The sequence below is a fragment of the Artemia sp. Qi Xiang Cuo genome, chromosome 21, assembly GCF_049724085.1.
Source record: "Artemia sp. Qi Xiang Cuo chromosome 21, ASM4972408v1, whole genome shotgun sequence".
Lineage (NCBI taxonomy): Eukaryota > Metazoa > Arthropoda > Branchiopoda > Anostraca > Artemiidae > Artemia > Artemia sp. Qi Xiang Cuo.
Window position 1 is genome coordinate 26,136,863 of NC_142814.1, and position 121,896 is coordinate 26,258,758.

The window sequence follows — 121,896 nt, forward strand, 5'->3', positions numbered from 1 at the left end:
CATTTTGAATTTCTTTCATTGAAATGCAAGAGTTGGAATATTTCAGTAGTGTTTTGTCGTGGTTTACTTTGTCACAGTTACATTCTCTTGATTTTTCAAAGTTCATTTTGAATTTATTTCATTGAAATGCAAGAGTTGGAGTATTTCAGTAGTGTTTTGTCGTCGTTTACCTTGTCACAGTTACATTCTCTTGATTTTTCAAAGTTCATTTTGGATTTCTTTCATTGAAATGTAAGAGTTGGATTATTTCAGTAGTGTTTTATCGTGGTTTACCTTGTCATAGTTACATTTTCTTGATTTTTCAAAGTTCATTTTGAATTTCTTTCGTTGAAATGCAAGAGTTGGAATATTTCAGTAGTGTTTGGTCGTGGTTTACCTTGTCACAGTTACATTCTTCTTAATTTTTCAAAGTTCATTTTGAATTTCTTTCATTGAAATGCAAGAGTTGGAATATTTCAGTAGTGTTTGGTTGTGGTTTACCTTGTCACGGTTACATTTTCTTGATTTTTCAAAGTTCATTTTGAATTTCTTTCATTGAAATGCAAGAGTTGGATTATTTCAGTAGTGTTTTGTCGTGGTTTACCATATCACAGTTATATTCTCTTGATTTTTCAAAGTTCAATTCGGATTTCTTTCATTGAAATGCAAGAGTTGGAATATTTCAATAGTGTTTTGTTGTGGTTTACTTTGTCACAGTTACATTTTCTTGATTTTCAAAGTTCATTTTGAATTTCTTTCGGTGAAATGCAAGAGTTGGAATATTTCAGTAGTGTTTTGATATGGTTTACCTTGTCACAGTTACATTCTCTTGATTTTTCAAAGTTCATTTTGAATTTCTTTCATTGAAATGCAAGAGTTGGAATATTTCACTAGTGTTTTGTCATGGTTTACGAACTTTGTTTCCTAAACCAAGTTCATGGTTATGAACTTTGAAAAATTAAGAGAATGTAGCTGCGAAATGGTAAACCACGACAATACACTACTGAAATAAATCAACTCTTGCATTTCAATGAAAGAAATTCAAATGAACTTTGAAAAATCACGAGAATGAAAGTGTTACAGGGTAAACCACGACAAAACACAACTGAAATATTCCAACTCTTGCATTTTAACGAAAGAAATTCAAAAATGAACTTTGAAAAATCAAGAGAATGTAGCTGTGACAAGGTAAACCACGATAAAACACTTCTGAAATAATCCAACTCTTGCATTTCAATGAAAAAAATCAAAATAAACTTTGAAAAATCAAGAAAATGTAACTCTGACACGAAAAACCATAACAAAAAACCTCCGAAGTATTCCAACTCTTGCATTTCAACGAAAGAAATTCAAAATGAACTTTGAAAAATAAAGAGAATGTAACTGTGACAAGGTAAACCATGACAAAACACTACTAAATGTTCCAACTCATGCATTTCAATGAAAGAAATTCAAAATGAACTTTGAAAAATCAAGTGAATGTAATTGCGACAAGGTAAACCACAACAAAACACTACTGAAATATTCCAACTCTTGCATTTCAACGAAAGAAATTCAAAATGAACTTTGAAAAATCAAGAGAATTAAATTGTGACAGGGTAAGCCACGACAAAACACTACTGAATTATTCCAACTCACTCATTTCAACGATAAAAATTCAAAATGAACTTTGAAAAATCAACAGAATGTAACTGTGACAAGGGAACTTTGAAAAATCAAGAGAATGTAACTCTGACACGATAAACCATAATAAAACACTACTGAAATATTCCAAATCTTGTATTTCAACGAATGAAATTCAAAATAAACTTTGAAAAATTAAGATAATGTAACTGCGACATGGTATATCACGATAAAACACTATTGAAATGTTCCAACTCATGCGTTTCAATAAAAGAAATTCAAAATGAACTTTAAAAATCATGAGAATGAAAGTGGGGCAGTGTAAACAACGATAAAACACTACTGAATTATTCCAACCCTTGCAATTCAACGAAAGAAATCAAAAATGAACTTTGAAAAATAAAGAAAATGTAACTGCGACAAGGTAAACTACAACAAAACGCTACTGAAATATTCCAACTCTTGTATTTGAATGAAAGAAATCCGCAATAAACGTTGACAATCAAGAGAATGTAACTGTGACACGATAAACCACAACAAAAAACTACTGAAATATTCCAACTCTTGCATTTCAAAGAAAGAAATTCAAAATGAACTTTGAAAAATCAAGAGAATGTAACTGTGACAAGGAAAACCACGACAAAACACTACTGAAATGTTCCAAATCATGCGTTTCAATGAAAGAAATTCAAAATGAACTTGGAAAAATCAAGAGAATGTAACTGTGACAGGGTAAACCTCGACAAAACACTACTGAATTATTCCAACTCTTGCATTTCAACGAAAGATATCCAAAATAAACTTTGAAACATCAAGAAAATGTAACTGCGACAAGGTAAACTACAACAAAACACTACTGAAATATTCCAACTCTTGTATTTCATTGAAAGAAATCCGCAATGAACGTTGAAAATCAAGAGAATGTAACTGTGACACGGTAAACCACAACAAAACGCTATTGAAATATTCCAACTCTTGCATTTCAATGAAAGAAATTCAAAATGAACTTTGAAAAACCAAGAGAATGTAACTGTGACATGGTAAACCATGAGAAAACATTAATGTTGTGAGGGGGAGTCAAAAGTTTGGAGGCCGGGGCCCTTTTGTGTCCCAAAATGCGCAAAATTAAAAAATATTAAAAATGAGGGCTCAGGGGCCTTTGGGGGTCCGGGGGCCCTTTGGGAGCCCGGGGGACCTTTGGGGACCGGGGGCTTTCTGCGGGGTTGGGTTAGGGGTATCGGAGCCTTTGTGGGTTGGGGTAGGGACCTCACGACACTGTTCAAATGGAACTGGTGTATTATAACGACCACAGAGTTTCACCCTCAAATCCTTTTCTAAAACCTCTTCTAAAATCATCTTTTAAAATGTCTCTAACTGTTTCGCCGAAATAATTCCCTAAAATGTCTAAAACAGTTTCGCCCAAATAACCCCTAAACGTAATTTCTGCGTGTTCCTTTTGTTTTTGGCATCCCTCGCTGTCACATTTGAAATTACTAAGCAACCCTTTCCCGCGTTAATCTCTTCATCTCTAAGATCAAAATATCTCTTCCCCACCATTAATGCGCATTTGCAAACTTCACCCGGAAAAAATTCTCCTGGAAGAACTCCAAAGACATAAATAAACTTCGCCCGGAGACAACTCTCCTTGGAAATACATCAAAGACATTAAAAAACTTCGCCCGGAGACAATTCTCCTTGAAACATCCATCAATGTGAGGAAAATCCTGTTTTTCCATTCTCAGTGAGAAAACCATAAAACAGACATAAATTGCTGTTGACACCCATGAAAAACATCAAATAAATTGACCAACACACATAACCATCAGATAAACATCCATCAAAGTGAGAAAAATCATGTTTTTTCAAGTGAGAAAAATCCTATTTTTTCATTCTCAGTGAGAAAACCATCTCCCTAGGGACTCTATGCCCGTATATGGACTCCCCGTGGGATCAATAGGGTCATTTCTACTTATTATTGCTTGTTGTATTTTTTTTTCTATGATAGTTTGTTTAATTTCTGTTCGTTTTGGGTTTCATTCATTCTTAAACGGTATTCTTTAATAGGTCGTTTTGAGTTTGAATTTTAACAGCTATTTGTATCTGCTGAGCTTAAGTTTAAAATGGCTTTTACTTTTCTTTGAAAAACTTCTTTTTTAGAAGTTTTATTTTAATTAATCATTAGGAAAGGGAGAATGTTTGATTCTGGGTATCTCTGGATAGGCTAAGAATATTGAGGTGAAACTTCGAAGAGTGGTGAGGGGATGGCTAAACTGAATCAAAAGTCTCTATGTGTATCCAGTTTGTCCAAAAGGCATATACGCAAAACCCTAAAAACAGCTGAGCGTATTAAGTTGAGACTTTCAGAGCATGTATAGGGAGATGCTGAAAAGTGGTCAGAGGGCAAACAACCCTCCTCCCATGTATTTTACAGCTGCCGTCTTCCAATACCATCCGATCAAAACTTGAAGTGGCCTTCTAGTTAGAAACAGCATAAAAGTCAAATAAACAGACCTTTTTCGGATTACGTAACCGCCCACAGTCCCTGAGGTAAGTCATGCAAGTTATAACTGCTCGTGAATGCAACTACTTTTGACTATGAATACTCCCGACTGCATCCGATACTGCCTGCGACTGCAACTACTTTTTCTCGCGACCACTCCCAGGAAGTTTTGAGGGGTATATTGATAAAAATCAAATTAGGAAAGGAAGAATCTTGAGGAATATATTAATCTGAAACTTGAGGAATGCTGATGGGGATTTCTCTACTAAACCAAAAGACCTTCTGTATATCCAGGCTGGAAATTGGGGATGTCTGCATCTGTATTATCTTAGGAATGGCTAAGGGAATCAACTTGAAACTTTCAGAGTAACTACTAATACTACTGCTACTACTACTACTACAGCTGCAACAATGATTAGTTGCGACTGCGATTGTGACTACTAGTGACTGCGACTGCAACAACTTGTTACTGTGACTACTTGCGACTACGACTACCTCTACTTGCGACTACTTTCAGGAAATTTTGGGGTGGGGAGGGAGTATTGAACAAAATCGAAACACACTATGGGCATACAGGCTGTCAAAAGGGTGCATCACAAACATCTCAGGAACGGTTGAGCGTAATAAGTTAAAACGTTCAGGGCAGGTTGAAACTGTTTGGGGGGGGGGCAAAGGGCTCCCCCTTTCCTTTTTAAATCCCCCCCCCCCCTCAATACTGATCAAGTTCTGAAATATTCCACTTGTTCAAATCGTCAAATACTCTAATAACAAATCATCTAATGATGGCATAGCCCCAACAGCCTCCAGGAATTTAGAGCGAAATAATAACATATTAAGTGCATGCTGGTTGTCAAAAGGGCGTATAAGTAATATCCCAGGAAAATATAAGGGTATTAAGTTAAAACTTGAAGGACATTATTGGGGGGGGGGGATGTTGAAAAGTGATCATTGAGAAACCATCATTAGTCGAAAAGTCATATGAAAAACTGCATATGACACGAATAACTGTAGATATGCATTAACTTTACCAATAACAAAACTTTGGTAGAAAAAAACGAACAGAAAAACAAACTTTCCCTAAAAGTAAGCTCTTCAAAGAAAGATAAATAGCCATATTAAACTTAATACCAGCAGAAATATATTCCTATGATAATTCAAACTCAAAATGACCAGAAATTACTATATAAGAATAAATGAACCCTAATCGAACAGAAATGAAAATATGTGATCACATCAAACATTAACACAATAGATCCTGATTTAAGTGAATCAATAAATTTTATAAAAAGTAAAAATTAAATTGGATATTCTAGTCAAACTTAAAAATAAGAAAAATTACGACAAACAAGAGTTTGGCTACTGCCCCCTTCCTCCTCCCCTATCCGTAGAAGTTTTGACGCCTATTGCGTCATAGCCCTCTTACTCAAAAATTTTTTTTATCAACATTTTTCAACATTTATAACACTGAAAAATAAAAATAAAATTCAGTGAAATAAATCTTGAATTGTTGAAATTTTCAGGAATTCACATAATGGTATGTTAAATATTTATTTAATTTCCTTAGTTTTTTTTCCTGTTATGTTGGATATAATGGGGAGAAGGGGTGTTAAAGGTTATATCACCACAAAATTTGACTCTAATCGTACTATATTAAAATCCTTGTATGAGTCTGGTTCAAACAAGGTGCAACATGCCTAAAATTTTTACTTAAAATTTGGCGGAGAAGTGCGTGAATCGTTGGATGAGGACCATGGTCCGATCTTGGTCCTATGAGCATGCAGATTGTAAATCCTTGTTGGATTCCAGTTGGAACGAAAAGAAGATGCCAGTTGGAACGAAAACAAGATTTCGTGATGAGTGGAGCTCATCACGACCCCATGTCACTAGTATGATTTCGGGTAAATATTTCGATAGTCTATGAAATAGATAGGGGACCCGTACGGTAGTTGCAGCAGTATCACCATCCTAGTAAAGAGCAAACCTCGGTCCGTAGTAGCTGTGTTAAAACCGAATTTAACGGATAATCTATAAACGGATTTTGAAAGATTCTTAGTCATTTGACAAAAGACAATAATACAATTAATTTTTACAAAATTAGATAAGGATAATAAAGTAGGTATCAAGGACTAGATATGTTGCTAAAACCACTTTTAAATTCTTGCATTACAATTTTCTGATCTCATATTTCACATAACTGTATTTCATCTTCTTCCTTTTAAGTTTTAGGTTAATTTTGCCGCATAAGAGTAATTTGCAATTTGGTTCATTAAAACAGTACCTTCAGTTAAATGGCCATTCAAAGTAAGAAAGGAATTGGATGACAAGGATCTGCAAGTTTATCCAGAGGACTATATGACTCATAAATCGGAAAACATCTGAGACAATCTAGTTTGTAAAATTATTCCGTGTAAATTGTTGGAAAGGTCATATGTGAGCATAGTAGAACAATCGAAAAAGACGAAATGGAGTCATTGTGCCTTTCGAAAGTTTATCGCCATCTATGTAGTTAATGGACTAGATCGCTGTAATCCGATTACAAATCAAATTAGAAGAAAATACGTTCTGAATCCCAAATATACTGCAGTAGAGGTAAGACTCTGTTGCTTTTTAACCAAGTTTTAGCCAATGACCTCTTTTGTATTTTTTCAGGCTCTTTTAGTAATAGTGGATTTTCGCTAGCTCAGAAAGTTGCTGGGTAAGTGAGCCCAACCAAAAGAAATATTGGTAAATTTTTCCTTTTCTTGGTTAATTCTACAAGCTAAATGATGGATATACTACTGTAACAGTGTTTCCATGTTTTCTCTGACGCTTATCCGTAAGACCAGCAAATTTTTCGGTATAAAATTTGCAGACGGTTGAAGGAAATTTTCGTAGGCTTTGTGGTGGCACAGTCCGCGATAAAACAAAGAACTTCGATTGTCTAGGCACTAGGAATAACACTAGGAATAGGCACTAGGAATTTTGAATTTCTTTCCTTGAAATGCAAGAGTTGGAATATTTCAGTAGTGTTTTGTTGTGGTTTACCTTATCACAGTTACATTCTCTTAATTTTTCAAAGTTCATTTTGAATTTCTATCATTGAAATGCAAGAGTTGGAATATTTCAGTAGTGTTTTGTCGTGGTTTACCTTGTCACACTTACATTCTCTTAATTTTTCAAAGTTCATTTTGGATTTCTTTCGATGAAATGAAAGAGATGGAATATTTTAATAGTGTTTTCTCATGGTTTACCTTGTCACACTTACATTCTCTTAATTTTTCAAAGTTCATTTTGGTTTTCTTTTGATGAAATGAAAGAGTTGGAATATTTCAATAGTGCTTTGTCGTGGTTTACCTAGTCACAGTTACATTCTCTTCAAGGTTCAAGGTTCAAGGTTTAATTTTAAAATATCTGTACAAAATAGACATAAATACAGGGTAAACACCGGAGACACAAGGTCGAATGACAAAAACCCGGTACATTAATCGGAATAAACCTGTTTAACAACAAAATAATGAATAAGAGTTATTCCATGACTTACCAATAGATGGACACCCACCCCACAAACCCACCTACACCGGGCAAATATCCAACGGAAAAAAAAATAAAAAAAAAAAAAAAAAAAAAATACCAACGGGCGAATAAGGGTAACCGATAACCGGCATCTCACAGGGCAAAACACCCAACATAAAAATAATATCAAATGTACCCAGATTTTCAATATATTATTAATTCTTAAAATTATTTATTAGGATAGAATGAAGTTGCTTTTTTATATTTGGAAGAGATTTGCTGCAATCAATAAATGGTAGATGAAGACACCATGAACCCGTGATTGAAAATAAGGGCGAGAACCGTGATCTCTCTGTGCTTAATTTTAGGTGCTGAATATTCCATTTATGTCGGGTTTCATAAGAATGGGCATGTTGCACAGGAAAAAATTATTCGAACGAAAGTACGTAGGTAGTTCCGACCGGTCATATTTTACCTTAAATAAAAAAGAATTGAGGGTGAATATCTGTGAAACAGGCAAAATATTAGTTAGAAGATATAGAGTTTCAGTTTTACTCTTATTAGGATACGAAGACGGTGATGGTTAATATTTCTTTAAAATTAGAAGAGCCCGGTTTTGAAGAATTTGTATCGGTTTCACATGACATCTGAATGTTGCCAAATATATCAGAGGACAATACGTAAGATGGGAATGAACCAACGCAAAATAAATTAGACGTAGGATTTCATATGGAAAAAAATGCTGAAACCTTCGTATTATACCAACCCCCTGAGCAACTTTAACCCGTAATCTATTACAATATTCTTTATATGACAGATTTTCATCAATAATAATACCCAGATACCGGAACGAAGTTACCCTTTGAATTTGAATATTTGTAGCATGATCAAATATAGTTGAAATACTTAATTTTTAATCTTAATTTTTCAAAGTTCATTTTGGATTTCTTTCGTTGAAATGCAAGAGTTGGAATATTTCAGTAGTGTTCTGTTGTGGCTCACCTTATCACAGTTACATTTTCTTGATTTTTCAAAGTTCATTTTGAATTTCTTTCATTGAGATGCAAGAGTTGGAATATTTCAGTAGTGTTTTGTCATGGCTTACCTTGTCACAGTTACATTCTATTGTTTTTTCAAAGTTCATTTTGAATTTATTTCATTGAAATGCAAGAAGTTGGAATATTTCAGTAGTGTTTTGTTGTAGTTTACCTTGTCGCAGTTACATATTCTTGATTTTTCAAAGTTCATTTTGAATTTCTTTCATTGAAATGCATGAGTTGGAACATTTCAGTAGTGTTTTATCGTGGTTTACCATGTCGCAGTTACATTCTCTTAATTTTTAAAAGTTCATTTTGAATTTCTTTCGTTGAAATGCAAGAGTTGGAATATTTCAGTAGTGTTTTGTTATGGTTTATCGTGTCACAGTTACATTCTCTTGATTTTCAAAGTTCATTTTGATTTTTTTCATTGAAATGCAAGAGTTGGATTATTTCAGTAGTGTTTTGTCATGATTTACCTTGTCACAGTTACATTCTCTTGATTTTTCAAAGTTCATTTTGAATTTCTTTCATTGAAATGAATGAGTTGGAATAATTCAGTAGTGTTTTGTCGTGGTTTACCTTGTCACACTTTCATTCTCTTGATTTTTCAAAGTTCATTCTGAATTTGCTTCGTTGAAATGCAAGAGTTGGAATATATTAGAAGTGTTCTTTTATCGTTTACCTTGTCGAAATTACATTCTCTTGATTTTTGAAAGTTCATTTTGAATTTTTTTTATTGAAATTCATGAGCTGGAAAATTTAATAGTGTGTCGTCGTGGTTTATATCGTCACAGCTAAATCCTCTTGATTTTTCAAAGTTATTTATGAATTTGTTTCGTTGAAATGCAATAGTTGGAATATTTCCGTAGTGTTTTGTTGTGGTTTATCGTGTCACAGTTACATTCTCTTGATTTTTCAAAGTTAATTTTGATTTTTTTTTCATTGAAATGCAAGAGTTGGATTATTTCAATAGTGTTTTATCTTGGTTTACCTTGTCACAGCTACATTCTCTTGATTTTTCAAAGTTCATTTTGGATTTCTTTCGTTGAAATGCGAGAGTTGGAATAATTCAGTAGTGTTTTGTCATGGTTTACCCTGTCACACTTTCATTCTCTTGATTTTTCAAAGTTCATTTTGAATTTCTTTCGTTGAAAAACAAGAGTTGGAATATTTCAGTAGTGTTTTGTCGTGGTTTACCATGATACAGTTACATTCTCTTGATTTTTCAAAGTTCTTTTGAATTTCTTTCATTGAAATGCAAGAGTTGGGTTATTTCAGTTGTGTTTTGTCATGATTTACCATTTCACAGTTACATTACACCACAGTTACACCACAGTGTTGTGGTTTACCTTGTCACAGTTACATTCTCTTGATTTTTCAAAGTTCATTTTGAATTTCTTTCGGTGAAATGAAAGAGTTGGAATATTTCAGTAGTGTTTTGATAGGGTTTACCTTGTCACAGTTAAATTCTCTTGATTTTTCAAAGTTCATTTTGAATTTCTTTCATTGAAATGCAAGAGTTAGAATATTTCACTAGTGTTTTGTCATGGTTTACCATGTCACAGCTACATTCTCTTGATTTTAAAAGTTCAATTTGAATTTCTCTCGTTGAAATGCAAGAGTTGGAATATTTCAGTAGTTTTTTGTTGCGGTTTACCTTATCACAGTTACATTCTCTAATTTTTCAAGTTCATTTTGAATTTCTATCATTGAAATGTAAGAGTTGGAATATTTCAGTAGTGTTTTGTCGTGGTTTACCTTGTCACAGTTACATTCTCCTAATTTTTCAAAGTTCATTTTGAATTTCTATCGTTGAAATGCAATAGTTGGAATATTCTAAGTCATTGAGAGGTTGAAATGCAATAGTTGGAATATTTCAGTAGTGTTTTGTTGTGGTTTACCTTGTCACAGTTACATTTTCTTGATTTTTCAAAGTTCATTTTGAATTTCTTTCGGTGAAATGAAAGAGTTGGAATATTTCAGTAGTGTTTTGATTTTCAATTTTTGAATTTCAAATTTTGAGTAAGAGGGATATGACGCAATAGGCGTCAAAACTTCTACGGATAGGGGAGGAGGAAGGGGGCAGTATCCAAACTCTTGTTTGTCATAATTTTTCTTATTTTTAAGTTTGACTAGAATATCCAATTTAATTTTTACTTTTTATAAAATTTATTGATTCACTTAAATCAGGATCTATTGTGTTAATGTTTGATGTGATCACATATTTTCATTTCTGTTCGATTAGGGTTCATTTATTCTTATATAGTAATTTCTGGTCATTTTGAGTTTGAATTATCATAGGAATATATTTCTGCTGGTATTAAGTTTAATATGGCTCTTTATCTTTCTTTGAAGAGCTTACTTTTAGGGAAAGTTTGTTTTTCTGTTCGTTTTTTTTTCTACCAAAGTTTTGTTATTGGTAAAGTTAATGCATATCTACAGTTATTCGTGTCATATGCAGTTTTTCATATGACTTTTCGACTAATGGTGGTTTCTCAATGATCACTTTTCAACATCCCCCCCCCCAATAATGTCCTTCAAGTTTTAACTTAATACCCTTATAATTTCCTGGGATATTACTTGTACGCCCTTTTGACAACCAGCATGCACTTAATATGTTATTATTTCACTCTAAATTCCCGGAGGCATTTGGGGCTATGCCATCATTAGATGATTTGTTATTAGAGTATTTGACGATTTGAACAATTGGAATATTTCAGAACTTGATCAGTATTGAGGGGGGGATTTAAAAAGGAAAGGGGGAGCTCTTTGCCCCCCCCCCAAACAGTTTCAACCTGCCCTGAACGTGTTAACTTATTACGCTTAACCGTTCCTGAGTTGTTTGTGATGCACCCTTTTGATAGTGTTTTGTCGTGGTTTACCTTGTCACAGTTACATTCTCGTGATTTTTCAAAGTTCATTTTGAATTTCTTTCTTTGAAATGCAAGAGTTGGAATATTTCAGTAGTGTTTTATTGTGGTTTACCTTGTCACAGTGTTTACCATATGACAGTTATATTCTCTTTATTTTGCAAAGTTCATTTCGGATTTCTTTCGTTGAAATGCAAGAGTTGGAATATTTCAGTAGTGTTTTGTTGTGGTTTACCTTGTCACAGTTACATTTTCTTGATTTTTCAAAGTTCATTTTGAATTTCTTTCGGTGAAATGAAAGAGTTGGAATATTTCAGTAGTGTTTTGATTTTCAATTTTTGAATTTCAAATTTTGAGTAAGAGGGATATGACGCAATCGGCGTCAAAACTTCTACGGATAGGGGAGGAGGAAGGGGGCAGTATCCAAACTCTTGTTTGTCATAATTTTTCTTATTTTTAAGTTTGACTAGAATATCCAATTTAATTTTTACTTTTTATAAAATTTATTGATTCACTTAAATCAGGATCTATTGTGTTAATGTTTGATGTGATCACATATTTTCATTTCTGTTCGATTAGGGTTCATTTATTCTTATATTATAATTTCTGGTCATTTTGAGTTTGAATTATCATAGGAATATATTTCTGCTGGTATTAAGTTTAATATGGCTCTTTATCTTTCTTTGAAGAGCTTACTTTTATGGAAAGTTTGTTTTTCTGTTCGTTTTTTTTCTACCAAAGTTTTGTTATTGGTTAAGTTAATGCATATCTACAGTTATTCGTGTCATATGCAGTTTTTCATATGACTTTTCGACTAATGATGGTTTCTCAATGATCACTTTTCAACATCCCCCCCCCCCAATAATGTCCTTCAAGTTTTAACTTAATACCCTTATATTTTCCTGGGATATTACTTATACGCCCTTTTGACAACCAGCATGCACTTAATATGTTATTATTTCACTCTAAATTCCCGGAGTCTGTTGGGGCTATGCCATCATTAGATGATTTGTTATTAGAGTATTTGACGATTTGAACAATTGGAATATTTCAGAACTTGATCAGTATTGAGGGGGATTTAAAAAGGAAAGGGGAGCTCTTTGCCCCCCCCCCCCAAACAGTTTCAACCTGCCCTGAACGTTTTAACTTATTACGCTTAACCGTTCCTGAGATGTTTGTGATGCACCCTTTTGATAGTGTTTTGTCGTGGTTTACCTTGTCACAGTTACATTCTCGTGATTTTTCAAAGTTCATTTTGAATTTCTTTCTTTGAAATGCAAGAGTTGGAATATTTCAGTAGTGTTTTATTGTGGTTTATCGTGTAACAGTTACATTCTCTTGATTTTTCAAAGTTTATTTTGATTTTTTTCATTGAAATGCAAGAGTTGGAATATTTCAGTAGTGTTTTGTCGTGGTTTACCTTCTCACAGTTACATTCTCTTGATTTTTCAAAGTTCATTTTGAATTTCTTTCAATGAAATGCAAGAGTTGGATTAATTCAGTAGTGTTTTGTCGTGGTTTACCATATCACAGTTATATTCTCTTGATTTTTCAAAATTCATTTCGGATTTCTTTCGTTGAAATGCAAGAGTTGGAATATTTCAGTAGTGTTTTGTTGTGGTTTACCTTAACACAGTTACATTCTCTTAATTTTGTCAAAGTTCATTTTGAATTTCTATCATTGAAATGCAAGAGTTGGAATATTTCAGTAGTGTTTTGTTGTGGTTTACCTTGTCTCTGTTACATTTTCTTGATTTTTCAAACTTCATTTTGGATTTGTTTCGGTGAAATGCAAGAGTTGGAATATTTCAGCAGTGTTTTGATAGGGTTTACCTTGTCACAGTTACATTCTCTTGATTTTCCAAAGTTCATTTTGAATTTCTTTCATTGAAATGCAAGAGTTGGAATATTTAACTAGTGTTTTGTCACGGTTTACCATGTCACAGTTACATTCTCTTGATTTTTTAAAGTTCATTTTGAATTTCTTTCGTTGAAATGCTAGAGTTGGAATATTTCAGTAGTGTTTGTTGTGGTTTACCTTATCACAGTTACATTCTCCTAATTTTTCAAAGTTCATTTTGAATTTCTATCATTGAAATGTAAGAGTTGGAATATTTCAGTAGTGTTTTGTTGTGGTTTACCTTGTCACAGTTATATTCTATTAATTTTTAAAATTTCATTTTTAATTTCTATCGTTTAAATTCAAGAGTTGGAATATTTAAGTAGTGTTTTGTTGTTTTTTACCTTGTCACAGTTACATTTTCTTTATTTTTCAAAGTTCATTTTGAATTTCTTTCTTTGAAATGCAAGAGTTGGATTATTTCAGTAGTGTTTTGTCGTGGTTTACCTTGTCATAGTTACATTTTCTTGATTTTCAAAGTTTATTGTGAATTTATTTAATTGAAATGCAAGAGATGGATTGTTTCAGTAGTGTTTCGTCATGGTTTACCTTGTCGCAGTTACATTTTCTTGATTTTTCAAAGTTCATATTGAATTTCATTCCTTGAAATGCAAGAGTTGGAATATTTCAATAGTGTTTTGTTGTGGTTTACTTTGTCACAGTTACATTTTCTTGATTTTTCAAAGTTCATTTTGAATTTCTTTCGGTGAAATGAAAGAGTTGGAATATTTCAGTAGTGTTTTGATAGGGTTTACCTTGTCACAGTTACATTTTCTTGATTTTCAAAGTTTATTGTGAATTTATTTCATTGAAATGCAAGAGATGGATTGTTTCAGTAGTGTTTTGTCATGGTTTACCTTTTCGCAGTTAAATTCTCTTGATTTTTCAAAAATCATATTGAATTTCATTCCTTGAAATGCAAGAGTTGGAATATTTCAGTAGTGTTTTTTTGTGATTTACCTTGTCACAGTTACATTCTCTTAATTTTTCAAAGTTCATTTTGAATTTCTTTCATTGAAATGCAAGAGTTGGAATATTTCAGTTGTGTTTTGTCGTGGTTTACCTTCTCACAGTTACATTCTCTTGATTTTTCAAAGTTCATTTTGAATTTCTTTCAATGAAATGCAAGAGTTGGATTATTTCAGTAGTGTTTTGTCGTGGTTTACCTTATCACAGTTACATTCTCTTAATTTTTCAAAGTTCATTTTGAATTTCTATCATTGAAATGCAAGAGTTGGAATATTTCAGTAGTGTTTTGTTGTGGTTTACCTTGTCACAGTTACATTCTCTTGATTTTTCAAAGTTCATTTTGAATTTCTTTCGGTGAAATGAAAGAGTTGGAATATTTCAGCAGTGTTTTGTTATGGTTTACCTTGTCACAGTTAAATTCTCTTAATATTCCAAAGTTTATTTTAAGTTTCTTTCTTTGAAATGCAAGAGTTGGAATATTTCACTAGTGTTTTGTCATGGTTTAACATGCCACACTTACATTCTCATGATTTTTCAAAGTTCATTTTGAATTTCTTTCGTTGAAATGCTAGAGTTGGAATATTTCAGTAGTGTTTTGTTGTGGTTTACCTTATCACAGTTACATTCTCCTAATTTTTCAAAGTTCATTTTGAATTTCTATTATTGAAATGTAAGAGTTGGAATATTTCAGTAGTGTTTTGTCGTGGTTTACCTTGTCACAGTTACATTCTCTTAATTTTTCAAAGTTCATTTTGAATTTCTTTCGATGAAATGAAAGAGTTGGAATATTTCAATAGTGTTTTGTCATGGTTTACCTTGTCACACTTACATTCTCTTAATCTTTTAAAGTTCATTTTGGGTTTCTTTTGATGAAATGCAAGAGTTGGAATATTTCAATAGTGTTTTGTCGTAGTTTACCTTGTCACAGTTACATTCTCTTGATTTTTCAAAGTTCATTTTGAATTTCTTTTCGTTGAAATGCAAGATTTGGAATATTTCAGTAGTGTTATGTTGTGGTTTATCTTGTCACAGTTACATTCTCTTAATTTTTCAAAGTTCATTTTGAAATTCTTTAATTGAAATGCAAGAGTTGGAATATTTCAGTAGTTTTTTGTCAGGGTTAACCTTGTCACAGTTACATTTTCTTAATTTTTCAAAGTTAATTCTGAATTTCTTTTCGTTGAAATGCAAGAGTTGGAATTGTCGCAGTTACATTCTCTTGATTTTTCAAAGATCATTCGTTGAAATATGTTTTGTTGTACTTTACCTTGACACAGTTACATTTTCTTGATTTTTGTTAGGTTAGGTTAGGCTAGATCAAGTTAGGTTAGGTTAGCCTACGTACGCGCACGTACGTAGGCGTACGAACTTTGAAAAATTAAGAGAATGAAACTGTGACAAGATAAACCACAACAAAACACTACTGAAATATTCCAACTCTTGTATTTCAACGAAAAGATATTCAAAATAAACTTTGAAAAATCAAGAGAATGTAACTGTGACAAGGTAAACCACGACAAAACACTACTGAACTATCCCAACTGTTTAATTTCATCGAAAGAAATACACACTGAACTTTGAAAAATAAAGAGAATTTAACTTTGACACTGTAAAGCATATCAAAACACTATTGAAGTATTCCAATTCGTGCTATTCAACTGAAGAAATTCAAATGAGCTTTGAAAAAACAAGAGAATGTAAGTGTGACAAGGTAAGCCATGACAAAACACTACTGAAATATTCCAACTCTTGCATTTCAACGAAAGAAATTCAAAATGAACTATGAAAAATCAAGAAAATGTAACTGTGATAAGGTGAGCCACAACATAACACTACTGAAATATTCCAACTCTTGCATTTCAACGAAAGAAATCCAAAATGAACTTTGAAAAATTAAGAGAATGTAACTGTGAATAGGTAAACCACGACAAAACACTATTGAAATATTCCAACTCTTGCGTTTCATCGAAAGAAATCCAAAATAAGCTTTGAAAAATTAAGAGAATGTAAGTGTGACAAGGTAAACCATGAGAAAACACTATTGAAATATTCCAACTTTTTCATTTCATCGATAGAAATTCAAAATGAACTTTGAAAAATTAAGAGAATGTAACTGTGACAAGGTAAACCACGACGAAACACTACTGAAATATTCCAACTCTTGCATTTCAATGATAGAAATTCAAAATGAACTTTGAAAAATTAGGAGAATGTAACTGTGATAAGGTAAACCACAACAAAACACTACTGAAATATTCCAACTCTTGCAATTCATCGAAAGAAATTCAAAATAAACCTTGAAAAATCAAGAGAATGTAACTGTGACTTGTTAAATCATGACATAACACTAGTGAAATATTCTAATTCTTGCATTACAATGAAACAAATTCAAAATGAACTATGAAAAATCAATAGAATTTAACTGTGACAAGGTAAACCATATCAAAACACTACTGAAATATTCCAACTCGTGCATTTCACCGAAAGAAATTCAAAATGAACTTTGAAAAATCAAGAAAATGTAACTGTGAGAAGGTAAACCACAACAAAACACTACTGAAATATTCCAACTCTTGCATTTCAACGATAGAAATTTAAAATGAACTTTGAAAAATTAAGAGAATGTAACTGTGTTAAGGTAAACAACAACAAAACACTACTGAATTATTCAAAGTCTTTCATTTAAACGAAAGAAAACCGAAACGAACTTTGAAAAATCAAGAAAATGTAACTGTGAAATGGTAAACCACGACGAAACACCACTGAAATAATCCAACTCTTGCATTTCAATGAAAGAAATTGAAAATGAACTTTGAAAAATCAAGAGAATGTAACTGAGAAGATAAACCACGACAAAACACTACTGAAATATTCCAACTCTTGCATTTCAATGAAAGAAATTCAAAACGAACTTTGAAAAATTAAGAGAATGAAAGTGTCACAGGGTAAAGCACGACAAAACACTACTGAATTATTCCAACTCTTGCATTTCAACGAAAGAAATCCAAAATTAACTTTGAAAAATCAAGAGAATGTAACTGTGACAAGGTAAACCACTATAAAACACTACTGAAATAATCCAACTCTTGCATTTCAATGAAAGAAATCCAAAATGAACTTTGAAAAATCAAGAGAATGCAACTGTGACAAGGTAAACGACGACAAAACACTACTGAAATATTCCAACTCTTGCATTTCAATGAAAGAAATTCAAAATGAACTTTGAAAAATCAAGAGAATGTAACTGTGACAAGGTAAACCACAACAAAACACTAATAAAACAATCCAACTCTTGCATTTCAAGGAATGAAATTCAATATGAACTTTGAAAAATCAAGAAAAAGTAACTGCGACAAGGTAAACCATGACAAAACACTACTGAAATAATCCATCTCTTGCATTTCAATGAAAGAAATCCACAATAAACTTTGAAAATCCAGAGAATGTAACTGTGACAAGGTAAACCACGACAAAACACTACTGAAATAATCCAACTCTTGCATTTTAATGAAATAGATTCGAAATGAAATTTTAAAATTTAAGAAACTGTTACATTAACTTGGTACAGCATGATAAATCACTATTAAAATATTCCAACTCTCGCACTTCAATGAAAGAAATTCAAATGAACCTTGAAAAATTGATAGAATGAAACTGTGACAATGTAAGGTACAACAAAACACATGTAAAACATTCCGACTCTTGCATTTCCAGAAATGAAATTCAATATGATTTTTGAAAATCGAGAGAATGTAACTGCAACAAGGTAAACTATAACGAAATACTACTGAAACAATCTATCTCTTGCGTTTTAATGAAAGAAATCCACAATGAACTGTGAAAATCAAGAGAATGTAACTGTGACAAGGTAAACCACGACAAAACACTATTGAAATAATCCAACTCTTGCATTTCAATGACAGAAATTCAAAATGAACTTTGAAAAATCAAGAAAATGTAACTGTGAGAAGGTAAACCACAACAAAACACTACTGAAATATTCCAACTCTTCCATTTCAACGATAGTAATTCAAAATGAACTTTGAAAAATTAAGAGAATGTAACTGTGACAAGGTAAATCATGACAAAACACTACTGAAATAATCCAACTCGTGCATTTCAACGAAAGAAATCGATAATGAACTTTGAAAAATCAAGAGAATGTAACTGTGAAATGGTTAATCATGACAAAACACTACTGAAATAACCCAACTCTTGCATTTCAATGAAAGAAATTCAAAAGAACTTTGAAAAATCGAGAGAATGTAACTGTATCAGGGTAAACCACGACAAAACACTATTGAAATATTCCAACTCTTGCATTTCATCGAAAGAAATCCAAAATGAACTTTGAAAAATTAAGAGAATGTAAGTGTGACAAGGTAAACCACGACAAAACACTACTGAAATATTCCAACTCTTGCATTTCAATGATAGAAATTCAAAATGAACTTTGAAAAATTAGGAGAATGTAACTGAAATAAGGTAAACCACAACAAAACACTACTGAAATATTCCAACTCTTGCATTTCAACGAAAGAAATTCAAAATGAACTTTGAAAAATCAAGAGAATGTAACTGTGGCATGGTAAACCATGACAAAACACTAATGAAATATTCTAACTCTTGCATTTAAATAAAACAATTTCAAAAGGAACATTTACAAATCCAGAAAATGTTACTGTGAGAAGGTAAACAATATCAAAACACTACTGAAATAATCCAACTCTTGCATTTCAACGACAGAAATCCAAACTGAACTTTGCAAATTCAGGCAAATGTAACTGTGACAAGGTAAAACACAACAAAACACTACTGAAATATTCTAACTCTCGCATTTCAACGATAGAAATTCAAAATGAACTTTGAAAAATTAAGAGAATGTAACTGTGTTAAGGTAAACCACAACAAAACACTACTGAAATATTCCAACTCTTGCATTAACGAAAGAAATCCGAAATGAACTTTGAAAAATCAAGAGAATATAACTGTGACATGGTAAACCACGACAAAACACTACTGAAATAATCCAACTCTTGCATTTCAATGAAAGAAATTCAAAATGAACTTAAAAAATCAAGAGAATGTAACTCTGAGAAGGTAAACCACGACAAAAGACTACTGAAATATTCCAACTCTTGCATTTCAATGAAAGAATTTCAAAATGAACTTTGAAAAATTAAGAGAATGAAAGTGTGACAGTGTAAAGCACGACAAAACACTACTGAATTATTCCAACTCTTGCATTTCAACGAAAGAAATCCAAAATGAACTTTGAAAAATCAAGAGAATGTAACTGTGACAAGGTAAACCACGATAAAACACTACTGAAATAATCCAACTCTTGCATTTCAATGAACTAAATCCAAAATGACCTTTGAAAAATCAAGAGAATGTAACTGTGACAAGGTAAACGACGACAAAACACTACTGAAATATTCCAACTCTTGCATTTCAATGAAATAAATTCAATATGACCTTTGAAAAATCAAGAGAATGTAACTCTGACAAGGTAAACCATAACAAGACACTACTGAAATATTCCAACTCTTGCATTTCAATGAAAGAAATTCAAAATGAACTTTGAAAAATCAAGAGAATGTAACTGTGACAAGGTAAGCCATGACAAAACACTACTGAAATGTTCCAACTCTTGCATTTCAACGAAAGAAATTCAAAATGAACTTTGAAAAATCAAGAAAATGTAACTGTGATAAGGTGAGCCACAACAGAACACTACTGAAATATTCCAACTCTTGCATTTCAACGAAAGAAATCCAGAATGAACTTTGAAAAATTAAGAGAATGTAACTGTGACTAGGTAAACCACGACAAAGCACTATTGAAATATTCCAACTCTTGCATTTCATCGAAAGAAATCCAAAATGAACCTTGAAAAATTAAGAGAATGTAAGTTTGATAAGGTAAACCATGACAAAGCACTATTAAATTATTCCAACCCTTTCATTTCATCGAAAGAAATTCAAAATGAACTTTGAAAAATTAAGAGAATGTAACTGTGACAAGGTAAACCACGACAAAACACTACTGAAATATTCCAACTCTTGCATTTCAATGATAGAAATTCAAAATGAACTTTGAAAAATTAAGAGAATGTAACTGTGATATGGTAAACCGCAACAAAACACTACTGAAATATTCCAACTCTTGCATTTCAACGAAAGAAATTCAAAATGAACTTAAAAAAATCAAGAGAATGTAACTGTAATTTTGTGAATAATAAAAAAAAACTAAATGGATATCCAAAAACGATCAAGAACACAAAAGAAATTTTATGTTAACTTTGAAATCTCCAGGGAGTGTATCCACAACATAGTGAACCCTCACAAAACACAACCAGAGTATTCCCACTCTTGTATCTAACCAAAAGAAATTCGATCGTAACTTTGAAAAATCAAGAAAAGTTAATTGTTAGAAGGTAAAACACAACAAAACACTACTGAAATATTCCAACTCTCGCATTTCAACGAAAGAAATTCAAAATGAACTTTGAAAAATCAAGAAAATATAACTGTGATAAGGTAAACCACAACAAAACACTACTGAAATATTCCAACTCTTGCATTTCAACGAAAGAAATCCAAAATGAGCTTTGAAAAATTAAGAGAATGTAAGTGTGACAAGGTAAACCACGACAAAACACTATTGAAATATTCCAACTCTTTCATTTCATCGAAAGAAATTCAAAATGAACTTTGAAAAATTAAGAGAATGTAACTGTGACAAGGTAAACCACGACAAAACACTACTGAAATATTCCAACTCTTGCATTTCAAAGATAGAAATTCAAAATGAACTTTGAAAAATTAGGAGAATGTAACTGTGACAAGGTAAACCACAACAAATATTCCAACTCTTGCATTTCAACGAAAGAAATTCAAAATGAACCTCGAAAAATCAAGAGAATGTAACTGTGACATGGTAAACCATGACATAACACTAGTGAAATATTCCAACTCTTGCATTACAATGAAACAAATTCAAAATGAACTTTGAAAAATCAAGAGAATGTAACTGTGACAAGGTAAACCATATCAAAACACTACTGAAATATTCCAACTCTTGCATTTCACCGAAAGAAATTCAAAATGAACTTTGAAAAATCAAGAAAATGTAACTGTGACAAGATAAACCACAACAAAACACTACTGAAATATTCCAACTCTTGCATTTCAACGAAAGAAATCCAAAATGATCTTTAAAAAATTAAGAAAGTATAACTGTGACATGGTCAACCACGACAAAACACTACTGAAATAATCCAACTCTTGCATTTCAATGAAAGAAATTCAAAATGAACTTTTAAAAATCAAGAGAATGTAACTGAGAAGATAAACCACGACAAAACACTACTGAAATATTCCAACTCTTGCATTTCAATGAAAGAAATTCAAAACGAACTTTGAAAAATTAAGAGAATGAAAGTGTGACAGGGTAAAGAACGACAAAACACTACTGAATTATTCCAACTCTTGCATTTCAACGAAAGAAATCCAAAATGAACTTTGAAAAATCAAGAGAATGTAACTGTGACAGGTGAAACTACGATAGAAAGCAGCTTAAAGAAGCCACATCTTTCTATTCAATGAACGACGACCCAAAGGGCAATCGAAAAATAAAGAGAATTTAACTATTACAAGGAAAACGATGCAAAAACGTCACTGAAGTAATCAAACTTTTAAACTTCGATGAAATATGTCCAAAATCAACTTCGGTAAATCAGGAGAATGAAAGTGTGACAAGGTAAACCACGACAAAACACTACTGAAATATTCCAACTCTTGCATTTCAAGGAATGAAATTCAATATGAACTTTGAAAAATCAAGAAAAAGTAACTGCGACAAGGTAAACCATGACAAAACACTACTGAAATAATCCATCTCTTGCATTTCAATGAAAGAAATCCACAATAAACTTTGAAAATCAAGAGAATGTAACTGTGACAAGGTAAACCACGAAAAAACACTACTGAAATGTTCCAACTCTTGCATTTCAATGAAATAGATTCAAAATGAACTTTGAAAAATCAAGAGAATGTAACTGTAACAAGGTAAACCACGACAAAACACTACTGAAATATTCCCACTCATGTATTTCAATGAAAGAAATCCGAAATAAACTTTGAAAAATTAAGAAAATGTAACTGTGACAAGGTAAATCACAACAAAACACTACTGAAATATTCCAACTCTTGCATTTCAAGGAATGAAATTCAATATGAATTTGAAAAATCAAGAGAATGTAACTGCGACAAGGTAAACCATGACAAAACACTACTGAAATAATCCATCTCTTGCATTTCAATGAAAGAAATCCACAATAAACTTTGAAAATCAAGAGAACGTAACTGTGACAAGGTAAACCACGAAAAAACACTACTGAAATAAACCAACTCTTGCATTTCAATGAAAGAAATTCAAAATTAACTTTGAAAAATCAATAAAATGTAACTGTGACAAGGTAAACGACGACAAAACACTACTGAAATATTCCAACTCTTGCATTTCAATGAAAGAAATTCAAAATGAACTTTGAAAAATTAAGAGAATGTAACTGTGACAAGGTAAACCACAACAAAACACTACTGAAACATTTCAACTCTTGCATTTCAAGGAATGAAATTCAATATGAACTTTGAAAAATCAAGAAAAAGTAACTGCGGCAAGGTAAACCATGACAAAACACTACTGAAATAATCCATCTCTTGCATTTCAATGAAAGAAATCCACAATAAACTTTGAAAATCAAGAGAATGTAACTGTGACAAGGTAAACCACAACAAAACACCACTGAAATATTCCAACTCTTGCATTTTAATGAAAGAAATCAAAAATGAACTTTGAAAAATCAATAGAATGAAAGTGTGACATGGTAAACCATAGAAAAACACTAATGAAATATTCCAACTAATGCCTTTCAATGAAAGAACTCCAAAATAAACTCTGAAAAATCAATATAATGTATGTGCGACTAGGTAAACCACAACAAAACACAACTGAACTGTTCCAACTCTTGCATTTCCAGGAATGAAATTCAATATGAACTTTGAAAATCAAGAGAATGTCACTGTGACAAGGTAAACTATAACGAAATACTACTGAAACAATCCATCTCTTGCATTTCAATGAAAGAAATTCACAATGAACTTTTAAAATCAAGAGAATGTAACTGTGACAAGGTAAACCACGACAAAACACTACTGAAATAATCCAACTCTTGCATTTCAATGAAAGAAATTCAAAATGAACTTTGAAAAATCAAGAAAATGTAACTGTGACAAGGTAAACCACAACGAAACACTACTGAAATATTCCAACTCTTCCATTTCAACGATAGTAATTCAAAATGAACTTTGAAAAATTAAGAGAATGTAACTGTGACAAGGTAAATCATGACAAAACACTACTGAAATAATCCAACTCGTGCATTTCAACGAAAGAAATCGATAATGAACTTTGAAAAATCAAGAGAATGTAACTGTGAAATGGTAAATTATGACAAAACACTACTGAAATAACCCAACTCTTGCATTTCAATGATTAAATTCAAAAGAACTTTGAAAAATCGAGAGAATGTAACTGTATCATGGTAAACCACGACAAAACACTACTGAAATATTCCAACTCTTGCATTTCATCGAAAGAAATCCAAAATGAACTTTGAAAAATTAAGAGAATGTAAGTGTGACAAGATAAACCATGACAAAACACTATTGAAATATTCCAACTCTTTCATTTCATCGAAAGAAATTCAAAATGAACTTTGAAAAATTAAGAGAATGTAACTGTGACAAGGTAAACCATTACAAAACACTACTGAAATATTCCAACTCTTGCATTTCAATGATAGAAATTCAAAATGAACTTTGAAAAATTAGGAGAATGTAACTGAAATAAGGTAAACCACAACAAAACACTACTGAAATATTCCAACTCTTGCATTTCAACGAAAGAAATTCAAAATGAACTTTGAAAAATCAAGAGAATGTAACTGTGGCATGGTAAACCATGACAAAACACTAGTGAAATATTCCAACTCTTTCATTTCAATGAAAGAAATTCAAAATGAACTTTGAAAAATCAAGAGAATTTAACCGTGATAAGGTAAAACCTATCAAAAACACTACTGAAATATTCCAACTCTTGTATTTGACAGAAAGAAATTCAAAATGAACTTTGAAAAATCAAGAAAATGTAACTGTGACAAGGTAAAACAAAACAAAACACTACTGAAATATTCTAACTCTCGCATTTCAACGATAGAAATTCAAAATTAACTTTGAAAAATTAAGATAATTTAACTGTGTTAAGGTAAACCACAACAAAACACTACTGAAATATTCCAACTCTTGCATTAACGAAAGAAATCCGAAATGAACTTTGAAAAATCAAGAGAATATAACTGTGACATGGTAAACCACGACAAAACACTACTGAAATAATCCAACTCTTGCATTTCAATGAAAGAAATTCAAAATGAACTTAAAAAATCAAGAGAATGTAACTCTGAGAAGGTAAACCACGACAAAAGACTACTGAAATATTCCAACTCTTGCATTTCAATGAAAGAATTTCAAAATGAACTTTGAAAAATTAAGAGAATGAAAGTGTGACAGTGTAAATCACGACAAAACACTACTGAAATATTCCAACTCTTGCATTTCAACGAAAGAAATCCTAAATGAACTTTGAAAAATCAAGAGAATGTAACTATGACAAGGTAAACCACGAAAGAACACTACTGAAATAATCAAACTCTTGCATTTCAATGAAAGAAATCCAAAATGAACTTTGAAAAATCAAGAGAATGTAACTGTGACAAGGTAAACGACGACAAAACACTACTGAAATATTCCAACTCTTGCATTTCAATGAAATAAATTCAATATGACCTTTGAAAAATCAAGAGAATGTAACTGTGACAGGGTAAACCATAACAAGACACTACTGAAATATTCCAACTCTTGCATTTCAACGAAAGAAATTCAAAATGAACTTTGAAAAATCAAGAAAATGTAACTGTGATAAGGTGAGCCACAACAGAACACTACTGAAATATTCCAACTCTTGCATTTCAACGAAAGAAATCCAGAATGAACTTTAAAAAATTAAGAGAATTTAACTGTGAATAGGTAAACCACGACAAAACACTATTGAAATATTCCAACTCTTGCATTTCATCTAAAGAAATCCAAAATGAACTTTGAAAAATTAAGAGAATGTAAGTGTGACAAGGTAAACCATGACAAAACACGAAATATTCCAACTCTTGCATTTCATCGATAGAAATTCAAAATGAACTTTTAAAAATCACAATAATGTAACTGTGACAAGGTAAACCACGAAAAAACACTACTGAAATATTCTAACTCTTGCATTTTAATAAAAGAAATTCAAAATGAACTTTGAAAAATTAAGAGAATGTAACTGTGACATAGTAAACCGCAACAAAACACTACTGAAATATTCCAACTCTTGCATTTCAACGAAAGAAATTCAAAATGAACTTTAAAAAATCAAGAGAATGTAACTGTAACATGCTAAATAATTACAAAACACTAGTTAAATATTCCAACTCTTGCATTTCAATTAAAGAAATTCAAAATGAAATTTGAAAAATCAATAAAGTGTAACTGCGACAAAGTGAACCACAACAAAACACTACTGAAATATTCCAACTCGTGCATTTCACCGAAAGAAATTCAAAATGAACTTTGAAAAATCAAGAAAATGTAACTGTGACAAGGTAAACGACAACAAAACACTACTGAAATATTTCAAGTCTTGTATTTCAACAAAAGAAATTCAAAATGAACTTTGAAAAATTAAGAGAATGTAACTGTGTTAAGGTAAACCACAACAAAACTCTACTGAAATAATCCAACTCTTGCATTTCATCGAAAGAAATCCAAAATAAACTTTGAAAAATTAAGAGAATGTAAGTGTGACAAGGTAAACCATGACAAAACACTATTGAAATATTCCAACTCTTTCATTTCATCGAAAGAAATTCAAAATGAACTTTGAGAAATTAAAAGAATGTAACTGTGACAAGGTAAACCACGACAAAATACTACTGAAATATTCCAACTCTTGCATTTCAATGATAGAAATTCAAAATGAACTTTGAAAAATTAGGAGACTGTAACTGTGATAAGGTAAACCACAACAAAACACTACTGAAATATTCCAACTCTTGCATTTCAACGAAAGAAATTCAAAATGAACCTTGAAAAATCAAGAGAATGTAACTGTGACATGGTAAACCATGACAAAACACTAGTGAAATATTCCAACTCTTGCATTTCAATGAAAGAAATTCAAAATGAACTATGAAAAATCAAGAGAATGTAACTGTGACAAGGTAAACCACAACAAACCACTACTGAAATATTCCAACTCTTGCATTTCACCGAAAGAAATTCAAAATGAACTTTGAAAAATCAAGAAAATGTAACTGTGACAAGATAAACCACAACAAAACACTACTGAAATATTCCAACTCTTGCATTTCAACGAAAGAAATCCGAAATGATCTTTAAAAAATCAAGAAAGTATAACTGTGACATGGTAAACCACGACAAAACACTACTGAAATAATCCAACTCTTGCATTTCAATGAAAGAAATTCAAAATGAAATTTGAAAAATCAAGAGAATGTAACTGAGAAGATAAACCACGACAAAACACTACTGAAATATTCCAACTCTTGCATTTCAATGAAAGAAATTCAAAATGAACTTTGGAAAATTAAGAGAATGAAAGTGTGACAGGGTAAAGAACGACAAAACACTACTGAATTATTCCAACTCTTGCATCTCAAAGAAACAACTCCAAAATGAACTTTGAAAAATCAAGAGAATGTATCTGTGACAAGGTAAACCACGATAAAACACTACTGAAATAATCCAACTCTTGCATTTCAATGAAAGAAATCCAAAATGAACTTTGAAAAATCAAGAGAATGCAACTGTGACAAGGTAAACGACGACAAAACACTACTGAAATATTCCAACTCTTGCATTTCAATGAAAGAAATTCAAAATGAACTTTGAAAAATTAAGAGAATGTAACTGTGACAAGGTAAACTACAACAAAACACTACTGAAATATTTCAACTCTTGCATTTCAAGGAATGAAATTCAATATGAACTTTGAAAAATCAAGAAAAAGTAACTGCGACAAGGTAAACCATGACAAAACACTACTGAAATAATCCATCTCTTGCATTTCAATGAAAGAAATCCACAATAAACTTTGAAAATCAAGAGAATGTAACTGTGACAAGGTAAACCACGACAAAACACTACTGAAATAATCCAACTCGTGCATTTCAACGAAAGAAATCGAAAATGAACTTTGAAAAATCAAGATAATGTAGCTGTGAAATTGTAAATCATGACAAAACACTACTGAAATAACCCAACTCTTGCATTTCAATGAAAGAAATTCAAAAGAACTTTGAAAAATCGAGAGAATGTAACTGTATCATGGTAAACCACGACAAAGCACTATTGAAATATTCCAACTCTTTCATTTCAACGAAAAAAATCCAAAATAACGTTTTAAAAATTAAGTAAATGTAAGTGCGACAAGGTAAACCAAGACAAAGAACTATTAAATTATTCCAACCCTTGAATTTAATCGAAAGAAATCCAAATCCAACTTTGAGAAATCAAAATAATGTAACTGTGACAAGGTAAACCACGAAAAAACACTACTGAAATATTCCAACTCTTGCATTTCAATGATAGAAATTCAAAATGAACTTTGAAAAATTAGGAGAATGTAACTGAAATAAGGTAAACCACAACAAAACACTACTGAAATATTCCAACTCTTGCATTTCAACGAAAGAAATTCAAAATGAACTTTAAAAAATCAAGAGAATGTAACTGTGGCATGGTAAACCATGACAAAACACTAGTGAAATATTCCAACTCTTGCATTTCAATGAAAGAAATTCAAAATGAACTTTGAAAAATCAAGAGAATGTACTGCGACAAGGTAAACCATATCAAAACACTACTGAAATATTCCAACTCTTGCATTTCAACGAAAGAAATTCAAAATGAACTTTTAAAAATCAAGAAAATGTAACTGTGACAAGGTAAAACAAAACAAAACACTACTGAAATATTCAAACTCTCGCATTTCAACGATAGAAATTCAAAATTAACTTTGAAAAATTAAGAGAATGTAACTGTGTTAAGGTAAACCACAACAAAACACTACTGAAATATTCCAACTCTTGCATTAACGAAAGAAATCCGAAATGAACTTTGAAAATTCAAGAAAATATAACTGTGACATGGTAAACCACGACAAAACACTACTGAAATAATACAACTCTTGCATTTCAAGAAAGAAATTCAAAATGAACTTTGAAAAATCAAGAGAATGTAACTGTGAGAAGGTAAACCACGACAAAACACTACTGAAATATTCCAACTCTTGCATTCCAAGGAATGAAATTCAAAATGAACTTTGAAAAATTAAGAGAATGAAAGTGTGACAGGGTAAAGCACGACAAAACACTACTGAATTATTCCAACTCTTGCATTTCAACGAAAGAAATCCAAAATGAACTTTGAAAAATCAAGAGAATGTAACTGTGGCAAGTTAAACCACTATAGAACACAACTGAATTAATCCAACTCCTGAATTTCAATTAAAGAAATACAAAATGAACTTTGAAAAATCAGAGAATGTAAATGTGACAAGGTAAACGACGACAAAACACTACTGAAATATTCCAACTCTTGCATTTCAATGAAATAAATTCAATATGACCTTTGAAAAATCAAGAGAATGTAACTGTGACAAGGTAAACCATAACAAGACACTACTGAAATATTCCAACTCTTGCATTTCAATGAAAAAAATTCAAAATGAACTTTGAAAAATCATGAGAATTTAACTGTGACAAGGTAAGCCATGACAAAACACTACTGAAATATTCCAACTCTTGCATTTCAACGAAAGAAATTCAAAATGAACTTTGAAAAATTAAGAGAATGTAACTCTGATAAGGTGAACCACAACAGAACACTACTGAAATATTCCAACTCTTGCATTTCAACGAAAGAAATCCAAAATGAACTTTGAAAAATTAAGAGAATGTAACTGTGAATAGGTAAACCACGACAAAACACTATTGAAATATTCCAACTCTTGCGTTTCATCGAAAGAAATCCAAAATGAACTTTGAAAAATTAAGAGAATGTAAGTGTGACAAGGTAAACCACGACAAGACACTACTGAAATATTCCAACTCTTACATTTCAATGATAGAAATTCAAAATGAACTTTGAAAAATTAGGAGAATGTAACTGTGTTAAGGTAAACCACAACAAAACACTACTGAAATATTCCAACTCTTGCAATTCAACGAAAGAAATCCAAAATGAACTTAGAAAAATCAAGAGAATTTAACTGTGACATGGTAAACCATGACAAAACACTACTGAAATAATCCAACTCTTGCATTTCAATGAAAGAAATTCAAAATGAACTTTGAAAAACCAAGAGAATGTAACTGGGACAAGGTAAACCATATCAAAACACTACTGAAATATTCCAACTCGTGCATTTCACCGAAAGAAATTCAAAATGAACTTTGAAAAATCAAGAAAGTGTAACTGTGACAAGGGAAACCACAACAAAACACTGCTGAAATATTCCAACTCTTGAATTTCAACGAAAGAAATTCAAAATGAACTTTGAAAAATTAAGAGAATGTAACTGTGTTAAGGTAAACCACAACAAAATACTATTGAAATATTCCAACTCTTGCATTTCATCGAAAGAAATCCAAAATAACCTTTGAAAAATTAAGAAAATGTAAGTGTGACCAGGTAAACCATGACAAAACACTATTGAAATATTCCAACTCTTTCATTTCATCGAAAGAAATTCAAAATGAACTTTGAGAAATTAAAAGATGTAACTGTGACAAGGTAAACCACGACAAAACACTACTGAAATGTTCCAACTCTTGTATTTCAATGATAGAAATTCAAAATGAACTTTGAAAAATTAGGAGAATGTAACTGTGACAAGGTAAACCACAACAAAACACTACTGAAATATTCCAACTCTTGCATTTCAACGAAAGAAATTCAAAGTTATCCTTGAAAAATCAAGAGAATGAAAGTGTGACAGGGCAAACCATGACAAAACACTAATGAAATACTCCAATTCTCGCATTTAAAAAAAAGGAATTCAAAAGGAACTATTACAAATCCAGAAAATGTAACTGTGACAAGGTAAACCATATCAAAACACTACTGAAATAATCCAACTTTTGCATTTCACCGAAAGAAATTCAAAATGAACTTTGAAAAATCAAGAAAATGTAACTGTGACAAGGTAAACCACAACAAAACACTACTGAAATATTTCAACTCTTGTATGTCAACGAAAGAAATTCAAAATAAACTTTGAAAAATTAAGATAATGTAACTGTGTTAAAGTAAACCACAACAAAACACTACTAAAATATTCCAACTCTTGCATTTCAACGAAAGTAATCCGAAATGAAGTTTGAAAAATCAAGAGAATATAACTGTGACATGGTAAACCACGACAAAACACTACTGAAATAATCCAACTCTTGCATTTCAATGAAAGAAATTCAAAATGAACTTTGAAAAATCAAGAGAATGTAACTGAGAAGATAAACCACGACAAAACACTACTGAAATATTCCAACTCTTGCATTTCAATGAAAGAAATTCAAAACGAACTTTGAAAAATTAAGAGAATGAAAGTGTCACAGGGTAAAGCACGACAAAACACTACTGAATTATTCCAACGCTTGCATTTCAACGAAAGAAATCCAAAATGAACTTTGAAAAATCAAGAGAATGTATCTGTGACAAGGTAAACCACTATAAAACACTACTGAAATAATCCAACTCTTGCATTTCAATGAAAGAAATCCAAAATGAACTTTTAAAAATAAAGAGAATGTAACTGTGACAAGGTAAACGACGACAAAACACTACTGAAATATTCCAACTCTTGCATTTCAATGAAAGAAATTCAAAATGAACTTTGAAAAATTAAGAGAATATAACTGTGACAAGGTAAACCACAACAAAACACTACTGAAATATTTCAACTCTTGCATTTCAAGGAATGAAATTCAATATGAACTTTGAAAAATCAAGAAAAAGTAACTGCGACAAGGTAAACCATGACAACACACTACTGAAATAATCCATCTCTTGCATTTCAATGAAAGAAATCCACAATAAACTTTGAAAATCCAGAGAATGTAACTGTGACAAGGTAAACCACGACAAAACACTACTGAAATATTCCAACTCTTGCATTTCAATGAAATAGATTCAAAATGAACTTTGAAAAATCAAGAGAATGTAACTGTGACAAGGTAAACCACGACAAAACACTACTGAAATATTCCAGCTCATGCATTTCAATGAAAGAAATCCAAAATAAACTTTGAAAAATAAAGAAAATGTAACTGTGACAAGGTAAATCACAAAAAAACACTACTGAAATATTCCAACTCTTGCATTTCAAGGAATGAAATTCAATATAAACTTTGAAAAATCAAGAAAATGTAACTGTGACAAGGTAAACCATGACAAAACACCACTGAAATATTCCAACTCTTGCATTTTAATGAAATAGATTCAAAATGAACTTTGAAAAATCAAGAGAATGTAACTGTGACAAGGTAAACCACGACATAACACTACTGAAATATTCCAACTCTTGCATTTCAATTAAAGAAATTAAAAAAGAACTTTGAAAAATTAAGAGAATGTAACTGTGACAAGGTAAAGCACAACCAAACATTAATGAAATATTCCAACTCTTGCATTTCAACGAATGAAATTCAATATGAACTTTGAAAAATCAAGAAAATGTAACTGTGACAAGGTAAACCACAACAAAACACTACTGAAATATTCCAACTCTTCCATTTCAACGATAGTAATTCAAAATAAACTTTGAAAAATCAAGAGAATGTAACTGTGAAATGGTAAATCATGACAAAACACTACTGAAATAACCCAACTCTTGCATTTCAATGAAAGAAATTCAAAAGAACTTTGAAAAATCGAGAGAATGTAACTGTATCATGGTAAACCACGACAAAACACTATTGAAATATTCCAACTCTTGCATTTCATCAAAAAAAATCCAAAATAACCTTTGAAAAATTAAGTAAATGTAACTGCGACAAGGTAAACCAAGACAAAGCACTATTAAAATATTCCAACTCTTGCATTTCATCGAAAAAAATCCAAATCGAACTTTGAGAAATCAAAAGAATGTAACTATGACAAGGTAAACCATGAAAAAACACTACTGAAATATTCCAACTCTTGCATTTCAATGATAGAAATTCAAAATGAACTTTGAAAAATTAGGAGAATGTAACTGAAATAAGGTAAACCACAACAAAACACTACTGAAATATTCCAACTCTTGCATTTCAACGAAAGAAATTCAAAATGAATTTTGAAAAATCAAGAGAATGTAACTGTGACATGGTAAACCGTGACAAAACACTAGTTAAATATTCCAGCTCTTGCATTTCAATGAAAGAAATTCAAAATGAACTTTAAAAAATCAAGAGAATGTAACTGTGACAAGGTAAACCATATCAAAACACTATTGAAATATTCCAGCTCTTGCATTTCACCGAAAGAAATTCAAAATGAACTTTTAAAAATTAAGAGAATGTAACTGTGACAAGGTAAACCAAAACAAAACACTACTGAAATATTCCAACTATTGCATTTCAACGATAGAAATTCAAAATTAACTTTGAAAAATTAAGAGAATGTAACTGTGTTAAGGTAAACCACAACAAAACACTACTGAAATATTCCAACTCTTGCATTAACGAAAGAAATCCGAAATGAACTTTGAAAAATAAGAGAATATAACTGTGACATGGTAAACCACGACAAAGCACTAGTGAAACATTACAAATCTTGCATTTCAAGAAAGAAATTCAAAATGAACTTTGAAAAATCAAGAGAATGTAACTGTGACAAGGTAAACCACGACAAAAGACTACTGAAATATTCCAACTCTTGCATTTCAATGAAAGAATTTCAAAATGAACTTTGAAAAATTAAGAGAATGAAAGTGTGACAGTGTAAAGCACGACAAAACACTACTGAATTATTCCAACTCTTGCATTTCAAATAAAGAAATCCTAAATGAACTTTAAAAAATCAAGAGAATGTAACTGTGACAACGTAAACCACGAAAGAACACTACTGAAATATTCCAACTCCTGCATTTCAATGAAAGAAATCCAAAATGAACTTTGAAAAATCAAGAGAATGTAACTGTGACAAGGTAAACGACGACAAAACACTACTGAAATATTCCAACTCTTGCATTTCAATGAAATAAATTCAATATGACCTTTGAAAAATCAAGAGAATGTAACTCTGACAAGGTAAACCATAACAAGACACTACTGAAATATTCCAACTCTTGCATTTCAATGAAAGAAATTCAAAATGAACTTTGAAAAATCAAAAGAATGTAACTTTGACAAGGTAAGCCATGACAAAACACTACTGAAATATTCCAACTCTTGCATTTCAACGAAAGAGATTCAAAATGAACTTTGAAAAATCAAGAAAATGTAACTGTGATAAGGTGAGCCACAACAGAACACTACTGAAATATTCCAACTCTTGCATTTCAACGAAAGAAATCCAGAATGAACTTTCAAAAATTAAGATAATGTAACTGTGAATAGGTAAACCACGACAAAGCACTATTGAAATATTCCAACTCTTGCATTTCATCGAAAGAAATCCAAAATGAACCTTAAAAATTAAGAGAATGTAAGTTTGACAAGGTAAACCATGACAAAGCACTATTAAAATATTTCAACCCTTTCATTTCATCGATAGAAATTCAAAATGAACTTTGAAAAATTAGGAGAATGTAACTGTGACAAGGTAAACCACGACAAAACACTACTGAAATATTCCAACTCTTGCATTTCAATAATAGAAATTCAAAATGAACTTTGAAAAATTAGGAGAATGTAACTGTGATAAGGTAAACCACAACAAAACACTACTGAAATATTCCAAATCTTGCATATCAATGAAAGAAATTCAAAATGAACTTTGAAAAATCAAGAGAATGTAAGTCTGACATGGTAAACCATGACAAAACACTAGTGAAATATTCCAACTCTTGCATTTCAATGAAAGAAATTCAAAATGAACTTTGAAAAATCAAGAGAATGTAACTGTGACAAGGTAAACAATATCAAAACACTACTGAAATATTCCAACTCTTGCATTTCACCGAAAGAAATTCAAAATGAACTTTGAAAAATCAAGAAAATGTAACTGTGACAAGGTAAACCACAGCAAAACACTACTGAAATATTTTAATTCTTGCATTTCAACAAAAGAAATTCAAAATAAACTTTGAAAAATTACGAGAATGTATCTGTGTTAAGGTAAACCATAACAAAACACTACTGAAATATTCCAACTCTTGCATTTCAATGAAAGAAATCCAGAATGAACTTTCAAAAATCAAGAGAATGTAACTGTGACTAGGTAAACCACGACAAAACACTACTGAAATATTCCAACTCTTGCATTTCATCGAAAGAAATCCAAATTGAACTTTGAAAAATTAAGAGAATGTAAGTGTGACAAGGTAAACCATGAGAAAACACTATTGAAATATTCCAACTCTTTCATTTCATCGAAAGAAATTCAAAATAAACATTGAAAAATTAAGAGAATGTAACTGTGACAAGGTAAACCACGACAAAATACTACTGAAATATTCCAACTCTTACATTTCAATGATAGAAATTCAAAATGAACTTTGAAAAATTAAGAGAATGTAACTGTGACAAGGTAAACCACAACAAAACACTACTGAAATATTCCAACTCTTGCATTTCAATGAAAGAAATTAGAAATGAACTTTGAAAAATCAAGAGAATGTATCTGTGACATGGTAAACCATGACAAAACACTAGTGAAATATTCCAACTCTTGCATTTCAATAAAAGAAATTCAAAATGAACTTTGAAAAATCAAGAGAATGTAACTGTAACAAGGTAAACCATATCAAAACACTACTGAAATATTCCAATTCTTGCATTTCACCGAAAAAAATTCAAAATGAACTTTGAAAAATCAAGAAAATGTAACTGTGACAAGGTAAACCACAACAAAACACTACTGAAATATTCCAACTCTTGTATTTCAATGAAAGAAATTCAAAATAAACTTTGAAAAATAAAGAGAATGTAACTGTATTAAGGTAAACCACAACAAAACACTACTGAAATATTCAACCTCTTGCATTTCAAGGAAAGAAATCCAAAATGAACTTTGAAAAATTAAGAGAATGTAGCTGCGACATGATAAACCACGAAAAAACACTATTGAATTATTCCAAGCCTTGTATTTCAAAGAAAGAAATCCAAAATGAACTTTGAAAAATCCAGAGAATGTAGCTCTGACAAGGTAAACCACAATAGAACACAATTGAAATAATCCAACGATTGCATTTCACGAAAAAAATCCAAAATGAACTTTGAAAAATCAAGTGAATGTAACTGTGACAATGTAAACGACGACAAAACACTACTGAAATATTCTAACTCTTGCATTTCAAAGAAAGAAATACAAAATTAACTTTGAAAAATCAATAGAATGTAACTGTGAAAAGGTAAACCATGACAAAACACTACTGAAATATTCCAGCTCTTGCATTTTAATGAAAGAAATTAAAAATGAATTTTGAAAAATACATAAAATGTAACTCTGACAAGGTAAACCACAACAAAACACTACTGAAATAATCTAACTCTTGCATTTCAATGAAAGAAATCAAAATGAACTTCAAATCAAAATGAAAATCAAGAGAATGTAACTGTGACACAATAAACCACAACAACCACGACAAAACACTACTGAAATATTCCAACCCTTGTTTTTCAACGAAAGAAATTCAAAATGAAATTAAGAGAATGTAACTGTGACAAGGTAAGCCATGACAAAACACTACTGAAATATTCCAACTCTTGCATTTCAACAAAAGAAATTCGAAATGAACTTTGAAAAATCAAGAAAATGTAACTCTGATAAGGTGAACCACAACAGAACACTACTGACATATTCCAACTCTTGCATTTCAACGAAAGAAATCCAGAATGAACTTTCAAAAATTAAGAGAATGTAACTGTGAATAGGTAAACCACGACAAAACACTATTGAAATATTCCAACTCTTGCATTTCATCGAAAGAAATCCAAAATGAACCTTAAAAATTAAGAGAATGTAAGTTTGACAAGGTAAACCATGACAAAACACTATTAAAATATTCCAACTCTTTCATTTCATCGAAAGAAATTCAAAATGAACTTTGAAAAATTAAGAGAATGTAACTGTGACAAGGTAAACCACGACAAAACACTACTGAAATATTCCAACTCTTGCATTTCAATGATAGAAATTCAAAATGAACTTTGAAAAATTAGGAGAATGTAACTGTGTTAAGGTAAACCACAACAAAACACTACTGAAATATTCCAACTCTTGCATTTCAACGAAAGAAATTCAAAATGAACTTTGAAAAATCAAGAGAATGTAACTCTGACATGGTAAACCATGACAAAATGCTACTGAAATAATCCAAGTCTTGCATTTCAATGAAAGAAATTCAAAATGAACTTTGAAAAATCAAGAGAATGTAACTGTGACAAGGTAAACCATATCCAAACACTACTGAAGTATTCCAACTCTTGCATTTCACCGAAAGAAATTCAAAATGAACTTTGAAAAATCAAGAAAATGTAACTGTTACAAGATAAACCACAACAAAACACTACTGAAATATTCCAACTCTTGCATTTCAACGATAGAAATTCAAAATGAACTTTGAAAAATCAAGAGAATATAACTGTGTTAAGGTAAACCACAACAAAACACTACTGAAATATTCCACCTCTTGCATTTCAACGAAAGTAATCCGAAATGAACTTTGAAAAATCAAGAGAATATAGCTGTGACAGGGTAAACCACGACAAAACACTACTGAATTATTCCAACTCTTGCATTTCAACGAAAGAAATCCAAAATGAATTTTGAAAAATCAATAGAATTTAGGTTTGGCAGGGTAAATCATGACAAAACACAACTGAAATATTCCAACGAATGCATTTCAATGAAAGAAATCCAAAATGACCTTTTAAAAATAAAGAGAATGCAATTGTGACAATGTAAATCACAAAAAAACACTACTGAAATATTCTAACTCTTGCATTCCAATGAAATAAATTCAAAATGAACTTTGAAAAATCAAGAGAATGTAACTGTGACAAGGTAAACCACGACAAAACACTACTGAAATATTCCAACTCTTGCATTTCAATGATAGAAATTCAAAATGAACTTTGAAAAATTAAGAGAATGTAACTGTGTTAAGGTAAACAATAGCAAAACACTACTGAAATATTCCACCTCTTGTATTTCAACGAAAGAAATCCAAAATGAACTTTGAAAAATTAAGAGAATGTAAGTGCGACAGGGTAAAGCACGACAATACACTACTGAAATAAATCAAACACTATTTAAATAATCCAACTCAGGCATTTCAAAGAAAGAAATCCAAAATGAACTTTGAAAAATCAAGAGAATGTAGCTGAGACAAGGTAAAGGACGATAAATAACAATTAAAAAAATCCAACTCTTGCATTTCAATGAAAGAAATCCAAAATGAACTTTGAAAAATCAAGAGAATGTAACTGTGACAAGGTAAACGACGACAAAACACTACCGAAATATTCCAACTCTTGCATTTCAATGAAAGAAATTCGAAATGAAATTTGAAAAATCAATAGAATGTAACTTTGAAAAGGTAAACCATGACAAAACACTACTGAAATATTCCAACTCTTGCATATTAATGAAAGAAATCAAAAATGAACTTTGAAAAATCCATAAAATGTAACTATGACAAGGTAAAGCACAACAAAACACTACTGAAATAATCTAACTCTTGCATTTCAATGAAAGAAATCAAAATGAACTTCAAATCAAAATGAAAATCAAGAGAATGTAACTGTGACACGATAAACCACAACAACCACGACAAAACACTACTGAAATATTCCAACCCTTGTTTTTCAACGAAAGAAATTCAAAATGAAATTAAGAGAATGTAGCTGTGACAAGGTAAGCCATGACAAAACACTACTGAAATATTCCAACTCTTGCATTTCAACGAAAGAAATTCAAAATAAACTTTGAAAAATCAAGAAAATGTAACTGTGATAAGGTGAACCACAACAGAACACTACTGAAATATTCCAACTCTTGCATTTCAACGAAAGAAATCCAGAATGAACTTTCAAAAATTAAGAGAATTTAACTGTGACTAGGTAAACCACGACAAAACACTATTGAAATATTCCAACTCTTGCATTTCATCGAAAGAAATCTAAAATGAACTTTGAAAAATTAAGTGAATGTAAGTTTGATAAGGTAAACCATGACAAAACACTATTAAAATATTCCAACTCTTGCATTTCATCGAAAGAAATACAAAATGAACTTTGAAAAATTAGAAGAATGTAACTGTGACAAGGTAAACCACGACAAAACACTACTGAAATATTCCAACTCTTGCATTTCAATGATAGAAATTCAAAATGAACTTTGAAAAATTAGGAGAATGTAACTGTGTTAAGGTAAACCGCAACAAAACACTACTGAAATATTCCAACTCTTGCATTTCAACGAAAAAAAATCAAAATGAACTTTGAAAAATCAAGAGAATGTAAATGTGACATGGTAAACCATGACAAAACACTACTGAAATATTCCAACTCTTGCATTTCAATGAAAGAAATTCAAAATGAACTTTGAAAAATCAAGAGAATGTAACTGTAACAAGGTAAACCATATCAAAACACTACTGAAATATTCCAATTCTTGCGTTTCACCGAAAAAAATTCAAAATGAACTTTGAAAAATCAAGAAAGTGTAACTGTGACAAGAGAAACCACAACAAAACACTACTGAAATATTCCAACTCTTGCATTTCAACGATAGAAATTCAAAATGAACTTTGAAAAATAAAGAGAATGTAACTGTGTTAAGGTAAACCACAACAAAACACTACTGAAATATTCCACCTCTTGCATTTCAACGAAAGTAATCCGAAATGAACTTTGAAAAATCAAGAGAATATAACTGTGACAAGGTAAATCATGACAAAACACTGCTGAATTATTCCAACTCTTGCATTTCAACGATAGAAAATCCAAAATGAACTTTGAAAAATTAAGAGAATGTAACTGCGACAAGGTAAACCATGAAAAAACACCACTTGTTTATTCCATCTCTTGCATTTAAACGAAAGAAATTCAAAGTCAACTTTAAAAAATCAAGAGACTTTAATTGTGACAAGGAAAATCACAACAAAACACTACCGAAATATTCCAAATCTCCCATTTTAATGAAAAAAATTCAAAATGAACTTGGAAAAACTAAGAGAATTTAAGTGTGACAATGTAAACCACAACAAAACACTATTGAAATAATCTAACTCTTGCATTTCAATGAAAGAAATCAAAATGAACTTCAAATCAAAATGAAAATCAAGAGAATGTAACTGTGACACGATAAACCACAACAACCACGACAAAACACTACTGAAATATTCCAACCCTTGTTTTTCAACGAAAGAAATTCAAAATGAACTTTGAAAAATTAAGAGAATGTAACTGTGACAAGGTAAATCATGACAAAACACTACTGAAATAATCCAACTCGTGCATTTCAACGAAAGAAATCGAAAATGAACTTTGAAAAATCAAGATAATGTAACTGTGAAATGGTAAGTCATGACAAAACACTACTGAAATAACCCAAATCTTGCATTTCAATGAAAGAAATTCAAAAGAACTTTGAAAAATCGAGAGAATGTAACTGTATCATGGTAAACCACGACAAAACTCTACTGAAATATTCCAACTCTTGTTTTTCAATGAAAGAAATTCAAAATGAACTTTGAAAAATTAAGAGAATGTAACTGCGACATGGTAAACCACGCCAATACACTACTGAAATAATTCGACTCTTGCATTTCAATGAAAGAAACTCAAATGAACTTTGAAAAATCAAGAGAATGAAAGTGTGACAAGGTAAACCATGACAAAACACTACTGAATTATTCTAACTCTTGCATTTCAACGAAAGAAATTAAAAATGAACTTCGACAAATCAAGAGAATGTAGCTGTGACAAGATAAACCAAGATAAAACACTATTGAAATAATCCAACTCTTGCATCTCAATGAAAAAAATCAAAATGAACTTTGAAAAATCAAGAGAATGTAACTGTGACACGATAAACCACAACAACCACGACAAAACACTACTGAAATATTCCAACTCTTGTTTTTCAACGAAAGAAATTCAAAATGAACTTTGAAAAATTAAGAGAATGTAACTGCGACAAGGTAAACCACGACGAAACACTACTGAAATAATCCAACTCTTGCATTTCAATGAAATAAATTCAAATGAACTTTTAAAAATCAAAAGAATGAAATTGTGACAGAATAAACTACGACCAAACACTACTGAATTATTCCAACTCTTGCATTTCAACGAAAGAAATCTAAAATGAACTTTGAAAAATTAAGAAAATGTAACTGCGACAAGGTAAACCACGATAAAACACTACTGACATAATCCAACTCTTTCACATCATTGAAAAAAATCAAAATGAACTTTTGAAAATCAAGAATATTTAACCTTTACACTGTCACTAGCATAAATATACATCTTACATATTCAAAATCTTTCATTTCAATTAAAGAAATTAAAAATGAATATTGAAAAATTAAGAAAATGTAGCAGCGACAAGGTAAACAACGACAAAACACTACTACAAAAGTCCAACTCTTACATTTCAACGAAAAAATTTGAAAATGAACTCTTGAAAAATCAAAAAAATGTAACTGTTGAAAATGGTAAATCAGTAGACAAAACACTACTGAAATAATCCAACTCTTGCATTTCAATGAAAGAAATTCAAAAGAACTTTGAAAAATCTAGAGAATGTAACTGTATCATGGTAAACCACGATAAAACACTACTGAATTATTCCAACGCTTTTTTTTCAAAGAAAGAAGTCCAAAATGAAGTTTTAAAAGTCAAAATAATGAAGCTGCGAAATGTTAAACGATGAATATACACTGCTGGAATAAATTAACTCATGTATTTCAAAGAAAGAAATTCAAATGAACTTTGAAAAATCAACAGAATGAAAGTGTGACAGGGTAAACCACGACAAAACACTACTGAATTATTCCAACTTTTGCATTCAAACGAAATAAATCCAAAATGAACCTGCATTTCAATGAAAGAAATTCAAAATAACTTTGAAAAATCGAGAGAATTTAACTGTATAATGGTAAACCACGACACAACACTACTGAAATATTCCGACTCTTGTTTTTCAACGAAAGAAATTCGAAATGAACTTTGAAAAATTAAGAGAATGTAGCTGCAGAACATGGTAAACGACGACTATACACTACTTGAATAATTTAACTCTTGCATTTCAAACAAAGAAATTCAAATGAACTTTGAAAAATCCACAGAACGACAGTTTGACATGATAAAACTCGACAAACCACTACTGTATTATTCAAACTCATGCATTTTAACGATATAAATATAAAATGAACTTTGAAAAATCAAGAGAATGTAGTTGTGACAAGGTAAACCACGATAAAACACTTCTGAAATGTTCCAACTCATGCATTTCAATGAAAAAAATCAAAATGAACTTTGAAAAATCAAGAGAATGTAACTCTTACACGATAAACCACAACAAAACACTACTGAAATATTCCAACTCTTGCATTTCAACGAAAGAAATTCAAAATGAACTTTGAAAAATCAACAGAATTTAACTGTGACAACGTAAATCATGACAAAACACTACTGAAATAATTCAACTCTTGCATTTCAATGAAAAAAATCAAAATGAACTTTAAAAAATCAAGAAAATGTAACTCTGACACGATAAACCATAATAAAACACTACTGAAATATTCCTAATCTTGTATTTCAACGAATGACATACAAAAAAAACTTTGAAAAATTAAGAGAATGTAACTGCGACACGGTAAACCACGATAAAACACTACTGAAATTTTCCAACTCATGCGTTTCAATAAAAGAAATTCAAAATGAACTTTAAAAATCATGAGAATGAAAGTGGGGCAAAGTAAACAACGATAAAACACTACTGAATTATTCCATCCCTTGAACTTCAATGAAAGAAATCCAAAATTAACTTTGAAAAATCAAGAAAATGTACCTGCGACAAGGTGAAGGACAACAAAGCACTAATGAAATATTCCAACTCTTGTATTGCAATGAAATAAATCTAAAATGAACGTTTAAAATCAAGATAATGTTACTATGACAGTATAAACCACATCAAAACGTTATTGAAATATTCAAACTATTGCATTTCAAAGACAGAAATTCAAAATGAACTTGGAAAAATCACGAGAATGTAACTGTGACAATGAAAACCACGACAAAAACTACTGAAATATTCCAACTCTTGCGTTTCAATGAAAGAAATTCAAAATGAACTTTGAAAAATCAAGAAAATGTAAGTGTGACAGGGTAAACCTCAACAAAACATTACTGAATTATTCCAACTCTTGCATTTCAACGAAAGAAATCCAGAATAAACTTCGAAAAATCAAGAGAATGTAACTATGACAAGGTAAACTACAACAAAACACTACTGAAATATTCCAACTCTTGTATTTTAATGAAAGAAATCCGCAATGAACGTTGAAAATCAAGAGAATGTTACTGTGACAAGATAAACCACGACATAACACTACTGAAATATTCCAACTCTTGCATTTCAACGAAAGAAATTCAAAATGAACTTTGAAAAATCAAGAGAATGTAACTGTGACATGGTAAACCATGACAAAACATTAATGTTGTGAGGGGGAGTCAAAAGTTGGGGGGTGGGGCCCTTTTTTTTCCCACACTTCGCAAAATTAAAAAATATTAAAAATGGGGGCTCAGGGGCCTTGGGAGGTCGGGGGGCCCTTTGGGAGCTCGGAAAACCTTGGGGGACCGGGGCTTCCTCCGGGGTGGGGGTAGGGGTATCGGATCCATTTTGGGAGGGGGTAGAGGACCTCACGACCCTGTTCAAATGGAAATTGTGTATTATAACGACCACAGAGTTTCACCCTCAGATCTTCTTCTAAAACATCTTCGAAAATCATCTTTTAAAATGTCTCTAACTGTTTCGCCGAAATAATTCCCTAAAATGTCTAAAACGGTTTCGCCCAAATAACCCCTAAACGTAATTTCTGCGTGTTCCTTTTGTTTTTGGCATCCCTCGCTGTCACATTTGAAATTACTAAGCAACCCTTTCCCGCGTTAATCTCTTCATCTCTAAGATCAAAATATCTCTTCCCCACCGTTAATGCGCATTTGCAAACGTCACCCGGAAACAATTCTCCTGGAAGAACTCCAAAGACATAAATAAACTTTGCCCGGAGGCAACTCTCCTTGGAAATACATCAAAGACATTAAAAAACTTCGCCCGGGGACAATTCTCCTTGAAATATCCATCAATGTGAGGAAAATCCTGTTTTTCCATTCTCAGTGAGAAAACCATAAAACAGACATAAATTGCTGTTGACACCCATGAAAAACATCAAATAAATTGACCAACACACATAACCATCCAATAAACATCCATCAAAGTGAGAAAAATCATGTTTTTTTAAGTGAGCAAAATCCTGTTTTTTCATTTTCAGTGAGAAAACCATCTCCCTAGGGACTCTATGCCCATATATGGACTCCCCGTGGGATCAATAGGGTCATTTCTACTTATTATTGCTTGTTGTATTTTTTTTCTATGATAGTTTGTTTAATTTCTGTTCGTTTTGGGTTTCATTTATTCTTAAACGGTATTCTTTAATAGGTCGTTTTGAGTTTGAATTTTAACAGCTATTTGTATCTGCTGAGCTTAAGTTTAAAATGGCTTTTACTTTTCTTTGAAAAACTTCTTTTTTAGAAGTTTCATTTTAATTAATCATTAGGAAAGGGTGAATGTTTGATTCTGGGTCTCTCTGGATAGGCTAAGAATACAGGCTAAGGTAGAAACTTCGAAGAGTGGTGAGGGGATGGCTAAACTGAATCAAAAGTCTCTATGTGTATCCAGTTTGTCCAAAAGGCATATACGCAAAACCCTAAAAACAGCTGAGCGTATTAAGTTGAGACTTTCAGAGCATGTATAGGGAGATGCTGAAAAGTGGTCGGAGGGCAAACAACCCTCCTCCCATGTATTTTGCAGCTGCCGTCTTCCAATACCATCCGATCAAAATTTGAAGTGGCCTTCTAGTTAGAAACAGCATAAAAGTCAAATAAACAGACCTTTTTCGGATTACGTAACCCCCCCACAGTCCCTGAGGTAAGTCATGCAAGTTATAACTGCTCGTGAATGCAACTACTTTTGACTATGAATACCCCCGACTGCATCCGATACTGCCTGCGACTGCACCTACTTTTTCTCGCGACCACTCCCAGGAAGTTTTGAGGGGTATATTGATAAAAATCAAATTAGGAAAGGAAGAATCTTGAGGAATATATTAATCCGAAACTTGAGGAATGCTGATGGGGATTTCTCTACTAAACCAAAAGACCTTCTGTATATCTAGGCTAGAAATTGGGGATGTCTGCATCTGTATTATCTTAGGAATGGCTAAGGGAATCAACTTGAAACTTTCAGAGTAACTACTAATACTACTGCTACTACTACTACTACAGCTGCAACAATGATTAGTTGCGACTGCGATTGTGACTACTAGTGACTGCGACTGCAACAACTTGTTACTGTGACTACTTGCGACTACGACTACCTCTACTTGCGACTATTTCCAGGAAATTTTGAGGTGGGGAGGGAGTATTGAACAAAATCGAAACACACTATGGGCATACAGGCTATCAAAAGGGTGCATCACAAACATCTCAGGAACGGTTAAGCGTAATAAGTTAAAACGTTCAGGGCAGGTTGAAACTGTTTGGGGGGGGGGGGCAAAGAGCTCCCCCTTTCCTTTTTAAATCCCCCCTCAATACTGATCAAGTTCTGAAATATTCCAATTGTTCAAATCGTCAAATTCTCTAATAACAAATCATCTAATGATGGCATAGCCCCAACAGCCTCCGGGAATTTAGAGCGAAATAATAACATAATAAGTGCATGCCAGTTGTCAAAAGGGAGTACAAGTAATATCCCAGGAAAACATAAGGGTATTAAGTTAAAACTTGAAAGACATTATTGGGGGGGGATGTTGAAAAATGATCATTGAGAAACCATCATTAGTCGAAAAGTCATATGAAAAACTGCATATGACACGAATAACTGTAGATATACATTAACTTTACCAATAACAAAACTTTGGTAGAAAAAAAACGAACAGAAAAACAAACTTTCCCTAAAAGTAAGCTCTTCAAAGAAAGATAAAGAGCCATATTAAACTTAATACCAGCAGAAATATATTCCTATGATAATTCAAACTCAAAATGACCAGAAATTACTATATAAGAATAAATGAACCCTAATCGAACAGAAATGAAAATATGTGATCACATCAAACATTAACACAATAGATCCTGATTTAAGTGAATCAATAAATTTTATAAAAAGTAAAAATTAAATTGGATATTCTAGTCAAACTTAAAAATAAGAAAAATTACGACAAACAAGAGTTTGGCTACTGCCCCCTTCCTCCTCCCCTATCCGTAGAAGTTTTGACGCCTATTGCGTCATAGCCCTCTTACTCAAAATTTTTTTTATCAACATTTTTCAACATTTATAACACTGAAAAATAAAAATAAAATTCAGTGAAAAAAAATCTTGAATTGTTGAAATTTTCAGGAATTCACATAATGGTATGTTAAATATTTATTTCATTTCCTTAGTTTTTTTTCCTGTTATGTTGGATATAATGGGGAGAAGGGGTGTTAAAGGTTATATCACCACAAAATTTGACTCTAATCGTACTATATTAAAATCCTTGTATGAGTCTGGTTCAAGGTGCAACATGCCTAAAATTTTTACTAAAAATTTGGCGGAGAAGTGCGTGAATCGTTGGATGAGGACCATGGTCCGATCTTGGTCCTATGAGCATGCAGATTGTGAAATCCTTGTTGGATTCCAGTTGGAACGAAAACAAGATGCCAGTTGGAACGAAAACAAGATGTCGTGATGAGTGGAGCTCATCACGACCCCATGTCACTAGTATGATTTCGGGTAAATATTTCGATAGTCTATGAAATAGATAGGGGACCCGTACGGTAGTTGCAGCAGTATCACCATCCTAGTAAAGAGCAAACCTTGGTCCGTAGTAGCTGTGTTAAAACCGAATTTAACGGATAATCTATAAACGGATTTTGAAAGATTCTTAGTCATTTGACAAAAGACAATAATACAATTAATTTTTACAAAATTAGATAAGGATAATAAAGTAGGTATCAAGGACTAGATATGTTGCTAAAACCACTTTTAAATTCTTGCATTACAATTTTCTGATCTCATATTTCACCTAACTGTATTTCATCTTCTTCCTTTTAAGTTTTAGGTTAATTTTGCCGCATAAGAGTAATTTGCAATTTGGTTCATTAAAACAGTACCTTCAGTTAAATGGCCATTCAAAGTAAGAAAGGAATTGGATGACAAGGATCTGCAAGTTTATCCAGAGGACTATATGACTCATAAATCGGAAAACATCTGAGACAATCTAGTTTGTAAAATTATTCCGTGTAAATTGTTGGAAAGGTCATATGTGAGCATAGTAGAACAATCGAAAAAGACGAAATGGAAAGTTTATCGAAAGTTTATCGCCATCTATGTAATTAATGGACTAGATCGCTGTAATCCGATTACAAATCAAATTAGAAGAAAATACGTTCTGAATCCCAAATATACTGCAGTAGAGGTAAGACTCTGTTGCTTTTTAACCAAGTTTTAGCCAATGACCTCTTTTGTATTTTTTCAGGCTCTTTTAGTAATAGTGGATTTTCGCTAGCTCAGAAAGTTGCTGGGGTAAGTGAGCCCAACCAAAAGGAATATTGGTAAATTTTTCCTTTTCTTGGTTAATTCACAAGCTAAATGATGGATATACTACTGTAACAGTGTTTCCATGTTTTCTCTGACGCTTATCCGTAAGACCAGCAAATTTTTCGGTATAAAATTTGCAGACGGTTGAAGGAAATTTTCGTAGGCTTTGTGGTGGCACAGTCCGCGATAAAACAAAGAACTTCGATTGTCTAGGCACTAGGAATAATACGCAGCGTCTTTGTCTGCTGACAATAACTATAAGTGTTTCTTGAATCCGGAAGAGACCCGTTATAACACGAACAAAGAAAATGAAGATTTTTGTTCTAATTTTAGATAATGAGTGAGATGTCTATTGTGGTAAAATGAAAACGAGCTAAGAAGTAGGAAGAGACGTCGCTTCAAGCAAACACTCCTACAACGTAAACATAAACCTGTCTTTGTTGTATTGTTTTTTGGCTTTTGAAACTTATGGTAATTAGAGTAGAAGGAGCCGTAAAAATTGCAAAAAAACATGCCATTCTTTTTTCTAAGTTCGCAGGATCTTTTCTGCACAATTACCAGTTTGACATCCGTCAACTGAAGTTCTTCATTTTCTGAGGGGAATACATCAAAATGAACCTTTAAACTAAGGTTAGCTTTTACTCAAATGTTTACCTTTAGAGCAAGTAGGTGACGCATTCTGCCCTTAAGTCCAAACTTCTAACCATTACAAACTCTTCCAACCGTCGCCAACGTCGCAAGTACTAAAGCTAACAGAACTTCGATCGTTAAGGGCAAGCCACACGGAGCTAAAATCCTTGAACAGATAGGAAAGGACTTGTGCGAACGAAGGAATCAAGGTTTTGGCAGGAAATTTGAATTTTGGTAATGTCTCCCTCTTCATAGTTTAATTTTATGAGTTCTAAGATATATTTTCGCTTATAATTTCTCACCGATTTGACCTATGAGCTTGGATTCAAGCTTCTTGTCAGCAGCCCTTTTGTTCAGAAAAAAATTATTTGAAAGGTATTTGACTCAAATTGAAGACTTCTTAAAAAGTTTTTAATTTTTCCGTATTTGGCATAGTTTCCGTAGATTTCCTATAGATTCCATAAGTGTGCCTTTTTTCAGTGGTAGAGACTAAAATTGTGTTGGTCTGTTAATAAATCTGTAGAAATGAAAACTACAATCGAAGCACCTTTTAACACTCTTTCGTATGTTACAAATCTCTACTCTTGTAAATGGATCGCCACCCCAACGGGCTGGATATAGCCCTAGGCTATCAAAAGAAGTTTTCGGATTTTGTGGGTTTGTATTATTTTGGTGCTGATTTCTCACCAACAGATAGATGTTAAATACCAAATGAAGCCAATTTAAAAATTAAAAACACAAAATAAGCAAGCTATTGTAATACAGTTATAAATAGTATCAATCACACCCAGTTAGTGGGAGAGGAACTGAGATGCGCTTATGAGGTAATAGGGTAGAAATTAGACAGGAAAGAAAAGAAACATGATTAGCTTCCATTCAATGCTTCAGGGGTGACGATAGTAATGTCTTATGGGGGGATTAACTATTTTTAGGGGGTTAAAGACAACCTGCCTGGGCCTTAATGCAGGTGTTAATATGTAATTTGCTCAACTGATATGTTAAAAGGACCTTATGCCATGTTGAGACAGAAGAGACCATTTTAAACTCCTATTTAGGAGTTTAAAATGGTCTTTTCAGGACATAATTTAGGGCTCCGAATTCATTCCTGAGAGGTGGATTCTCCAGTCTAAATTGCTTTTTAATATAGCAAAAAGCCCATCATCTAGATTTATGCCTCACTCTATTTCAGAAAGCATCCTAATATACATGTCACATAATAGAGTAGCATCTCCTAAAAACTGAATATGAGTATTGATTCAAAGTTGCTTACCTTCAAAAATGCATTTCATTTCCTAAAAGTATTCAAATGTGTTCTCAGTATAGGTTATGGCATATTGAGCAGAAATTTTGTTCAGCAGTAACTGGTGTTCCTGATTTTACACTATATGCTCTTGAACCATTGTGGTCACAATACAATAGAGAAATAAGTTATGGAGCTGCGTTGCATTGTTTCTAAAAGCATCAGTTAAACAACTATACTGATAGATTAATAGTATACTCCAGCAAATTTTATTTGACTATCAATTTCAATATCCTTAAGTTTTAGACCTTATTTACTCTTACATAAGAGTAGTTAGGTGGTAGTTAGTAGTTCACTCCTAATACTTCGAGTAGTTTCCTTTATAAAATAACGACTTATACCAAAAACGGCAAAAAACATAATGGATACTTAGCCAACTACTACATTTATTTAGCATTGCCACTGCGGTAGTAAATTCAGTTCGTGGTAACGAATTGTTGGCAGCACAATAGCTCTTCCTAGGTGAAGAGTAATAAGGTTTCACTTTGAGAAACTTTGGAAGAGTCTTATTAGATTGGAAATTGGAAGTTCATAAGCTCCCTTTTTAAGAGTCAAAAGTGATTGAACCACAATCAGCTCCCTCAACTAATTGTAAGATTGCCATTTTGTTCAAACTAGCTGGAAACCTTCTTTGTCTGCTTTGTCCCAACTCCAGGCTCAGCCAGTCCCAAATGCAAGCAAATAATTTGACATAGCGGATTCCAAATTTTGTGCGAGCCGCAATTTCCAATATCCTCGCATTCTATTGCTAGATGACTTGCCAGAAGATTTGGCAGGATGTTCTGTTTCAACTTTGGTTTTGGAAAAGAAAATTAAATATAGTGAACTGCATACACGACATTGGCTTTTTTGGAGCAAATTGAAGAAATAATTTTACTGTTTACCTTGCAGGGTATTTAGCACATTACCTAAGGAACACTGTTATTATTTAACACTTCCTGTGGGCTTTTCTGCAGAGAAACATTGGAAAAGAACTGTTTGATAAAGTGTTAGAACAGGAAAATGTCTCTAATTATAATGCCTGTAATGTACAATAGAAGTCAGAGGTGACCAAATCGAAAAAAAAAAAATTATAAGTGACTTACCTCTACGTCTAGTCAGTAAAAAAAGATAAACAGCGCGGTTTTTTTTTTAAAGTGACCACTGAATGTCACTTTGTGCCTGTCTGAAAGAGGGCTTGTTTTTAGTTCCCTCTTTTCAAGAGAAGCTTAAAATATTGAAAATAATAACAAAATTACAGTGAAATAGATTCTTGAACTTCTTAGCTTTCAGCAATTAATATCATTATGTATCAAATATTCAGTATAATTTAATCTTAATCTTCCAAGGATTGTTCAAGACACATATAGTTTTCAGTAAAGCGCAAATTTCGCAGTAGGCTTCAGACTTTTACAGTTAGGGAAGGGAGCAGTAGCCAAACACTTGTTTCTAGTGATTTCTGTCAATTTTAAGCTTAATTTGTATATTCAATTATAGTTTTACTCGTTTTAAGATTTATTAATTTATTTATATTATTACCTGCTGTTTGTTTCTTTGCTAACTAAGCTTGTTTTTTTTTAATTTCTGTTCGTTTTGGGTTTAATTTATTCTTCAATAGTAATTTATGGTCGTTTTGAGTTTGAATTGTTATAGGAATTTATTTCTTCTGATCCTAAGTTGGATATGAACTTTACTTTTCTTTTAAAAACTTCTTTTTCAGAAAGTTTTTTTTTAATTAATCTCAGGAAATAGCTTAAGGCATCAAGTTGAAATCATAGGCAGCGCAATCACGCTGCCTAAGTAAAGAACGATGTTGGCACAATGTATTATTTTTTTTTCATACCAGGGCACTTCGTATCGAAGGAGTTGTCGCAGAAACTTTTAAAAGGACTCATTCGATTGGAAATTGGAGTGGCTAGTGCCCTTTCTAATAGTCGAAAGTTAGCTCCCTTTTTAAGAGTCAAAAGATATTGAACCGCAATCAGCTCCCTCAACTACGTCCTGGCTGGTCCAAAGACATTTGATGATAATTGTAAGATCGCCATTTTGTTCAAACTAGCTGGAAACCTTCTTTTTCTGTTGTGTTCCAACCCCAGCCTCAGCCAGTCCCAAATGCAAGCAAATAATTTGACATAGTGGATTCCACATTTTGCGCGAGCCGCAACTTATGATATCCTCGCATTCTATTGCTAGATCACTTACCAGAAGATTTGGCAGGATGTTCTGTTTCAACTTTGGTTTTGGAAAAGAAAATTAAATATAGTGAACTGTATATACGACATTGGCTTTTTTGGAGCAAATTTAAGAAATAATTTTACTGTTTACCTTGCAGGGTATTTAGCACATTGCCTAAGCCACACTGTTCTTTTATAACGCTTCCTGTGGGCTTTTCTGCAGAGAGACATTGGAAAAGAACTGTTTGATAGTATCAGAATAGGAAAATGTCTCTAATTATAAAGCCTGTAATGTACAGTAGAAGTCAGAGGTGACCAAATCGAAAAAAAGATAAAATTATAAGTGACTTGCCTCTAAGTTTAGTTCAGTAAAAAAAGATAAACAGCGCGGTTTTTTTTAAAGTGACCGATGAATGTCACTTTGTGCCTGTCTGAAAGAGGGCTTGCTTTTAGTTCGCTCTTTTCAAGAGAAATCTGAAAGAATGCAAGTCCATTACTTGTCTCATGACATTTAGAATGAATATTGGTTTGTTTGCTTCTAAAGTGACAAAAAAATCTTTGAAGAGAGAGAAAAAGCTAGGTACTACGCTGTAATCATTGATGCAAAATCTTACTCAGGGCATGTTAAACATACAAGTTTTCTTGAGAGATATTAAAATTCTCTGATCAAGAAAATCTACCACACAGAGCTGAAGACAGGCTGTTGTGCTTCACTGACTGTTCGCGAGAAAATTGAAAGGCTATTGTTAAACTTCTTTTAAATCAAGTGAAACCGTGTAAAATTCAAATCTAAGATTGAAAAGACTAGGGTTATGACAGCGAAAGCAGCATGAGAGGTGCTTATAATTGAGCTAAGGCCATCGTTCTCTCTGCTAATAGCGAAGATGTTTACTCTGCTTGTACTTGCCATTCCTTAAATCTATGTGGCAGACAAGCGGTGGAGAATTGTTTCAATGACTTTTTTTGGAAGCGTTCAAAAATTGTACAATTACTTTTAATCTAGCCCCCCAAAGAATGTTGAGGAGCATGTAAAGCAAAATCAAAAGACGCTATATGCAGGAGGGTTTTCAAAAGAACCCAACAGCGATATCTAAGAAACGGCTAAGGGTGCTAAGTTGAAACTTTAAGGGCATGTTGGGAGGCATATTGAAAAAGGAACGAAGGGCGTCCACCACTCTCCCTTCTTGCTCAATTAGATTCTCTCCTCAATAATGATAGAGCCATTTAATTCGAAATAGTCACAAGGTCTAATACCTAAGCGTCTGGAAATGCCATACTTCCGTGGCCCCGGGGCAAGGAATGTAAATTATGCAAGTTGTCCATTTTTTACAAACGGAATTTATCATAAGGAAAGGGGGGAATGTTTGATCCTGGATATACCTAAAAGGCTATGTGTGTTGAGGCGAAATTTTGGGAAATGTTGAGGGGTATATTGAGCTATTTCAAAATAAACTATATACATCGAAGTTAACAAAGAGACTTATCTCCACTACCTTAGGAAGAGTCTTAACTTGAAACTTTCGGGGCAAATGAGACTGGTTCTAACTGCAACTGTGACTGCTTCCAGCTACGACAACTTCAAACTGTGATTACGACTTCTTGCAACTGCTGCCACATCTATTTGTGATTATTTTCGGGGAATGTTGAACTTAAGAACTTTAATGTTGGAAAAAAAGACTTTGATATTTTGATGAAACTTTGCTGTTGCAAAAAAAAAAATTGATTTTGAAATGCGGAAAGTTTAAAAATTTGAAACTTTGGCAATAAAAAACGAACAGAAATTAAATAGAAAAACTTTCCGAAAAAGAAGTTTTTCAAAGAAAAGGAAAGGCCATATTAAACTTAAGATCGGTAGAAATACATTTTTATAGTAGTTCAAACTGAAAATGACCAGAAATCACTATTAAAGAATAAATGAAACCTAAAACGAACCGAAATTAAATAAACAATCATAACAAACAAACATAAAAAAGGTTCTATTACAAACAAGTAAATAAATCTTAAAACCAGTAAAACTTAATTTGAATATGCAATGAAACCTAAAACGAAAAAAAACCTTGCAAACAAGAGTTTGGCTACTGTCCCCTTCCCTAATTGTAAAAGTATAAAGCCTACTGCGTCATTTGCGCTTTACTGAAAATAAATCATCTTACAAATATTTTTCTTTTGTACTTAAAATATTCAAAATAATAATAAAAATTACAGTGACGTAGATTCTAGAATTTCTGAGCATTCAGCACTTAATATCATTATGCATATTCAGTTTAATTTAATCTTAATCTTCCAACGATTGTTCAAGACACATATAGTTTTCAGTAAAGCGCAAATGTCGCAGTAGGCTTCAGACTTTTACAATTAGGGAAGGAAGCAGTAGCAAAACACTTGTTTCTAGTGATTTCTGTTAATTTTAAGCTTAATTTGTATATTCAATTATAGTTTTATTCGTTTTAAGATTTATTAATTTATTTATATTATTGCCTGATGTTTGTTTCTTTAAGCTTGTTTATTTAATTTCTGTTCGTTTTGGGTTTAATTTATTCTTCAATAGTAATTTATGGTCGTTTTGAGTTTGAATTGTTATAGTAATTTTTCTCTTCTGATCCTAAGTTTAATATGACCTTTACTTTTCTTTTAAAAAAATATTTTTCAGAAAGTTTTTTTTTTAATTAATCTCAGGAAATATCTTAAGGCATCAAGCTGAAATCATAGGCAGCGCAATCGCGCTCCCTAAGTAAAGAACGATGTTGGCACAGTGTATTATTTTTTTTCCATACCAGAGCATTTCGTATCGAAGGAGTTGTCGTAGCAACTTCGAAAAGGACTCATTCGATTGGAAATTGGAGTGACTAATGCTCTTTCTAATAGTCAAAAGTGATTGGAGGACAACTAGCCCCCTCCACGTTCATCATTCCCCCAAACACATCCAATCAAAATTTTAAGATAGCAAATTTTGACAATTTGTTCAGCGCAGTGGATTTACAAATAGAAAGTACGCTTTTGAGAAGCAAATTCTCCAAAAGGACTTGGGGCAAGGATTTTAAGCTATTCCCGGGAGCCATATAAGAACGATGTTGGCACAATGTATTATTTATTATTTTTTTCCTTTAAAGCAGGGCACTTCTTATCGAAGAAGTTGTCGCAGAAACTTCGAAAAGGGCTTATTCAATCGGAAACTGGAGTGGTTTGCGCCCTTTTTAATAGTTGAAAGTGATTGGAAGGCGAGTAGCACCCCTTCCACGCCCACCCTTTCCCGAAACACATCCAATCAAAATTTTGATATAGCCATTTTTTTCAGCGTAGTTGATTTCCAGATAGAAATTATGTCTTTGAGGAGGCCACTCCCTAACAGCACTCAGGGCAAGGGTTGTAATTTATGCCACTGGGGGCATATAAGGTTTTATAGAAGGCGTTGTCGTAGAAACTTCAAAAAAGCCTCATTCGATTGGAAATTCAAAGGCACATTTTAATGGTCGAAAGTGATTGGAGGGCAACTATTCCCCTCTCACGCCCACCTTTTCCCCAAACACACCCAATCAAAATTTGGAGATAACCATTTTATTCAACGTAGTTTTAAGTTCTGTAAATTAGGTCTTTAAGAATGACAATACTCCCACAGCCCTCAGAACAAGGGTTGTAAGTTTAGCCCTGGGGGCATATAAGTTTTTTTTTAGAACGCGTTGTTGTAGAAACTTCAAAAAGGACTCATTCGATTGGATATTGAAATGGCTAGTGCCCTTTTTAATAGTCAAAAGTGATTGGAAGGCAACTAACACCCCTTTCAAGCCCACCATTTCCCCAAACACATCGAATAAAAAGTTTAAGATAGCCATTTTTGTTCCACGCAGTTCAGAGTTCAGGAAATTATACCTTTGAGCAGGACACTCCCCCCACAGTCTTAAGGGCAAGGGTTATAAGTCATGTCGTGGGGGTATATAAGGTTTTCATTGAAATCTTTGCTGTAAAAATTTGAAAGGGGGCATAGTTGATTTTAAATTCAAAGGACTACTACCCTTTTTAATATTCGAAAGTGATTGGGGGGCCACTGACCCCCTCTCACACCCATCTTTTCCCCCCCAAACACATGAAATCAAAAATTTTAAATAGTAAATTTATTCAACGTAGTTAAAAGTTTCGGAAATTAGGTCTTTAAGGATGAAAAAACCTCCCTCCCCCCCAAAGCCCTCAGGACAAGAGTTCTAAGTTATGCCCTGGGGGCATATAAGGTTTTAATTGAAAATATTGTCGTAGAAACTTCAAAAAGGCTCATTCAACTGGAAATTGAAAGGGCTAGTGCCTTTTTTAATAGTTGAAAGTGATTGGAGCGACTGAAGCCCCTCTCACACCCACCATTTTCCCAAACACATCCGATCCAAATTTTGAGACATCCATTTTGTTCAACGTAGTTGAGAGTTCTGGAAATTAAGTTTTTTAGGATGATAACCCCCTCATAGCCCTCAGTGCAAGGGGTTTATGTTGCATAAGGTTTGTTGTAGAAATTTAAAAAGGACTCATTTGATTAAAAATTGAAATTGCCCTTTTTAATAGTCAAAAATGAGTGGAGAGTAATTAACCCCTCTCTCACGCCCACCATTTTTCCAAAAACATTCAATCAAAGCTTAGAGATGGCAATTTTGTTCAACGTAGTTGAAAGTTCGGGAAATTATGTATTTAAGGATGACAAACCCCCGAGAGCCCCAAGGGCAAGTGTTGTAAGTTATGCCCTGGGGACATATAAGGTTTTTATAGATAGAGTTGACGTAAAACTTTGGGCTCATTCAATCGGATATTGAGAGGGATAGAGCCTTTTTTAATAGTCTAAAGTAATTGGAGGGTAACTAACCCCCCTCTCACGCCCACCATTCCTCCAAACACATCCAATTAAAATTTTCGGATAGTCATTTTGTTCAACGTAGAAATTAGGTTCAACGTAGAATTCTAGAAATTAGGTCTTTGAGAATGACACCCCCCCAGCCCTCACGGCAAGGGTTGTAAGTTATGACATGGGGGCATATAAGATTTATATTGAAATTGTTGTCGTAGAAACTTCAAAAGGGCTCATTTGATTGGAAATTGAAAGGGCTAGTGTCATTTCTAATAGTTGAAAGATGATTGGAGAGCGATTAACGCCCCTCTCACGCCCACAAATTCCCCAAACACATCTAATCAAAATTTTGAGATAGCTATTTTGTTTAACGTAGGTTAAAATTCTGGAAACTAGGTCTTAGAGGATGACAACCACCCTTACAGCCCTTAGGGTAAGGGTTATAATTCATGGGAGCCCATAAGGGGGGCAAGGGGGCACCCCCCCTGGCTGAATGACTGTGTCATATGTTTGTGCTAATTTAAAAAACTTTTTTTCCACAGAATTAGTTTTCAAGGAAAACTAAAGAGCTCTATTAAGCCAAAAATGGGCAGAAATAGTCAAATATTCTTCCAAGGGCAAAACTAACACAAATCACTATAAACAATTAAATGAAACTCAAAACTAATACAAGTTATTATAAATACGTAACCAAGTCAAACTCAAAACGAGCAAAAGTTAACATTACTAGGGCTGACATACCCCATGCCTTCTTAAGACCAGAACATAACTTAGGCTATACTGAAAAAAAAATAATAAAATGACCATGGATTGTCAGTTTAATGTACCTATAAACTCAAAACGAGTAGAAATTATATAATAAATAACCGAGTCAAACTCAAAACCAGCAAAACTTAGCATTACTAGGGCTGAAAACCTCCATGCCTTCTCAAGACCAGAACATAACTTAGGCTTTACTGAAAAGAAAACCCAAAAACAAACAAATGACCATGGATTGTCAGTTGAATCTACCTATACTGATATTTATTCCTTAAAATAAAAAAAAGTGTAAAAAGAGTGAGTAGGAAAAAGTTTTTCATTTATTTAAGTAAAAAAAGTGAAAACATTTAAAAATGTTTTCTTTTCAGTAAAGCGCAAATTATGTTATGGTCTTGAAAAGGCATGGGGGTTATCTGCCCTACTATTGCTAATTTTTGCTCATTTCGAGTTTGACTTTCTGTCCATTTTGAGCATCATTTATTTATTGATAGTGATTTGTGGTAGTTTTACGCTTGGATTATTACTTGACTTCATTTCTGCCTATTTTTTGCTTAATGGAGCTCTTTACTTTTCTTTGAAAAACCTGTTTTGTGGAAAAAGTTTTTCAGATTTGGAGGTAATGATGCTCGTCCGGAGTTAGTTCCCATGCAAATTGGCGCATGAAGAACGACCTCCACATGCCTCTGGATACCTGGCTAGCCACCAGAGAACCAAATACATCTAGGGACGTTTGGGTTGGCAGCCCTCCTCCTGAAACTTCTATTGCTACGAATGGAACCAGAAATTCAGCCTCGGATATATCATTTCAAACCCCGTCTCGACATCGGACCACCCACGGACGATTCCCTCTGAATATGGCTGACCAAGGTGGAATCAATGTGACCACCTGGAATGTTTTGACACTGAACCAACCCGGTTCAAAGCTTCTATTAGCCGGAGAATTAAAGAACTATAAAGTTACAATTGCTGGAATCACTGAAACACATCTATCTGGTGATGGTGAGGAGTACATTGGTGAAGAGCGCACACTACTTTGGTCTGGTGGTCACCAGAAACGAGGAGGTGTTGGCCTAGTGTTGAACAGTACAGCACGCAAGGCCCTCCTGTTATTCACACCAGTTACACCCAGGCTCCTGAGAGCAAGGGTCTACGATAAACATGGAAAAATAACCATAATCACCTGTTATGCCCCACAAATGAAGCCCAGGAAGAAGATAAGGATGACGTCTATACCCTTTTAAATTCTGAGCTCTGGTCAGTACCTCCCCATGACCACCTCGTCCTTCTAGGAGATATGAATGCTAGCATTTCAAATGAGTCTGACCTGTGGGATTTCGCTGTTGGACCCGTAACAATAGATAGCCTAAATGACAACGGAGAGAGAATGTTGAATTGCTGTCTCGCCCACAATCTTACCATTGCAAACACATCGTTTCAGAGACCCAATATAGCCAAGTACACCTGGTATAGCAATGATGGATCAACGAAGAAGATGCTCGACTACATCATCATACGCCGGCGATGGCTGTCTTCTGTGCCGAATTGTCTCTCCTACCGAGGCGCCGAACTTGGGAACACCGACCATCGTCTTGTTGGAGCCAAAATCCGGCTTCGCCTGAAAGCTACAAAAGCCAGCCAGAAACTTCGGAAAATTGATACCTACCGTATCCAGCAAGACCCCGCTTTGGCTAAGCAGTATCAGGTCGAAATATCCAACAGATTTGAGGTTCTTACGCAATGCGATGATAGTGAAGGTGTGTGGATGGTCTTCAAAGAGAATGCTCTTGCAGCTGCAAGTAGGGTTGCTGGAATGAAAAGGCTTAGCAGTGATTACATGTCATTTTTGACCCATTGTCGGCGACACTACCTCCTAAAATGAACAATACAAGAATTCCTTTTGTCTGTCCCGATATAAATTGCTATGTTGGCGTTCTGAGTCCACGTCAAATAGGCAATGGATTAGACTACTACAAGGGGCGTAATACAATGTCTGGCTATGGTCTTGGTAGCTGGTTTGCTAGGCTATTTCGTTCTGCACTACCCCTTGCCAGAAAATATCTTGTACCTGCTGCATCAAATTTTGCTGCCTCAACACTACAGGACTTGGGGTAGAGTAAGAATTTCAAGGAGAGTGTTAAGGAAAATATTAGATCTTCAGCAAGAGCCGTTGGTGAGGAATTAAAATCTCAGCAAAATAGGAAGGGCTTGAAAAGGATGCGTGTGCGTCATTCACTCATCAGTCTCTACCCAGACGGGAAGCGAAAGGACATCAACAAGGACTTTGAGGAATAAAACGACGAAGACCAATAAGAATAAAAAGAAAAAGATTGTTAGATCAAAGAAGGATTTACTTCTTTTAAGATGACTTATCTCCCTCACAAGGAATCACATCCATCAATCAGTTCCTCATTGAATCTGTTCAATGCTGAAAATGTTGATGTCAGTTTCAAGTATGACTACCATGAAAAATTTCACCCCCAGCGACCCCTTTTGGAAAATATAAAATTTCAAATATTTTCCAATGAAGACTATTTCATTTATTTGTCATCAACATTTATTGATTTAAATGTTGCGGTGAAGAAAAAGTCATATAACACAAATCCAATTGCTGCCAATGATCTCTCCTACGAAAACAGTATTCTACACAACCTATTCAAACAAATTAATGTATTTATTAATGGAACATTGGTGAGCATTAGCAATAGCTTATCCAACTATGCAAACTACATACAATTTATGATGATGACACCAAAGGCAAATAAGGAGTTGAGAGGAGAGTCATTGGGGTATGAATATCGATCAGGTGTTGATACTGACGGTGAGTTGACTACTACAGTGACCCAGGAGTATCATCTAGTTGGAAAATTAAATCATGAGATATTCAATATATCCCAATGGTTACCCCCCAATGTCAAGATTGACATAAAGTTGCAACTAGCCCTATCGAATTTCATTTTGAGAATAAATCTTCATGCAGCATCCGATGCAAATGTAATTATCAAATCGTTACTTCTTCATGTTCAAAAACAAAAGATTATGACCTCCGTTGCATTGGCAGTGGAAAGGCTAAGAGCCAATGTCAAGAACACTAAATTTTGTTGTCCCTCATACGATCACCAATCAACGTCACATTGCCAATAGGTCTTGTAGTTATAGCGATTTATCATTTATCAATGGAGAAATCCCATCAAAACTCGTTTTGGCCTTTGTGAAGAGTGGCAGTGCCCTTGGATCCTGGACTGCATCACTCCATGATTTTAATTTTTTTGGTCTCTCTAACTTTGTGTGCAAAGTGAATAGAATTCAACTTTAAACTCTATCATTTGACAAAAAATCCTATACAAGTATGTACGTGTTTACCATACACTGCTTAAGTCATGACTCTCAACTTTATGAAAATGGAATAACAGATTCAATGCTTTCAAAAAATCATGGTGTAATTGTTTTGGACTTGCCAGGGACCCAGGATATGAGCATAGTACGAACAGGGAATGTACGTTTAGAGTGCACATTTGCCGATGCTTTGACTGAGAGTATCACGCTAATATAATTGAGTCAATTTGAAACCTATTGGGAAACTCCACCCAACGGCAGTGTTCTACTAGACCTAGCACCATGAACACAAACCAAATAATCAACGTATTTAGTATGGATCCATACAGGCGTCGGTACAAGTCCTATTGAAGGCCATTGTACTTCTTTGAAAAAATTCCGGGTTTTAACAATACCCTAAACCTTGCTTCTGACTGCCCGTCGGCTTCGGGGGTATGTCAGGGGCTTTACAACTCTCATACAGCGACAGATATTGAATTTTTTTACCATCGGGACCTGATACATAAATACTATCCATCATCCTCAAGTGACTGTGTTGTGAGCAGTGGGAAAACCATTATTCAAAATCAAAGGAGAGTACAGGATTTAACGACTAAGATATGGGGCTTTCATGCTCTACTCTTTTTCATGTTCAGATGTCGTGGCTATACCTACAAGCAGTTTCTCTACATTTACGTTGACTTACCTCGATTGAACGACTTTTTAGTGGAAAATATACTTACAAGCGTGTTTAATATTGATTTTAGTGCCCTACGAATAAAATGTTCTAAAAATGTATATGAAATTGTTCATTAATAAATGAAAAATGTATGTACATGATAAAAACGACTTTTTCAACTCTTTAGATTTCATCTTCTACCAAGTATAGGTATTTGTCGATAATAACTAATGTAGGAAGATTCTCTAAATTCACAGTATACTGATCCTGATGTGCTGCAATGTCAGGTTCGCATTTTGTACAATAGAATGTAACTTCACTCTTGTCATATCTCTTTGTATAGTGAATGATACTATTCTCATTCATTTTGTAGAATTCACATGTTTCAATTTGCTTATTTGAAGCAATGTCACAAACAGTGTCCTCAAGTGGTGAATCACATTCCGTCACAGCCAAATGAAAATCAGTGGGCTTATAATCATAGTACCCATTGTCTTCACAACGATGACGTAGAAACCAAATTCTTTTGTTGTTCCAACAGTTGAATCGCTGACCCGGTTCCTCCTCCCAGAACAATCTAAAGCCACGACGATACCAATCTCTTAGCAATAAACTAAAATCACGCTTAAGATTCTTTCCAATCATACCAGGATATGTATTCTTCCACTGATTACATTTATCATAGTGGCAATTCCAGCATAGGTGCCCTTTAGGATGAGAGTCACACATCTCTTCAGGACAGGAATTACAACCTTTAATTTCTACAGCATATCCTCTATGCAATTTACACGGGTTGCATAATCTACACTTTTCATCATACTCATCAATCATTGTACAATTCTCACATGATGACCAGCTGCCCAGTGTGTACATGCATAGCGGACATGTATGGAACATTTTTTCATGTGTGTTGACACTCTCACTGCCACAATGAAACTGAGCTAGCAACAACAAATTGAGCGGGATAGAGAGAAAGAGGAGTAAATCATCCTTGAACTCCATTTTTCTCTTGAGAAAAAAAGTCCTAAATTTCTAAACTAGTGTTTAAAAGCATATCCACAATATCATTTTGCTGTGTCGTGATTAATATGTCAATAAATTGTGTAAATGCATTTGGACCACAACGTAAAAGCGTCATGCCATAGTCTAATGACGGAGAATCAGTTTTCATTTTATCGACAAGTATTCCCTGAGAAAATATCTGCCTTTGAATAGACAGCTCTACAAAATCTTCATCTAGAATCAAACGTTTTTCCATAAACACAAGATTCCACATGATTCCCTCTTTCTCAAATCTATCCATTTTTTAGAGTCCTAACACTCTCACAACCAACTTCAGACTAACCAGATTTTTTTTCAACTCTAAAAAAATACACGCTAGCCTACTATAGAAAGAAAAATATCTTTTGATTTAGAAACAATTTTATTGAGCATAATTACAACAATAATAATAACTGATTCAATTTGTTTTCATCAATATATTTCACTAGTGCATCTAATGCTGCCTGAAGTCTATTTATATGCACAATATTCAGTTTCGCAGCAAAACATAATTGCTCCTCCATTTAAAATTTGCTGAATGATATCACATATCTAGCATACATATCATCCCATTCAAGGCATAGTCTACAGCCTCCTGTTATTTCCACAGCCAAGTTTGATACTTGTATGTCTTTGCTACCGGCTCCACCATCAACCTCCAATAGTGTAAATGCTCCACTCATTTTCTCTACTAATATCGTCTCAAATAAACTATTCTCTCTGAATAGTATCTTATTAATATGAATTGCAATGAAAATCACTCCTTTTTATTTGATTCCAATTACTAATCAAGTTATCGTATATGGAGTAACCTCCGCTCTCTCTGATTGGCCCTAAAAATGGGAGTTGCCTCAAAAACCAGTCTGCTTGCGTTATAAAATCTCAATTATACTTTCAAAATGTATTTGATCACTTTATAGGTATATAATATAAAAGGATTGCTCACTTTTTGCAATGTGCACGTCAAACTGCACTGTATATTCATGCCCCTGGGCTTGTAGGGTTGAAACTGTGTATATACACACTATTATATCCTTGGCCCAAGAACTCATAGTCATAAGTTTCAAGCCATTTGAAAATAAATTTGAAATAAATTTTAAATAAATTGAAAGAAAATAAATTAATATGGGGAACTATGCCCTAACCTATTATATTTGTACATCCGGATCCCCTTGGCTTAGGAGCTTACGAATTTAAGTTTAATGCTATTTGGTAAGTTCTCTGACCCCTTTTGGTACACAATGATTGGATGCCCTCAACTGCCAGGGCTTTATGAGCAGTGTAATCTACTGAAGGTTCAAGATTTAACACACAGAATATTTAAAAACATCAGATTCCATCTTAGGGGAATAAATTGGGGACATGTGTGATTCAAAACATGTACTCGTTCTAAATAAGCTGACACCTCATCGCGTTTGTATCCCCATTTAAAGCGGATTTATCTAATGGCGTGCGTCTAAACATTCTTGGCCATTTTCAACGACGTTTCAACGACGTATTTCGTGACAAGTATAAGAAACACTTGCATTGGACAGAAGCTTTTTCTAAAATTAATTCCTGCTTCTAGTTTAGAAAAAGCTTTACATTCCAAGCTTGTTATTAGCGTCAATGGAATTCTTTAATTAATTTCGATACATACTTTGGTTATCGAAAGTGGAATCTAATAAGAAGGTGCAAAAGACAATATACCTGATATTTGTATCACAAGAAACAAATACCTGATAAAATTCAAAATCAAACCGAACAGAAATTAAATATATAATCATAGCAAAAAAAAACATACAACAAGTAATAACATAAATGAATAAATAGATCTTAAAGCGAGTAATGCTTAAATTGAATATGCAAATCAAGCTTAAAACGAAAAAAAAATATTTTTCTATTGAAGTATAAATGAAACCCAAAGCGAACAGAAATTAAATAAACAAAAAATGCAAACAAACATACATTAGATATTAATGTAAATGAATAAATAAATCTTAAAACGAGTGAAACTTAAATTGAACATGCAAATCAAGCTTGAAACGAACAAAAATCAATACAGACAAGAGTTTGGATTATGCCTCCTTCTCTCACTGTAAAAGTTTAAAACCCGCTGCGTCGTTGGCGCTTTCACTGAAAACTATATTTCTTCAACACTCTTGGAAAGTATAAACAAAATCAAATTGAATATTTGATATATAATGATATTAATTGTTGAAAGATCCATTAGTTCAAGTTTTTATTTCACTGTAATTTTATTCTCATTTTCAATGGTGAAAGAACTGGAAAAGATAACATTTCTAACATAATTCGTTTTCAGTGAAGCGCCAATGACGCAGTAGCCTTTTGGTTCTTACAATTAAGGAAGGGGGCAGTATCTAAACTTTTGTTTGTAGTAAAATTATATTTGTCTTGAACAATTTTATAATGAATTAATAAATTAAATTGAATATTTGATGTGCAATGACATTAATTGCTGAAAGCTCATCAGTTCAAAATTTTACTGTTTGCTAATTTTAATGTATATTTTCAATATTAAGTACAAAAGAAAATAGTTTTAATAAAATTCGTTTTCAGTAAAGCGTCAATGACGCAGTAGGTTTTCAACTTTTACAGTTAGTGAAGGAGGCGATACCCAAACTGTTCTTTGTTGTGATTTTTGTTCGTTTCAAGCTTGATTTGCATATTCAATTTAAGTTTCACTCGTTTTAAGATTTATTTATTCATTTACGTTAATATCTATTGTATGTTTGTTTGCATTGATTATTTATTTGATTTCTGTTCGTTTTTAGTTTCATATATACTTCAATAGCAAAATATTTTTTTCGTTTAAGTTTGATTTGCATATTCAATTTAAGCATTACTCGCTTTAAGATGTATTGATTCATTTACATTATTAAATAAAAAAAACAAGTTTTTTAAACTGTAAGTAAGGAGCGACATTAAAACTTAAAACGAACAGGAATTATTCCGTATATGAAAGGGCCTGTCCCCTCCTCAACGCCTCGCTCTTTACGCTAAAGTTTTTTATTGTTTTAAAAAATAAAGTTGTGAGACATAGTCAAACTTTAGCGTAAAGAGCGAGGCGTTGAGGAGGGGACAGCCCCTTTCATATACGGAATAATTTCTGTTCGTTTTAAGTTTTAATGTCGCTCCTTACTTACAGTTTAAAAAACTTGTTTTTTTTATTTAATATCTGATCTTTTTTTAGTTAATGCAGCTTTTATTTTGACTCACCGTCATTGAATAAGTAAACAAAATTTGCATTAAAACTTTACTTTTTTTTGCTAAATGGATGTCTCTAAATTTGGTTATGACGTAATTTACAAATTAACTTACGTAACTAACTTCTATATTCGTATATTTTTCTTCTGGCAAAAAATACAAAATTTCAGATTTTTGCAGATATGAGCTTGAAACCTATGTAATAGGGTTTTCTGATACGCTGAATCTTTCGGTGTGATTTTCATTAAAATTATTTCACTTTTAGGGGATGTTTCCCCCTCTTTAAAAAATCGGGTAAATTTTCTCAGGCTCGTAGCCTTTGATGAGTAATACTAAACTTAATAAAAATTTATATATTTAGAATCAGCATTATAAACATATTCTTTTGATACATTTATTGACATCAAATTCAGTTTTTAAAAGTTTCGATTACTATTGATCCGTATCGCTTGTTTCTTTTATTGTTTTTTTTATTACGTATATGTTATTACGTATATGAGGGGGTTCTCCCCTTAGTCAATACCACGCTCTTCATGTTAAAAGTTAAAAAAAATTTTGATTCACAAACCCCTGAATCACAAAGGCCGTTTAATTAGAATAGATAGCTCTTTTGAAAGCACTAAAAAAACTGTAGCGTAAAGTGCGAGGTATTGACTTGGGGGAGAACCCCCTCACATACGTTATAATTTCTGTTCGTTTTAAGTTCTAATGTTGCTTCTGTATACTTCCCAATAACCAATACTTTATGTTAACATTGGGTAAAACTCATAACTTTTAGCCCTCCCCCTGGGGACTTCGGGGGATTAAGTCATCCTAAAAGACATATTTATCATATTTCCGACCATGTTGAACAAAATGGCTATCTCAAAATTTTGATCGGGTGGTTTTGGGAAAAAAATAAGCGTGGGAGGGGGCCTAGTTGCCAAGCATTTATTTTGGTCACTTAAAAAGGGCACCCCACCCCCACTATCAGAAAAAACTCCCCCTGAAAACGTCTGTATACTTCTCAATAACCAATACCATATGTTAACATTGGGTAAAGTTCATAACTTTCAGCCCTCCCCCTGGGGGTTTCGAGGGATTAATCATCCTAAAAGACATAGTTATTATATTTTTCGAGCATGCTGAACAAAATGGCTATCTCAAAATTTTGATCGGGTGACTCTGGGAAAAAAATGGGCGTGGGAGGGGGCCTAGTTGCCCTCCATTTTTTTGTCACTAAAAAAGGGCACTAGAGCTTTTAATTTCCGTTCCAATGAGCCCTCCCACGATATTCTAGGACTACTGGGTCGATACGATCACCCCTGGGAAAAAGAAAAAAAAACAAAAAACAAAAAAACAAATAAATACGCATCCGTGATCTTTCTTCTGGCAAAAAATGGAAAATTCTACATTTTTGTAGATAGGAGCTTGAAACCTCTACAGTAGGGCTCTCTGATACGCTGAATGTGATTTTCATTAAGGTTCTATATCTTTTAGGGGGTCTTTCCCCCTTTTTTCGAAAATCAGCTAAATTTTCTCAGGCGTGTAACTTTTGATAGGTAAGATTAAACTTGATGAAACTTATATATTTGAAATCAAAATTAAAATCTGATTCTTTTGATTTATCTATTGGTACCAAAATTCCGTTTTTAGAGTTTCGGTTGCCATTGAGCCGGGTCGCTCCTTACTTCCAGTTCTTTACCACGAACTGTTTGATTACTTGTTGTATGTGATTTTGGTATGACTGTTTATTTCATTTCTGTTCGTTTGGGGTTTCATTTATTCTTTAATTGGAATTTCTGGTATTTTTGAGTTTGAATTTTAAAAAGTATTTGTATCTGCTGATCTTAACTTTAAAATGGCCTTTACTTTTCTTTGAAAAATAGGTTTTTCGGAAAGTTTTTTAAATCAATTTTTCAATAATTAAGGCAACCCGCGCTGAAGAGCATGGTGACTGGAAAATGCAGACCTTGTCGGCACCTTCAGTGGTTTCTTATACTGGCTTAACTATCTATTTCCATAACTGTGAAGATCCACAGAAGTAGAAAACATATTCCGAAAGCAAACTGGAACAATATGATTAATCATATCAAACATGACAAATTCTTATGAACTACTTAATCCAGAGAACGGCAGTATTTGGACGTGAGAATAGATGGATCTTACAGAAGTTCGGTTCTCAACCGCATATATCACTCTCATCGCTTGGTTTTGCAACATTGGACTCGTATAATTTGGGCTATATATTTGCACATTATGGGAGGGGGGGAATAAGGTTACGTTACGTTAGGTTGATTTAGGTAAAGTTAGGTTGGATTAGGTTTCTATGTTTTTTTTTCTAAAGTATTATTTTATCATCATGTTTTTTATATTTCATTAGGATTAGCCTAACTTTACTTCTTGGGTGTGTTTCCAATAACCGACAAGTACCTGGCAAATTATTGCTCCGAAAAGAAAAGCATTCTTATTTCTTCAAATAAAATAGCAAACAAAAGTTTGAAGCTTTGTATCGTTGCTCTCGAATATCTTGATATTAAGGAAATAATCCTATTTGCACGTGGAAATGTTTCCTTGTAAAGGGAAGAAAGTTTCTGGCGTCTGAAAGATGTGAAAAAATTTGATTGTTAACAGAAAAGTTCCTGTTGACCACTGCGGGTTATTTAACGTAAAGAATGACATGCTATATATACACTATCTGTACCCCTTCCTCCTTGGTTACGCCTGCGTCTATTTGCTTTTTCCTTTTCGTCGCATGAATTATTCATTAAATTGGTTTTAGAATTGTACAAAATATGGACTTGTCCTGTGACTTGTTTACATTTCTTGGGTTAACTCTATTCAGCTCACGTATGACTGCATATCCGCAACAGCATTCTCATCTCACCATCTCCGGTCAATCACATATGTATCCTACTGGATATTGGATTGATATTACTCCGAGAAGGTATGTCATTTAATACTGTATATCACCATTACTTTCAAACATAGACCCTTCCCTCCCCCAAATATGAAAAGAATTTGCATTTCAGCTATGTAATGTCTCTAAAAGACATTTTATATGATTGGACTAGTCCATTTCAAATTCAAATGAGTTATACCCTAATTTTACATTATTTATAAAATACAATTTTGTACAAGAATCATTCGAAACCCCAAAGAATTTTGAACGAAAAGTCCATAGTGACCTGTTAAGACAGGTTCATTTTTGTTAAGCAAGCTCTTGCTTTGCAAAACTTTTTGTTTAGTTCTGATAAACAACTCGTGGTGCGTGCAACTATTAAATCAAAAAATGTACTATGATTGTGCAGCTTGGAAAAAATTCAGGGATTTGTTGATCCTCTGTAAACTCAGCAGAGTCAACCCAGTTTCAAATAGGCACCTGGAGAGGTATGAGAAAAGAACATGAGAAGCGTCGAATGATTTACCCACCAAGCACGCATAGAACCCCCAGTTCAAGAAATCGTGTATGCGGTACGCGGATTATTGTCTGCATGCGATTTTTTCTTTTTTAAGTTTTACGGGTGAAGAATGAAATATCGCAAAAGATCGGTCATCTATTTAACCCAAACGAAAAGGAGGTGTTCTAAACTCTACATATGTTCTTATGATAAAACCAAATAGAATTTTAGCACAACCATACCACTGCCGATGTGTAATTGGGCGTCTTCAATTGATAACTAGCCATGAGTAAATAGTACAGTTAGTGTCCCAGAATCCCTTTAGAAGGTAGAAAAGTAGCTGCTGTAAAAATGTAACTACTTATTTCTAGTTTAAAGAAAATTTCAAGTTTAAAAAAATTTAAAATTCAAAAAATTGATCCGAATGGTTTTCGCTGTAATGGTTCAAGAAGCTAATATACCAATAATATGGCTAGTAGTCTTTTATAACTAGAAAATACACTTTGCAGAAATTATGTTAAAACTTGAAATATTTAGATATTATTGAAAATTAAAATAACTGTATAATTTTTACAATAGTACGAGATATCGCAGAATATTCTGTCTAATTAACAATAAGAGGCACCAGTAAGTTTTCCAAGTTCAAACGCTGGAAATATATTTTTGCTCCTCGTCTTAAGCGGTACTTTTATTGTAACTATGATATTTCGGTATCTTCTCATCTATTCTCTTTCTCTAGGATGTAGTTCTTTGAGATTGGACTTTGTCTTATCGACGGGATATAACTATTTAGCGAACTTTGTTATTCATTATGGGCTCAAGATTTTTGACTGTGGAAGAGTGATTTGGGTGGTTCTTGTTTAAAAAATATCTTTTAGGTTCGAAATAGTGCTTTTCAGTATTTTTGAACAATTCTACAGTATTCCTTTGCTTTTTTAAAATTTAAAATATTTTATTGCTATGGAAACAATTACGATTGAGCCCCTCGATGACATTTCCCCCGATCATTGATTTTGCATTTGAATGCGCAAGGAAAGCGAATGGTAAATAAAAAGGGTTTGAATGTGTAAAATCAAATTGAATTTGTTTGTACGATCATTTCTGTTTTGTTTTCAGAATGAAGATTTGGGCTATTATTACTGTTTTGGCTATATTAAGCTGTTTTGCAACGCTAGAATTCAACCATTCAGACCAGCCAGCGCAACCTGCAGCTGATCCTAATTGCAAATCTAATTTTGAATCGGAAATTGCAATGACTGAGAACGTACATTTGAAGCGAAGTTTCTTCCAGAGTTATGTGAAAACATTAAAAAAGAATAAGAAACAGCGCAGAAAACCAAAAGGTCGATTTTTAGCACATATAAAACCATATTCCAAAGTTGCTGGCCCTGTAAAATCAAAAGAAGATACATCAGGAAGATCTTTTTCTCAAAGCTATCGACTTCAGGAGTTAAACCCAAATCGCCTCAAGCAGCCAACCTACATAAAACAGAAAAGAGTGCAAACGAAAGTACCAGAAGTATTTCACACAAATTTTCCTAAGTACAAGTCTTCTTTTTTGCCAGATAGAATTCCTGATCCTCTTTTTAGACTTAGAGAGGATGGAATGCAAGGGCTACCAATTCGCGAGGAAACTCTGTTGAATAATCATATGTCTAATTTACAGCCTTTCCAAAGACCTTCCGCTACTGAAATTCCCTTGGAAGATGGAGAAACAATACCACATAGTAACCATTTTTTTGCGAGTGCCCTGAAGTCGGAAATACCAAGATTAAAAGTTATCAACCAGCATCAATCCCCAAGTATGAACCGTCTTAGGCTAAACTTTCAAAAAGACAATGTGACATTAAATCCATTTAAAGTAACTCCTCTTCCAATAGTCAAAAGCCTTTCTACAACACCTACTACCAGGATTCCAAGCGAGGATGGGCCTAGTATAGTTTTTGAGCCATTAGGCTCACCCGTGGAGAAAATATTACAAATAAATATGAAAGAACAGAAATTAAACCAATCCTTGATGAGTGGGCCTAGTGATTTTGATTCCCCCATGAGCTTCCAAGTTACAACTTTTCCATCTGTTTTATTTTCGCTTAAAAATCAGAAAACTACAGTAACAACGATGCAGCAGTCAATGAATAAACCGAACGCACAACCTCTTGAAAATAAAACTATGCTTGTAGAGCCGCAGATAGGTATAGCTAATACAGCTATAGTAAATTTCGATGGAGCTAGTGACAATGATACAAGGCCATTAAAAAGTAAACTCCCCTTGTCAGATACTGAATGGCCGAGTTCTAAATTGAAAGGCTTTTCGTCTGATGGTAACAATAACAGACCCTTTGCCATTCCTACATTCAACAAAGATATTGACCCCTTTGTAAAAAATACAACCAGCCAAAGCGAAAATGATTTTATAGAAGATATAATTAATACAAAATTTAGTTTCTTACAACTTCTAAAACTTGTTTTCGGTGGATATCAAGATAACTCTATAGAAATATCAGAAAATGATTCGCTTGGCTATTTGTATGACGGCATCTGGAGCATTTTTATACCACTTCTTGTTGTGGCCATCATACAACCAATAGTGTTTTTATATCTAGCTGCCAGAGAGGTCAGTATCCCTGTTCCTCCTTGGGTTCGATCTCTTGCTGTTGCCTTCAACAGAAATTTCCCCCTGAGAGTGAAAATGGTGACAAGAAGTACTGATCAGAAAAATGGCTTAGACAACTTAGAAAGAATGTTTGAAGTCTATAAACAAGTAATATTCTCTGAGGATTGCCTTGAAAAAATGTCTTGCCAACTTGGAGATAGTATAAGAGACTTTAATTGGAAGAACTGGATCCTCTGGTAAGAAATAACAAATCGTACTGTCTATCAAAATTATTAAATTAAAAAAAGCTATTTCAACAAAACAAGCTATTTCAACTGAAAGTAGCCTAAGGAGCAGTATTAAAACTTAGAACGAACATAAATTATTCAGTATATGAGGGGACTGCCTCCTCCTCCTCAATACCCCTCGCTTCATGTTCAAGTTTTAAAGCACCTTCATAAAAGTTATTCTAATTAAAAGGTCCTTGTGTTTCAGGAGCTGGTCTTTAAGAATTTGTTCAAAAGGTCTAACTTTAGCGTAAAGAGCGGGATATTGAGGAGGAGGCATCCCCCTCATATACGGAATAATTTCTGTTCATTTTAAGTTTAAATGCTGCTCCTTACTTTCACGAACAAATAAACGTTCAAACGGGGATAAATCCATCTATTAGACAGTGAAAACAGATACAAAAGTTTGAATATTTCGACCACATTGCCATACAGCGATCGTCATCAGCAGATATCTGCTGATGACAATCGTTGTAGGCTATATGTGGTCGAAATATCTAGACTTTTGTATCTGTTCTCACTTTCTAATAAATGGTCTTATCCCCATTTGAACGTCTATTTGATCGTCATAGAATGGCAAAGGTCTTAGAAAAATATCTAATTTTAGGTATTACGTCGAAAATCCTTACTTTCAGTTGAAAAAACTTGTTTTTTTTTATTTATTTTCCCATAGTTTTTCAAATGATGCTAAAAAACCAGACCCCTTCTTCGGAAATCCCCCCACCCCCCAAGAAGAATTCCTCCACGGAAAGCTCCCCTGCTTAGAAGGCTCCCCAAGGGAAATTACACCGGTACAATTCCATCTTTTCTGCAAATTCCCCTCGCTCCAAGTTCCTTGCTCAAGATTCAGCCTGAAAAATTCTCCTTGGAATAGCCTACTCTCATTAAAAAAAAAACTTGATTTTATTCAATTCCTGGTCGTTTTTCAATTCATACCGGAAATCGCCCCTATCTGGAAAATTTTCCCGGACTCCCCTTCCTCTATTGGAAAGTTTCTCCCGCGAAAAATTTCTCCACGGAGAATTATTCCTGGCGATTATTCCCCGTCGAGAACTTCTCCCACAAAAAATGAGTAGATTTTGTATATGAATTCTGGTAAATTTCCCCCCGAGTAAAATTCCCTCTGGAAAGTTCATCCCGAGAAAAATCCCCTGCAACAAAAAATTCTCCCCGTAGAAAATCCCCTCCTCCACAGACCTCTCTGAAAAATATCTGTATACTTCCCGATAGCCAATGCCTTATGTAAACAATGGGCGAAGTTCATAGTTTGCAGCCCTGTCCCCCAGGGCTGTGGGGGTCAAGTAATCCTGAAAGACATAGTTATTAGATTTTTCGACTGTGCTAAACGAAATGGCCATCTCAATATTTTGATCGGATGACTTTGAGAAAAAAAGGGGTGTGGAAGAGGGGGTTAGCTGTAGCTGCCCTCCAATATTTTTGGTCAATCAAGAAAGGGCACTACAACTTTTGGCTTCCGATGAAATGAGTCCTCTCCCGATCTTCTAGGATCATTGTTTCAATATGATCACCCCTGGGGAAACAAAGAGACAAACAAAAAACAAACAAACACGCATCCATAATCTTTCTTCTCGCTACAAATGCAAAATTCCATATTTTTGTACATAGGAACCTGAAGTCTTTATAGTAGGGTTCTCTGATATACTGAATCTGACGGTGTAATTTTTATTAAGGTCACTAGATGTTTTGGGAATATTTTCACCTTTTTAAAAAATTGGCAAATTTTCTCAGGCTCGTAACTTTTGATGGCTAGCATTAAACTTCATGAATTTTATATATTTTGAATAAGCATCAAAACTTAATTTTTTGATGTATCTAATGTTATCAAGACTTGGTTTCTTAGAGTTTCCCTTGAGCCGCATCGCTCCTTATTTACAGTCTGTTACCGCGAACTGTTTGAAAAGTCTCCTTGAAGTAGACATTTCTAAAGAAATTCTATGGCATTCTTTTGCAATTCATGGGAAACAGTAAACAAATTAATAAAAGAATTTGAAGAAGCTTACAAAAAGGATTGGACTTTCGCTTTTATTTTTGATCTATTTAAGATTCTGTTTTCAGAAAAAAATTCAAAGAAAAGTAAAGAGCCACATCATAACCAAAAATGAGAATGAATTTGATAATTTAAACTTAAAACAAACAAAAGTTACTAAAAATGAATAAATTAAATTTGTGGCCTATTTTCTGGGCCTCTAACACCTTCCCCCGGCCAATGGAATTGTGTGGTCTTCTTAGTCTAAACAGCAATTTTTGAATCAGAAAAAACAATTTTGGCACCCTATTTGACCCCATTTCTATAGGGGGACAGTGTCTCCCAAAGTAAAATTTTATTTTACAGAAGGGCTCACTTGGCCCAAGGACTAAGAGCTTTATATTCCATTCTCTTCAGAAAAAAGAGTTGCCTTTGGCAAACCAGTTTTGTTTTTGTGCATAGCGGCTTCCTTTGTCGGTCGGGAAACACAGTTATTTCGCCCTTTTTATGGGGGCCTGCACTCCAATTAATTTTTGTGTACACACTAGGGTTCCCTTTACCCAAGAAATTACACATGTATATTTCAAGCTTTTCGGAAAAATAGTTTCTTGGCCCTTTATGGAGGGGGAGGGGGGCCGAACAAATTTTTTTTCCTTTGCATTAGGGCCCTATTTGTCCAAGGACTTGATGATATAAGTTTTAAGTTAATCGCAAAAAAAGTTTTTACCCTTTTGGATCCCATTTCTGGAGGAACTATGCCCAAGAACTAATTTTTCATATTATTTTTTCTTTTTGCCCGGTGACTTGCAGCTGCAAGTTTCGAGCTGATTATGGGCTACAAAGCTTTTTTCATTTCCAGGCTCCTTAATACACTCCCTCACTAAGAAAAAAAGAAAGAAAAAAAGTCTTATTTAAACCGCAATTTTTAAAGGGGGCGCGTCCCCAAACCAAAGATTTCTTGTGCCATAGTCTTTACTTGGCCAAGGACCTTTCAAGCCGTTCAGAAAAAGTCTATTGATGTAATTTAATACCCCATATTCAGGCGTCCCTTTTTTTGAGTAAATCAAAAACATTTTTCTGGCTCCAGTTTTAGGGGGTCCAAGCCTTAAATCTAAAATTTTACAAAAAAAATCATTTGGTTTCTTTTTAGGTCTGTTATCGGGAGAACTAGATCTTTTTTATTTATTTTTTTTCTCGTTTATTGGGGGGTCTCCATAAGACAAGCCCAAATGTTTTTTTGTTTTTTTTGAAACCCAAAAATAATGATTTCCTGGGTGAGAGGCTCAATAATAATAATGAAAAAAACTATTTAGGAAATTCAAAACAATTTAGGAAATTAAGGTCTACTCACGTTTGCTTGGGTTTAGGGAGGAGAGAGGCCAGAGGCTAATTAAGCTATAACAGGATATGGGGAGAGTCATGTAAAACAGACCCGAGGGCAAGACGGACCTTTTTGTCATTGCTTGACTTGAGCGTCACCTTCTTATCACTTCTAGAGTTAGGCTTGACACAACGGCCCTATAGTGGCAAGTTTCGGAGCAGAGTTTGAGAGTTGAAGGCAATCTTGTCTCCGAGAAAATACTGTTATTCGTTTTCACATTTTCGAAACCGTCTTTTGAGGTAAACGTTTTTCTTTTCTGGTCTTTATTATGTTCTGTTTAAGCCATGGTACTTTTTATTACAAGTATGTGGGTCTAGGAGAGTACGTGAGACATGAATTTTTTCAGTGTACTGCAATCTTATGATGTGATTTTGAACTATCATAGACAGCGCAAAAGCGCTGCTAAGTAAAGAGCGATGTGGGCACAATGCATTATTTATTTATTTTATTATTGTTTTTTTTAGACCAGGGTACTTCAAATCGAAGGAATTGTTGTAAAAACGTCGAAAGGGGCTCATTCGATTGAAACTGAAAGGGCTAGGGCAACTGACCCCCCTCCCACGCCCACCACTTTCCCAAACACATCCACTCATAATTTTGAGATAGCCATTTTGTTCAACATAGTTGAAAGGTCCGGGAACTATGCATTTGAGGATGACAGCCCCCCTCCCAGCCCTCAGGGCAAGGTTTGTAATTTATGGTCTGGGGGCATATAAGGTTTATATAGAAAGGGTGATCTTCTAAACTTCGGAGGGGGCTCATTGGATTGGTAATCAGAAGTTCTAGTGTCCTTTTCAGGATTGAGAGTGATCGAAGTGTGGACACCCCTCCCCCCACCTCGTATTTTCCTGAAATGCATCGGGTAGAAATTTTGAGATGGCCATTTGTTGTCATAGAATCTTCGAAAAAGGCTCATTCGATCAGCCTTATGATCCAAACAAATGGTCGAAACTTTAAGGTATAAATATCAGTGTATGTCAATTAAACTGACAATCTACGGCCATCCATTTTTTTATTTATTAAAGCAAAAAGGGAAAATATTTAAACCTATTTTGTTTCCAGTGGAGCACAAATAATGTTCTGGTCTTGAGAAGTCATGTGGGTTATCAGCCCTACTCAGGCTAGTAGTTTCTGCTCGTTTTGAGTTTGACTCGGCTATTTATTGTAATTTATGGTCATTTTGAGTTTCATTTATTTATTGAAAATGATTTGTGTAAGTTTTACGCTTGGAAGATTATTCAACTTTATTTTTGCTCATTCTTGGCTTAATGGAGCTCTTTACTTTTCTTTAAAAAACATGTTGCATGGAAAAAGTTTTTTGAACTGATTCCAAAAAAACCGGCTTGGGGTCCGTCTTGCCTTCTATCACCTGGGATCTTTTTGAAGTTAGGATATTTTTGAAAGAGGTGGGTTTTCTACGAAGCAGAGTACGAAGAGCAGTTGAAAAACTTTTCGAGGTTGGATCTTTTCGAAAGAGGTTGGTTTGCTACGAAGCAGAGTACGAAGAGTAGTTGCAAAATTGGACGCAGCAGGAGATTCAGAAACAGAGTAGTTGGCAACTACCTTCAAATTTAAAAATTTGTTCTTGATAAAGGAAAGGACCCTTCGGAAGGACTATATGATCACAGCACAGCAAAAGCATCATGGACTAACGAAAAAAGAAGCAGGTCAGCTTGCATATGAATATACCCAGGCCAAAGGGAAGAAGATGCAGAAGAACTGGACTGAAAATAAGTGTGCAGGAAAAGACTGGATGAATAGCTTTGTAAGTCATGTTGGGTTTCCCCTAAGGTCCTCCGCAACGATGAGCTTCGCCAAAGCCACCAGCTCTAACAGAATGAATGTCAGCGGATTCTTCAATAATTTAGAAGAACTGCTTCTAAAGCACAAGTAACTGGCGAATGTAATATATAACCTTGACGAGACTGGAGTAAACACCGTTCAGAAGACTCCAAGGGTGGTTGTGGAAAAAGGGATCGAAGCAAGTTGGACGCATTACGTCAGCTGAGTGAGGGACCATGGTAACAGTCATAGGGTGCATCAATGCAGCTTACCAGTCTATTCCCCTTTCTTTGTCTTTCCACGATAAAACTGACCTTAAAGTTTTCTCAATGGTACGCCACCTCTAAGCACGGGAAAATACCAGCGGTCTGGATGGATGACGAAATCTTCCCGGATATGATACGCCATCTGATCTTCCAATCTGGCTGCTCAACTACAAATTATATTGCCTTCTGCTGATTATGGATAACCATGATTCGCATGTATCAATGAGCGAAGTTAATCTTTGCAGCAAATACGGTATTGACGTCTTAACGCTTCCGCCGCATTGCATTCATAAGTTGCAGCCTCTCGATGTTGCTGTTTATAGGCCATTCAAGCGATACTACAACGAAGCCGCGAACTCATGGATGAATTTGAACCCAAACAGGAGAATTGCCATTTATGAAATTGGAATATTCGTCGTAATCACTTTTCCAAGAGTTTTTATCATGGAAAACATACTAAGTAGGTTCCAAAAACAGGAATATACCCTTTCGACAGGAAATTTTCAAGATCACGACTTTCTCAGTGACTTCGTGACCAACTGACCATCACCAGAGACGTCTCCCATGACGGGCCTACTACAGCTGCATCAACCAGTCCTGGTACGACAGCTTAGATAACGCCGTGATACCAACTACAAGTAGCTCAGTTACTTTTGTGACTATGCCAGTGACTCTAGAGTCGGTTCGTTCTCACCCTAAAGTGAGTTTCTATGCAAGATACGGAAAAATGTCTAGGAAAAGAAAGAAGACCGAAATTTTTCTGAAAACACCTGAGAAAAACAGACTTGAAGAAGAATTTGAATTAAAATAAAAAAAAGAAAGCTAAAAGAAAAGGCCTGAAAAGACAAAACCTCTCCAAACATTTTGAGAACGGGAAGGCAGCTTCGATGAACATGTCACGCTGGATGATAAAAGTGATGACAGAATTACAATTGGATGGGCCAGAGGAGGTGGAGTTTCTTTATGAAACCGAACCAAAAGATAGATATTTCTTGGTGGTGAAAGTGCCGACCAGGAAGAGCTTCAGGAATTATGTTGAAGATGTGTGTGACTGTGAATCTGATGGTTTCCACGGTCAATTTTGAAAGCGAGTAGCTCCATCGTGCACATTCATGACTGAAGAGATGAGAACTGAAGAGATGAGCCTCGTGCAAACAGAAGAGGTTACCATGAAGATGCCAAAACCGACCCCTTCAGGCGGTACGAAGAGACAGTCGGCTCAGTTCCTTTTTTCGCTTAGATTTGGCCTCGTACCGTGTTTAAATATAGTTATTTGCTTTTTTACATTCTACTAGTATTTAAAGTATCCGAGATAAAATTGTTTAGAGACAATCAATCTTTTTGAGCAGTTCGGTCCGTCTTGCCCTAAGGGCTGGTCCGTCTTATCTTATGGGGTGGGCAAGATGGACCTTATGACCAATTTCATTTTTTTTACGTGGGCCTGGAAGTACGTATAATTTATGTGCGAAGAAGGTTTATTTATGTAGCTCAACGTTCTTGGGAAAAGTTAGACACCTTACACTATTCGTTGTTTGCTTCCAATCTCTTCCGCAGGCGAAAAACCAAAATGGAGTCTGTGTTACTTTTTTGTTACTTTTTTATAGGGGTGTCCTCAAAGTAGTCCATTAACTCGTAAAATCGCTGCCAAGCTCCTCAGATCTTTAAAAGCTCCCACTGACCCACAATGTCACTAACAAGAAGAAAACCCAGATGTGGTATTATCTGAACCTGTAGAAAAACTCACGTCTACTTCAGCACCACTCCTGGAGCCCAATCCCCTAAGCTTTTCTATGGACACTCTGACACAGATGGAAAAAGTAACATTTTATCTCTGCTGCAGAGGAAGTTGATTCTAAGAAATGGGTGCCCATAAGGGGGGCAATGGAGGAGGCCAGCTCCGCTGGCTGAATGACGCTGTCATACATTTGTTTTAATTAAAAAAATCTTTTTCCACAGAATAAAATTTTAAAGAAAAGCAGAGCTCTATTAAGTCAAAAATGGGCAGAAATAAGGTCAAATAATCTTCCAAGCGTAAAACTACCGCAAATCACTATCAAAAATTAAATGAAACTCAAGACGAACAGAAATTATAATAAATAGCCGAGTCCAACTTAAAAGGAGCAAAAATGCTCCTTTAATGTATTTCCACGATGAAAGGGGTGCCTGAGGCAGAAGGGCACCCTGCTAAACCGGGAATGGTACTTTTTTGCGGTTTTGAAATTTGTTTTTAGTATACCTTGTCTTTGTCAATTATGTTTGGCTACCCAAATCCAAATTTCAAAAAAAAATAAAAGTTGTTTTTAAATTAGTGTAGGTGACAATAAAGTTTAAAATTAAGTGAAAAAGATTATTATGTCACCGAGAGGAGAGGAGGTGGGATTTTAAAATAATAAAAAAAAGGAGCAAAAATTAACATTACTAGGGCTGACAACCTCCATGCCTTCTCAAGACCAGAATATAACTTGTCAGTTTGATACACCTATAAACTCAAAACGAAGTGCCGATTAGACCAGGTAAGCCCCCCTAAAATTCAGCTTATGGGTGCCCATGTTCTAAGGCGTTAATTCGCAGCTTCAAAATCCACCATCACTGACTGGGGAATAGGGTGGGTTTCATTACTCTAATTTTTTCTAAAAGACGGATGTGCAATGCCAGAGATTTGCTGAGGAGGAAGGTGGAAAAGCAAGAAACGGCGATACTATAAATAAGAGTGTGGATGGTACAGAGCTGATATAACAGCAGTATGATAATTTTAAAGATCGCATCTACTAAGTAGTGATTATAACCATAGAGAATAACAGGGTTTATCCGGTTCCTAAAATGAAAAATCGTTGAAAATTTTCTCGGCTACTTTCAAAAACAGGAAATCTCCTTTTTTTAAAGCTTTCGGAGATGCTCAGGGATATCGCTTTCGGCCTTACAAGTTGGAAGGGCGTCTGTACTCTACTGAAAAAAAAAACAAATAAAATAAATAAAAAACAAGTGAATGCGCATTGTCAGTTTAAAATACATGTACTGATATTTATTCTTTAAATTCCTAATATTTTTTAATAATTAAGGTAAAAAAAAGTGAGAACATTTAAAATGTATTTGGTTTTCAGTAAAGTACATATTTTAATCTGGTCTTGAAAAGACATGGGATCATCAGCCCTACTCATGCTAATTTCTGCTGGTTTTGAGTTTGACTCGGTTAGTTTTCGTAATTTCTGTTCGTTTTGGGTTTCATTTATTGATTGATGGTGATTTATGATAGAATTAAGTTTGGAAGATTATTTTACTTTATTTCTGCTAATTTTTAGTTTAATGAAGCTCTTTACTTTTCTTTCAAAAACTTATTTTGTGGAAAATGTTTCTTAGATCAATTTATGTTCCCCTTTTATTGATATAGTCTTTTTCATGGAAAAAGAAAATAATATTTTATATCTTTCCTGTTTTTTTCCGTTCCTTAAGTGTTGCTCATACGTTATCTTAAAAAACCTGTGTGGGCATAGTGTGTTTCGATTTAGTTAAATACAGTTTCAATATTTATCAAAATTTTCACCTTAATACCCTTAGCCTTAGTAGTAGTAGTAGAAGTAGTAATAATAGTAGCAGTAGTGGTAGTAGTTGTCAAAGAAGTAGCAATAGGATGCAAATATTGTCCTTTGGCTAATCAAAGTCACCAACAACAAGCCATGTTGGTTTCAACTTCACACACATAACTGTTCCTAAGATATTGCTAATAATCCCTTTTGACAATCTGCATACAGACGCCGTGTTTCGATTCAGTTCATCTTTCCCCTTCAATATTCCCTGAAAGTTCCACCTTCATACCTTTAGGCATAGTTGTAATAGTAGTCATAGTAGTATCAGTTTAGTATTAGAAATGCTAATTGTAGTATTAGAAATACTAAGTATTAGATTTTAGATAAGTATTAGATATCTAGTTAGTATTAGAAATACTAATTGTAGTATTAATAGTAATTGTACTAGTACTAGTAGCAGCAGTAGTTTAAATATATTGTTTTTTGGTCAGTTAAACATTCCTCCTATCAAGCTCTGGAAGTTTTAACTTAAAACAATTAGCCCTTGCTCTGACATTACCGATATGCCCTTTTAATAACCTATATATTCGTATACTTCTTGAAATTTTCATCTTCAGTCTCTTAGCGTTATAAGTAGATGCAATAGAAGTAGTAGTAGTAGTAATAATAATAGTAGTCAGAGAAACAGTGTAATAGTATTAGCAGTAGCGTGCACATACTGTCATTTGGTCAATTGATCTTTCCCTATAAGCATTCTATGAAAGTTCCAACTTATTCCCCAAATCCATTCTTGAGATACACTTTTTTGACAATCTGCGTGCACATAGTGTTTTTTGATTTAGTTCAAATTTTACCTCAATAATCTCTCAAATTTCCACCTTCGATTTAGACTTAATTGTACTAGTATGATAGTAGTAGTGGTGGTAGTAGGAGAAGTAGTAGCAGTAGAAGTATTGTAATAGTCGTATTACCAACAGAAATAGCAGCAGTACTAATAACAGTAGTAGCATATATATATATATATATATATATATATATATATATATATATATATATATATATATATATATATATATATATATATATATATATATATATATATATATATATATATATATATATATATATATATATATATATATATATATATATATATATATATATATATATATATATATATATATATATATATATATATATATATATATATATATATATATATATATATATATATATATATATATATATATATATATACTACTACTAACAACTAATCGCATCACCAAGCCACCTGAGGCCAACACTGCTACGCACGCTCCTCCTCTACCCCAATCTATTTAAAGCTTCCCTTTATACACCCGCCCACGAAGTTCCCATTTCCTTAAAATCTTTCTTTATGACCTCCTCCCACCCCTGACGAGGATGACCTGCTTTCCGTTTAGCCCTAGACGGTTGGCCGAAAAAAACAATCTTCGGCAATCTGTCATCCTTCATCCGCACAACATGCCCTAACCACCTCAACCTTTCTTTCATTATAGACCTAGAAAGCGGTATTGAACCACATTTTTCGTATAGCCTATTGTTTGAAATATGGTCAGTCAGCCGGGTACCCAGAACAATCCTTAAGCAATTTCTCTGGAAAACATCTAGCAAATCTTCATCTGCTTTTCGGAGCGCCCATGCTTCAGAGCCATATTTGACCACTGTCATCACTGTAGCTTCTAAGATTCTCATCTTGATTTGCAGACTTATCTTCCTATTCTTGCAGACTTTTTTTTATCTGTTAAAAAACACCCCGTGCCTTGGCTATTTTATTTTTAACATCTTCACTGCTCACACCATCTTTACTAATAATACTAACAATGTAAGTGAAGCTTCCCACCTGATCAATCTTTTCATTAGCCAACTTCACGTGTTCATCTTCACCTATTCCTAGCCTTAATGACTTGGTCTTCTTAACATTAATTTTCAAACCAATACTAGCACCCTGAACTATATATATATATATATATATATATATATATATATACACACACACACACACACACACACACACACACACACACACACACACACACACACACACACACACACACACACACACACACACACACACACACACACACACACACACACACACACACACACACACACACACACACACACACATATATATATATATACCCTGAACTATATATATACACACACACACACACACACACACACACACACACACACACACACACACACACACACACACACACACACACACACACACACACACACACACACACACACACACACATATATATATATATATATATATATATATATATATATATATATATATATATATATACATATATATATAGATATATAAGGTTCAATGTTTAATTTTAAAATATCTGTACAAAATAAACAAAAATAGAGGGTAAACGCCGGAGACACAAGGTCGAATGACAAAAACCCAGTACAGTAATCGGAATAAACCTGTTTGACAACAAAAAATAAATAAGAGTTATTCCATGACTCACCAATAGACGGGCATCCACCCCACAAACCCACCAACACCGGGCAAAGATCCAACGAAAACACACCAACAAAAAAAAACCGACGGGCGAGCAAGGGTAACCGATTACCGGCAGCTCACAGGGCAAAACACCCTACAAAACAATATTATCAAATGTATCCAGTTTTTTAATATATTATTAATTCTTGAATTTATTTATAAGGATAGAATGAAGTTGCTTTTTTATATTTAGAAGAGATTTGCTTGCAATCAATAAATCGTAGATAAAGACACCATGAACCCGTGATTGAAAATAATGGCGAGAACCGTGATCTCCCTGTTTTTAATTTAGAAGCTGAATGTTCCATTTATGTCGGGTTTCATAAGAATGGGCATGTTGCACAGGGAAAAAATTATTTGAACGAAAGTACGTAGGTAGTTTCGACCGGTCATATTTTACCTTAAATAAAAAAGAATTAAGGGTGAATATCTGTGAAACAGGCAAAATATTAGTTAGAAGACATAAAGTTTCAGTTTTACTCTTATTAGGATACGAAGACGGTGATGGTAAATATTTCTGTAAAATTAGAAGAGCCCGGTTTTGAAGATTTTTTATCGGTTTCACATGGCATCTGAATGTTGCCAAATATATCAGAGGACAATACGTAAGATTGGAATGAACCAACGCAAAATTAATTAGACGTAGGATTTCATATGGAAAAAAATGCTGAAACATTCGCATTATACCAATCCCTTAAGCAACTTTAACCCGTAATATATTGCAATGTTCTTTATATGACAGATTTTCATCAATAATAATACCCAGATACCGGAGCGAAGTTACCCTTGGAATTTGAATATTTGTAGCATGATCAAATATTATTGAAATTCTTTGTGCATTCTGCCCAATTTTAATATAAATGATAAATTTGGTTTTTGATGCATTTAATGACAAACGATTAGCTTTTAGCCATACAAGAAGTTGTGAAAATACGATTTGCAACTTCTCTTTGAGATCCTCTTCCGACTGTCCAGTAAGTGATGATCCGGTATCATCAGCGAAAAGAACATTCAGACCATGGTTTTCTGTCGCTGATGGAAGGTCATTTATGTATATTATAAAAAGCAATGGTCCCAGGATTGAACCTTGCGGGACACCAATATTTGACAACAGAGATGGATCCGAAACTGTGTCGTTGACCATAGTCACTTGGGAGCGACCACTTAGGTAAGATGCGATAAAATCGTGCGCTTGTCCTCGTATCCCACCATGGTTTAATTTGTACAACAATATTTCATGGCATAACGAATCGAACGCCTTCTCAAGGTCCAAAAATATACTCGCCGGGATCCGTTTTTTGTCCAGACATTCTTGAATAAATTGTACCATAGTTAGTATAGCATCTTGCGTACTATGCTCTTTTCTAAATCTATATTGTGTTTTTGAAAAATAATTTTTTGAACAGAGAAAATTATACATTTGATTATAAAAACATCGCTCCATTAATTTAGAAAAAACCCGAAAGAATAGAAATGGGTCTATAATTCGAGCAATTAGTCCGGTCACCACCTTTATAAAACGGTAACACTTTCGCTTTTTTGAAAGAATCCCGAAAAGCTCCCGATCTAAATGACAGATTTATTAAATGACACATAACTTTATTAATACTAGGTAAAATGGCTTTAACAATACTGGTCGACGATTCATCAATCCCCGGGGAATTTCCATTCTTTAAAAGCTTACCCACCTTAGCATGCTCTTCCTCTGTTACTGGAGTTAAAAACATAGATTTTGCAGAAGTACTTCCTAGGTACGTACGATAATTATATTGTCCATGGGACATATTACGTTGGAGCTTATTAGCAACTGACTGCCCTATTGACACGAAATGAGAATTTATCTAATTTGCCATTTCTAGTTCCCTTTCAATTGTATTGCCATGGGCATCCCGTATGTTTGATGGTGAAGAAGACGTCCGCAATCGATTTAGACATGAGTTGATTAGTTCCCAAGTTTTCTTTGGCGACTTACTTCATTAAAAGAATCGAAATAAAATTTCATTTTAGCATTACGTATTATTTTTGAAAGTAGGTTTTTATAATTTTTGAAAGTTATTCTATTTTCTTCACTTGGGAAAGATATTAAAGTTTTATAGATTGTTTTTATGTTTTATTGACGTCAAAAGGGCGGGCGATATCCATTGTTGGATGGCTTGATTATATTTCTGTTTTTTTTTTTTACTCTTGGGCATGACTCATCAAGTGCAGCATTAAATCCTTCTAAAAAATAATCCGTCGCAGAGTTTATTTCAGCAGCATCAAATACAGGGGACCAATCAGTCAAATTCAGTTTATCTTTTAAACATTCTGTTTTTTTATTAATAATCCGGGTTGCTGTTTCTGGTGATTTTATTTTATGAATCTGGTATCTCCCGTCAGAAATTAAAAAAATGATCAGAGAAATCCGTCAGAACAACCTGCGAAGACGTGGCTGGTGTTGTTAAAAATAAGTTGTCAATGAGAGTTGCACTAGTCGATGCAACACGCGTTGGAATTGTACACGAAGGAATTAGGGAATTCGATGTCATTAATGTAATAAATTCTGTTGTATGGGTATTTTCATTAATCTCCAGTAGGTTTATATTAAAATCCCCCATATCCACAACATCCTTATCGTCCAAAGATGCTAGTAAAGACTCCAGAGATTGCAAAAAAAACGGTATTGGGGCCGACGGGGGCTTATACACAACACAAACTTGAATTTTTTTAGTCCCAAGCCGACATTCAACAGCCAGTATTTCACACACTTTTTGAACATTATATTTTTCCAGTTCTGGCAGTCGCTCAAACTGCACTCCATCAGTCAAAAATAACCCAAGGCCACCTTTTTCATGGACTAGTCGATTCTTATCAATGAATTTATATCCCAGAATTTTTACATTATATTTTGTCTCATCATTAATAAATGTTTCACAAATCCCCAAAATAACAATTTGATTTGCTGGCAATAAATTTGTTAGTTTATCAATAAAACTCATGAGTCCTTGTACATTCACAAACCCCATTCGCAATGAATTATCTTCAAGTCTGTTTATTTCATCAGGAGAAACGTACGATGACGGTCTTATTTTAGAAAAAACTGTTGTTTTCTCTTTGACCGAATACATGAAAAGTTTCAGAAAGTAAAGATAGGTTAAGGGGTTTTCCCTCCAAAGCCACCAGTCTATCGGTTCCCCCTCCCCGCACCCGAAAACTTTAAAGTAAATTAAATAATATTCGAAAGATCCCACCCCGTGCCAGAAAGCCCGTGTGACAAGGAGCCCGTACCACTGCCGAGCCATGAAAACCTATTATGCTTATCATCCTTCGAGAAGACCCAAGTTGAGAAGGTATAAGTAGAACAGAAAAAACTGGGGTAGAAATAATCAAAAGAAACTTGAACCGAGCTAGCCTAAATAACACATAAAAATAAAAAGTCAACATTCCACAAACACAAAAACGAAACAATTATCAATCTAGAGCGGGATTGATCTAATATCTATACACTAGTCGCCGTTAATATTTCTTATGCTTTTGCCCACTGCGACTCAGAATCCGATTTATACTCTAGCCAGAGTTTGGCCCCTTTTTTGTTTCACTCGTGTGAGTTGTGCGGATCCATTCTCTCGCATCTCCTAACCCTTAGACAGTAACTCGTTTCAAACAGAATTTATTTTGGGCGGCAAGTTCGTGCAAATCTGGACCCCAGTTCCTTTCAGCTTCGATATCGAACTGAAGATTGATTGAATATCTTTTTCTGACGACACTGTTACGAAAACTAGAGGGGCGATCGGCTTACGACTAGACACATTTGACTTCTGAGGCACCCGGTAGCACTGTGATATTTGGATTTTATCCATGATTTCCATTTTTGATGTCAGTAACGCAGACACATTCGCGAGAACTGTCTGTTGGTTTTTCTCTTTCGGTAATCCGAAGATGATTAAGTTAAGTTTTCGGTCTTTTACTTCGATTTCCAGCAATTTCGTTTTGATTGTATCACACTTTGACTTTTGCTCCTCAAGCTGGCTTTCTAGACTAGCAATCTTTGCATCACGAGACTTTGATTCATTTTTCAAAGTCTGAACCTCATCCAAAATCGACGACAGTGTAACAGCAAACTCTTTTTGTTGGTTAATTATGAGATCCAGTTTCTTTCCCAGTGCCTTCATTCCATCATCAAACGTGTTCTGGCTGACTGACGACATATTTCTTTAGCTATAAAATCCGCTCTCAGGTGAGATTTATGCTTTCATTTAGAATTTCATCAAATACAGACTTACTGGCAAGGAGCAGCATCCAAGCCGTATCAAAATGACAGAGAATGGTCTAAAGCCTGTATAACTAGTCTAACAAGTTCACTCGTTGAATGATAGATCGCTACGTCTCTAATTAAAAGATTCTGACGTCACAGCTAAAACAATTCACTAATACCAGTGTGGTCAAACTAGTTGGTTACGCAAGCTAAGCTGTTAAGATTTTAAGCATGTGTTTATCCGACTGAATTGAAACTTATTTAGCTGTTAACTCTATATATATATATATATATATATATATATATATATATATATATATATATATATATATATATATATATATATATATATATATATATATATATATATATATATATATATATATATATATATATATATATATATATATATATATATATATATATATATATATATATATATATATATATATATATATATATATATATATATATATATATATATATATATATATATATATATATATATATATATATATATATATATATATATATATATATATACTTATAACTGTGTTTTATTTAAAGCATATTAAAGCGTAGACATAGATACGAGAATCATCTGGATCCAAAATGTGATATGTAAGTTTCCATTCTTTCTATTTAACAGAATCTCTTGATCATAGGCAGCGCAATCGCGCTGCCTAAGCAAAGAACGATGTTGGCACAATGCATTATTATTTTTTTTGTTTTTTCTTCTTTTTCCATACCAGGGCACTTCGTATCGAAGGAGTTGTCGTAGAAACTTCGAAAAGGGCTCATTTGATTGGAAATTGGAGTGGATTGTGCCCTTTTTAATACTCAAAAGTGATTGGAAGGCAGCTAACACCCCTTCCACGCCCACCATTTCCCCAAACACATCCAATCAAAATGTTGAGATAGCCATTTTCTTCAGCGTAGTTGATTTCCAGATAGAAAATATGTTTTTGAGGAGGTCACTCCCCCCGAACCCTCAGGGCAAGGGTTTTAAGTTATGCCCTGGAGGCATATAAGAACGCTGTTGGCACAATGTATTATTTATTATTTTTTTCCTTTAGACCAGGACACTTCGTATCGAAGAAGTTGTCGTAGAAACTTCGAAAAGGGCTCATTCGATTAGAAATTGGAGTGGCTAGTGCCTTTTTAATAGTCGAAAGTGATTGGAAGGCAACTAACACCCCTTCCACGCCCACCATTTCCGCAAACACATCCAATCAAAATTTTGAGATAGCCATTTTGTTCAGTGTAGTTGATTTCCAAATAGAAAATATGTTTTTGAGGAGGACACTCCCCCACAACCCTCAGGACAAGAGTTTTAAGTTGTGCCCTGGGGGTATATAAGAACGATGTTGGCACAATGTATTATTTATTATTTTTTCGAAAGGAGAAAAAATTGCCATAAGTTGGGCTCAAAACCCCTATGCCTTCCCAAGGCCAGAAGATAATTCGCACTTTACTGAAAAAAATACTAATGAATGTGCACTGTCAATTTAATATACATCTACTGATATTTAGTAATCAAAATGTTAATATTATTTGATGTGTTAAAGTTATAAAAGTAAAAATATTTATATTTTTTTCAGTAAAGTGCAAATTATGTTCTGGCCTTGGGAAGGCATAGGGGTTTCGAGCCCAACTTATGTTAATTTCTGCTCGTTTTGAGTTTGAATCGGGTATTTATTGTAATTTCGGTTCGTTTTGGGTTTCATTTATTTATCGATGCTGATTTGGGGTAGTTTCACGGTTGGTAGATTATTTGATTTTATTTTTGCTCATTTTTTGTTTAATGGAGTTATTTACTTTTATTTGAAAAAATTATTTTGTGGAAAAAGTTTTTTTTAATTAATATGTATATAGGTCCTGTTTTTGGTAATCATGAGGCTTATAGAATCATGGCATATCTCTTTTATAGTTACCCATTTAATATATAATGTTTACCATGGTTTTACACATTGTGAAGTAGCATTATCTGTTCATGAGTTACTTTTCAATTTTGAACGGTCGACAGATCTCCCACTTTACTTAGCATTGAAGGAGAGAACAATAACTTGTATATTACAGGCGAAAATGCTGAAACCATAAAAAACAAAGAACAAATTATTACTGCAAAAAAAAAGAGGCACTGCATCTATAACGCAAACCTTTAAGAAAAAGAATTCAGATATGAATTAAAATTTATGATTTCAATTGAATATCAGTATTTATTTTCTCTTGAATCTTCATAAAAATCTACACTAACTAAGTGTTCAGGGTGGTGTTCAAACACTTAATTATACTTCATAATGACTAACTCATTTTTTACTTGTGTTTAGGTTTGTGGAGATGTTTGTCCCGGCGAAGTTTGGACGAGCGAAATCTGCTTTTCGCAAAATTGCCATTGGTGACTGGACAATGAAAAAGTGCAGATTGTACCAATGTGACACGGGAAGATTAAAGCTGTGATGGTTTCGTTCCCAATTTTGTATTGAATTTTTTTTTAATTTATTTATACAACGCAATTTTTAGAGTTTACAGAACGTCATTTTCAAGCTGATTGAATAGAAGAAATTTTTTGTGTTCCAAATTATGCAGTCGTTTGGTCTGGAAAAATCGAACACATTTAAAGTCAAGAAACTTGGTTGAACAAATTGAAAGTATTAAAAGACCTAGCTGAACAGCAAAAAAGTTCTGGCCCCATTTTTGGGGAAAACGAATTTGGGGAAAGGACAGTCGTATAAACTTGGAAGGGGGTTCATTCGAATGTAAATCGGAATTTCTAGTTCCTATTTTAAAGGTCAAAATTTATTGGAAGGCAACAAGCTCCACCGCTCAAGTTCTTTTTTCCCCAAATACATCCGATAAAATTTGAGATAGCGATTTTGTTCAGAATAGTTTAAAGATCAAATAACAAAACTCCGGGGTCGACAAAACCTCCTTGAGCCCGGGGGTAAGCGTTGTAAGCTGTGCCCCAGGGGCATATAAGGTTTTTATGTACGGGCTGATCGTATAAAATTCAGACGTAGCTCATTTGATTGGGAATTGAAAGTTCTAATAACCTTTTTAAGAGTCAAAAGTGATCAAAGGGTATCTATCGCCTCCACACACCCTCTTTTCCCCAAACGCATCCGATCATAATTTTGAGAGGGACATTTTGTTTGAAATACTCCAACCATCAGATAACAAAAACTTCGGGGTCAGTATACCCCTCCCCGAGCCCGGGGAAGGATTGTAACTTATTCCCCGAGTATACCCCCAGGGAATAACAAAAAAGGCATTTGAACTGCAGTTTCAGATGAATTATTTTGAGCATTAAAGCTCATTGTTGACACTTTCAACGCATCCTGTGAATTATTAAGTGCTCATGTTTTATTCATAATATCATGTGTCCTCTTTCACTTTAACCCCCTGGATATCATTGTTTTCTGCAAAAATACTGAAAAGCTTATATTAGATAAGACCCTTGATCAAAAATTAAATTGATTTAAACTTCGTAATAAGACCAACTTATTTACAGCTTTAACCGTATCTCTATTCTTGTGGCTTATTTTATTTGAAAGACTTATCTGTATTCATCCTTCAACTTAAAAACCGTTACTGAAGTCTTAATGTTTAGTCGACAAATAATCCTCACAAGGAGTTTAGCGCAGGATTACCCTTGCTTACTTTATAGGTGAGTATGATGTGAATGTAGTTGTAAGTTTTTTTCATCTATTAGAAACATCTTCAGTCAGATAGTAAAATAACAGAATAATATTTGCTCTACAAAGAGGGGAAAGGAATGAACTTAGCCACATTGCCCAGAGCATATCTAAATAAAATAGTAAAATAAATTAGTAATCAGGGTCCTACAAAGAGGAGAAATGAAAGGGCTTAGCCTTATTGTCCTGAAATTAGACACTCCAAAAATACAGACGAATGTAGCTTTGGAGTCTTTAATTTATATGCTGGATAAACCAACATAGATGAAAAAACACATGCCCTCTTTTGGTTTAGGACAGTCATTTTATTATACAAAACTATTCCCAATATGATACATGAACAAGTGTAATATTGGTTTATCTATACATTAGAATGGAAAGGGAAGGAAACACTAACAAAAAGAGACGTATTTATGAAATAATAAAACTAAATTACTTTTCACAAATGCTTTAATATCGATAAATTTTTGCTTTCCTCAAGCTTGATTAGAATTTGGTTTTTCTCTTTCGTTTCCGTTAGAGTACAAATTAAACTTTCGCCTTAATTGAGTTGGAGGTGGTGGCAGCTACAATCTTGTTCGTAGTAACACATTGTTGTTTTAACTTTGACTTTATAATCTACTATTTCAATTGATATGAAATTATTAATGGAATTACAATAGATCTGAAGGTTTTTTATTGAAGGAACATAAGCCTTCATGACAATTTAGGCTGTCTTGAAATATCAAAACTAAATACATTCCAAAATGGTACATCGTGCTGTAAAATTTCTTTCCAATGACGTATAAGCAGTTTAGCAATATTTTCATTAGCTTGTTTGTTTTTCTTCAATAAGAATACTTTTTCCTCAATAAAACACACATAGCCTTCTAGACTTTTGACGGCATGAGGGGGTGCTGACAAAGGGCTTATTAAGGTAGCTTCTGTCTGGGTTAAGTTTTGCTAATTACTTCATATTAGGTTTTAATTAATACCGTGTTTTATTGTATCTCTATTGTAATTTTAGTCTGCGATCTGTAGTCGATAAGCTACAAAAATGTTCGATGCGAACTTTAATGAAACTTGGAAACCACATGGCGACATAGAATGTTTTGTACCTCGCTCTTTTCAATGATTTACCTTATTTTTTTATGTAATTCCAACAAGGGACAAGGTGCTTCCCTTTTGGCTAAAAATTGAATGGTTATAAAGACAGGGCTGGGACATGGAGTGAAAAGTTAGTGGTTATTTTTTTTTAGGGGGGGAGGGGAAGTGAAACCATCAAGAGTGAGTTCTTAGGGTACATTTCACCAAATTTTAAGTAAGAGTCATTCCTTTAATGGAATGGCAAAGAAACTGTTTAGTCATTCCTATAAAAGTAGATCTTTTATTATTCATCTTTTATTATCTCATTTCAAATGACACAATTGGATCAAGCATGAAATATGCATATTATGGGGAGAATATGTCCATTATAATAAAATAAATATTTTTGTATGAACTAAAAATTGCGCTTACAGGATACTTTGTGTTGTTACATGAAGTGCCTTAGAAGACTCCTCGGAATAAGCGTGGAGCATATTAATAATTATAGGGCATTGTAGGCTCGTTTTCATGTAAACATATTTGCATTAATAAGATTTTAACTCATTAATTTCTTTATATCATGTTGTTTTTAGCAATGGCGCGGTCGCTATTTTTGGAATAGAGATCATATAATAAGCTTACGGGCCCCAAGGCAGAAGAGGGCATAGGCGCCCATAGGGGGGGGCAGGGGGAGGGGGGCTCTTGCCCCCCCTGGCTGAATGATGCTGCCTTATTTTTATTTTTTTTGTTCTGAGATTTCTATTATATAGCATTAAAAGTAGCAATTAGACGAAGTTTGCCCCCCCTGAAATTCAGCTTATGGGCGCCCATGGAAGAGCGGGGTGGAAAATTCCCCAGGAATAGTATTTTCCGAACGAATCACCCTCTAAAAATATAAACATAGCTTATAAGAAACTAAAAGTTGTAGTTCCCGTTTTAAGAATCGATAAAAAAAAGTTCAAAAAGGGATAAGATCCTTTTAATAGACAGTGATGGTGATAACAGTGATAGAAATTCACAAAAATACCAGATATTTTGGTCACATATGCAGTGACCGTCATCAGTTGTAAAACTACTGATGACGGTATAACTACAGTTTTACTACTGATGACGGTTACTGCATATGCGACCGAAAATATCTGGTATTTTTGCGAATTTCTATCACTGTTATCATCATCACTGTCCATTAAAAGTATTTTATCCCTATTTGAGCTTTTATTTATCGTTATGAAAGGCAGTGTGGTCTCCGAAATTATCTACGTTTTAAGAGTCAAAAGTAATTAGAGTGCAACTAGCCTCCCCCTACACCCTCTTTTCTCCAAGTGCGTCTGATCAAAATTATGAGATAGCCAAATGTTCAAAACAGTCCAAGTACCATATAGCAATGCCTCCGGGGTAGACACAGCCCCCCAGTTTCAGGGGGCAAGGGTTTTAAGTTATACCATGGGGATATATATAAGATTTTTATGGAAGGAGTGGCCGTATAAACTCAGGAAGAGGCTTATTTATTGTAATTGAAAGCTCTAGTTCCCTTTTTAAGGGTAAAAATGATCACAGGGCAAGTAGTCCCCCCCTGCTCTCCTTCCCCCAAATGTATCCAATCAAAATTGTGAGATAGGTATTTTGTTCAAAATTGACAAAAGATCATGTAATAACGCCTTCAGCATCGACATAACCCCAAAACCCTGGGGACAAGGGTTGTAAGTTACAACCCGGGGTACATAACAAATTACGGAAGGGGTGGTCGGGTAAACATAATGTAGCCTATCATGCATAGTCTTGGAAAGAACTAATAAAAGTAAACTGAATATTTGATATATTATGATTTTTTTTTGTTCAAAGCTCATCAGTTCAAGATTTTATTTTACTGTAATTTTTATTTTATTTTGAATGTTGTCAAAAGAAAATAAGTAGAAGGGGGGGGTACCAGCGCGATGACTCACCCCTGCTGCCACCTATAACTTTTTTGCACCCCAAATATGGGCATAGAGTCCCTAGAGAGAACACGTGGTTAATGGGGTCAATGACATTTCTCCAGGAATAGATCCAAGTCATTAATGCCTTTGCCTCGGAAACAACTCTTTTGGTCGAACTCCAAAGGATATTAATAACCAAAGGCCGTGGAAACAGTTCTCCAAGAAACATCTTAGCGATGAATTGTTTTAGCGCAGGACTCAGCTTTCTTATTAATTTGAAATGCATGCGCGCAGAGATGCCAAAAATAAAAGGAACACGCTGAAATTACGTTTAGGGATTATTTGGGCGAAACTGTTTTAGACAGGTTATGGAACTATTTCGGCGAAACAGCTAGAGACATTTTAAAAGAAGATATTTGAAGAGATTTTGGAAGAGGATTTGAGGGTGAAACTCTGTGGTCGTTATAATACACAAGTTTCATTTGAACAGTGTTGTGAGGTCCTCTAACCCAACCCAAAGGGTTCCGATCCCCCAACCCCAACCCCGAAGGAAGCCCCCGGTCCTCAAAGGTCCCCCGGGCTCCCAAAGGACCACCCGGCCCTCAAGGGTCCCCCAGACCCCCAACGGACCCCCCGGGCCCCAAAGGCCCCTCCCCCTTGGCCCCAAAGGGCCCCTCCCCTCCCTCTTCCTCCCTATCCTCCCCCTCCTCACCGCCCCCTCCCCCCCCCTCCTCCCCCTCCCCCTCCTCCCTCCCCCATTTTTTAATATTTTTTGTGCATTGAGACACAGAAGGGCCCCCCCCGAGCCCCCCAAAGGGCCCCCGGCGCCCCAAAGGCTCCTGAGCCCCCATTTTAATACTTTTTTAAGGCATTATTATATCTTTTCAGAACAAATTATTATTTTAGGGAATTATTTCGGCGAAACGGTTAGAGACATTTTAAAAGATGATTTTTGAAGATGTTTTAGAAGAGGATTTGAGGGTGAAACTCTGTGGTCGTTATAATACACAAGTTCCATTTGATCAGGGTCGTAAAGTCCCATACCCCAACCCCAAAGGCCCCCGGTCCCCCTAATGCCCCTCGAGCCCCCAAAGACCACCGGAACCCCTCCCCCCCCCCATTTTTTTTAAAAATAATTTTTGAAATTTTTCTAACATGGTATTTTTTTTAACTTTTTTACGTATCTTAAAATGATATGAAATATGCTTACGGCACTACCAATCGTACTCTGTGCTTTTTCTTAGACACGACGCGGCTTTCCCACTGGTACTCTATGGCAGGTTATCGACACTACCTAATTTATTGTATGCATTAAATCAGTATTTTTTTCGCAGTGGAAGGATAAACACACAATTCATATCTGTAAAAAAGTGAAGATGAATTATTCGACGAAAGTATGTACACATGAAAAAATCATCGTCGTGTTGAATGCTGACAAGGAGAAATACCTGAACTATGAAATGAGTGCAAGTGGTAACACTATTGGAAAAGTGTGCATGCGTTGTCATGACAGCGAGAAGTTATATTTCTTTGCAGTACCCAAGAATTTCAATCGTGTAAACGGTGGATAGGCGAGAGTAACATTACCAGAGAAACTAGTGCTCAAAGAGAATGCAAACTTAAAAATAATTGTCGATGATCGGGGACAACTCCTTGCTACTGTTGCTGGTAACACATTACCTGTTGATACATCCTATCAGCATCTTTCCGGTATTAGCATTTTAAAGAGAACAAGAAGAAGACAAGCATACTCCTGCAATAATCTCATTAATCATATCTTGTCAATATGTCAAAACTGCTATCTATGTAAAAATAATGTGACAATAGACAGTGAAATCGCAGGCAGAATAAAAAGGACATTAGCAGACAATATCATCAATGAATATAAAGATGAATTGACGGAAAGTGAAGCAAAAGTGTACTAATAATGTATAATAATGTATTTAACATATTTTTATATTAATATTCTACATGTCGTTATTTCATTAAAAATATCTTATGCATTATTTTGTTAAGTGTTCATTATTTTAGGGTATGCTAGAACGTCAAACGTTCAGAATATCTATTAAAAAGGTCAGAGATGTAAGAAAAAGAATTTTTAGAGATAAAGATACTACTAGCAGGCTCAATTTTTCATAGAAGATAGAAAAGTTCAAGGTCTCTTCTGAATTTTACCAAAGAACACAATTCAATTCTATTTTCTCCAGAGAAAATAAAAAGCTTACACTTCAGTTTTAAGTTCACCAAGACATAAAAAATTTAAAGTTCAGTTCTAAATTTTTCCGTAGAAGATAGGAAAAGTTATACTAAGATTGTGATTATTTTCCATGAAGATAAAAAGTTTCACTTTAATTCTAAATTTTCTTAAATTCAGTTCCGACTTTTCACATAGAGATGAAAAAAATTTAAAGTTCTGTTCCAAATTTTTCATAGAATATTGGAAAAGTTATACTTTGATCGTGAATATTCAAGTTCTCTTATGAATTTTACCAAAGAACACAATTCAATTCTAATTTCTCCATAGAAAATAAAAAGCTTACACTTCAGTTTTAAGTTCACCAAGACATAAAAAATTTAAAGTTCACTTCTAAATTTTTCCGTAGAAGATAGGAAAAGTTATACTATGATTGTGATTATTTTCTATGAAGATTAAAAGTTTCACTTCAATTTTAAATTTTCTCAAAGAAGTGAAAAAAAGTTCAATTTCGATTCTGAATTTTCTCAATGAAAATGAAATAAGTTATTGATCATTTCTATTTTCCCAAAATAATATAAAAATTTTCCAGTTCAGTTCAGATTTTTCTCACAGATGAAAAAATTTAAAATACCGTTCCAAATTTTTCATAGAAGATAGAAAAGTTCAAGTTCTAATCTGAATTTTACCAAAGAACATAATTCATTTCTAATTTCTCCAGAGAAAATAAAAAATTTCCACATCACTTTTAAGTTCACCAAGACATAAAAATTTAAAGTTCAGTTCTAATTTTTTCCATAGAAGATAAGAAAAGTTATACTATGATTGTGATTATTTTCCATGAAGATAAAAAGTTTCACATTAATTCTAAATTTTTTTAAATTCAATTCCGACCTTTCTCAAAGAGATGAAAAAATTTGAAGTTCTGTTCCAAATATTTTCCCGGAAAAAGAAAAGTTCAACTTCGATTCTGAATTTTCACAATGAAAATGAAATAAGTTATTGATCAATTCTGTTTTCCCAAAATAATAGAAAATTTTCCACTTCAATTCAGATTTTTCTCAAAGAAATGACAAAATTTTAAATATTGTTCTAAATTTTTCATAGAAGATAGGAAAATTTATATCATGATTGTGATTATTTTCTATGAAGATAAAAAGTTTCACTTTAATTCTAAATTTTCTTAAATTCAGTTCCGACCTTTCTCAAAGAGTCAAATTTAAAGTTCTGTTCCAAATATTTCCCCGAAAGAAGAAAAGTTCAACTTCGATTCTGAATTTTCTTAATGAAAATGAAATAAGTTATTGATCAATTCTTTTTTCTCAAAATATTATAAAATTTTCCACTTCAATTCAGATTTTTCTCAAAGAGATGAAAAAATTTAAAATATTGTTCCAAATTTTTCTTAGAAGATAGAAAAGTTCAAGTTCTAATCTGAATTTTACCAAAGAACATAATTCAATTCTAATTTTTTCAGAAAAAATAAAAAGCTTCCACTTCAGTTTTAAGTTAACCAAGACATAAAAAATTTAAAGTTCAGTTCTAAATTTTTACATAGAAGATAGGAAAAGTTATACTATGATTATGACTATTTTCCATGAAGATAAAAAGTTTCACTTTAATTCTAATTTTCTTAAATTCTGTTCCGACTTTTCACATAGAGATGAAAAAATTTAAAGTTCTGATCCAAATTTTTCTTAGAATATAGAAAAGTTCAAGTTCTAATCTGAATTTTACCAAAGAACATAATTCAATTCTAATTTCTTCAGAAAAAATAAAAAGCTTTCACTTTAGTTTTAAGTTCACCAAGACATAAAAAATTTAAAGTTCAGTTCTAAATTTTTACATAGAAGATAGGAAAAGTTATACTATGATTATGACTATTTTCCATGAAGATAAAAAGTTTCACTTTAATTCTAATTTTCTTAAATTCTGTTCCGACTTTTCACATAGAGATGAAAAAATTGCAAGTTCTGATCCAAATTTTTCTTAGAAGATAGAAAAGTTCAAGTTCTGAATTTTACCAAAGAACACAATTCAATTCTAATTTCACCAAAGAAAATAAAAAACTTCCACTTCAACTTTAACTTCACCAAGACATAAAAAAATTAAAGTTCAGTTCTAAATTTTTCCGTAGAAGATAGGAAAAGTAATACCATGATTGTGATTATTTTCTATGAACATCAAAAGTTTCACTTTAATTCTAAATTTTCTTAAATGCAGTTCCGGCTTTTCTCAAAGAGATAAAAAAAATTAAAGTTCTGTTCCAAATATTTTCCCGGAAGAAGAAAAGTTCAACTTCGATTCTGAGTTTTCTTAATGAAAATGAAATAAGTTATTGATCAATTCTATTTTTCCAAATAATATAAAAAGTTTCCACTTCAGTTCATATTTTTCTCAAAGAGATGAAAAAATTTAAAATACTGTTCCAAATATTTCTTAGAAGATAGAAAAGTTCAAGTTCTCTTCTGAATTTTACCAGAGAATACATTTCAATTCTAATTTCACCAGAGAAAATAAAAAGCTTCCACTTCAGTTTTAAGTTCACCAAAACAAAAATTTTAAAGTTCAATTCTAAATTTTTCCGTAGAAGATAGGAAAAGTTATACCATGATTTTGATTATTTTCTATGAAGATAAAAAGTTTCACTTCAATTCTAAATTTTCTTAAATTCAGTTCCGACCTTTTTCAAAGAGATGAAAAAATTTAAAGTTCTGTTCCAAATATTTTCCAGGAAGAAGAAAAGTTAAACTTCGATTCTGAATTTTCTTAATGAAAATGAAATAAGTTATTGATCAATTCTATTTTCCCAAAATAATATAAAAATTTTCCACTTCAGTTCAGATTTTTCTCAAAGAGATGAAAAATTTAAAATACTTCCAAATTTTTTATAAAAGATAGAAAAGTCCAAGTTCTCTTCTGAATTTTACCAAAGAACACAATTCAATTCTAATTTCTCCAGAGAAAATAAAAAGCTTCCGCTCCAGTTTTAATTTCACCAAGATATAACAAATATAAAGTTCAGTTCTAAATTTTTCCGTAGAAGATAGGAAAAGTTTTACCATGATTGTGATTATTTTCCATGAAGATAAAAAGTTTCACTTTAATTCTAAATTTTCTTAAATTCAGTTCAGACTTTTCACATAGAGATGAAAAAAATTTAAAGTTCTGTTCCAAATTTTTCATAGAAGATAGGAAAAGTTATACTTTGATCGTGAATATTCAAGTTCTCTTCTGAATTTTACCAAAGAACACAATTCAATTCTAATTTCTCCAGAGAAAATAAAAAGCTTCCACTACAGTTTTAAGTTCACCATGACATAAAAAATTTAAAGTTCAGTTCTAAATTTTTCCATAAAAGATAGGAAAAGTTTTACTATGATTGTGATTATTTCCTATGAAGATTAAAAGTTTCACTTCAATTTTAAATTTTCTCAAAGAAGTGAAGAAAAGTTCAACTTCGATCCTGAATTTTCTCAATGAAAATGAAATAAGTTATTGATCATTTCTATTTTCTCAAAATATTATAAAATTTCCCACTTCAATTCAGATTTTTCTCAAAGAGATGAAAAAATTTAAAATACTGTTCCAAATTTTCGATAGAAGATAGAAAAGTTCAAGTTCTCTTCTGAATTTTACCAAAGAACATTATTCAATTCTAATTTATCCAGATAAAATAAAAAGCTTCCACATCAGTTTAAGTTCACCAAGACATAAAAATTTAAAGTTCAGTTCTAAATTTTTCCATAGAAGATAGGAAAAGTTATACTATGATATTGATTATTTTCCATAAAGATAAAAAGTTTCATTTTAATTCTAAATTTTCTTAAATTCAATTCCGACCTTTCTCAAAGAGATGAAAAAATTTAATCTTCTGAATTTTACCAACGAACACAATTCAATTCTAATTTCTCCAGAGAAAATAAAAAGCTTCCACTTCAGTTTTAAGTTCACCAAGACATAAAAAATTTAAAGTTCTGTTCTAAATTTTTCCGTAGAAGATAGGAAAAGTTATACAATGATTGTGATTATTTTCCATGAAGATAAAAAGTTTCACTTTAATTCTAAATTTTCTTAAATTCAGTTCCGACTATTCACAAAGAGAGGAAAAAAATTTAAAGTTCTGTTCCATATTTTTCATAGAAGATTGGAAAAGTTATACTTTGATCGTGAATATTCAAGTTCTCTTCTGAATTTTAACAAAGAACACAATTCAATTCTAATTTCTCAAGAGAAAATAAAAAGTTTCCACTTCAGTTTTAAGTTGGCCATGACATAAAAAATTTAAAGTTCACTTCTAAATTTTTCCATAGAAAATGAAAAGTTTTACTATGATTGTGATTATTTCCTATGAAGATTAAAAGTTTCACTTCAATTTTAAATTTTCTCAAAGAAGTGAAGAAAAGTTCAGCTTCGATTCTGAATTTTCTCAATGAAAATGAAATAAGTTATTGATCATTTCTATTTTCTCAAAATATTAAAAAATTTCACACTTCAATTCAGATTTTTCTCAAAGAGAGGAAAAAATTTAAAATACTGTTCCAAATTTTCCATAGAAGATAGAAAAGTTCAAGTTCTCTTCTGAATTTTACCAAAGAACATAATTCAATTTTAATTTCTCCAGATAAAATAAAAAGTTTCCACATCAGTTTAAGTTCACCAACACATTAAAAATTTAAAGTTCAGTTCTAAATTTTTCCATAGAAGATAGGAAAAGTTATACTATGATTGTGATTATTTTCCATGAAGATAAAAAGTTTCATTTTAATTCTAAATTTTCTTAAATTCAATTCCGACCTTTCTCAAAGAGATGAAAAAATTTAAAGTTCCGTTCCAAATATTTTCCCGGAAAAGAAAAGTTCAACTTCGATTCTGAATTTTCTCAATGAAAATGAAATAAGTTATTGATCAATTCTATTTTCCTAAAATAATATAAAATTTTCCACTTCAATTCAGATTTTTCTCAAAGAGATGACAAAATTTAAAATATTGTTCGAAATTTTTCATAGAAGATAGAAAAAGTTATATTTTGATTGTGAATATTCTTCATGAAGATATGGAGCTCCACTTTATTTCTAAGTTTTCTCGAAGAAGTGCAAAATGTACAAGTTCTCTTCTGAATTTTCTTAGAGAGGAGAAAAAAAGTTAGCTCAATTCTGAAATTTACCAATGAAAATGAAAAAGCTTCCATTTCAGTTCATAATTTCTCAAAGACATAAAAATTTAAAGTTCAATTCTAATTTTTTTCCATAGAAGATAGGAATGGCTATACTATGATTGTGATTATTTACCATGAAGATAAAAAGTTTCACTCTATTTCTAATTTTTCTTAAATTCAGTTCATTCATCTAACCACCAAAAACAATAGGTTAGGTTAGGTATAAATACATATTAATAAATAATTAGAAACATATCTGCATGTTTAAGTTAGGCTAGGTTAGGTTAACTTATCATGAGCGCTCATGATAAGCTACCCTAACCTAACTTAAACATTGTAAAAAGATTAAATTAGGTTAGGTTAGACTAGATTAAGTTAGGTCAGGTTAAGTTAGGTTAGGATAGGTTAGCCTACGTACGCGCGCGTACGTAGGCTAACCTATCCTAACCTAACTTAACCTGACCTAACTTATTTCATTTTCATTGAGAACATTCAGAATCGAAGTTGAACTTTTCTTTTCCGGGAAAATATTTGGAACGGAACTTTAAATTTTTTCATCTCTTTGAGAAAGGTCGGAATTGAATTTAAGAAAATTTAGAATTAAAACGAAACTTTTTATCTTCATGGAAAATAATCACAATCATAGTATAACTTTTCCTATCTTCTATGGAAAAATTTAGAACTGAACTTCAAATTTTTTATGTCTTGGTGAACTTAAACTGATGTGGAAGCTTTTTATTTTCTCTGGAGAAATTAGAATTGAATTATGTTATTTGGTAAAATTAAGAAGAGAACTTGAACTTTTATATATTCTATTGAAAATTTGGAACAGTATTTTAAATTTTTTCCTCTCTTTGAGAAAAATCTGAATTGAAGTGTGAAATTTTATAATATTTTGAGAAAATAGAAATGATCAATAACTTATTTCATTTTCATTGAGAAAATTCAGAATCGAAGTTGAACTTTTCTTCACTTCTTTGAGAAAATTTAAAATTGAAGTGAAACTTTTAATCTTCATAGGAAATAATCACAATCATAGAATAACTTTTCCTATCTTCTATGGAAAAATTTAGAACTGAACTTTAAATTTTTTATGTCATGGCGAACTTAAAACTGAAGTGGAAGCTTTTTATTTTCTCTGGAGAAATTAGAATTAAATTGTGTTCTTTGGTAAAATTCAGAAGAGAACTTGAATATTCACGATCAAAGTATAACTTTTCCAATCTTCTATGAAAAATTTGGAACAGAACTTTAAATTTTTTTCATAGAAAATAATCACAATCATAGTATAACTTTTCCTATCTTCTACGGAAAAATTTAGAAGTGAACTTTAAATTTTTTATGTCTTGGTGAACTTAAAACTGAAGTGTAAGCTTTTTATTTTCTATGGAGAAATTAGAATTGAATTGTGTTCTTTGGTAAAATTCAGAAGAAAACTTGAATATTCACGATCAAAGTATAACTTTTCCAATATTCTATGAAAAATTTGGAACAGAACTTTAAATTTTTTTCATCTCTATGTGAAAGGTCGGAACTGAATTTAAGAAAATTTAGAATTAAAGTGAAACTTTTTATCTTCATAGAAAATAATCACAATCTTAGTATAACTTTTCCTATCTTCTACGGAAAAATTTAGAACTGAACTTTAAATTTTTTATGTCTTGGTGAACTTAAAACTGAAGTGTAAGCTTTTTATTTTCTCTGGAGAAAATAGAATTGAATTGTGTTCTTTGGTAAAATTCAGAAGAGACCTTGAACTTTTCTATCTTCTATGAAAAATTGAGCCTGCTAGTAGTATCTTTATCTCTAAAAATTCTTTTTCTTACATCTCTGATCTTTTTAATAGATATTCTGAACGTTTGACGTTCTAGCATACCCTAAAATAATGAAAACTTAACAAAAGAATACATAAGATATTTTTAGTGAAATAACGACACGTAGAATATTAATATAAAAAATATGTTAAATACATTATTATACATTATTAGTACACTTTCGCTTCACTTTCAGTCAATTCATCTTTATATTAATTGATGGTCTTGTCTAATAACGTCCTTTTTATTCTGACTGCGATTTCACTGTCTATTGTCACATTATTTTTACATAGATAGCAGGTTTGACATATTGACAAGATATGATTAATGACATTATTGCAGGAGTATGCTTGTCTTCTTCTTGTTCTCTTTAAAATACTAATACCGGAAAGATGCTGATAGGATGTATCAACAGGTAATGTGTTACCAGCAACAGTAGCAAGGAGTTGTCCCCGATCATCGACAATTATTTTTAAGTTTGCATTCTCTTTGAGCACTAATTTCTCTGGTAATGTTACTCTCGCATATCCACCGTTTACACGATTGAAATTCTTGGTTACTCCAAAGAAATCTAACTTCTCGCTGTCATGACAACGCATGCACACATTTCCAATAGTGTTACCACTTGCACTCGTTTCATAGTTCAGGTATTTCTCCTTGTCAGCATTCAACGCGACGATGATTTTTTCATGTGTACATACTTTCGTCGAATAATTCATCTTCACTTTTTTACAGATATGAATTGTGTGTTTATCCTTCCACTGCGAAAAAAATACTGATTTAATGCACACAATAAACTAGGTAGTGTCGATAACCTGCCATAGAGTACCAGTGGGAAAGCCGCGTCGTGTCTATGAACAAGCACAGAGTACGATTGGTAGTGCCGTAAGCATATTTCATATCATTTTAAGATACGTAAAAAAGTTAAAAAAAAATACCATGTTAGAAAAATTTCAAGAATTATTTTTAAAAAAAATGGGGGGGGAGGGGTTCCGGTGGTCTTTGGGGGCTCGAGGGGAATTAGGGGGACCGGGGGCCTTTGGGGTTGGGGTATGGGACCTTACGACCCTGATCAAATGGAACTTGTATATTATAACGACCACAGAGTTTCACCCTCAAATCCTCTTCTAAAACATCTTCAAAAATCATCTTTTAAAATGTCTCTAACCGTTTCGCCGAAATAATTCCCTAAAATAATAATTTGTTCTGAAAAGATATAATAATGCCTTAAAAAAGTATTAAAATGGGGGCTCAGGAGACTTTGGGGCGCCGGGGGCCCTTTGGGGGGCTCGGGGGGGGCCCTTCTGTTTCTCAATGCACAAAAACGTACGCGCGCGTACGTAGGCTAACCTATCCTAACCTAACTTAACCTGACCTAACTTAATCTAGTCTAACCTAACCTAATTTAATCTTTTTACAATGTTTAAGTTAGGTTAGGTTAGCTTATCATGAGCGCTCATGATAAGTTAACCTAACCTAGCCTAACTTAAACATGCAGATATGTTTCTAATTATTTATTAATATGTATTTATACCTAACCTAACCTATTGTTTTTGGTGGTTAGATGAATGAACTGAATTTAAGAAAAATTAGAAATAGAGTGAAACTTTTTATCTTCATGGTAAATAATCACAATCATAGTATAGCCATTCCTATCTTCTATGGAAAAAAATTAGAATTTAACTTTAAATTTTTATGTCATTGAGAAATTATGAAGTGAAATGGAAGCTTTTTCATTTTCATTGGTAAATTTCAGAATTGACCTAACTTTTTTTCTCCTCTGTAAGAAAATTCAGAAGAGAACTTGTACATTTTGCACTTCTTCGAGAAAACTTAGAAATAAAGTGGAGCTCCATATCTTCATGAAGAATATTCACAATCAAAGTATAACTTTTTCTATCTTCTATGAAAAATTTGGAACAATATTTTAAATTTTGTCATCTCTTTGAGAAAAATCTGAATTGAAGTGGAAAATTTTATATTATTTTAGGAAAATAGAATTGATCAATAACTTATTTCATTTTCATTGAGAAAATTCAGAAGCGAAGTTGAACTTTTCTTTTCCGGGAAAATATTTGGAACGGAACTTTAAATTTTTTCATCTCTTTGAGAAAGGTCGGAATTGAATCTAAGAAAATTTAGAATTAAAATGAAACTTTTTATCTTCATGGAAAATAATCACAATCATAGTATAACTTTTCCTATCTTCTATGGAAAAATTTAGAACTGAACTTTAAATTTTTAATGTCTTGGTGAACTTAAACTGATGTGGAAGCTTTTTTTTTATCTGGAGAAATTATAATTGAATTATTTTCTTTTGTAAAATTCAGAAGAGAACTTGAACTTTTCTATATTCTATGGAAAATTTGGAACAGTATTTTAAATTTTTTCCTCTCTTTGAGAAAAATCTGAGTTGAAGTGTGAAATTTCATAATATTTGAGAAAATAGAAATGATCAATAACTTATTTCATTTTCATTGAGAAAATTCAGAATCGAAGTTGAACTTTTCTTCACTTCTTTGAGAAAATTTAGAATTGAAGTGAAACTTTTAATCTTCATAGGAAATAATCACAATCATAGTATAACTTTTCCTATCTTCTATGGAAAAATTTAGAACTGAACTTTAAATTTTTTATGTCATGGCGAACTTAAAACTGAAGTGGAAGCTTTTTATTTTCTCTAGGAGAAATTAGAATTGAATTGTGTTCTTTGGTAAAATTCAGAAGAGAACTTGAATATTCACGATCAAAGTATAACTTTTCCAATCTTCTAGGAAAAATTTTGAACATAACTATAAATTTGTTTCATCAATATGTGAATAGACTGAAGTGAATTTAAGAAAATTTAGAATTAAAGTGAAACTTTTTATCTTCATGAAAAATAATTACATTCATAGTATAACTTTTCATATCTTCTACGGAAAAATTTTGAACAGAACTTTAAATATTTTATGTCTTGGTGAACTTAAAACTGAAGTGGAAGCTATTTATTTTCTCTGGAGAAATTAGAATTGAATTGTGTTCGTTGGTAAAATTCAGAAGATTAAATTTTTTCATCTCTTTGAGAAAGGTCGGAATTGAATTTAAGAAAATTTAGAATTATAATGAAACTTTTTATCTTCATGGAAAATAATCACAATCATAGTATAACTTTTCCTATCTTCTATGGAAAAATTTAGAACTGAACTTTAAATTTTTATGTCTTTGTGAACTTAAACTGATGTGGAAGCTTTTTATTTTCTCTGGAAAAATTAGAATTGAATTATGTTCTTTGGTAAAATTCAGAAGAGAACTTGAACTTTTCTATCTTCTATCGAAAATTTGGAACAGTATTTTAAATTTTTTCATCTCTTTGAGAAAAATCTGAATTGAAGTGGGAAATTTTATAATATTTTGAGAAAATAGAAATGATCAATAACTTATTTCATTTTCATTGAGAAAATTCAGGATCGAAGTTGAACTTTTCTTCACTTCTTTGAGAAAATTTAAAATTGAAGTGAAACTTTTAATCTTCATAGGAAATAATCACAATCATAGTATAGCTTTTCCTATCTTCTATGGAAAAATTTAGAACTGAACTTTAAATTTTTTATGTCATGGCAAACTTAAAACTGAAGTGGAAGCATTTTATTTTCTCTGGAGAAATTAGAATTGAATTGTGTTCTTTGGTAAAATTCAGAAGAGAACTTGAATATTCACGATCAAAGTATAACTTTTCCAATCTTCTATGAAAAATTTGGAACAGAACTTTAAATTTGTTTCATCTCTATGTGAAAAGTCGGAACTGAATTTAAGAAAATTTAGAATTAAAGTGAAACTTTTTATCTTCATGTAAAATAATCACAATCATAGTATAACTTCTTCTATCTTCTACGGAAAAATTTAGAACTGAACTTTAAATTTTTTATGTCTTGGTGAACTTAAAACTGAAGTGGAAGCTTTATATTTTCTCTGGAGAAATTAGAATTGAATTGTGTTCTTTGGTAAAATTCAGAAGAGAACTTCAACTTTTCTATCTTCTATGAAAAATTTTTGAAGTATTTTAAATTTTTCATCTCTTTGAGAAAAATCTGAACTGAAGTGGAAAATTTTTATATTATTTTGGGAAAATAGAATTGATCAATAACTTATTTAATTTTCATTAAGAAAATTCAGAATCGAAGTTTAACTTTTCTTCTTCCTGGAAAATATTTGGAACAGAACTTTAAATTTTTTCATCTCTTTGAAAAAGGTCGGAACTGAATTTAAGAAAATTTAGAATTAAAGTGAAACTTTTTATCTTCATAGAAAATAATCACAATCATGGTATAACTTTTCCTATCTTCTACGGAAAAATTTAGAATTGAACTTTAAATTTTTTTATGTCTTGGTGAACTTAAAACTGAAGAGGAAGCTTTTCATTTTCTCTGGTGAAATTAGAATTGAAATGTATTCTTTGGTAAAATTCAGAAGAGAACTTGAACTTTTCTATCTTCTAACAAATATTTGGAACAGTATTTAAAATTTTTTCATCTCTTTGAGAAAAATATGAACTGAAGTGGAAACTTTTTATATTATTTGGAAAAATAGAATTGATCAATAACTTATTTCATTTTCATTAAGAAAATTCAGAATCGAAGTTGAGCTTTTCTTCTTCCGGGAAAATATTTGGAACAGAACTTTAAATTTTTTTATCTCTTTGAGAAAAGCCGGAACTGAATTTAAGAAAATTTAGAATTAAAGTGAAACTTTTTATGTCCATAGAAAATAATCACAATCATGGTATAACTTTTCCTATCTTCTACGGAAAAATTTAGAACTGAACTTTAAATTTTTTATGTCTTGGTGAACTTAAAGCTGAAGTGGAAGCTTTTTATTTTCTTTGGTGAAATTAGAATTGAATTATGTTCTTTGGTAAAATTCAGAAGAGAACTTGAACTTTTCTATCTTCTAAGAAAAATTTGGATCAGAACTTTAAATTTTTTCATCTCTATGTGAAAAGTCGGAACAGAATTTAAGAAAATTAGAATTAAAGTGAAACTTTTTATCTTCATGGAAAATAGTCATAATCATAGTATAACTTTTCCTATCTTCTATGTAAAAATTTAGAACTGAACTTTAAATTTTTTATGTCTTGGTTAACTTAAAACTGAAGTGGAAGCTTTTTATTTTTTCTGAAGAAATTAGAATTGAATTATGTTCTTTGGTAAAATTGAGATTAGAACTTGAACTTTTCTATCTTCTAAGAAAAATTTGAATCAGAACTTTAAATTTTTTCATCTCTATGTGAAAAGTCGGAACAGAATTTAAGAAATTTAGAATTAAAGTGAAACTTTTTATCTTCATGGAAAATAGTCATAATCATAGTATAACTTTTCCTATCTTCTATGTAAAAATTTAGAACTGAACTTTAAATTTTTTATGTCTTGGTTAACTTAAAACTGAAGTGGAAGCTTTTTATTTTTTCTGAAGAAATTAGAATTGAATTATGTTCTTTGGTAAAATTCAGATTAGAACTTGAACTTTTCTATCTTCTAAGAAAAATTTGGAACAATATTTTAAATTTTTTCATCTCTTTGAGAAAAATCTGAATTGAAGTGGAAAATTTTATAATATTTTGAGAAAATACAATTGATCAATAACTTATTTCATTTTCATTGAGAAAATTCAGAATCGAAGTTGAACTTTTCTTCTTTCGGGGAAATATTTGGAATAGAACTTTAAATTTGACTCTTTGAGAAAGGTCAGAACTGAATTTAAGAAAATTTAGAATTAAAGTGAAACTTTTTATCTTCATAGAAAATAATCACAATCATGATATAAATTTTCCTATCTTCTATGAAAAATTTAGAACAATATTTAAAATTTTGTCATCTCTTTGAGAAAAATCTGAATTGAAGTGGAAAATTTTATATCATTTTAGGAAAACAGAATTGATCAATAACTTCTTTCATTTTCATTGTGAAAATTCAGAATCGAAGTTGAACTTTTCTTTTTCCGGGAAAATATTTGGAACAGAACTTCAAATTTTTTCATCTCTTTGAGAAAGGTCGGAATTGAATTTAAGAAAATTTAGAATTAAAGTGAAAATTTTTATCTTCATGGAAAATAATCACAATCATAGTATAACTTTTCCTATATTCTATGGAAAAATTTAGAACTGAACTTTAAATTTTTATGTCTTGGTGAACTTAAAAGTGATATGGAAACTTTTTATTTTCTCTGGAGAAATTAGAAATGAATTATGTTCTTTGGTAAAATTCAGATTAGAACTTGAACTTTTCTATCTTCTATGAAAAATTTGGAACGGTATTTTAAATTTTTTCATCTGTGAGAAAAATCTGAACTGAAGTGGAAAATTTTTATATTATTTTGGGAAAATAGAAATGATCAATAACTTATTTCATTTTCATTGAGAAAATTCAGAATCAAAATTGAACTTTTTTTCACTTCTTTGAGAAAATTTAAAATTGAAGTGAAACTTTTAATCTTCATAGAAAATAATCACAATCATAGTATAACTTTTCCTATCTTCTACGGAAAAATTTAGAAGTGAACTTTAAATTTTTTATGTCTTGGTGAACTTAAAACTGAAGTGTAAGCTTTTTATTTTCTATGGAGAAATTAGAATTGAATTGTGTTCTTTGGTAAAATTCAGAAGAAAACTTGAATATTCACGATCAAAGTATAACTTTTCCAATATTCTATGAAAAAATTTGGAACAGAACTTAAATTTTTTTTCATCTCTATGTGAAAAGTAGGAACTGAATTTAAGAAAATTTTGAATTAAAGTGAAACTTTTTATCTTCATAAAAAATAATCACAATCATAGTATAACTTTTCCTATCTTCTATGGAAAAATTTAGAACTGAACTTTAAATTTTTTATGTCTTGGTGAACTTAAAACTGAAGTGTAAGCTTTTTATTTTCTCTGGAGAAAATAGAATTGAATTGTGTTCTTTGGAAAAATTCAGAAGAGACCTTGAACTTTTCTATCTTCTATGAAAAATTGAGCCTGCTAGTAGTATCTTTATCTCTAAAAATTCTTTTTCTTACATCTCTGACCTTTTTAATAGATATTCTGAACGTTTGACGTTCTAGCATACCCAAAAATAATGAACACTTAACAAAATAATGCATAAGATATTTTTAATGAAATAAAGACATGTAGAATATTAATATAAAAATATGTTAAATACATTATTATACATTATTAGTACACTTTCACTTCACTTTCCGTCAATTCATCTTTATATTCATTGATGATATTGTCTGCTAATGTCCTTTTTATTCTGCCTGCGATTTCACTGTCTATTGTCACATTATTTTTACATAGATAGCAGTTTTGACATATTGACAAGATATGATTAATGACATTATTGCAGGAGTATGCTTGTCTTCTTCTTGTTCTCTTTAAAATGCTAATACCGGAAAGATGCTGATAGGATGTATCAACAGGTAATGTGTTACCAGCAACAGTAGCAAGGAGTTGGCCCCTGATCATCGACAATTATTTTTAAGTTTGCATTCTATTTGAGCACTAATTTCTCTGGTAATGTTACTCTCGCATATCCACCGTTTACACGATTGAAATTCTTGGGTACTCCAGAGAAATCTAACTTCTCGCTGTCATGACAACGCATGCACATTTTTCCAATAGTGTTACCACTTGCACTCGTTTCATAGTTCAGGTATTTCTCCTTGTCAGCATTCAACGCGACGATGATTTTTTCATGTGTACATACTTTCGTCGAATAATTCATCTTCACTTTTTTACAGATATGAATTGTGTGTTTATCCTTCCACTGCAAAAAAAATACTGATTTAATGCACACAATAAACTAGGTAGTGTCGATAACCTGCCATAGAGTACCAGTGGGAAAGCCGCGTCGTGTCTATGAACAAGCACAGAGTACGATTGGTAGTGCCGTAAGCATATTTCATATCATTTTAAGATACGTAAAAAAGTTAAAAAAAAATACCATGTTAGAAAAATTTCAAATTTATTTTTAAAAAAAATGGGGGGGGGGAGGGGTTCCGGTGGTCTTTGGGGGCTCGAGGGGCATTAGGGGGACCGGGGGCCTTTGGGGTTGGGGTATGGGACCTTACGACCCTGATCAAATGGAACTTGTATATTATAACGACCACAGAGTTTCACCCTCAAATCCTCTTCTAAAACATCTTTAAAAATCATCTTTTAAAATGTCTCTAACCGTTTCGCCGAAATAATTCCCTAAAATAATAATTTGTTCTGAAAAGATATAATAATGCCTTAAAAAAGTATTAAAATGGGGGCTCAGGAGCCTTTGGGGCGCCGGGGGTCCTTTGGGGGGCTCGGGGGGGCCTTCTGTGTCTCAATGCACAAAAAAATATTAAAAAATGGGGGAGGGGGAGGAGGAGGGGAGGGGGAGGGGAGGAGGGAGAGGGGAGGGGGCGGCGAGGAGGGGGAGGATAGGGAGGAAGAGGGAGGGGAGGGGCCCTTTGGGGCCAAGGGGGAGGGGCCCTTTGGGGCCCGGGGGTTCCGTTGGGGGTCTGGGGGACCCTTGAGGGCCGGGTGGTCCTTTGGGAGCCCGGGGGACCTTTGAGGACCGGGGGCTTCCTTCGGGGTTGGGGTAGGGGGATCGGAACTCTTTGGGGTTGGGGTAGAGGACCTCACAACACTGTTCAAATGAAACTTGTGTATTATAACGACCACAGAGTTTCACCCTCAAATCCTCTTCAAAAATCTCTTCAAATATCATCTTTTAAAATGTCTCTAACTGTTTCGTCGAAATAATTCCATAACCTGGCTAAAACAGTTTCGCCCAAATAATCCCTAAACGTAATTTCAGCATGTTCCTTTTGTTTTTGGCATCTCTGCGCTAATGCATTTCAAATTAATAAGAAACCTGATTCCTGCGCTAAAACAATTCATCGCTAAGATGTTTCTTGGAGAACTGTTTCCATGGCCTTTGGTTATTAATATCCTTTGGAGTTCGACCAAAAGAGTTGTTTCCGAGGCAAAGACATTAATGACTTGGATCTATTTCGGAGAAATGTCATTGACCCCATTAACCACGTGTTCTCTCTAGGGACTCTATGCCCATATTTGGGGTGCAAAAAAGTTGTAGGTGGCAGCAGGGGTGAGTGATCGCGCTGGTACCCCCCCTTCTACTAAAATACCTGTAAAGCACCAAAGGCGAAACAGACTATAGACATTTACAGCTAGGGAAGGGATTTTCAGTAGCAAAACTGTTGTCTATAATGAAAACTATATGTGTATTGAGCAGTATCGGAAAGAACTAATAAAAATAAACTGAATAATTGATATATGATGATTTTAATTGCTGAAAGCTCATCAGTTCAAGATATTATTTCACAGTAATTTTAATTTTTATTTTCAATGTTGTAATAAGTAAAAAAGAAAATATCTGTAATACAATTCATTTTCTACTTTTAGCCTATTAGTTGTTTCCAAGACAGTGCATGACACATACAGTTTTCAGTAAAGCGCCAATGACGCAGTAGGTTATAGTCTTACAGTGAGAGAAGGAGGCAATACCCAAACTCTTGTTTTTAGTGATTTTTGTTCGTTTTAATCTTGATATATATATATATATATATATATATATATATATATATATATATATATATATATATATATATATATATATATATATATATATATATATATATATATATATATATATATATATATATATATATATATATATATATATATATATATATAATTCAATTTAAGTTTTACTCGTCTTAAGATTTATTTATTCATTTATATATTTTTTTACATATTCATTTATATGATTGTTTATTTAAATTCTGTTGGTTTTGGGTTGTATTTTTTCTTTAATAGTAATCTCTAGTCGTTTTGAGTTTGAATTATTATAGGAATTTATTTCTCCTGATCTTAAGTTTAATCTGACCTTTACTTTTTTGAAAAACTCATTTTTCGGAAAGATTTTTTTCAATTAATCATCGACAGCGGATTCGCGCTGCCTTAGTAAAGAACGATGTTGGCACAATGTTTTATTTATTTTTTTGGTTTCCATGCCCGGGCACTTCGTATTGAAGGAGTTTTCGTAGAAACTTCAAAAAGGACTCACTCGATTGGAAATTGGAGTGGCTAGTTCCCTTATTAATAGTCGAAAATGATTGGAGGGCAACTAGCCCCCCCTGGCCCACCATTACAATCCACATCAAACAATGAAACATCGAACACATCCAATCAAAATTTTGAGTTAGCCATTTTGTTCAGCGTAGTTGATTTCCAAATAGACAATATATTTTTATGGAGGACACTCCCCCAAAACCCTCAGGGCAAGGGTTTTAAGTTATGCCATGGGGGCATATAAGAACGATGTTGGCACAATGTATTATTTTTTTTCCTTTAGAGCAGGGCACTTCGTATCGAACAAGTTGTCGTATAAACGTTGAAAAGGGTTCCTTCAATTGGAAGTTGGAGTGGCTCGTGCCCTTTTTAATAGTCTAAAGTGATTGGAAGGCAACTAACACCCCTTCCAAGCCCATCATTTCCCGAAATACATCCAATCAAAATTTTGAGATAGCCATTTTGTTCAGTGTAGTTGATTTCCCGATAGAAACACTCCCCACAGCCTTCAGGGCAAGGGTTGTAAGTTATGCCCACGGGGCGTATAAGGTTTTTATAGAACGCGTTGTCGTAGAAACTTCAGAAAAGGCTCATGGCTAGTGCCCTTTTTAATAGTCGAAAGTGATTGGAGGGCAACTAGCCCCCCCCCCCTGACACCCATCATTCCCCCAAACACATTCAATCAAAATTTTGAGGTAGCCATTTTGTTCAGCGTTTTTAATTTCCGGATAGAAAATATGTTTTTGAGGAGGAAACTCCCCCACAAACCTCAGGGCAAAGGTTGTAAGTTATGCCCTGGAAGCATATATGGTTTTTTTAGGAAGTATTGTCATAGAAACTTCAAAAAGGGCTCATTCAATTGGAAATTAAAATGGCTAGTACCCTTTTTAATATTCAACAGTGATTGGAAGGCAACAAACATCCGTTCCATGCCCACCATTTCCCCAAACACATCCAGTCAAAATTTTGAGATAGCCATTTTGTCCCACGACGTTTAGAGTTCAGGAAATTATACCTTTGAGCAGGACACATCCCCCACAGTCTTCAAGGGCAAGGGTTATAAGTTATGCCCTGGCGGCATATGAGGTTTTTATTTAAATCTTTGTCATAGAGACTTGAAAAAGGGCTCATTCTATTTGAAATTCAAAGGGCTAGTGCCCTTTTTAATAGTTGAAAATGATTTGAGGGCAACTAATCCCCCTCTCACACCCACCTTTTCCCCAAACACATCCAATCAAAATTTTTAGATAGCCATTTTATTACACATAGTTTAAAGTTTTGGAAATTGGGTCCTTAAGGATGAAAACCCCTCCCCCCACAGCCCTCAGGACAAGGGTTGTTAGTTATGCCCTGGCGGAATATAAGGTTTTAATTGAAAGCGTTGTCGTACGTTGTCGTAGCGTTGTTTTGATTGAAAGCGTGGCTGGTGCCTTTTTCAATAGTTGGAATTGATTGGATAGTGACTAACGTCCCTCTCACGCCCATCACTTTCCCAAACACATCCAATCAACATTTTGAGACATCCATTTTGTGCAACGTAGTTTAAAGTTCTGGAAATTAGGTCTTTTTGGTTGATAACCCCCCCCCCCCATTGCCCTCAGTGGAAGGGTTGTAAGTTATGCCCTGGGGGCATATAAGGTTTATATAGAAAGTTGTTGTAAAAAAATAATAGGAAGCGCGATCGCGCTGCCTAAGTAAAGAACGATGTTGGCACAATGTATTATTTTTTTTCTTTTTTTTTTCTTTTTTGTTTTCCATACCAGAGCACTTCGTTTCGAAAGAGTTGTCGTAGAAACTTCGAAAACGGCTCATTCGATTGGAAATTGGAGTGGCTAGTGTCTTTTTATCGAAGAAGTTGTCGTAGAAACGTTGAAAAGGGCTCATTCAGTTGGAAATTGGAGTGGCTCGTGCCCTTTTTAATAGTCTAAAGTGATTGGAAGCTAACTAACACCCCTTCCATGCCCATCATTTACCAAAACAGCATTCAATCAAAATTTTGAGATAGTCATTTTGTTCAGCGTTGTTGATTTCCAGATAGAAACTATGTTTTTGAGGAGGACACTCCCCCACAACCCTCGGGGCAAGGGTTGTAAATTATGCTCTTGGGGCATATAAGGTTTTTATAGAACGCCTTTGTCGTAGAAACTTCAAAAAGGGCTCATTCGATTGGAAATTGAAATGGCTAGTGCCCTTTTCAGTGGTCGAAAGTGATAGGAAGGCAACTAACACCCCTTCCACGCCCTCTATTTCCCCAAACACATCCAGTCAAAATTTTGAGATAGCTAATTTGTCCTACGACGTTCAAAGTTCAGGAAATTATACCTTTGAGCAGGACAATCCTCCCACAGTCTTCAAGCGCAAGGGTTATAAGTTATGCCCTGGGGGCATATAAGGTTTTTACTGAAATCTTTGTCGTAGAAATCTAAAAAAGGGCTCGTTCGATTTGAAATTCTAAGGGCTAGTGCCCTTTTTAATAGTTAAAAGTGATTTGAGGGCAACTAACCCCCCTCTTACGCCCACCTTTTCCCCAAACACATCCAATCAAAATTTTTGGATAGCCATTTTATTCAACATAGTTGAGAGTTTTGGAAATTGGGTCTTTGAGGATGAGCCCCCCCTCCCACAGCCCTCAGGACAAGGGTTGTAAGTTATGAGTAGTATCTATATACACAATATCAACCATACATTCAACCATACATTCACGCCTACAAGAATATACAGTGTGGTTTCACGTGGGCATTGCAAAAAGCGATAATGTTCCTTGGTACCTTTCCAAGCAAAGTGAGTAAACACGTTTTGAAACTACATGCTATTTGCTTGCCAAAAAAATTGGATGCTACAATCAGAACTGTTTGATTGACATTTAAAAAAAGGGATAAGGGATTCGTGAATTGGACTATACGAACGATATTAATTGAATAATGGTGAAAAAATAGAGCTAGATAACATTCGCGAATGGGATTGTATGAAGGTGGAGAAAAAAAAGGGGTGGTCTTATGACTTGACCTAGCTTTACTTCTTTGATGCGTACTGTATAATACAAAAGTGTTGTTTGAACAGTGTTGTCAATTTAGAATAGAGTTTAACGTTATACTATACTAAAAAGTTGATACTAAGAGAGATGTAGATGGCAAGAAAAGAATTTTAATAACAGATAGCTTTACTTCTTCGATGTGTTCTGTATAATACACAAGTGGTGGGGTGATGGGAGCGGGGTGTCTCAGAGTACTTATACTGCTGTACTGTGGGCCGAATTCCTAGCGAAAAACCCGAGGATGACTTGAAAATAAAATTTTTAACGAGAAATGGCTGAAAAGTGTTTTGGGGGAGATGGGTTGATTGGAAGAAGGGTGTCTTAGAGTACTTATAGTGCTGTACTGTGGGCCAAGTTGCTAGCGGAAAACCCGTGTGGATGACTTGAAATAAAAAATTTTAACGAGAAATGGCTGAAAAGTGTTTTGGGGGAAATGGGTTGATTGGCAGAAGGGTGTCTTAGAGTATTTATAGTGCTGTACTTTGAGCCGAATTCCTAGCAAAAACCCGAGTGGGTGACTTGAAAATAAAATTTTTAACGAGAAATGTCTGAAAAGTGTTTTGAGGGAGATGGGTTGATTGGCAGAAGGGTGTCTTAGAGTACTTATAGTGCTGTACTTTGAGCCGAATTCCTAGCAAAAACCCGAGTGGGTGACTTGAAAATAAAATTTTTAACGAGAAATGGCTGAAAAGTGTTTTGAGGGAGATGGGTTGATTGGCAGAAGGGTGTCTTAGAGTATTTATAGTGCTGTACTTTGAGCCGAATTCCTAGCAAAACCCGAGTGGGTGACTTGAAAATAAAATTTTTAACGAGAAATGGCTGAAAAGTGTTTTGGGGGAGATGGGTTGATTGGCAGATGGCAGAAGGGTGTCTTAGAGTACTTATAGTGCTGTACTGTGGGCCGAGTTGCTAGCTCAAAACCCATGTGGATGACTTTAAATAAAAATTTTTAACAAGAAATGGCTGAAAAGTGTTTTGGGGGAGATGGGTTGATTGGCAGAAGGGTGTCTTAGAGTACTTATAGTGCTGTACTTTGGGCCGAGTTGCTAGCGGAAAACCCAAGTGGATGACTTGAAATAAAAATTTTTAACGAGAAATGGCTGAAAAGCGTTTTGGGGGAGATGGGTTGAATGGCAGAAGGGTGTCTTAGAGTACTTATAGTGGGATCCCTTATCCCTTTTTGTAAATAGTTTTCAGCCATTTCTCGTTAAAAAATTTTTAGATAGCCTTTTTATTCAACATAGTTGAAAGTTTTGGAAATGGGTCTTTAAGTATGAAAAGCCCTCCCCCCACAGCCCTCAGGACAAGGGTTGTAAGTTATGCCCTGGCGGCATATAAAGGTTTTTATTTAAAGCGTTGTCGTACGTTGTCGTAGCGTTGTTTTTATTGAAAGCGTGGCTCGTGCCTTTTCCAATAGTTGAAAGTGATTGGATAGTGACTAAAGTCCCTCTCACGCCCATCATTTTCCCAAACACATCCAATCAACATTTTGAGATATCCATTTTGTTCAACGTAGTTGAAAGTGCTGAAAATTAGGTCTTTTAGGATGATAACCCCCACAGAGCCATCAGTGCAAGGGTTGTAAGTTATGCTCTGGGGGTATATAAGGTGTATAGAGAAAGTTGTTGTAAAAATCATAGGAAGAACGCCTAAGTAAAGAACGATGTTGGCACAATTTATTATTTTTTTTCTTTTTTTTCTTTTTTGTTTTCCATACCAGGGCACTTCGTGTCGAAAGAGTTGTCGTAGAAGCTTCGAAAAGAGCTCATTCGATTGGAAATTGGAGGGGCTAGTGCCCTTATTAATAGTCGAAAGTTATCGGAGGGCAACTAGCCCCCTCCCCCACGCCAATTATTCCCCCAAACACATCCAATCAAAATTTTGAGATAGTCATTTTGTTCAGCCTAGTTGATTTCAAGATAGAAAATGTGCTTTTGAGGAGGACACTCCCTCACAACCCTCAGGGCAAGGGTTTTAATTTATGCCCTGGGGGCATATAACAACGATGTTGGCACAATGTATTATTCATTAATTTTTTCCTTTAGAGCAGGGCACTTCGTATCGAAGAAGTTGTCGTAGAAATTTCGAAAAGGGCTCATTCAATTAGAAATTGGAGTGGCTTGTTCCCATTTTAAGAGTCGAAAGAGATTGGAAGGCGACTAACACCCCTTCCACGCCCACCATTTCCCGAAACACATCCAATCAAAATTTTCAGAATTTGTTCAGCGTAGTTGATCTCCAGATAGAAATTATGTTTTTGAGGAGGACAGTCCCCCAGAGACCTCAGGGCAAGGGTTGTAAGTTATACCCTGGGGGCATATAAGGTTTTTTATAGAAGGCGTTGTCGTAGAAATTTCAAAAAAGACTCATTCAATTGGAAATTCAAAGGGCTAGTGCCTTTTTTAATAGTTCCTCCAAACACATCCAATCAAAATTTTCAGATAGCCATTTTTTCAACGTAGTAGAAAGTTCTGGAAATTGGGTCTTTGAGAATGACATCCCCAGCCCCAACACCCAGGGCAAGGGTCGTAAGTCATACCCTGGGGGCATTTAAGATATTTATTGAAAGTTTTGTTGTAGAAACTGCAAAAGGGCTCATTTGATTGGAAATTGAAACGGCTAGGGCCATTTTTAATAGTTCAAAGTGATTGGAGAGCGACTACCGCCCCTCTCACGCCCACCATTTCCCCAAACACATCCAATCCAAATTTTGAGATAGCCATTTTGTTTAAGGTAGTTGAAAGTGTCTGGAAATTAGGTCTTAGAGGATGACAACCAGCCTAACAGACCTTAGGGTACGGGTTATAATTTATGCCCTGGGGGCATATAAGGTGTTTATACAAAGCGTTGTTGTTTCAAAAAGGGCTCATTCGATTAGAATCGAAAGGTCTAGTGCCCTTTTTTATAGTCAAAAGTGATTGGAAGTCTTGACATTTTTTTATAGTAAAGATCGATGTGGATATAATGTATTATTTTTTGTTGTTGTTGTTGTTTAGACCAGGGCACTTCGTATCGAAGGAGTTGTCGTGCGAACTTTGAAAGCGGTTCATTCGATTGAAAATAGAAATGGATTATACAATTTTTAATAGTCAAAATTGGTTGGAGGGCAATTAGTTCCCCTCCAACTCCCACCCTCCCATGCTCATCCTCCCATTTGCCCATTATGTTTAAAAAATAGATGTTGCCTTAAGATTAAATAAAAATGCACTGTGTTAATGCTAATTCCCAATACGGCATCCCAGCAGTACCCCAATAACGACTGAGGGTATTATGTTCAAACTTTCGGGGATACTTCTGCTATCAACATTTAACCAAATTAAAATAGCGTAAGAGTATCCAATCTATCAAAGAAAGTAAACAGATTTTTCTGCGAATGGTGTCACGTTTTCCATGTCAGGTCAACTAGAGGAAGTATGAAACTAAATTAAACACTACTATTTGTGTCCAGATTTTTAAAAGATTGTATGTTGCTAAAAATTGCTGAAAATTTTTCTCCTGCATACAAATAGCAGGCAAAACTATAAAGTCTTAAAAAAAACGAAAAGATTTAAAGTATTATTTTATTTTTCCCTGAAAAGACTAGAGCAAAATTTCAGGAAAAATTTTTCCTGAAAGGTCAGAACAAAATTTGCACTTTACTGAAAAAATACAAATGAATGTGCATTGTCAGTTTAATATACATATACTGATATTTAGTAATCAAAATGTTAATATTATTTGATTTATTAAAGGGATAAAAGTAAAAACTTTTTTATTTTTTTCAGTAAAGTGCAAATTTTGTTCAGGCCTTGGGAAGGCATAGGGGTTTTGCGCCCAACTTATGTTAATTTCTGCTTGTTTTGAGTTTGACTCGGTTATTTATTGTAATTTCTGTTCATTTTGGGTTTCATTTATTTATCGATGCTGATTTGTGGTAGTTTCACGCTTGGTAGATTATTTGATTTTATTTTTGTTCATTTATTGTTTAATGGAGTTCTTTACTTTTCTTTGAAAAACTTATTTTGTGGAAAAAGTTTGTTTAATTAATATGTTGAAAATGATCAGTCATTTATAGTTACTTTGTCTTCACTCAACACACTGATTTTCAAAGCAATAGTTGTAGTTTACAGCTAAAATTGATCGAAGTTCCAAAATTATAAACATCTTAATCGGCTTTGGAAACTGGTTTTTGAAATCTAAAGTACTTTCTAATTTTTCAGTCCATCACTAATGCAGCTCAAGGATGAACAGATTACTTTTTATAAGACTACTTATTTTAACTTCTGCAGTTATGGCACAGGAACTTTCTTTATTTTATGACGAAGATGAAGAAGAAGATGAAAACGAAACAATAGTGAAGCTCAGGACTCAAAAACATCCTCTTTTTTTAAACTTAAGAAGTAGATACAACCCAATCGAAGAAAATTTAAGTAGTCAACCTATAGAAAACTTTGATGGAAGTCACTCTTACTCCATTGATTATGAAAAAAATGCAAAAAATGCTGCTCCATCCGTCACGATGAATCCGAGTGAAGGTGGATCGCTATATCACAGAACGCTAGAAAACCCATCATATGAAAGTGAAAATATTGAATATGAAACAAATATTCTCTCAGTCGAAGAAAAATCTTTAGCAGAAGAGGACGACGATGTAGATGCCGTTGGTTTTTATTACGATGGTGTATGGAGCTTATTTGTTCTTGTTTTAATTAACTCAACGGTATTTCCCATTATATATGGTGTTAACGCAGTGAAAGGAAAATATGATAATCTCCCTAAATGGGTCTATCAAATTGTTAACTTTATAGAGGATGTTTTTCTGCCATTCTTTGGTATACAGGTTGTTGGACAGAAAAAGAAAGGAATTCGAGGAAAAAGACAGTTCAAAAGAAAAAGGGACTATAAGCACTTGGATGAAATTTTTCAAATAGTTTGTGATTCTAGTAATTGTGTAAACAGACTTTCATCAGAATTAAGTCATGGACCTACTAGTGTTCTCAGTCGTATTCAAAGGCAACCAACACCTTTGAAATAATTCATTTTGCAAAAGCACACGACGGATGGAACTCGCTGATTGACAGCTGAGTATCGTTCCCAAATTTTTGAGCAAACGAAAACTCTTTCTGTGAAAAAAAAAACTTACAGTAGAATGTCTATACGTTAGTGTCATTGTAGTTTTTATTAACATCCAACTTCTATTTCTATTTTTTTATTACAATGAATTGTAGAATGAATCCTAATGTAGCACTAAGAGGCTCTCCAAATGCTGGAGGTTGATATTGGTTGGTTTCATGGCAATTTACTTCAATATTGGAATTTCTTCATCCTTTTGTAGGAGCCTCTTCCGAAACGAGCTTTTTTTACAAGACCCACTTGTTTTTCTTTTTTATTGCAGACTCTAAATTTCTATCATTTTACGGAGGGGTACTGTTTAATATTTTGAGTTGACCATGGTGTTCCCTGACAAAGGGATATGAGCTC

At 33.3% G+C, this 121,896-nt stretch overlaps 2 protein-coding genes across 3 annotated transcripts; both read left to right on the forward strand.

Moving 5' to 3' along the window:
* Positions 1-58,085: 58,085 nt before the first annotated feature.
* LOC148939377 (protein CFDP2-like) lies at positions 58,086-58,472 on the forward strand. The gene has a single exon (XM_089106860.1). It carries the CDS (start codon positions 58,086-58,088, stop codon positions 58,470-58,472), a length of 387 nt encoding a protein of 128 aa, XP_088962986.1.
* A 9,840-nt stretch (positions 58,473-68,312) lies between these two features.
* LOC148939378 (uncharacterized) lies at positions 68,313-121,643 on the forward strand. Of its 2 annotated transcripts, XM_089106664.1 has the most exons (4): positions 68,313-68,396; positions 69,967-71,700; positions 89,804-89,935; positions 120,636-120,666. In XM_089106664.1, the coding sequence occupies exons 1-3, from the start codon at positions 68,356-68,358 to the stop codon at positions 89,931-89,933; spliced, it is 1,905 nt and encodes a 634-aa protein (XP_088962790.1). In that variant the 5' UTR covers positions 68,313-68,355; the 3' UTR covers positions 89,934-89,935; positions 120,636-120,666. The 2 variants fall into 2 exon arrangements, with proteins under 2 accessions (XP_088962790.1, XP_088962791.1); XM_089106665.1 differs by lacking the exon at positions 89,804-89,935 and having other exon boundaries at positions 120,636-121,643.
* The last annotated feature ends 253 nt before the right edge of the window (positions 121,644-121,896 follow it).

What these genes read in the sequence shown, in the direction of transcription:
- LOC148939378 (XM_089106664.1), top strand. Translation starts at nt 68,356, where the DNA reads ATGTATCCTACTGGATATTGGATTGATATTACTCCGAGAAG. An exon ending in ATTGATATTACTCCGAGAAG is followed by an intron (nt 68,397 to 69,966) that starts GTATGTCATTTA and finishes TTTTGTTTTCAG; the next exon opens with AATGAAGATTTGGGCTATTA. An exon ending in TGGAAGAACTGGATCCTCTG is followed by an intron (nt 71,701 to 89,803) that starts GTAAGAAATAAC and finishes ACTTGTGTTTAG; the next exon opens with GTTTGTGGAGATGTTTGTCC.
- LOC148939377 (XM_089106860.1), top strand. Translation starts at nt 58,086, where the DNA reads ATGGCTGACCAAGGTGGAATCAATGTGACCACCTGGAATGTTTTGACA.